This window comes from Saccostrea echinata, unplaced genomic scaffold (assembly GCF_033153115.1).
Source record: "Saccostrea echinata isolate AGI-Se365-2 ecotype Australia unplaced genomic scaffold, CSIRO_AGI_Sech_v1 ptg000028l, whole genome shotgun sequence".
Taxonomy (NCBI): Eukaryota; Metazoa; Mollusca; class Bivalvia; order Ostreida; family Ostreidae; genus Saccostrea; species Saccostrea echinata.
In genome coordinates this window covers 13030182-13174360 of record NW_026889777.1, presented here as the reverse complement: position 1 = coordinate 13174360, position 144179 = coordinate 13030182, and the positions used below count along the sequence as shown (strand labels likewise).

Here is a 144179-nt window from a genome sequence, read left to right as displayed (position 1 = left end):
TATTTGTCACTTTAAGATAAATTAACCTTTGTCTGCAACTGATGTTTTTTTTTAAGTTAAGGTCAAGCCTGGGTGATATTTGTATTCACTGAAGGCTGGCATTTTATAAAACACATGCTTTATTCTTGTTTAAATATACATTTAATTGAGTTATTATAGATATGATGTTTTTTACTGCCTTATGTAAATACAGGGATACTCTTTACAGGTTGTTGGATATTTAGGAATTATCTTGAAATTTTATAAATACAGTTGTTATTGCATATTCTTCTTCATATATTTTTAAATTTTTGTAATCAATTAAAATTCTCATTCTGTAAGCTGTACCCTTATATTTCTACCCCTTGGCGGGGCCCTTGCTGACTGGTCAGTTTTCTAGTTTAATTTACATTGCTCAAGATAATGCCTAGGTGATAATAGCACAATTAAATGATTAGCAGGATCTTTTCTAGAAAAGTTAAAGATGAATGACTTGGCAAACATTTCATCATTGGATCACTTACATATATTAGTCACTCAGTTAACATGTATCATCCATAGTCCACAAACTTTCCGTAACTTTGACTTCTGTAGAATGATGGGACTTGTTAATATCTCAATGAAGATTTTCCTAAGCAGAATTCTAGGAGGGTGCAAACAGAACAGTTTGATATTTTACAAAAAAAAGTCCTCATTTATTCTTTATCCTGATTTTTCATGCCTTTCAATGCTAATGTCTCCAAAAATTCATGCAAGAAAAGGAGAGGGAGGCAGGTAAATCCCAAGATCCCATTCAAAATCTGTAAATACATGTACAACTATTTTGTTCACTGAAAAAGATGTATACATACAATCACTAAAAAAGTCAGGTCATTAAGAACATTTTAAGAGAGCAGAGGGTGTCCCCAGGAAGAGAGTGCTGCTCCCCTTGGGAATGGTTTAGATAAAACACTGCAAGTATTTGAAAAATGAGAGGTTGTTTAAAACAAATTGAGAATTACCAATTGCAAATGAAGGGGAATAACCCATGCCAAATATTAGAATGTAGACTACATGTATAAGTATACGAGTGTTATAAATTTTGGGCTCTAATTACAGCATGAGGCTTGTCATTATGGCCATGTGGAGATAGCAGAGAGACTGATAACTGCTGGGGCACTGATTGATGTCCCAGGAACTGAGAACGAGACGCCATTACATGATGCTGTCAGACATTTAAAGGTGGACTGTGTCAAACTACTTGTTCAACATGGTGCTTCAGTAAATGCTAGGTCAGTTATAAGGCAGTTGTTTACTAGCTATTAGTAAGACTGTGCTGTACTTTTTTCCACAGGGTCATAATTCCGTGGAATCACAATTTCTGTTTAATCCACGGGTAGGAAATTGTGCAAATTTCTTACATTGCCACTCTATGCCTTAAATGTACTTTAAGTACACTGGGATAAATTTTCGCAGAATGTTTGTGACCTTGTACATAGTGTAAATTAATAAAGAAAATAATGCCGAAAAATGTACTTCTACATTTAAGCTTGATTGAAATACATTTAGGGTGATTTTGATAAAATTTTATTTAAAGTGATTTGTGGTAAAAGTCAGTGTTTTGCACTCAAATTTTAAAAGTAGCCTTATATTATTCATATTGGAAGAAATGTTATAATGGAAATCTTAAAGAGTGTTGGGAAAATGTAGTACATTTTGGGAATAAAAATACCACATTTCCAAAGGGAAACTGCATCTATTTGTCTCTGATTTGGGTCATGAAAAAAACCTTGAAAGTAATATTAATATACTCTTTTTTCTTCTACAGAAATATAAAAGGTCTGAGTCCTGTCCAGTTAGCTGGGAGTAATGCAGAGTTAATGTCTGCCCTGGAAACAAAGGCTCAGGACATAACAACACATACAGCTGTCCAGGTTTGAGTTTTATTCAGTTTGATCACAGTTTTAAGATGTTTACTGAATAGTTAAATTCAAAGGGGCCTTTCTTTTTAAGACCAGGAGATCAAAAAAAAGATGAGCTTTTAGTATAGGTCAACATGTGATTCAAACATGCACATATATGAATATTTAGAGAGGGAAACTAATAACCCATACAACAGAGAATAATGAATTAATTACGCAACTTGGAATATTGAATATGTTCAGGTACATGTACGTATATGACTTACATGATATGCAATATCTGACCACATTTTATGGGTGAGTGAAACTATGTTCAAACTTTCCTGGATATACACTACATGTACATTTGTTGTGAGACTTAAACTTACTTATATAGAACATTCATTGAGTTGGACTTCATAATCTCTTATTACATCTGGGTTTTTTTTTTTTTCACAGACTGACCCCTCTTTCTTACCAAAGTTATGTTTCTTGTTGATCTCTATGTCTTACAGAGTTATGTTTCTTGACTCCTCTGTCTTACAGAGTTATGTTTCTTGTTGATCTCTATGTCTTACAGAGTTATGTTTCTTGACTCCTCTGTCTTACAGAGTTAGGTTTCTTGTTGATCTCTATGTCTTACAGAGTTATGTTTCTTGACTCCTCTGTCTTACGAGAGTTATGTTTCTTGTTGATCTCTCCTGTCTTACGAGAGTTATGTTTCTTGTTGATCTCTATGTCTTACAGAGTTATGTTTCTTGACTCCTCTGTCTTACAGAGTTAGGTTTCTTGTTGATCTCTCCTGTCTTACAGAGTTAGGTTTTTTGACTTCTCTGTCTTACAGAGTCATTTTTTTTTACCCCTCTGACTTACAGAGTTATGTTTCTTGACTCCTCTGTCTTACGAGAGTTAGGTTTCTTGTTGACCACTTGGTCTTACCAGGGTTGTGTTTCTTTTTTAAAGGTTGACCCTCTTTCATACCAAAGTCCATGTTTCCTTAGCACAGGCCTGTCTAGAGACCAGAAAATCACACTACAGAAGTGTGCCACCAAACTCCAGGCTAAGGTCACTGAGGATTTCTCCCACGAGGGTAAGGTTACAGTTCGTAAAAATAGTGTAGTTAGCCCATCTTTAAGATAATGTTTGTTTGCCCTCTCCTGACTCAGGGTAAAAAAAAAATTGGGTGTAGTTAGGTGGGTAAATTTTTCCTCCAGAAAATTAGCTTATCAATGCTGAAAATTTCAAAATATATTAGAATAAAATATTAAAATATATATCATCACCTGGAGGTTAAAAAAGGTTTTGAGTCGGGCCATTTCTAGCCAGCCTGTCGGGAGAGGGCAAACAAACAATTTTTGAAAGATGGCCTTATACATGTATATTGTATAATTTAAAACGAAATTTACCAAAATTGTCCTCATACTAATTTCTCATGCTTTGTCTTCAATTTTTTTTTGTTGATTTTGTATTCTTAATGTATTTTTAATTTTTTATAATCAGAATTCAAGGTAATCTATATAACAGTGTCAACTTGTAATGGATTGTAACTGTCCATTACAAGCTGACAAAGGTCTTGAAGTCTTCTTCCTTCAGTCTCTGCTGAAAACCAGTTGAAATTTTCTCCTTAAACAAAACAATTAAAAACAAACAAGAGGCAATTCTTTAAAAAAAAGAAGGTTTATTTTTGCATTTGTTTATTTCTAACAGTGACCCACATAGTGACATCTTGTAATAAGAATGGACTTTGTCCTCGGACTATGAAGTACCTACAAGGAGTACTGACTGGACGCTGGATTGTAAACATGGACTGTAAGTATTATAGACTGGATGCTGGATTGTAAACATGGGCTGTAAGTATTATTGACAGGAGGCTGGATTGTAAACATGGACTGTAAGTAGTACTTACTGTACACTGGATTGTAAACATGGACTGTAAGTATTACTGACTGGATGCTGGATTGTAAACATGAACTGTAAGTATTATTGATGGGACACTGGATTGTAAACATGTACCGTAAGTATTATTGATGGGACACTGGATTGTAAACATGTACTGTAAGTATTACTGACTGAGGGCTGGATTGTAAACATGGGCTGTAAGTATTACTGACTGGACTCTGGATTGTAAACATGGACTGTAAGTATTACTGACTGTACACTGGATTGTAAACATGGGCTGTAAGTATTACTGACTGGACTCTGGATTGTAAACATGTACTGTAAGTATTACTGACTGAGGGCTGGATTGTAAACATGGGCTGTAAGTATTATTGACTGGACTCTGGATTGTAAACATGTACTGTAAGTATTACTGACTGAGGGCTGGATTGTAAACATGGACTGTAAGTATTACTGACTGGACTCTGGATTGTAAACATGGACTGTTTTTAGTACTGACTGGATGCTGCATTGTAAACATGGACTGTAAGTAGTACTGACTGATGATTGGGTTGTAAATATGGACTTTTTTTAGAACTGAGTGGATGCTGAACATTAACTGTAAGTAGCCTTTAAGGAGGATTCTCCCTCAGCTAAGAAAAGTACATGTAACTTTTACCGTAATTTCATTAATCCCTTTGTGGATCACTTCTGTGAAATTTTGCCCTGCAAGGTGTAATGAAAATTTGTCCACTTTAATTATAAATTAGATTTGGAAAATTCACAAAGCAAAATTTTATGTGAATGGACAGAGGGATGGTAAACCTTAAACTCTCAATGAAACATGATTAAAAGATTTTTACATTGCACTTTTGTTTTTTCTCTCTGTTGATTGCTGTATACAGCTTCTTATTATGAAATTTACACTCCTGCCTCTATCTATGGATTCTTTCAGGGGTAGAAATGTGTCTGGAGTATGGGATGAAGGTGTGCGAGGAGGCATTTGAGATCCCGGGAACTAGTTCAGATCCTGAATCCCATTCGGCACAGAAAGGCAGAGTCAATCGTCAACAGCAGGTAAATAAGGCACAAAATTTTACACAGAGTATAAAATATCACTATTTTTTAAATAATACTTATGCCCGTATTCACACCTGTGTTTAAACCAGGTTTACCACTAAGAAAAGCTTACATTTTTTAAATCCGTTTCATACCTGTTTCTCAGAAGTGAGCTGAGCTCACAAATTAAGCTAAGCCTAAACCTGGTCTGGGGTAGGTTTAAATGTCGATTTACTGTTCTTCTAACACTGGAGGACTGGATAGATAAGATGAATTAGGTGGAAAAAATTAAAAGACGACTCAAAATTATACATGACATAGCAAATCTATTTATATGATGTTCTTGGACTTCTCTCAAAATGCTGTTCTAATTATTATGAACATACTGAAGTGTGTTACATCTATCACGGTGTAAATTTTGATAAAAACAATTTTAGTGGCCTGTTTTAACTATCTTTGAAATATACTTTTAATCTATTGTAATTACTTAAAACAACATAAAAGACTAATTATGCTAATTACCATGTAACTCAAAATGTGTCAATTTAATCGATTTACTCAACATGTCATGAGTTATTCTATCTAAGCCATCTGTCACTCATGCTCAAAATTGTGCTAAATGTCATTGTTATATTTTATTATTTATATGTTATATGCAACACTGTTAATCAGGTACATGTAAGTCCTAGGCTTCGGATTGTTCGGGTCTAATTTTTGGATTTCCAGAATTCACCCTACCGACCTAAGTTTATAATAAAGTGCTATTCCATCGTTAGCATTTTTATGTTTCATTGTTGCCGGAAAGTTTTACACTTATTTTCCCCGGTGATACATCAATGTTCAATGCCATTCCCGGGTGGAAATTTAAAGATGATTTTACATTGTCTCCGATTTGCAACTTCGCTCTCTATTGTGTGTAATTGCAAAGGCAAGCTGTGTGTGTGTATGGGGGGGGGGGAGGATTTGAACCCACATAGAATGAAAGTGATAAAATAAGTATTGGTGCTTTTTATTTCCTTTGAAAAAATATTGAATTAATTTGGAAGATGTTTCTATTTTGAGTGGGTAAGCCCGTGCCTCTAAAGAAGAAAAATTCCTGTATCTGCCCTTGAATTGTGTCTTTTGCTCTCTTAGAAAATTAAATTATAGAGTAAGTGGGGGCATTCGTTATATTGAATGAATTAATTTATTGATAGTACATGTAATGGTGAGAACATTGTCTCTACTCAAAGTAGGAGGACGCTCCTAGTAAAACCTTTTCCGTGAAGGAATGAAAGATTTTCTATGAAAATATACGGTTTTTTTTCATTTTCCTGTGTCTCTGGTTCTTTCTCTGCTTAATATTATACCAAATGCTGTCAAAACACGAGATTGACTGCAGTTTAGGTAAACCCAGTTTTATTTTCAGTGTGAAACACAAGTGAGGTTAAAGTGAGCTCAGCTCAAGTGGGATTTAAATCCGGTTTACTTGACTCTGGCTTACTTGATAAACCTAGCTTACCTAAGCCATAGGTATGAATACGGGCATTAGTGTTATAAGCATCATCCGCTCTCATAAGATTATTGTCTTGTTATATAGATTGTGAATTTACCAAACAAGTTCAATTTACAATCTAAGATTAAGAAATATTGATAAATCTGCCAAAGGCATAACTTTAAAGATAAATTTCACAAGATTAGTGTTTTCCAGTTGAAAACATCTCTAAAGCAGATTTTGGCTTAACACCAATTTTTTATCAATAACCCAAAGTTTCTGACACAACCTCTGGTCATTTTATCCAGGTTGAATATTTCAAAAGTTATGAGTAAGGTTTGCCCCAAAAATACATCCCCCATCCAAACTTCAAGGCATTGCTCTTTGGGGCATAAAAATAATTTTCTTTCTTTAAACAGTTGCCAGGATTATTTGATGGATGCCAGTTTTACTTCTCTGGAAATTTCGAATACCCAACCCCCGACAAGGAGGAGCTTATTGATCTGGTAAAACTAGGAGGGGGTCATGTGATTCAGAGAGAGCCCAAACCAGGCCACATTCCTGAAACAGACCTCACCATACCCTACCACGCTCCTGCTGGCATGGAAACCTGCTGTATATTTATCATCCATGACAACAATTGTCAATTTCAGCCAATCAGAACTCCCGTGATAACTAGTGTGAGGGCATCTTGGGTAATGGATTGTATTAGTCAGTTCAAATTAATTAAAACTACAGTGTAACAATGACTATAAGGTTTATTTATGGCTGTTTTTGTTAACATTATGTACATTGTAGTAAGGAGTAATCATTAATACATATAAAGACGTATCCATCTTGCTTTTGTACATACTTGTACATTTATTGTATGCATATTTTTATCTTAATTGGTCTGTATTGATTATCACTACTGGGTTTGTGAATATGGAAAAATGAGAATGCTTGAAATTGGATATCTGTACAATTGTAGAATTTGATAAAATTTGTTTTATCTATGCAATGAATAGAATGAACAAATTAAATATAATACGATCACAATATTTGTATTTGTTACCCTCATCCAGACATATAATAGATAAAGAATTTATAACAGTGCAAAGAAGAAATTCTTGGATATATATTACAATGAAGATATTTTAATACTAGTAATCTGTTGAAAATAAATGGTTTTTTCTTTGTGAGGAATTTGCAAGGGATAAGAAGTTATAATTCGTAAAGCTGTTTAAACTTGTACAGTCATTCTGTTACTGTCAGCATCTGATATATGACTGGTAGTATGTACACCCGATGGAGCATCTGAATCTGATATCTTAATTCATTTGTCAATGAGTTTATGTTAATTAGGAGCTCCATACATCAATAGTCCAGAATGTACAGGTCACTTTGAGAATATGAATTAGGATTGAAAGTATGTATTCTTACTGTTATCAAGCAAGTTTTATCAACATGAGAATTATAACTCATGGGGTATAAATCTAGCCACTACGAGGTTTTAGCCTTATTAAGCATCAGGAATATTTTCGGCTACTTTTAACTCCGGGGCAGCTATCAAACTCAGGAACTTTTAATTAGTGCTTTTATACATTTTTTGTTTCTCCCGTATATAATGGTGGAGTTCAAAATGGAAATTTCCCATTGTTTAAGAGAGATTTTTTGAAACTAAGATACATGAATGTCTTTTTAATTTTGGTTTTACATTTTCATTTAATTTTTAGTTACGTGTCGCTTTAGTTGAGAGTATATATATATGCAAGCTAAACAAACAAAATATACAAAAGCAAACCAAAAAAATCTCAAACGGGGGGGGGGGGGGGGCACTGGATCTGCCTTTTCAGAGAATTCTCTTTGTTTTTTCTGGGCGCGAATCCCAAGCCTTTTTAACTACTACTCAGGATAGGGACTTAAATTAAATCAGAACTTAAAACTGCTGTAGTTTAGAGTTAAAAGTTCAAAGTACTAGCAACGGTCTCAAAAGTCTGGAGGGGGAACTTCCCCCAAAAATCTGACGAGCAAACAAAAAAAACTGTTCAAATCCTGTAATTTTCTAACCAGCAAAAACAAAAAAACTGTCCAAGTCCTGGAATTTTCCAGTGATTGACTTTACAGCAAGAAATATAGGGGGGCAGCATTTGAATGAAAATTTACTAATTAAAAGCAGAATACTATACCCCCTGCTCCCCCTCCCTTTCTTTTACAGGCCTGAAAGTTAATAAGTGCGACTCTCGACTTGTGTGGAACATTCAAGAGTAAACGGTATTGTATTTTACTTTTCTTTTTAAACTATGAATCTCTTTACAGAGGAAATAAAAAGCGAATGAATGAGTCTAGGCAAACATTAATTGCAATTATGAAACGCGTCGTAAAGGAGATATCTTTGACCGTTATTGGTTATGCGTCTCTCTTATACTAAGATTTACGAGAACGTCGATATAGCTTGCAAGGACAGAGAACTTTGTAAGTAAATGTCTATAAATACCTGAATTTAAAAAGAAAAAATGGACAATTTTGTAATGTATTCGAAAGTAAACAGAAGGAGATGAATGTCACAATATTTAAGAAAGTAATCTTGAGGTCATTGGCGGAAAGAATTAATTCTTGAACCAGAATTTTTTGTTAGAAGCAAAATACGTGTACTATGAAGTTTAGTAAAGCTGTATGTTTGCTCAAAAGATGCTTAAATTTTGAATTGATCTATATATACAGTCTTTTAATACACCTTAAGATGCGCAAAGAAAGCTATACATTGTAATTTCCATGCGGTCAGTGAGAGTAATTAGATATGCCAATTGGCTGACGATGTCATGGAAAAATTGCAGCGAAACACACCTTTAAGGCAGGGAAAATATTTTTTCGACCTTTGATCTTAATTGCGCTTTCCTGGTCATGTGATATTTTGTCCTAAGAATGGCAGTCAGAATGACCCTGCGTACAAGGACAGTATATATGCGTAAAGCGTACAACAAATAGTGCAGATGAAAAATGGTGAGAAGTACTGTTATTTTCTCATTAGATTATTTTTTTTCATGTGTTATCGCTATGCTACTTTTTAATTATTAGGATTTAATAATTGATGTTATTTATATTATTTACGTATATATGATTCTGTCTCGTTTTCATAGAATGTGTCAATATAAATGTTTTTGAGTGAAGTGACCTTTTTTAATAAAATTTTTTACAATTATTTAAATAAGATTGAATAATAAAATTAATAATGTAAAATGGATTAATGAATAATAATATGATTTTTTTTTTCAATCAATGTCTTATAAATAAATTATCATCTATCTATATACATATATGTTACCATAATAATTGAAACATGGCGGTACAAAGGGGAGAAGGGGGGGGGGGGCTTTATCTGATAGATTATGTATTTGTGTTTTCCATCCATTAGTATAGAAGCAGGGACGTACGAGGGGTGATCAAAAAGTTCGCGAACTAATTGAATTACTTCCTTAAAAGAAATAAAATGAGGTTTCAGTGTTTATTATTTTTTAAAGTGGTCCTCTCCGATTTTAATGCACATCTGCCATTGTTCTGCCCATGCGCGAATCACGTGATCCAGGCAGTCACGTGACATGCTCCGTGGCAGTTTGTTCAGAGAAGCTAAAAGATTTTACCGAGTCTTATATTTCTTACCATGCAAGTTATTCTTTATAACAAGTACAGTCCATCTGTCAGAAATGGCCAAATCTCGGCAATAGAATGGGTGGATAAAGATATCCCTTCCCAGAATTAGTATGGTGACCCATCACAACGCGAGTCTTCTGTCCCTAGAGTGTCGTTTATCCAATGTGGATAAAGTATGGACGCCGTCTTTTTATCATATCTCATATGTTTAAAGTCTAAAGTAAACAATATTTTAGGGATTTAATAATTATATTATTGTTAAGATATTCAATCATTTTCTAATTGCAGCTTGACGATGTTTCATTACAAATTGCTCAACTAATGGCACATCTTTTCCCCAGCTTGCTTTCGCTGGGCAACCGAACAAACATCATTTTTAATCATCTCCCTGTCTTTACTTAAACAATCAATCCAATTAATGATTGAACTTCTGGTAAGTCTTTTATCTTCATAAACCTTGTACAAATTATCATATTCTACTGCAAAAGAATTTCCAAGATATACGTTAAACTTTACAGCCGTTCGTTGCTCGAGTACGACTGAGTCAACCATTTTTTGTCACAAGTGACCTACATATTGACGTCATTTTCACATTGTGACGTCACAAACAAGGAGCAAAACATTATTTAACATATGTTATTTATAAACCATGTGTATGACTATATGTGTGCCAAATTTCATTCTGATCTGAATTGTGGTTTTGTAAATATAGAGATAGTTCGCGAACTTTTTGATCACCCCTCGTAGAATCGTTTTTGAAAGAGGGGGGGGGGGGGGTAGCCAGAGAAAAAATATTCAACTTACCTGAAAAAAAAAACTACAAAACTACTACTACAAAACCCTTATTTGACTATTCTACAACAAAATGGGGGGGGGGGGCAGACCCCCCTGTTGCTACGTGCCTGAGAAGAAGATAAATATCACTTTGCTTCATTAATTGTACTTCATATTAATATCTTAGAGCTAGCATTTATATCAGTATTGATTTTAACCCCACTTTCTCAGTTTTTTTCTATGAAATTTTCAGGGCAAATTAACCACAGCATTCTTGTACTCGGCATATACTTTCAACCAGTCTGTTATATTGTAAACGTCATGCGGAAAAGCATGCACTGTATTTTTACCGGCCGCAGGTTAAAGTTATGTTAGAATGAGCACATGGGGAAATGAGACGTTATTTTTCCATTAATCCTTAATTAATATAAGTTTCCTGACAAGCAAAAAAAAAAGTCATCGTCATCAAACGTTTTCATTAAGGGGGCACAAACATATAATATCTATGTTTACTATAGTAATCTGTATATCGGCAAAATTATTGGGGGGGGGGCACGGCCCCCCGTGCCCCCCCCCCCCCCGGTTCCTACGGCCATGTGTAAATCACACAGACTTGCACGTACATGAAATATGCCTACGTGACAAGTCTGTGTGATTTACACACCAATAACTCACACAAAACTTAAAAACATTCCTTAATTGATAACATACATAAAAGGTTCAAATAATTTTTTTTAATTTGCTTAATACTTTATAGTCTAAATAGTTTTTGCGTTTCAATTTGTTTTTCATTTCTTTTCAGATATTTATTAATTTGTGATTTTATAACATTTTTTTTTAACATAAACTGCTCCCCAACATGAGATTGCACAAGATATACACGCAAAACATAAGCAGTTTCCAGATATTGATTACAGTGCCAAAAATTATTATTATAGATTGCAAAATTAAAGACACAATGATATTTTCACATTTATTGTTCATGTCTATCCTGGGTATCAGCATTCAGCACATAACAAGTTTGTACGTCCTTTTTGTCAGAAATCATTGAGATATTATAATTAATATATTTTAGATATATGTTAAATTTTTCTCCATCTTGAAACCAAAAAAAAACAAACAAACAAAAAAAAAAACAAACAAACAAACAAATAAATAAAATGATGACGATACTATACATTCTCTCCAATCTCCATATCCATGAAACAATTTATTTTTATTAATATTTGACAATTCACCGAAAATTAAAGTACATGTATTTAAAAATTGCACAGAAAAGTAATCTAAATGCAATAAAATTAAAAATAAGCTTTGCAGTTAGATCTTTTCTGCTTTGAAAGTTATTTTCTTTGGGCTCCTTCTTGTTGAAATACTTTAAAATGCTTAGCATTAAGCACTTTGGCGGCCAGTTTGATGCTTTGCACCCATTTAACTTATTAACTATTAAATGTTATATTGTTAAAAGTGACTGGACTGTCTTCTCTTTCTTTCTTATTTTTTTAGCGAATCCAAAAGGGGGAGTGGGGTTAAACCCCCATAACCTCTCCTCTGGACCCGCCACTGGACGGTATTAACATTATTTTATATATCTAATTGCCTTCCCCCTTAGCTGTACAAGCAATGTATTTATATATTAAAAGAAAAATATAGTGAATTATATAATATGCTTACATACTTACTTAGTCCTCTTCGTGCTTTTAGCATATAAGGCCTAATATGATATGCTTACTGCTGAATAAACAAGAATAGATATGGGTTACCCCATATCCAAGATATTCGACTTTTAATTTATTCGAATTTTCATTGTGTTCAGATGATTTCTAATAAAAAAAACAAGTATTTACTGACAAAACGTAAGAGATACTCAAGCTGTAGAAAGTCAACTATAAAAGTGCCATATACATAAATATCCTAAAATGACATAATATTTAGGCTACTGAGTTTCAACATCTTTTGTTGAGTAAAATATGCATATAGTAGGAAACAAACTGCATGTACATATATAACGTTACATGCATGTAGTGACTTTATCACAAAGTTGCACATGCATAAAAATGGTTTTCATTTCACATAGAACATAAACTAAATATAATTAATCGTATAATTTTAAAAATGTATTTAACGCCTCACTCATTTTCAGGAATATTTAATCCAAATAGCATGTTACAGGTCTATAGCAACGTTTTCAAAGTGATGGGGGGGGGGGGACTCCCAAAAAATCCCGCGTACTATGGGCCTGTGCTACATGTGTACCATCTAACTTTCCAATGATAGAATCTTCTGTAAAAAAAAAATCAAAACAAGTCCAAGCCGTTATGGATTATCAAAGATAGCCCATTTTTATAAATAGCAAAACTATAGATCTATCAAGGATAGATTTTAATTTATTTTTTAATTTTGTGCTATTAAAAAGTACTATCACTCAAAGTATAGGCAGATGTTAAAGATGGTCCAACCTGTCACCTTTTAAAGTAATCAATGAACTCGTCCAGTGATGCATTGACGGCCGTTGTTAAACGCAAAGGAAAGCGCGAGATCGGTTGCGGCTATGGAGCATCACTGAATATTCCTCCACCACATACTGATTTTGAATATACAGACGTTTTGAAGATAAACTTCATTTTTGTTTCTAGAAATGTTTTTATTTACAAAACTAGTACATTTTCGTGATAGATCGATGACCATAACTCAGCCCCTCTAGCCCGTATAAGGCTTCACCTTGAGTAAAAAACCTGCACTTGTTATGAAACTGGTGTATAGTTCTAAACTTCTTTATGTCTGTAGCAAGTATTGATACCCAGTCTACTGATCTAAGCGTCACTAGGGAACGGTGCACACACCTATTCTTGCAAGACCAAATAGCCTAGGTCTACACACGTGCGAAGATCTTTCCGAGCTCGGAAAATCACGTTGCTTTGCCGAGAAGTGTTTAACCATAATAACCATTCCGTTATTTGAAAAAAGAGAGAGAAAAACACACACACAGTTAATGATTAACATTCTAACTCAAAAGACAATATACGGCAATTAACGAACAATAATCATGACAATCATGACATGTAATATAATTGGTGAAAAGATTTATCATAATCAATCGAAGTGTGACCTATATATTTTCGTGAAAAAGACTGAGGAGGCAGCGAGCGTAGGAATATGAAAACTTTTTATTTGCTTTTCTGGGGAAAAAGTGATTTTCTTAAAATCTTTTAACGTTAATTTTGTTTTCTTTAACGTATTAAATATACATGATTATTCTTAATATTTGTTCTAATGTTTTATCTACTGATCATGAATGGAACTATTTTCTTCGGAGCAATTGTGTGAAGAGTACCTGACTTTAGTAATATATCTTGAATAGATAATATGCACTGATCGAATATATTAAAAAAAATATATAAACTTTTTTTCAGAATATCAGGTGCTTAATTTTTTTTTATATGTATATTGTATAATGTTGTAATTATATGACAAATGACATGTGCATATGATAACTTTATGATAGTAAAGTTATTACTCTTGACAAAGGTTGAAGAAAAGAATGTGGAAGAATTGAGGAAGATACGGGACGACCTATGGGACATAAATGCAGCCTTGAATACAAGTATCGGGAAATTGTTGGGACAAAATGAGGATTTAGAGTCTCTAGAGAGAGCGGCTGAGAAATTGTCGAAGAAGGTACATGTACATTTTTTTTTTCAACAGCATCAAGGCTTAATAAACCTTGCATCCACGTTAAGTAAAACGACCCTGTCCCAATTGAAAGTTTACTCTTTTCTCCAAAAAATTTAGGTAAAAAAAATCCCAAATGAGATACAGGTTGAATTTTTCGAGCTTTTGTTTTTAAAACAAAAATTGAATATTAAGATTTTAATGATGCATAAAGTTGAGAATATACCTTTAATATTTCTCTTTACTCAGCAGTAAAACTAATTTAAGTCATTAATGTAAGACATTAATATTTCCAAATTTAGCCATTTTTTCGATTTAAAATATCCAATTGAAAGGGAACAGAACCTTGTATCGCAAAGAGTTTATTAAACCCTGCGCATAAAACTTAAGTTGATGGATTCCGTTTATTAAAAATTAGCTAAAGGAAGTGATGGCCACCCCACCACCCCTAAAAAAATCATGTATTTTCTCCTCAGTCATATATCATATATCGACATTTTTATCTACTGTGTGGGATTAAATTGAACCCTTAAACTCTTGACATTTGATCTATTCCTCTATGTTTTACTTTTAAAATTACTTAGTTGAAATGAGGCACAATTCAATTCTCTTTCCTGACAACCAAATAGACTTTTTCGGTTTTGGTTTTTTTTTTAATGTTTGAGAAGCGTTTGATTATCCAATTAAGATTTAAAATACTTTTCTATCTACTCAAACAAAAATTTGTTCGAAAACAAAAAGTATTTAAAAAATATGTATATATAATTCCCACTCCTAATCAGACAGACATAATATTTATTGTGGACTACTCTCAACTTGGACTACTACCCATGCATCAATTTTTTTTCTAAAAGTATTATTAATAATATATAAAATATAGCTGTATATGATAATTGTGTTCATGCTATCCTTTCAGGCGCGTGCTTTTAAAACAATCACAAAGAAGATCAAAAGTGGTGGAATATTCAGCAACAGAAAATTAGTGTTCGTGATAGGATTATTCTTTGTTTTGATATTAATTTTGTTATTGGTTTCCATCCCATTTCTGATTTGGTGGAGTGTTCCGTAGCATCAAAAGATCTTACTCAGGGGAACCAGTAGTAAAAGGCTGAGGACAATAGAAAAATCCAAAAAAAAATCCTTTAAGTGACATCATATACACTTTAGTACATTTATAAAATGTTTAGTTAATCCAAGGTATCGATTCTTGTGACTTAATCTCAGCTAGCTAGTCACAAGACTGATGGAAATTTTTGATAATGAATAAAAAATAAATAAAAAAAAATTCTTATGTTTTAACCTTCCCATACAGTAAAGTATTCCCCCTGGAAGATTTCCTATAAATTAAAAAAAAACTTCCCCATAATTTACCGTATAGTATTTCTTGGCATAATTAAACCTCCCATCTAAACGTAAACATGGTAAACGGTTCGAAATTTAGGTATTCTACGGGAATACATACAACATGTACTCCATACACTGTCAATTCTCCGGGACTACTGTCCCTACGAATAATGATTTGGAGTTGTATATAGCGTAACCATGGTAACGTAATCAAATATTTATCATCTGTAATTTTTTAACTTTTTTTTTTTTTACATGTACATGAACTGCATAGGGTGATGTCAAAAAGAAAATTCATGAGAACCAATTGTGACGTCAGTAATGAAAATGAGGAAATCATTAGATAATTTAACCCGATTCGCCATTACATGAGAGTTTAAGGTCATTATCCATAATCTAACAGTTCAAATATCCGTGTTCCCCTGTGACCACTGTGTTTCTCTGAACATTGGGCCTCAAAAAAACGTTAAATTTCTCTGAAAGACCCGATGCGTTCTGATTCTGCTTTTTTTAACAAACGGTTATTTTCGAGCCACATTTCCTCTTACAGTTCTTAGAGATCATAAGCCTATCTCGCAAACAAATTTCAACTCCTCTGAACAACAGGCATCACGGATATCCCAGACCGTCGAATTAGTTCTCATATATATACAGTCAGCATTATCGGGACAGTTTTGGCCTCTGTTGTTGGGTTTTCCTCTGTACCAGTTGTAAATCCCAATGTCCGCTGTGTAACCTGTTCTCCATTTGTACTGCCTCTCTTCTTCTAAATCATTTAAACCAATCCAAAATCTGATTACTAAAAGATATCATAAAAGATTACCAATCACAAGAACCTCTTCAAAAATTAATTAACATTCAACAAAAGTAGAGAAAACGAAAACTGTTCTTTTTAAATTAAAAGGATAAAGATTTAGAAGCTTTGCTATTGCATAGCATAGATCTGTCGCTGTTGAACTGACTCCTGCGGGTTAATATTGGATTTGAAAGCAGAGTAAGCAGCTAAATTATTTTAACATTTTGCAAATTTTTTTTTTTTTTTTTTTTTTTTTTTTAGAAATTCAACCACTCTTGTCGACAGCAATTTTTAAAACCTAGAAACTTGAGGAGACAAACGCAATCAGCAATATGCACTTTGGAACACCTTTTGAGAAAAAATATTTTAAATGAAAAAAGAACCAACATCCCTATTTTTTTTCCCAACGTGACAGCTAGGAGGGTGTTTGTCCAACCGATTTACCATTTTTTTTCTTCTTCAGAAATCAGTTTCGTAAAATAAATGCAAAGGTAAAATAATGAAATAGATTGTCCACGCAGTTGTTATTACTGAGAAATTTTTTTTTAATAATTTTCCTCTGTTTCCACGGGAATTTTTGTCATTTTGAAAAGAAGATGGGCGAATAAGGCAAGCAAAATGCCTATTGTACAACAAATAAGTGAAAAAATTAAATCTCAACTTGTCAAAATTTTTTTTGATTTTTCAGATAACATGAACGTATAATTTATGTAAAATCTCCACAATTGCAACAATCTTACAAAGAATGTAATTATTTGTCCATGAAATAGCACACACACACACATTAACCCTCACACACCCTCACACACACACACATTCCCTCACACACGCACACACACACACACACACTCCAAAGAGGGCAAAAATGATCATTTCTACCGGGTACATACTATAACATATTATTTTCATATGAGTTAGTCTTTGTTCCCTTTTTTTCTGAAACATAATACTAAAAGTATGAATAACAATGTACACTTTTTCGGATAACGAAAACATGGAGCAAAGACCCACTTTAGATTAAAAAATACACTTTTATGACACAACATTGGTATCTTTCCCAGAAAATTTGAAGTCCATTCAGCCAAGGGTCATATCAAAAATATTATTCAAATGCCATGTTTGTCAGGAGCTGTATAGCGAAATTGTTATAATGCTAGTCCCAAGAAATAATTGAGACTCTGAATTATTATTACTTGGATTCGAACCCAAAAAATACCACATTCTTTTTTCAGAAGAATGATTTTTGGCGAAAAAAAATTTCTGCAGAGAATTTTATCATGATTTCATACCTTTCAATAATAGGACCTTAAGTCTAAATACTAAATTCACAAGCTGAATATGACTTACACATTTGAAGCTATAGGCATTTTACACGCCTTGTTTGCCCATCTCCTTTAAATATAATATGCACAAGAGGCTTGGTGATGTCATTTCTGTAAGATTATTTAAAACATCTGCGTGAACATCTATGGAAAAAATTTTAGTTGAAACAATTACATTTTTTTTATTGACTCCTTTCGAGGTAACTTAATACTTGTACATATATATTACTTTCTCCTAAAAACTTTATTCCATGTCCAAGTCTGTCAGCCTTTAATCTAGACGGAAGTGAAATCAATCCTCCCCCGTCCTCTGCGCAGAATGCATTAGCTTCCGTCCAGTTCCGTTTAGGGGTTGTTACTAAGCGGTAACAAAACATTCCCTCCTCATCCAGTAAATACAAAGGATGTCTACAAGCTTTCAAATTTTTTTTTATTTTAAAATCAATCGCCTTTAATAAGGTAGCTACGGAAGCCCTTGGAGGCCAGTTCAGAGAAAGAAATATTTTTTATTGCGTTTAAACGCAATAAGTATTGCGTTTAAACGCAAAAGATTGCGTTTAATCGCAAAAGATTGCGTTTAATCGCAATAATCATTGCGTTTAAACGCAATAGTTTTTGCGTTTAAACGCATTAATATTTTTGCGATTAAACGCAATAATATTTTTGCGATTAAACGCAATGATTTTTGCGTTTAAACGCAATAATATTGCGATTAAACGCAATATTATTGCAATTAAACGCAATATTTTTGCGATTAAACGCAATAATTCTGCGATTTAATGCAATAATTTTGTGATTAAACGCAATAATTTTTGCGTTTGAACGCAATACTTTTGCGTTTAAACGCAATTAATTTTGCGTTCAAAGCCAATAATCCTTGTGTTTAAAGTCAGTCATTTGTATCAAATCTTACAGAGTACAATGGACCCACGCACACTTATATTTTTTATTTCTTTCTCTTTTTACTTATTAGGAAATTGTGCATTGTCTAGCTTTATAGAATCAGATTTCTCCGAGCAAACGCTCTCTGAAAGGATAAATCACTAATAGGAATTTATAGAGGAGAAAAAAAATGTCGGGTTGTAAAAACAAAGGCAACTCAAGAACGAGACATGTCTTAAGCTTATTATTCTCTACATTCTTAATGAAGTTTTGGTCAGTTGCTCTGTTAAAAAAACTGTCCCCTACGTTGCGGTCACAAGATTAACCCATGTATAAAGGGATTTTTGGAAAGGGCTGAGGAAATGTTGGAATTACGTACAACATGATGAAGTATTTAGACGTAAATGTACATGTACATTCATAACCCTTCCTATGGTTGCATACAGTAAACACAAGAACATATGTGATGGATTTATATGAGATCAAAATCAAATGAAAACAGATTGATCGATGTGTACTACATGTATCAAATTGAACACAGAAACATTCTCTATAAGTTGTGATATACGTAAGCGATTGATCAGAGACTTCATTAAGAGTTTTGGGTTCATATACATTTAAGACATTCAGGTTGTTAGGATGCCATTGTTTTACTACAATTTTAAAAAACTGGAAAGTTTTGCAAAAAGACACAGAACAAATCGGATCTTCTTAAAGTTGAAGTGTCGGATCCTAGTACATGTATAAGCTTTGACTTATTAGTCCCCTACCGGTGAAACCGGAGGGGACTATAGGTTTCCTCTGAGTCTGTCCGTCCGTCTGTCCATCCGTCTGTCTGTCTGTCTGTCCGTCTGTCTGTCTGTCTGTCTGTCCCTCTGTCTGTCTGTCAGTCTGTCCCACTTGGTTTTCCGCACTTTTTTCCTAAACGCTTGCAGATATTGAGCTGATTTTTGGTATGTGAGTGTATCTTGATGAGTTACAGATCAAGTTTGCATTTCGTTCCGCTTTATTGATTTTTGACGGAATTACGGCTTTTTCAATTTTTACGGGTTTTCCGCAATTTTCTTCTAAACGCTTGCAGATATTGAGCTGATTTTTGGTATGTGGCTTTACCTTGATTAGTTATAGATCAAGTTTGCAATTCTTCCCGCTTCATTAATTTTTGACGGAATTATGGCATTTTCAATTCTTACGGGAACCGAACCAGATTACACTTGCCGGTAGGGGACTAGTATTGCTAATGCAATACTCTCAGAATGCTTGTTCATGTTTGATTTTGAAACTACAGTATCATTGTGTTTAAATGCAAAACAAAGCCTTATAAGGAAGGATTATTGCGTTTAAACGCAAAAGAATTGCGTTTAATCGCAAAAGTTATTGCGTTTAAACGCAAAAGATGTTTTGCGTTTAAACGCAATATACATTGCGATTAATCGCAATCTTTTGCGTTTAAACGCAATAATTATTGCGTTTAAACGCAATAAAAAAATATTTCTTTCTCTGAACTGGCCTCAACGGGCTTCCGTGGGTAGCCATTTCATTTGAACAAATTATGTGCCACTAGTAAAATTTTCTTCATTAAATTTTTTTTTCTTGCTTCAGGAAAAAAAAAATATTATAGATCACAGTTTATTTCCTTAATTTGCTAGAATACTAAACTTCATAAGCAGTGGCCAGGGGTGTGCAATTAAAAAAATCAAGTACTAGCCCACGGGCTAGTGGCAGCAATAAAGTTACTAGCCCACAGTAAAAAGTTACTAGCCCAAATGTAGGTGGGAAATGTAACAACTACGAAAAAATAAATTATTGTTGAATAAGTCAAGGGTTTAAGGTAATTCTTTTTAAAATTAAAGTTTTATTCTCACTAGTAAAATTGAATCATGTATAAATTAATAATTATGATAGAAAATAAAAATGAATTTAAATAAATTATTTTTTTTCCTTTTCTCTGTGCATATTGCACTAGCTCATCTAAAACGAAGTGAAATCTTTTTTTTTTATCTTAAATTATTAAATACACTGGAAATATATTTTATGTACACGTAAATCACATAATACTTATCTTTCAGTTGATTGAGTGATCGTAAATAATAGATATCTGCCTTTATTTACCATAAACACATGAATGGAGGAAATTCGGATTAGAAAAAAAACGATCGTTTTTGGAAGTAAATAAGTCAGGAAGTGCTGCAAAATGGATAAGATTATGGAGATTTACGAACAATAGGAGCATTCTGCCTGGAAATTTTTCATTGGTTGGGAACTTAATAGCAAAAAATAAGTGAAAATACCGGTAGTGATTTTCATTTATAACATTGGTATTTTTAATTTTTACTAGCCCAAGGGGCTACCTGCATGCAGAGAACAACTAGCCCGACCCCAAAAAATGGTAGCCCTGGGCGTCGGGCGATGCTAATTGCACACCCCTGAGTGGCGGATCCAGAAATTTCAGAAGGGGGGGGGGGGAGTAGTTCATGGATGCTATGCATGATGACTATTTTGACAAGATTTTTTTTTGTTGGGGGGGGGGGGGGGGTCAGCACTGATATTATGTGAACTAAACTGAGAGTATATACAAGTTTAACAAACAAATATAGGAAAAAGGGTTTACTAGATCCGCCTTTATAGCATGACTGAATATTTACCCTTCTTCAAACATCGATATGAATTTCGAATCGCTAAACACTTCTCGTACATCTTACAGCTGTGGTTCCAACATGGCCCCATAAATTCCTTCAAGAAAAGAAAATCTGCACATTTTATTTAAAATGTTTTCCCAATTACATGTGTTACACCAAATGGTTCATTTATGAATAATTCTTGTTGTAAATATTTTGATTTCAACATATTCGAGAAATATGACTCAAAGTTATATTGTAATCAAATGTTCTTTCTGCGACCATTCACATCTGGAAACACACAACCGAATGAAATAGTCATACGTAATTTTAATCAAATATAAGTATAATTGGTAGATATAACTGTATGATTATTCTGTTTCCATCAAATGTCATCCGGAAGGTGAAGAGTCCGGATTATTGGCGTCCTGAAGAACGAGAATCTACTGTACATGTATTTTAAGGCTTTTGAATAGAAGACATGCTTGTATTGAGTAAAAATTATGCAATAACTGGTTTTTCTCTACAATTGATCACGATGAAACGATTTTCTAGCGCATTGCAAACAATAATTAATCATGAAATTTTGTTTCATTTTAAAAATTGTGGAAATGCATTAAACTATGTTCTGAAAAGGAACGTAACCAATGTCATTCGTTGAGATTGAAGATATGAAATTTGAGCAAAGTCTACTAATCGAAAACAAAAGGAGTTAATGTCGCCTTCTGTCTGTCTATTTTTTTAATACTCCTCAAATCAAGAAATGATGTATCATTTAAAAAAAAATTTTATAGGGATGTAAATACGAGTTGTTCAAGTGGTCAAATCCCATAAAGCTAGAGGCTTACTCCTATAGTTCTGGTCAGAATTATTACTTTTTTAAATGCTACTCTTCGATAAACAGTTTTGATTTTTTCATTATGCTACGGTTCGAAAAAAAGATCCACATGTGTACAGTATTCAACACTAGAAACACTCGATTGCTAAAAATCTGAAGAATTCTAAGCTCTGTAAGATATAGTAAAGCATCACAAATGTACGAAATATGGAAGTTGCTGAGTTCATAGAAGCCATTTATAAAATTTTATCCATTTTAAAAATGTTTTAATGAAGTTGACTTTCAGACTTTCTTATCGAAATTTAATTGGATTCTCTTTAGAATTGAATCGTTCCAGTGCGCTCCAAAATAAATAAATAAATAAACATAAATAAATGGATCTTTAAAAAATGGATTTAAGAGGAAATGAATTATTTAATGGATTATTTAAAAACACTCCTAGGACCAGTTTCAAAATTTATTTTATAATGGAGATGATGAGTTGATCTTTCATTTACCTAGTAGAGTAGGTCAATCTATGGAGTTTTTAAAATCCTAAAATCTTTTCAATATTTGGAGATTAAAAACGACGCAACTCTGTAAATTTGAGTATCTCAATTCTTTGACAAAAGAAGGTTCTTGATAAAACACTCCTTAATAAAAAGAAATCATTTCTCTAATTCGTGATTTTGTAATCCTGACAATAATTAGAATACTGATACTCTTTTTTGTGTATACAATGCACTAATGTCAGGAAAGAATAAACTTTGTGGCTGGACCGGGAATCGAAACAGGGACCCTGCATCACTAGTCATGTCTTCTAAACCTACTGAGGTACTCAGGCCACTATCCACAACCAAAAACATTACATTCCTCCCTCCTTAATGCCTTAAAAGACACAAACCATGCAAGTTCTTGTTTACCCATGGCAGTTGCTTCCACCTGCAAGTCCATGAGGGTCAACGGCACCAAATTATGCAACAGGAAAGGATAAAATGTATGGCTGGACCGGGAATCGAACCCAAGAAGCTCAGTAGGATTTGCATCCTTGTCTGGTCCGTCCCACTGTCCTCCCTGTCGGTTAGATTAGGCGCCGTACCATGCCCTGGGAGTGACGGGTAAAAGACCTACTAGGCAAGAGCCTGGGTTCGTGTATTCCGCGTCGGGTGCGAAGACTTTTAAGAAGGGAGGAATGTGGCGATCAGACGGATTCAATCGCCAGAGGCCAGATAGCTCAGTTGGTAGATCAACTGACTAGAGATTCAGGGTGCCAGGGGTCGAATTCCGGTCTGGTCCGTCACATTTTAATCCTCTCCTGTTGCAAGATGTTGACATTTTCAAGTAGTAAATTATATCTGGTAAAAAAAATCATTTTAATAAAACAGAAGTAGCAAAAATATATTTTGAACTGTACCTTCGTTCCAGTGATGTTTTGAATAAATACATAATTTTCATCCCTTTCTAAATCAACCGGATCCAGCTCAAAATTATTCAGATGACACGTGAGTGTACCTCTGTTATAGTTTACTGATTTGCATTGCTTATCGTTGTAGCACTCTCTAGCACATTGTTTCGGTCCGATGATTGTCAATTTATCATATTCCGGAATCGATACATTCTTCATTCCATGAAAGGCAGCAAAAGAAACTTGGACAGAGGAACATTTCTTCATTGTTCCAAATATGAATAGCAAGAAGTTCACTAGAAATTTCCAAATTCTTTTTCGTGGTAATATATAAGTTGCCCTAAAATGCATATTACCATGTTCAGTCAACACTTCTAAATAGCTACTTAGTTATTAACGACATATTTCTTGCAATTGATGTTGCTAAGCTTTTAATTATTCATACACTTGTTTTTTGGCCTACATCTTAATAAGTTTAATTTTTAGGCTTTCATCTTAATTAGGTAACACAAGACATAATGCAAGAGCTTCAGCGGAAATCGATAAAATATGTTCATTTTAAATTCAATACATATGGGAAATTAACTTAGGTTAAATTAGTATCTATTTAAAAAGAGAGAGAGAGAAAACTGAAATGAGGTGCACTTTGTACTTCATCAAAATGTTGATTACAAGAGAAATACTGATGCCCATTAATTGATGTGTCTTTTTTCAGATCTGCCATTATACTTTCACTACCGAATCTTTGTGTTTTATTAGTCCCCTACCGGTGGAACCGGAGGGGACTATAGGTTTCCTCTGAGTCTGTCCGACTGTCCGTCTGTCCCTCTGTCTGTCTGTCAGTCTGTCCCACTTGGTTTTCCGCACTTTTTTCCTAAACGCCTGCAGATATTGAGCTGATTTTTGGTATGTGAGTGTATCTTGATGAGTTACAGATCAAGTTTGCATTTCGTTCCACTTCATTGATTTTTGACGGAATTACGGCCTTTTCAATTTTTACGGGTTTTCCGCAATTTTCTTCTAAACGCTTTCATATATTGATCTGATTTTTGGTATGTGACTTTACCTTGATTAGTTATAGATCAAGTTTGCATTTCGTCCTGCTTCATTGATTTTTGACAGAATTAAGGCATTTTCAATTCTTAAAGGGGAACCAGATTACACTTGCCGGTAGGGGATTAGTATTGCTAATGCAAATACTCTCGGAATGCTTGTTGGAGCTAGAGACATTACATCTCATAGGTATATGTACAATATATGTACATAAATAATTATACATAAAATTTGCACAGGATAAGTGTAGTATATGCTATACAATATACATTACATGTGGCAATTACATAAACAATAGCATTTAATGCATTATCATTTCTTATTGTACACTATTTAAAACATCATTTCTTAATTGATAAGAAAAATACAGAAATTTACCTAGGTTACATAGTTCTTTAGTATTTGTGGAACTCAGTTACTGTACTAATTTAATTAAATACTGGTGGGTTTTTTAAATAATAACTCTTGATATATTTAATTCTTGGTTCTTCATATTGAGGACATTTTAATACAAAGTGAAATTCGTCCTCTATCTCATCTGATATACATATTTCACATTTTCTATCTTTTTAGAGATTGTCAACCAATGTCCATCTGTCTGTAAATGTTCTGTAGCATGCAGTCGTGAACAAAAACGTCAGCTTAATGTTCCCGTGACATTTCATTTATTTCAAACTAACAATTTAACTTTATTATAAATGTGATGTGCAATTTTTCCTTCGTCATTTCTCATTATTATACCCCCGCTTGAAAAGCGGCGGTATATAGTGATGGGGGAGGGGCTCTTTCCGTGCGTCCATTAGTGAGGGTACCCGTCTCTTATCAGCAACTCCTCCTATACCGCTGAAAAAAATTAATCAGACTTTCACGGAATCTTTATTACATAGTGCCAATGTGCACCTTCTTATTATTTTTCGATTTGACAGATATTTAGGGTTTTTCTTTACAAAACATAGACATTGCCATTCTTTCTCTAACATGGGAGTGGGGCACCGATATTTTATCCACAACTTCTACATCACTGAGATTTTCACTTAATCTTTATCACATAGTGCCATTGTGCACCTCCAATTTTTTGTTTTGATCGGGCAGATAAATAAGGTCACCCATAGCAAACTATGGACACTTCCATTCCTCTTTTAGTATTAGGGGTAACTATCTCTTTTCCGCAGCTTCTCCTAAACTACAGAATAAAATTGAATGAAACTGTCACAGAATCTTTGTTACATACATGTAGCGTAATTGTGCGATTTCTATTTTATGTTCTGATCTGATTTTCAGATATTTTGGGGTTTCCCGTAGCAAAACATGGTCTTTGCCATTTTACTCTTATGGAAGCAGGGGTATCATTTTGAGAGCTTGGTGTTCATAGTACCTCTAGTTTATATTATAGCAATATATATTTTCCCATTAGAGCAGATTCTACGATTTACTTCTAAATTGAGGCAGGCTACGGACAAATTTGTTGATGATACAAGGGTACCAACTATCCCGTTTAAATTTTCATCGGTTTCTAAATCACCTTGATCCAGGTTGCTTCTGAGTGTCCCTCTATTATGATTCACAGATTTGCATTGCTTATCGTTGTAACACTCTCTAGCACATTGTTTCCGTCCACATAATGTCTTATGACAAACAGTTAAATACACATGCTAAATAACACAGACGTATCTCTCAATAATGCAAAAATATGCTGTATTACTATTTTGAAAATAGGTCAAAGGTCACGTTAAAAGGTCAGTGGACGGTAGTCATGGCATTTAACAAACGCCGTACATGTAGTTCCAAGCAATACTTGGCAAAAATACCATATCCATACCTCTTACATGCAGTCTCAAGAAATAAGGTGTGACAGACAGATAGCTAGACAGACGCCGGGTAGAGTGATCCCAAAGCTTATCCAGCTTTTTAGCAGTGATGAAACCTGACGTTAGCTTGGACATTTTGATGTTATCCACGACGTGCGCCATAAGGCGATACCACACATAACATAGAATCCCATCTTTTGTTTATTTGAGCATACATCAGTTTAAAATTGCTATGCATATTGATTAAAAAATGTACTAAATTTAGTAAAAAGTTCATTATTTTGCACTCTAGACGACTTTACCGGTCAATCTTCGTATGTCTAAAGTTTCATACAGATTGGAAAATATTAAATTCTAGCCCACTAAATGTATTTCTTTGTTTCATATTTTATGAGTCGTATTTTACCCTCCATTTTAAAATACATTATTCCGGCTTGTATGTCTTTAAAAAGAATGTGACTATCTTGCACCCAGTTTTAAAACTGATTACATTTCAAGCTGGAAAGTAGACCCAGGGAGCTCGAAAACTTTTTTTGAATGTTGGTATATGACCCCCCCCCCCCCCCCGTCTCCTGTCTTAGACACTGGGATTTAGGTACATGGCATTTTATGATGAATTTAGCAATACTTGATTGTTTTTTATATTCATGCAATGCAGATCTGCTCTGCATACTGTGTTGCAACTCGATATTAATGAAAAGAAAAAAAAATAGTGAAAGAGTAATGAAATTTTCTTCCCCTGTTTTTTTAAAATCTTGCATCATCCAGGTAAATACCTGTAACCTCTACCTGATTTCCCCTGAGAGTGCCTCTTAATCACTGCATAATTGTTTTTTAAGCTGTTCGGGGAAAAAATCTGGCAGATATGTTCCCCGAATTAGAGATTATTCATAAAGTGTTCATGAAAACACCGCAATTAAATTGTATTAAATTTAATTAGTTTTCTGCGGCATTTTTTATTTATAGGCTTTCCATGCCATTTCCGCTAATAATTTTTATTTTTCAGTTTTATTAAATTTATTCTTTAACAAATAGCTTATCAAATTAAACAATTATTATAGATTTATCAAAATAAAGAATATCGTAAAGAATTTATTAATTCTACATAAAAAATACAGAAATACAGAATACAAAGTATCCCGTCAGAAAATAATGCACATGGTTATACATGTAATAATACTCGGAGGGAGATACGTGTAGATGTGTGTGCGCTCAACAATATTCTGAAAGTATTTGTTTATGACGTATTTTATCAAAATCAAATCAATGAAAAAAAGAAAACAAACCAAATAACTTCGGAAGAATTATTATCCGACAAGCTTTCTCTTCTTTATTTTTATTTTTTCTGTAATATTAATATCAATTATAAAATACATGTATGTGATATTAAGATTTAATCACCAACTCTTTCCAGTCAATGCAATTGTGTGCAGTATGACTTTGAAGTGGGCAATTTATATATGTGTCGTTTACTGATTTTTATTTGAAAATTAAAATAAGTACACGACTATAGTCGTTTACTTATTTTAATTTTCAAATAAAAATCAGTAAACGACATATGTACAATGTCATTATCACCCATTCTGCATGAATTTCTTTATTTAGCTGATGTATATAATAGAGAAAAAAAAAATGCTTTTTTAGTATACTATATATTCAGATTAAATAATGCTTATAAAATGAGTTTAAAATTTTTGTCGTGACCTATGGATTTTAAATCAATGAATTATATAATATAAAACATTTTCGTGTTTTCTTTATGACCTATGGATTTTTAAATCATTGAATTATATAATAAACCTTTTTGTGTGTCTCTTCAACAAATGGTTTATCCCATGTATTTATATATATATATATATATATATATATATATATATACATGGATTTTATTTATGAAAATGATACTTTTCTCGTAGGCTTCTATATGAAATAAATAATTAAGGTCATATCTATCCATTTTGAGATAATTTTGTAAAATTCTCTTGTTAGAACTTTTTCTTTTACTCCGATCTTTGGAATATAAGACATTTTCTTTGAATTGACTCTTTGTTAGGGAGAAAAATTTTTTGCTATTTATGTATACAGTGTAGGATACCTTAAGATTTTTTTTTAAATAGGTCTATGGTTTCCTTGGTGAATTAAAATTAATGAAACGAATTGTAAAAAAAAAAGTTGTCGTTGAATCTGCAACTCTGTTACAATTTTTGTTAAAAGTGGCACCTGCTACAAAAGCATATGTTAATTGAGTTTACAATAAATTAACATGTTTTATGACCTCTTATTTTGTAAATTTTCGCTTGACAACAGGTATAACAGATTATATTAAGAGAATCGTAAGATTTCAACATTTATAAATTAAAAACCGGAAGTATCATTGAAATATAAAAAATGATAAGTTTCCTCTAAACACTAACGCATTTCTTAATAAATCACCTGGACGTGTGGGTATTGAAAATACAGAATTAACCTTTAAATTTCGTTGGAGTAGCAGTATAAATAGGAGAGCTTTATCAGTCTGTCCTCACAGAATCTTCTCTCAGATCCGTCACATCACACAAGGTAAGAAGTAAGTTTCAATTCGGTACTTGCTTTATCTTTATTATGCTGCATGGTAAAAAATGTCAAGCCGAAGCTTGAAGAGATCTTGCCTTTATTGAATGAACCATGGACTTTTTTTAATTTCTAGTCCGTTTTTGATTTCCTGGCATGTTTACAATCTTTTGACAAATTAAATATTAAGAAAACTTGACTTGAAAAAGCTCCAGTTAAAAATTCCAGCTCTAGTTGAGGAACCTTATATACAAAAAATATTATTCAGGGAACAGAAAGAATATAATGCTAAACGTGGAATATAAAATGTACATACTAGTATATATATAAACATGAAATTAAAGTTATATAATATCACAAGCTTCTCTCGATTTCTCACGCATTTTAAGAATTTCTTTTACTTGTTTTAAAATATGTTCTTGTATACTATATAATGCATTGAAAATTGTTTATTTTATTAGTATCAAAATTATAATTTAGTTTTGAAGTTTTTTTTTCGAAAGTTTTTTTTTTAAATTTTATTAAATGATTCCTACCTGTATCAGTAACTTCTCAGTTATTTGAAAATATCAACAATTTGTTCTTACAATAAGCCTCAATTAATGAGAATCCAAGGGATCTGAATTATTTGTGTATAATTTTCTGAGCTGAAGATACTAATTTTGAGAAATTGTCCTATGTACACATGTGTTTTCGACCTCTTGTCAATTTGAAACAATCATCATATACATGTATACGTCATGAAAAGATTTAAAACTTAATATCACGTTAATTCTAAAAAAAAAATGATTTCCTGACGATTGAGGATTGTATCTCTAAAGCATGAATTTTCCAACTTCACTCTTAATACCCTGCAATATTGGCTTGTGTGCTTCCTGTAAAAAAAAAACTTATTTTTTCAAAGGATGATCAAGCTGCTGTGTTGTCTGGCTCTGTTCTCTGTAGCCGTGTGTGATGACTACTATAATCCCTCCTACGGTGGATTAAATGTCGGCCAAGGATATGGAGGAATCGTCTATGGTGGCAAAGGACTTGTAGGACATGGTAAAGGACTGGGAGGAGTCATCCTTGGAGGAAAAGGATTAATGGGCAGTAGCTGGGATAATTATGGATATGGAGGAGTGATGGTTGGAGGAAAAGGATGGATGGGCGGTAACTACGGTGGTAAAGGACTCGGAGGAATCATCCTTGGAGGCAAAGGATTAATGGGCGGTAGATGGGATGGTTATGGATATGGAGGAATGATGGTTGGAGGAAAAGGTTTGATTGGCGGTAACTACGGTGGTAAAGGACTCGGAGGAATCATCCTTGGAGGCAAAGGATTAATGGGTAGTAGCTGGGATAATTATGGATATGGAGGAGTGATGGTTGGAGGAAAAGGATGGATGGGCGGTAACTACGGTGGTAAAGGACTCGGAGGAATCATCCTTGGAGGCAAAGGATTAATGGGTAGTAGCTGGGATAATTATGGATATGGAGGAGTGATGGTTGGAGGAAAAGGATTGATGGGCGGTAACTATGGTGGTAAAGGAGGAATCTATTCTGGTGTAGGATTCAAGGTAATAAGGAGAACGATAACTGTTCATATGGTGGCAAATTTGCATTTTTTATTTTTCCTCCAGAATATTACTAATTTGATGGTTTCTGCATGTAACAGTTCATCTTTCTTTCTTTTTTTTTCAGGATTATTATTGAAAACTTAAATGGATGAAAGTGTTTACGCCGACATTGTCATTGTCATGTATTCTGTAAATAAAATAAACTATTGATATTAAACGAGAAACTTCTTATATATATCACTGAGCTATATATAAAGTACGTGTAGATGGATAAAAACGTCTATATTGCAGTACTACAGTAAAATAATCATAGACTTTACGTATGTCTGCTTATCGGGAAAGAACTGTACATGCATAAACTTTGTACTTAAATGAAATTTTTAAAATAGGAACTTTTTCCCTATGCATTAGGATTAATAATCGATGAAAATGTCTTATAAATATCAAATTGGATTTGGAATCTGGAATATTTTAATGTTATAATCTCATTGCCTCTCATATTCCCAATTCTCTAGGACTTGTTTACCTACATATAATGCATACATAACGTAATATTGAGCTGTCTGGAGCTTCATTTTGAATATAGGTAATGTATTCCTACATTATAGACAGACAGTCCTTAAAGTATTAGCAATTCAGAATCAAGCGCATGTGCAAGCATAGCCTTGCATTAATCTTAATGCTACTATAAATATCTCTCTTATTTTCCCACGAAAACAGTCCCGTAGGAAGCATTTTCAGTTCGAGGGGAGGGGGACATCCAATTTTTTTTTTCAGTAGGGTGTGCTACAAAGCAAGCATTTCTTAAAAAGCCAAAAATTAAAAAAGAAAGAAAGAAAAAGGTCATCAAAAACATAAAGCACCCATTTCCAATAATACTAAAATAAAGCCTTTATTTATCCAGGATGACATATTTAGCGACAATGCCATTTTTCAAATCTGATGATTGTCACATGGTTAGAATATGGTTTATAAATTTTTATTTCTCAACAAAAATATAAAACACAGCCCAGGTCATTCAAACAGATAATAAATATAAAACATCTTCAAACGAATGCATTACTGTCTTGTAATAGGTGATCTATGATCAAGATAAAAAGATTTAATTAAACATCACTTCCAACTCAAACTGGAGGATTCCTTCAAACTGATTACACATGTGAAACACTTATTTTAGTCTAGTCAATTTATCATTTAATATCAAACTAATTGTAACAGAAAGTGTTTAAAAAAATTAATAAATAAACGAAAGTAACCACAAAATATTTCTAATAAAATTTGAGAGGTGGAAAGCATTATTTGGGGGTACATAAACACGAAAAGGGGGCATAACTCTTGCCCATACAGTGAATTTTACATGTAGTTCATGTCTTATTAGAGCACTATTCCATCATGAAGAAGAGGAAGTGAATTATACTCCACAGAATGGTACTTTTATACTCGGCAAAAAACATTATAACAGATACTTCAGCCCAGTTCTGAGTCTGCTGCATTTTCCCCTTCATGATAAATTTTTTTTGCTGAGGCCAATCTTCAGAATATAGGAAACATATTGTCTTTAAAATCTAAATGTGTTTGTTTTTCAACATCATTTAATATTAGGATACAGAAATATAGGAATAAAATTATTTTTACACACTAAAATAAAATCTCAAGGAAAATTGAAACTTATAGCCCCCTTTAGAAAAACGGTATTCACTGACTATTGTTTTTAAAGTTATTATTCAAAAAAAATTCATGACCAAAAAACAAATATATAATTCTATTAAAAACATTCATTAAATATTGATATTATCTATGTAACAAATGATCGTTTGATAATATCAAACACTTTAAACCATATCACACTATTTTGTAAAATGAGCATTTCTCTTCTATTATATGGATAGATTTACAAGGTTAAGCCCCTTTTTCTGTAGTAATTTCCATAGATCATTAAATCATGCCAAACTTATGCTTTCCTTTCATTAGATTTTTTTCTAGACTTTTTTCTACAAATATTTCAAATAAACTCGAACTTAATAATCGTAAAAGTAATAATTTTTATTATTATATAGTCTATTTATAGTCCCTATATAATCTATACAAACGCAAACAGTTCATAACACTACATATTCACTGGTTTTGAAGCCGTATTCACCGGAGGGTCGGTGCGTGTGCAGCGGCATTTTGACGTCACAATCAACACCTCAAACAACGTTGTAAACAATGGTTGCAACGGCCGGAGCCAGCTGTGTGTCTGAGCAGGAAAAACATTAGCCAAGCCTATTGCAGTGTTATTTTCTAAACATTACGAGGTCTTACAAACAGCAAAAGGAAAACACGGAAGTTATAATTTGTAATCTGGACATTTTTGAAAAAAATTTCTACGACAGAAGTTCGTAAATGGAAGTGGTATCATCATGCAGCCTTCAATGTCTTATTTATTCAAATCCGGACTATATAACAAAACAATTATGGACTCTTTCGGTGGTGAATATAGTTTGTTATTCACCAGAAAAATATCAATATTGACCTCGGCTTCGCCTCGGTCAATATTGATATTTTTCTGGTGAATAACAAACCATATTCACCACCGAAAGAGTCCATAATTGTATACTGTTGTAAGATGTAGGAGGTTGAGCTCAATTTTTTTTGATAGATTGACTAGACTATTTCATGTTTAAGTGATACTGAAAAACATTCAAAAAATACTGGGAATACTGTATAAAACATGAGATGTAAACATAAGTATTCTGGTGCAATTAATACAAAATAGTTATGTAGATTACGATTATGATTTTTACATTTACATATACATCAAATGAAAGCATTCCAACTCTTTTCCAGCAGAACATATCATATACTTGTACGTATTTTTGCAACCTCAATATAGTGATTTTACTCTCTCTCTCTCTCTCTCTCTCGCTTGGTGAAAGGCAAAACACACATTGGATATTAAAATATAAATTTTCCTGTTGGATGGAATCTCCCAGTACATATATATATATATATATATATATATATATATATATATATATATATATATATATATATATATATATATATATATATATATATATATATATATATATATATATATATATTAAATGTGTATCACAGTTTTAGAGAACATTTTCATAAATCAAGAATACCATAAAACATAACATCATATAACATTATATCATGAAATCACCAAAACCTACACGCAACTTCTCTCGAATTCTGTATTACAAAACAAAATTCTAACATTGAATTTCAACTCCTTCACTCCCAACCTGCTAAGCATTATTTCAATCAAGGCGCATGCGTGGGTTAATAATGTCGGACTTCAAGTTTTGCTCCGAATTTTGATAAATATAAGTGTAATCACCGGCGGGATATGATTAGAAAGATAAGTGAAGACGTTCTAAAGAATGCCTAAAGCCAAGAAGAAAAAGGAAACAAAGAAAAGGAAGAATTCAGATGGTAACATAAGTGGTGAAAGCGAGGAAAAATTTCATGTAAGTCACTCAACCGTGTCGATACCAAGAAAAACAAATAGAGCACCAGTTATAGCTCCCACAATGGAAAACAATGTACATAATAGCAATAATGTAAGTAATAACTTAATACCAATACAACAGTCTACACCAAGCTATCAGGGCTATCAGGGAAACCCCCAATTTATTACGTATTCTCCTCATGGGCTCATGTGGCCCCCACACGGGCAATTTGTTAGCTATGTCTCCCCAACTACGAATAACATGGGAATGGGAAATGTAGGTCAAATCAACAATTCGGCTAGTGCGCGGGAACCAGCACAGGGTGATATGCAAGACGTTATGAAAACCCTTGTGGATAAATTAGAGACAATCGACCGAAAGCTAGATAAGCTTACTATAAATGAGAACAGGCTAGATGTTCTAGAAAAAAATGTGCACACTATTAACGTAGAATTAGACTGTGCGAAAGAAATGAAAGCCAAGGTCAACGACCTAGAAAACGGATTGACCTTCATAGGAAACTACACGAGGATTGTCAACAAGAGGTAAATGTAATCAAGAAGTCAGTTAAAGAGATTCAAGCACTGAAAACAGAAGTCAGTGAATTAAGAGAACTCAATTTAGATTTACAAATGAGTTCAATGAGGGACAACTTGGTTTTTGACGGAATAAAAGAAGAAGCAGAAGAAAACGCAGAAGAAGTAATTAAAGCCTTCATAAAAAATGAACTAGAAATTATGTCAGACATTGAGTTTCACCGTGTCCATAGAATTGGTAGAAAATCATTATTTAAACATCGGCCAATAGTTGCGAAATTTGTTCGTTTCAAAGATCGAAAATCCGTCAGAAACGCCGCACCGAACAAGTTACGAGAAAAACCATAAGAAAAAAACGAGCAATTCCCGAGAGAAGTTGCAGAAAGAAGGAAACAACTTTACCCTTAATACAAGAAAGCAAAAAAAAAAAAAAATAATAAAAATATAAAATTAAAAAAAAGGGAAAAAAAGCCAAACTTGTGATGGATAAATTAATTATAGACGGGAAAAGAGTGGAAATTGATGAAATACCAACCAAACTAGTGGTAGATGGGAAACGAGTAGAAGCAGAAGAAATTACCGCCTTTATCATGAAAGTGGGTGATAATACAGGAATTCAAATGGAAAGTAATAGCAGTATGTCAACCTATGGAAGAACACCACGATACAGAACTCAAGCTAAATTCAATGTTGTATCATCACCACCACAGTTAATGGAGGGGCTAACCAGAGAAAACAGGCAAGCAAACCCTAACGTTGTTCCACTTGTACCACAGGCAATGGAAAGGCTTACTGAAGGAAACGGCTATTAGGATCACCATGGAGAGCAGTCTACAATCCATCCAGGAACCATAACAAGCAAGAATATCTCTCTCGAAAAGGAAAAGAAACTTAAAATAATCAGTCTAAATGTGTGTAGGCTTACTTCAAAATTACAGGATAAAGAATTTACAAATTTCATCAATAAATATGATATCATATGTCTTTCGGAAACAAAAACAGATAGTGCAGATTTAATTAATTTAGAAAATTACACAGCTTTTAGTAAACATAGATCTGTGTTATCATTTCGAAAATCAGGTGGATTAGTTATTTATGTCCAAAATAATTATGCACCTAATGTATCCATTATTGAAAATGAATGTGACCAAATCTTATGGTTAAAAATTAATGAAAGTTCATTGGGAATTGATAAACATGTTGTAGTTGGAAATGTTCACGTACCCCCATGTAATTCACGTTTTTTCATCAACAACTTTTTTTTGAGGAAATTGAAAAAGAGGTCATTATGATGTTAACTGAATATAGCTGTGTATGTATATTAGGTGATTTTAATAGTAGAACGTCCATCGAGAAAGACTATACATTGTATTTCTTTTACTGAAAATGATTTAACTGCATTAGAAAGAGACATAATACTAGAAGAAAGTCAAGATGTGTTTAATTTAGAAAAGTATGGTTTTTCAATAGAAAGAAAATCAAAAGATAAAACAATTAATCAATATGGAAGAAAACTCAATGATATATGTAAAAATTGTTATATCTTGAATGGTAGAACAAAGGGGGATATTAATGGAGAATTAACCTGTAAGCAGACTAGTGTTGTAGATTATTGTATAGCCAATATAAATTTCTTAAAGTATGAACAAGATATGCAAGTATTACCATTTTCATCTTTTTTATCTGATATTCATAGCCTTATTTTGTTGTGTCTATTATTTGGAAATTTTCTTTGTTCAAGCAATAGTTCGCCATTTAAAGAACAAGATTTTGAAATTGTACGAAAATGGAACAATGAAGGCTTATTATCTTATAAACTTTCGGTAGATTTAAAGTCAGACAAAATTTTACAATTAGAATGTGAAATAGAAAATTGAAAAACAGAAAATACATCACAGGAATTTATTGAATAAATAGTTAGTCAAACTTGTGAAATCTTAGTGGAAAGTGCTAGAGAAACTTTTGGTACTCAAAGAGTTGTTGTGTTGTGAATACAAGTATAAGAAAGAAACACTGTAGTTTTAAAAAACCATGGTCTACAACTGAATGTAAGATTGCAAGGCAAAACTATAGAATAGCAAAAAGGATGTATAAAAAATATGGAAGTTGTATATCTGTATGAACCTGGGAAAAAGTATAAATATAAACTTAAAGCTGAACACGCTTCGTAAAAAGAATCTGTCCGCCATATTCAATTGGACTTGCGCTATATCTGAGGGCCCCTGTATATAAAGCCGCTCACTTGGTCTCTGTTCAGTGTAATCAATCGTCACCGGTGTATACGGGCGTATGCTATATAGCACTTGGTAGCGACAAAAATAACTGTAATACTTCTTCTAATGCAGGAAAGTAAGATACCAAAGAGATTTACAACAGTTGCACAGGTCAGTGCAGTCTACAAACACAAATATACGTAACTGCAATAAAATGTAAAAAAAAAAAAAAAAAAAGTAATGCAAGATAACCAGCACGAACACGGGTCGCCATTCCACGCCGATACCCGTGACAATAGAGCAGTCAGGTGTAACGAATGCGAAGAGTATATCCTGATGCTGATATCTAAGATTATATTATCGAAAATGGCGTATGCCTATTTACGAGTCATGTTCAGCTTTAAGTGTGCAAGAAATAAACACAGATCGGAAATGACAAAGAAATTGAATTTTTTACGCACAACAAATCTTAAAGAATATTGGAAAACTCTAAATACTAATGAGAGTAAATCAAAATGTAATGCTCACATTGAGAATTTTTTAAAATTTTTTAAGGAATGTGGTAATCTAACTTCAGATAATGAAAGCGATTATGTATTAACAGAGGAAACTTCAAACTCTCTCAAATGTAGAATTAAATCATGATATAAATCAACCTTTTACATATGAAGAGGTATCTAAATGTATACGCATGCTTAAAAATGATAATGCGTGTGGTGAAGATAAAGTATTTGATGAATATATTAAAAATACCACAGAAATACCACAGTAAGCCTACTTAAACTATTTGTATGTTTATCTAACAAAATTTTTGAGTCAGGTATATTCCCATCACAATGGTTGGTTGGTAATATAATGCCCATATATAAAAATAAGGTGATGGTACTGATCCAAAGAATTATAGGCCAATTACCTTAATTAGTTGTCTGAGTAAAATGTTTACTTCTGTTCTGAATGAAAGAATAAGTAAATATACAGAAAGCATTTCTCTTATATGAAGTTATACTGGAAAATCAAGCTGGTTTCCGCAAATATTTTTCCACTCAGGATCATATATATTCTTTATATTCTATAATAGAAATTTACAAATCATTGAAGAAGAAATTATATCGTGCATTTATTGACTTTGAAAAGGCTTTTGAATCTGTCTGGCATATTGGCCTTTGGAACAAGATTTTGTTGATTAATATAGATGGAAAGTGTTTTAAAATAATTAAAGATAGGTATAAAAATATTAAGTCCAAAGTGTTTTGTAATGGACAAAGCTCTGATTTTTTCCCTTGTACTGTTGGGGTAAGACAGGTGGAAAACCTGTCACCTATTCTTTTTTCACTATATCTCAATGATTTAGAAGAATTTCTTGTTGTAAATGATGTTAATGGTTTATAAACATTGTCAGATAAAACAGAAAAGAGTATTACTTATATATATGAAACTGTATGTCTTGTTATATGCAGATGATACTATTTCGCTCTCATAAGACCAACATGGTTTTAGCATCAATTAGATATTTTTTCTAAATATTGTGAAAAATGGAATTTAAAGGTGAATTTTAACAAAACTAAAATTATTATTTTTGGCAGAGGTAAAGTGAACCACAATATAGTTTTACTTTTTAGATAATGAAGTACCATTGGAAGTTGTTAGCGAGTACCGATATCTTTGTGTTACATTTTGTTAAAGTGCGTCATTTCATTTGAATATAAAAGATCGATTTGTATGACAAAGCAACAAGAGCAATGTATAGAGTAGTTAGCAAATGTAGAAGACACAATTTATCTATGAAATTAAATGCAAGCTTGACCTCTTTGATAAAGTTGTTAAACCAATTTTGTTATACGGTTGTGAAGTATGTGGTTTTAATAAGTCGTTGTTAATTGAAACACTACATCTTAAATTTCGTAAACATATCTTAAATGTGAAGTCATCTACTCCTAATTCAATGGTATACGGTGAACTGGGAAGATTTCTATTGTTGATTAATATTTAGGTAAGAATTATTACTTTTTGGGCTAAGTTGATTGCATCAAACAATTCAAAATATCTTCAAAACTCCTGACATTAAATATGAATCAAAACGAAACACCATGGTGTAAATTTGTACAAAAAATTCTAAATGAATGTGGTTTATCATATAGTTTAATACGATTAATGTCAAGTGGTTAAAAAGTAAAGTATATCATACTCTTATAGATCAATTTAAACAGTCATGGTATAGTGAAATGTCCAATTCACCAAAAGCACTTAATTATAGGTTATTTAAGAGTCTTTTGAGAAATATTTTGACATTTTACCAGTGAAATTTCTGAGAATTTTTTGTAAATTTAGAACTGGTAACGCTAGGCTCCCTATTGAAACAGGGAGCTGGCACGGTATATCTAGAGAATAAAGAATCTGTAATCTATGTAATTGTAAAGAAATTGGTAATGAGTTTTATTATAAAAATAATTCAGTTGTACTGACGCAATATTAAAACAAGCAAGGTCATGCATTATACTTATCTAATTATTATTCGGTGAATCCGAATGTATACAAATTTGAGAATCTGTTTAAAATTACAAAAAAGAAACAGTTGATGAAGCTATGTAAATCTGTACAAAAGATTATCGAGAGAGTTCGCTCTCCTGGTTAATTTTACCACGCAATGCGCATTGTCATTTATATTTGTTTTAATTATTATTCTCTACAACTGTAACCAGTTTAATTAGAATAAAGTCATTGTCATTGTCAGGATCACAGCGAAGAAAGTCTGAATATATAAAGCAAGATCTGTCAACACATTATCAAATTTGTAATACACTTTCCATAGCAGGTCATGGCATAAAAGCAACAACTCTATAAAACATATGATAGTAATTCCTAATAGATATAAGAAAATTAAATCTTTAAATTTTCTGATTTGAAAACAATACCTGTCAATTTCACCTGCATAGTTAATTATCCATATCACAATTACTTTTATATCAGATAAGTTATAACCAATGCATAATGTCCCACAGTGTCAAGTTGCTGTACGGGTTGGTACCCTCCAATCCAAAAACCTCGGATACCTTAAGATTTTTTTTTTTAAATAAGTCTATGGTTTCCTTGGTGAATTAAAATTAATGAAACGAATTGTAAAAAAGTTATCATTGAATCTGCAACTCCGTCTTCATTTTTTGTTAAAAGTGGCACCTGCTACAAAAGCATGTGTTAATTGAGTTTACAATAAATTAACATGTTTTATGACCTCTTATTTTGTAAATTTTCGCTTGACAACAGGTATATATAACAGGTTATATTAAGAGAATCGTAAGATTTCAACATTTATAAATTAAAACCCGGAAGTATCATTGAAATATAAAAAATGATAAGTTCCCTCTTAACACTAACGAATTTCTCAATAAATCACCTGGATGTGTGGGTATTGAAAATACAGAATTAACCTTTAAATTTTGTTGGAGTAGCAGTATAAATAGGAGAGCTTTATCAGTCTGTCCTCACAGAATCTTCTCTCAGATCCGTCACATCACACAAGGTAAGAAGTCAATTTTAATTCGGTACTTGCTCTATCTTTATTATGCTGCATAGTAAAACATGTCGAGCTGAAGCCTGAAGAGATCTTGCCTTTATTGAATGAACCATGGACTTTTTTTTTAAATTTCTAGTCCGTTTTTGATTCCCTGTCATGTTTACAGTCTTTTGACAATTTAAATATTAAGAAACTCGACTTGAAGAAGCCCAAGTTAAAAATTTCAGCACTAGTTGAGGAACCAATATTTTATATACAAAAAAAATATTATTCAGGGAACAGAAAGAATATAATGCTTAACATGGAATATAAAATGTATATACTAGTTTATTACATTTTCAACAGTGAAATACTGTGATTTATTCATTGAATAAAAGTGATATCCTCTCACAGTGTGAAAGGATACCAAAGTGATATTCTGTCACAGTGTGAAAGGATATCAAAGTAAGTATAATTTCTTGCCTGTAACAAGATTGAGATAGAAACTAAACCATCTTGACAGAGATTAAAACTGCCAATTTCTTCCCAAATATGTTGCTAAATCTATGTCACAATGTTTTCAATCTCAACTGCCAAGCTATGACTTCTTAACTGCTACAACTATGACGCCACAGCATATGACACTGTGTTAAGAAAAGAGAAGGGCAAAGGGAAAAAATCAAAGAAAATGTAATAAACAGAAAATTCAATGTTTTGCAGTTGGATATGGAATTTATTTCACTCGTGAAACAGGATTTTTGATATTTTCACTCGTGCTTCGCACTCGTGAAAATATCAAAAATCCTGTCCCACTCGTGAAATAAATTCCATATCCAACTACAAAACATTGAATATCCTCTCTACGGTATATATATATATAAACATGAAATTAAAATTATATAAATATCACAAGCTTCTCTCGATTTCTCACGCATTTTAAGAATTTCTTTTACTTGTTTTAAAAGATGTTCTTGTATACTATATAATGCATTGAAAAAATTGTTTATTTTACTAGTATCAAAATTATAATTTAGTTTTGAAGTTTTTTCCGAAAGTTTTTTTTTTATTTTTATTAAATGATTCCTACCTGTATCAGTAACTTCTCAGTTATTTGAAAATATCAACAATTTGTTCTCACAATAAACCTCAATGAGAATCCAAGGGATCTGAATTATTTAAGGAATCACTGTCTAGTTAGTAGAGTATGCCAGGGCATCAAAGATAGATGGAAACGTGGGATGCATAAATGATATCCCACGTTTCCAGTTATCGTTGATGTCCCTGGCATATTCTACTAACTAGACAGTGATTCCTTATATTTCCATTTCGCTGTGAAATAAAATTGTAAATTTAGATTTTAAAAATGTAGACTAATAGATTTAAATTACACGAGGCCTCACATGTCAATTTCAATAGTCCCCGCCCACTGACGTCAAACACAAAGACAGCCGCACGAGAATTACATGCATACCGGTATTAGGCCTTCTTAGCTCCTGACCTTTTGCTTGGCGAAATTTGCATTTCGGTAGAATGATCAAGAAATCAACTCTCCTAACTTTCAAAGAGTTATCACAGAGAAAACAAATAGAAATGGAAATATCTGTGCATAATTTTCTGAGCTGAAGATACTAATTTTGAGAAATTGTCCTATGTACACATGTGTTTCAACCTCTTGTCAATTTGAAACAATTATCATATATACTTCATAAAAAGATTTAAAACTTATATCACGTTCATTCTAAAAAAAAAATGATTTCCCGACGATTGAGGATTGTATCTCTAAAACATGAATTTTCCAACTTAACTCTAAATACCCTGCAATATTGGCTTGTATGCTTCCTGTAAAAAAAAACTTATTTTTTCAAAGGATGATCAAGCTGCTGTGTTGTCTGGCTCTGTTCTCTGTAGCCGTGTGTGATGACTACTATAATCCCTCCTACGGTGGATTAAATGTCGGCCAAGAATATGGAGGAATCATCTATGGTGGCAAAGGACTTGTAGGACATGGTAAAGGACTCGGAGGAGTCATCCTTGGAGGAAAAGGATTAATGGGCAGTAGCTGGGATAATTATGGATATGGAGGAGTGATGGTTGGAGGAAAAGAATTGATGGGCGGTAACTACGGTGGTAAAGGACTCGGAGGAATCATCCTTGGAGGAAAAGGATTAATGGGCAGTAGCTGGGATAATTATGGATATGGAGGAGTGATGGTTGGAGGAAAAGGATTGATGGGCAGTAAATACGGTGGTAAAGGACTCGGAGGAATCATCCTTGGAGGAAAAGGATTAATGGGCAGTAGCTTGGATAATTATGGATATGGAGGAGTGATGGTTGGAGGAAAAGGATGGATGGGCGGTAACTACGGTGGTAAAGGAGGAATCTTATCTGGTGTAGGATACAAGGTAATAAGGAGAATGATAACTGTTCATATGGTGGCAAATTTGCATTTTTTATTTTTCCTCCAGAATATCACTAATTTGATGGTTTCTGCATGTAATGGTTCATCTTTCTTTTTTATTTTTCAGGAATATTATTGAAAACTTAAATGGATGAAAGTGTTTACGCCGACATTGTCATTGTCATGTTTCTATAAATAAAATAAATTATTAATATTAAACGAGACAATTTTTTATACATATTACTGAGCTATATTATGTAGATGAATAAATAGATGTTATTTAATGTTTTGTAGTTACATATGGAATTTATTTCACGCATGGGGCATGATTTTTTTTTTATATTTTCTCAGGTGCGAAGCACGAGTGAAAAAAATATATATATTTTAAAAAAAACATGTCTCACGAGTGAAATAAATTCCATAATCAATCACAAAAGATTGAATTTTCTGTTAATCACATTTTCTTTGTTTTTCCCTTTGTAACGCCGTATCACAGGCCGTGACGTCATAAAATATTGAGATTGAAAACGTAAACATGGACTTCAACAGCATATCTAGAGAAACTGGCAGTTTTAGTCTCTGTTAGGATGTTTTATTTACTCTCTCTCTCTCTATCTTATAAGGTCAGCGAGTATTTTTTACAACACTCTTTGTGAAGGGAATTAAAATCGAGAGTGTAAATGCCGAGTTTTTGATATTCTTTCACACTGTGACAGGATATCATTTTGATATCCTTTCCCATTGTGACAGAATACCATTTTTATTCAATATATAAATTACAGTATTTCACTGTTGAAAATGTAATAAAAACGTCTATATTACATTAATACAGTATAATAATTAAAGACTTTACGTTAATATTTGTGCTTTAATACCGGTTTTATCAGAAAAGAACCGTCTTTTGCTTTAAAAAGTAAAAATTGTACTTACGGAAATTTTTAAAATAGGAGCTTTACCCCCTTTAGGATTAATTAGTCAATAATCGATGAAAATGTCTTGTAAATATAAAATTGGATTTGGAACCTGGAATATTTTAAATTTATAATCTCATTGCCTCTCATATATGTCCAATCTCTAGGACTAATTTACCTACATATATAATGCATACATAACGTAATACTTATACTGAGATGTCTGGGGCTTCATTTTGAATATAGGTAATATATCTCTACATTATACACAGTCCTTAAAGTATTAGCAATTCAGAATTCAGCGCATGTGCAAGCTTATAACCTTGCCTTAATTTTAATGGCACTATAAATATTTCTCTTATTTTTCCATGAAATACATGCCCGTAAGAATAATTTTAATGATACTATAAATATCTCTCTTATTTTTCCATGAAATACAGGCCATTAGGAAGCATTTTCAGTTCGAGGGGAGGGGGGCAACCAATTTTTTTTTCTGTATGGGGTGCTACAAAGCAAGCATTTCTTAAAAAGTTAAAAATTAAAAAAAAAAAAAAGAAAAGAAAAAAAGAAAAACGTCGTCAGAAACATAAAGTACCGGCCTGTTTCCAATTATACTAAAATAAAGCCTTTATTTATCCAGGATGACATTTTTAGCAACAATGGCATTTTTCCAAATCTGATGATTGTCAGGTTACTAAAGGATTCAAAAAGAATTTGGTTAGAATATGGTTTATAAATTTTTATTTCTCAACAAAAACATAAAACATAGTCCAGGCCATTCAAACAGATAATAAATATAAAACATCTTCAAACGAATGCATTATTTTCTTGTAAAATTTTTGTGATCATGATCAAGATAAAGGTTTAATTAAACATCACTTCCAACTCAAACTGGAGAATTCCTTCAAACTGATTATGAATGTGAAACACTTACTTTAGTTAAGTCAATTTATCAATTAATATCAAACTAATTGTAACAGAAAATGTTAAAATAAATAAATAATGAAAGTAACCATAAAATACCGGGTATATGTGGAAAAAAATCTAATAAAATTTGAAGAGTGGAAAGCATTATTTTGGGTACATAAATATGAAAAGGGGGCATAGCTGTTGCCCATACAGTGAATTTTAGTTCGTGTCTTAGAGCACTATTCCATCATGGAGATAGAGGAAGTGAATTATACTCCACAGAATGGTATTTTTATACCCGGCAAAAAAGATTATTACAGATACTTCAGCATTTTCGACATTTTCAACATTTTCGAGTCTTTGTTGCATTTTCCCCTTCATGATAAAATATTTGGCTGAGGCTAATCATCAGAATGCAGGAAACATAGTGCCCCCCCCCCCTCCCTAAAACAACTGCATTCACCGACCATTGTTTTTAAAGTTATTTTTTCAAAAAAAAAAATGATGACCCAAAAAGTATATAACTGTATTAAAAACATTCATTAAATATTGATATTATCTATTGAACAAATGATCTATCGTAATATCAAACACTTTAAACCATATCACACTATTTTGCAAAATGAGCATTTCTCTTCTAATATATGGATAGATTTACAACAAGCCAAAATTATGTTTTCCCCTCATTAGATTTTTTCCTAGACTTTTTACTACAAATATTTCAAATATACTTGAACTTAATAATCGTAAAAGTAATAATTTTTGTTGTAAGAAGTTGGAGGTTGAGCTCAATTTTTTTGGCTAGATTGACTAGACTATTTCATGTTTAAGTAATACTGAAAAACGTTCACCAAATACTGTGAATGAGATGTAAACATCAGTGTTCTGGTGCAATTAATACAAAATAGTTATGTGAATTACGATTATGATTTTTACATTTACACAAATGAAAGCATTCCAACTCTTTTTCAGCAGAACATATTATATACTTGTATGTATTTTTGCAACCTAAATATAGTGATTTTATTCTTTCTTTCTCTCTCTCTTGGTGAAAGGCAAAACACACAATGGATATTAAAATATAAAATTTCCTGTTGGATGGAATCTTCACAGTACATTATGTATATATATATAAAAAAAAACACTCTTAAATGTGTATCACAGTTTTTAGATAACATTTTCATAAATCAAAAATACAATTACACATAACATCATATAACATTATATCATGACATCACTAAAAGCTACACGTTATATTGCAACTTCTCTCGAATACTGATTCTGGAATACGAAACAAATTCTGACATGGAATTTCAATTCCTTCACTCCCAACCTGCTAAGCATAACTTTAATCAAGGATCACAGCAAAGAAAGTCTGAATTTATATAAAGCAAGATCTGTCAACACATAATCAAAATTGTAATACACTTTCCATAGCAGGGCATGCCATAATAACAACTCTATAAAACATACAATAATAATTCCTATTAGATAGGAAAATTAAATCTTTAAATTTTCTGATTTGAAAACAATACTTGTCAATTTCACCTGCATAGTTAATTATCCATATCACAGTTTCTTTTATATCAGATAAATTATAACTAATGTATAATGTCTCGCAGTGTCAAATTGCTGTACGGGTTCGTACCCTCCAATCCAAACTCATTTGTCCTCCTCCTACGGATTTCATTTTCTCGTTTTCTCTGACGTACAGCTGTGGGATTACTAATTTGACGACGTACAAGTCTTGGTGGTCTCCCTTGGTGGTCTGGAGAAGCACTTGAACCATTGCCAAGATATAAGTCCGTGAAGAGCTGTAGAAGGGAGATAATCAAAATTACATGGTCCTAACATGCTTCAAAAATTTAATATGTGTGACAATATGCAAAATTTCATTATTAAATCAGCAATTTTAACCTGATTAAATCTCCTTATGTTAATGTTTTCTTTCCATAAATCAACTCAATTAATAAATCAGCAATTTTAACATGATTAAATCCCCTTCAGTTTGTTTCTTTCCATAATTCAACTCATACATTGATAACTATACTAAGGAGGTTTTTTAAATTTAGCACGAGTATGACTTCAAATATGTACTTCTCAATAGTATATAGTTGAATTGACTGTTATATCAAACTCATCTGTGTTGAACACTACATGTACTTATAATACATGTAAATTCGTTACTATATAACAATTGCCTTGAAACATCAAGGTGGAATGAAGACTGTCACACTATAAAATCTTGTTATTATAAAGAGTAGGGTTCATGGTTTGTCAACTCCTTAACAGATATTTAAAGCCTCAATGTGTAATGATATTCTCATTACATAACTTTCAAAAGTTTGAAATCAATAACACTTTGAAGACATTTTTTGAAAAATGAGTAATTATGTCATATTTGCCTGTAATCTCTCCATTAATGGGTCCCCTTGTTGGTTCTCGCTCCCCGCTTGGTCACCTTCCTGGCTATTTGATCCTCTCCTCAACTGTCGCTCATGTTCTAAATAAATATAGCGTTAACAAATGATTTTAGCTTTAGTCAGTAAGCAATATGTCAGACAGAGTGTCTAATGCTTTTATCAACCAATAAGTTCAGCAATTACTATGATTTACACCAATGTTCATATATCTGCTATCAGTTTTAATGAACAAACTCCCATAATTTTGTTTTACTGATATTACAATCATGTTTAAGCCATGTCACATTAATGACATGATAGAATATCAAGTCTTAAAAACTAAAAATGCATGAATATTACAACATAATTATAATAAAATGTACAACAATGCAAGATAAATCTTTTGAAAGTTGAGTTAACTTATCTAAAAAGCTAAAGCATCTGTTAAAAAGAGAAATATATCTATACACTCAAAGCTAAAGCAAATATTTCTTTGCATTTTTATTTATAAAATGTATATGTAAAAATTGACTCATTTAGCATATTAGTTTTGTGTACAGTACTTAGTGAAATATTTCCACTCTTTCGATTAAAAATCAAATATAAAATCATTAATGTGCCCTGTTCCGTTCTATTGAGAAAATCAACAGACAATAAAGAAAGAAAGATGAAGAGGCAAAGAAATGACAGTTAATTAAGATTTGGATTCATGCATGAAGGATCTACAACACATAACTACTGAATCACATTGTAGATATTCAGCAATATACAGGCTATTAGCTACAAAATGAAAGGTTAAAACATAAACCTAGGTGTTTTTGTTTGTCTCAAGTCCATTGTTTCCAACTTTGGCTAAACGAGTGATTCTGAACATTTCTAAAAATTTTTTCAAACACACTGTTAGTAATTATTGTGACTTGAGACAAACACTTCCTAAAAGAAGAAATGCATGCAGAGTTAGCTCCCTTTGAAATACCTGACAGTCGTGGGGCCCTGGGAGGCAGACCAGTCCTGGGGCCACCAGAGTGACCCCGAGATAATCTACCCTCAGCACCCTCATCCTGTGCCTCAGCAAGAATAATTCCATTTGCGAGTCGAGTTGAGCGAATACTGCTGAGACTAGTGTGTGATCCTGCGAGACTTGCTCTGGAATCTGGAGATGAACGCAGAGACGTTAACAAGACATCAAAATCATTAACAACAGCTGGCGTGTTTTCTTTAGGAACACGCTGGAAAATACGATGTTTTCCACTGCGATAACTACTCGCCCCGAGACTTGTTACAGTAGACATTGTATCAGTGTCAGCGTTAGGATTAGTCTCATCCGATTCAAATAGTGGAGGTAATTCCTTATTAGGAGAATGTAGTTCAGATGGTCTACTATGTAGTAAAGATCTCACACTAGGGGAGCGAGATGATCGACTCGAGTCTGGAGTTTTAGACACTGAATTAGTAAGATTTTCTGCTTGTAACATTGATAAAGTGTTTTTGATAGCATTATGGGTAGTCGCGCGGTCATATTTATGACCCAGAGGTAATTCTATCACAGCTGATTGAATCTCATGTGAGTCTTCATTGTGAGATAGCTCATCTGAAAGATTTCGTCTGCGACGAGAATTTTGTCTGTGAAGATTCTGACCTGCAAAGTGCTCTGAGGACTGGGATTGATAATCTGCCTCCTCTGTGCGTTTTTGTTCCTCTGTTTGGCCGCTGATTTCCTGCAGACGCTGATTGAGGGAGGATTTTCTGTGCTGTAAGCGGCCCAGCAGACGACCACCTGGTAAAGAAGTAGTTGTAGACATATTTTCTGTTCCATCACCTCTGAAAAGAGAAATATAACATATCTCTATGAAGTCCAACTTTCTTACAATGAAACTTAACAGCTTTGTAAATCCTATTCATTGATTAAATTACAACATACATACACTTACATTTGACACATTCACTACAAAACTGTATTCAAACCAGAGAACAATAAAAACTTTAGCATGGCTTTCATGATATTTTCTCACTGAATTAGCAATGAACTACTGAAATTCTATCTTATTCTGATAAAATAATCAAGATATACTTACCCATTAGCACCAACAGACAGTCCATTCAGAGTAAAGCTAGCTCTCAGTGGATCAACAGCTGTATCTTCTGTCGGCCTCCCCTGTAAACGACCTTGCTGTGCCATCTTCCTCCCTCGCAAACTACTGGACTTCTCTACAGGTGTATTGTCCACTCTCACTAGCCCTACCCCTGGTATACTGAGTTCACTCACATCATTACCTTGTATACCAGAGGAATTAGTTTTCTTTGAAACAGCAGAAGACCTGTTATATCAGATTAAGGTATTTATTATTTTGTTTTTAAGGGGGGGGGTATAAATATACAGTGTGTTGTCAATGATACCTTTGACTATTTCTTTCGGCCTGTTCCTCTGCCTCCAGCTGAGCAGTGACTGGGTCCCAGACCACTTGACCATCGACTGGACATGTAGGATGCGAGTGAAGTAACCAGCTGTCTATACATTCCTTGTGAAACTGGGGAAAAAGAAAGTAAAGCTCATTTAACCAAACAAAGAGTCAGAAAAAAAAAATTGGACACGTTTTAATAAATTATTAATAAAAATGTCATATATTCTTGTGGCCTTTCCTGCAGTAATGCACAAAGAGGATTAAAAAAATTCATGTACACAATATTGTAAAGCAAATATTATAAACATTTCTTTGTATTAAACATCTGTACATAAAAAAAAAGTACTCTTAATATGTTAAATTTCTTTTGAATTTAATGGTATGCATTATCCTCAATCCACCATCTAAACTCTCAAGACTTCTTATGTTTTTTACCATGTTTCAAGATTCCTCAACATTGAAACAAAAGTCCATCTAATTCCCAGTGTAAAAAACTATAGTTGTTCACCAGTAAAGGGGTGATTTCTCAAGTAACAATATGCAAATTATGATAAATCTAATGTGACAATGTTACGATCATGAAATTATTGAACCTTGAATGCACTTTCATGTCAAGGGCCAATAGTGCTATACATGTATAGTTGTGATAATTTTTTTAATTCTCTTATCTTTTGTATTAAATGTTACTTTATCTAAATTTCATTTTCATGCATTAGTCCCTGAAGTCTTGCATACATGCCTCTGGCAAAACTGTTATTCAAAAGTCTTCTTGAGAGATGCTTTTACACAGTGGCCATGCATTTTTATTTCAGTACATGTACCTGAAGTTGAAGAACTTGTTGTTACCTTGTGTTTGCATCTGGGTAGCTTTCTGACATATTGATTGACCTCATAACCCCGGAGACAAATTCGGCACTGCATTCCCGGAGCCAGTAACGGTCCCCTTTCTCTGACTTTCTCAAGAGGAAACTTGTTGATTACAGCCTCTGGTATGTCACTGGGCTGCTGGTTGGCATTACTGAAAATATAAGCCAGATTACCTTATCAGATAACCTTGCAAATGTTTCTTTTAATCCCCCCCCCCCCCCACTTTTTGAAATTTTTATTCAAAATTGTCAGAGATAAACTCAAAGTTACGAGACTGTTTTATTTTTACTGATATGAAGGGCATATTAGGATATATTCACCTTCAAAATTTGATATTTTTGCAGTGTCTTGGAGGAAAAACCTGTATGACTTTGCTGGGTTGAATAAATCTCCATTTAACCCTCACTCTTGACTAACATGCAATAATTATCCTCATTTTACCCTATTGTGATATCAACTAGTAAATAAAATGTTCTCAATGCTTCATTGGCATCCAGTTTCTTAAAATCCATGCTCTTAGCTGTTAATGTAAGGTTTTCCTTTTTATGTTTTCAGTTTTGAAATACTTAATTCCCCCCCCCCCCCCCCCCCCAAATGAAATAGTGACCAAATAGTGACCAACAGAGCCCTTTCTTCAAATTGCTTTTTACGAAATACATAACTTAGAGTAAGGAAGAATTTTATGTTGTTCATCAAAACTTTACATGTAATTACCTGTCCAGCTGAGTCAGTAGTTCATAGTCTCCCTCAGTGAATTCTCTGTTCAGCAGGTCATTAGCCACAGCCTCTGGCAGAACTGCACCATATGTTCTCTGGGCAGGCCTCCATCTCTGGTTCCTCTTCTGCAAAACAGAGGCAACAAAAAAAATAACGGATGGTTTAGCATGTTTAGAGAATTCTTTAAATTTTGAAGCATTTCTCTGCATATTTTCTACAAAATTACATAAATCTTGGAAAGTTATAAAGTTGAAAATAATATTTCTAATTTTTATTTGAGAATTGAATTTGAGAACTGAATTTGACATATTTTCTGAATTCTATTGAATTGGTACTTACATGTCTGTATTCAAATGGGTGGCTTGTGTGAATTGAAGTGTTGAAACATGTCTGACACAAGTGGAAATCTGTACATGCTGTGCACCTGTCAAATAAATAATTTATAGTATTCAAAGAATTCAAAAGTCATACACAGAAAACTGAAACACTTACTTCAGTCTTCTGACTGGTTGACCTCAAAACCTCTGATAGAACAAATGACATATCATATTTATGGTTACACTTATAAATAAGATCATATGCATGCAGCTTCATGGAATCCCATAACATCAATTCATATTATTTAAATCTTGTCCCTTTTCCACCAATTCTGTAGTTACCTGTAGCATTTCCCTTCAATTGGTGAAGTGTGACAGCTTTGACACCTTGTGTACAGGTGACGGTCCATTCTACCTCCTGTGGGGACCCCCATGGCATTACGACTCTCCTGTTTAAGAAGTTCAAAAGGGCCAAAGTCTTCTCGACAGAATGGACATTTAATGGTCTTCTCTCCAGATGATTTCTGGTGGTCCGCCCAGATCTTCATACACTTAATGTGGATGCTGTTACCACAACTGAACCTAAGGAAAGAAAACAGCTTGTCAAAAACATCAAATCTGAATTCTATTGAAATAAATTTCAGGGTTTTTTCCAGATGGAAAATCACACAGGGGTATTTGAAGGGAAATGGATGGTTATTGAGTGAATAAGCTCCTCCATTTTCATTTTCTTTACATACTTGCAGAAGGTAACAGGCTGGTGTTTCTGTAGAAGCTCATCCTGACAGATTGGACAGCAGTCTTCTTCTTTGATTTCTCTCTGTTGAATCGTGGGCCGCCCATCAGCTAGTTGCCCAGTTGTATCTGGTGGACCAGATGTTGCCCATCTTCTCTGAGGTTTACGCTGTCTGGTGCCAAACAAAATCTCATTGATTTCTCTCTCCACCAGACCAAGTTGCCATGTAACTGAATTGAAGGTGACCAATACATGTTATACGATTCATGTCAAACCTCACTGTGGTACTTATCAAAACTTAACAAAACAATGAAATGTTTTGTTTGTTTTCATTTGGACTCCAGTCAAGCAGTTATTTTCTTCTGAGATATGATGATCCATTCAGTTGAATAATTTAAATTTTTGAACAACAGGTAAATTTTTGAAGTTCTTGTAACTTATCTTTCAAATTTATTTTTTCCTTTCTGTTTATTAGATGTAATAAAGATAATTAAGAAATTTCATTTTTTGGCTAATTTGCTTGAACTGCAAATTATTATTATATATGTAAAAGCCAGAAAAATTATTAAATGTTCTACCTGCAAGCAAATTAATGCAAAAACCTGAATCAAGAACTACCTGGATTATCCTGTGGAACTTTGAATTTTTTCAAAATCAGCCAACAAATGTGTTTACAGAGGTCCCTGTCCTTCATAAAGTTTGAACAAGTACAGGAATGTGGATCACCTAAAAACACCTGAAAAATAACAAATCATTAGGTCAGACTTTATCTAAAACTTCCCAAAATGTTTGTAAACAAACACTGACAGTTTGTGAAATATTAAATAATAGATAACCAGAAGATATCAGAATATTTTTATGTCATCATATTCAGGAAGCAGAGCATACATGGAGGCAGCCGGTATGAAAGTCACCTTAAAAGTAATATATTAGTATAGACCTTACTCACAAAAGGCAGTGTCGCTCGGCAATAGTTAATACATGTATATCATGTTTATATATAATGTATGAATTTACGATCTTGACCTTTGACCTTGTGACCTCTAATAAGATAGGGGTCTTCCTTAGGCCATAGGGAGTGATATTACCAGTTCCGAATACCCATAATCAACACTACAGTATATTTGTTTTCTGTTGTTTTCTTCAATGTAGACTTGATTGCTTTCAGTTCTCTTTATCCATTGGAAATACCATAACTTACTGGGTAGCATTTATTTTAACTTTTCCTAGGCATGTCAATTAATGATGTACAGGACCGATATTTTTGATTTATATATAGGGTTGATTTTTCATGGAAACCCCTTATGTATTAGGAGGTCATTGGCTTACTCTCAACTGGTAAAATAATATTTAAAATAATTTATCTCAGAGCTCCAGATAAGATGCGTATTTGCAGAAATATGCATAGAATTTTACAAAATACACATTGAAAATTAAAACTGGGTGTACAGTAATGCATTAGCAATCATAAATAAGCATTACACTTCGAAAGTACTGCGTATGACAGATTGAATAATACACATACGACTTAGCTAATGATATGAAATCAATTGAGGTTAGCTCAGTGTTTGATTTTTTTTCAAAGCGAAATAATATTAATTTAAAAGCGTTTCAATAACAAGGACTATTCTAGTTATGGCGACGACAATTTCCAGTTAGGGAGAAAGAATTCAATGATTTAGATTAATTAAAATCGATTTCTTTATAGCGAGCGCAGCGAGCGGCGCGAAGCGCCGCTCGTCACTGCGAGCTCTAACGACAACGCCTGGGCGAAGAGAAAATTCGGACTACTGCACATTCATTCAATAGAATTTTTTTCCGCAGTAATTTTGACCCACAATGCATCGCTTCTTGTTCTCGCTGCTAACTTCGTTCACGCGGTGACAACAACTAAAAATTCACACAAAATAAACTCACCTTAATTTAATGGATATTGCATGCAGATAGTAGATTAAACGTTCTTTGTTAAAATATTTGCACTTTTTAAACTTTGTTTATGGAAATGCAGCTAACATACGACGTCATGTGACGTCACAGTCTAGACGTTCCAAATGTCTCGTGCAGTTTGAAGAGGCAGATCATAATAATGAAATGAACACTGCGCTCGCCCCAACGGTAGCACCGTCAACATAATATAGAAAGACTATGCATATATATTAACAATATACTCTTTAATCACTTTGCTGAATATCAAAATCTGCATTGATTTGAAAATCAGGGAGTAAATACACTTTGGGCTAAAAAATTATCTGGAGCTCTGCTATATGTATATCGGGACAAAACCTCTCCATATTTTTAATTATACACCATGTTGACATTTGGAGCTCTCTGAATTGTTCATAGTAAATAAACTGAGTTCGAGTTATTGCCCATGTTTATTTTGCTACATTGCCAATACATGTAATGAATTCTAATCATTAAACTGGGTTCTTAAAAGACTATATGATTATAGAACATTCTATCAACACCATTATATGGACCCTCACCTTGACGGGTTTAGCCTCCCCCTCCTCTTTCAGGAGGAAGCCAGTAGGACCGGTCTCGCGGAGGATGTAGATCGTGGAGTCCAAGGCCTGACATTGTCGCCAGAACACTAAGTCATTGCATGTGCGACGCCACGCTACGCTCCTAGACATTCTGTTAAAAAATTAAAATGAGGATTTCAATGTATATAATATTAACTTCATTTATTTCAAAACTTCTTTGTTAATATACTAGGACTTAAATAAAACTGAAAATTCCGAGTCCGGCATGTAAGACGAGTGGATAATATCCCCCGCTGAGCCAGCACTGCAGTTACATTATTATTCGATTACCTAACGCTACTAAAAGAAAATATTTGAGTATAAACAACTGACAATCGTTTATACTTCCTTTAGTTCGCAGATTATAAATTGCGGACCCTCTGAAATGAGAGATCATTTTGGTTATATACCTTCTTCATAAAAAAAATCGAAAGTTTAAATTCCTTAACCTCAAATCACACAGCCATGTTGTTTATTGCCTCGGTTTGAAATCACCATGAAGAAGGCAAAATAAATCTCAAAACCGATAATGATATAATTTCCGGATGTAGGAAATCGATATAATATCAGTTTGCCGACTTATGTTTAACTACATTTTACTACGATTAATAAATATAGACTTTTTAGAGAGACGTTAAATTAAACCAACAATTCAAAATTATCTGCACGTGCAGATAGTGCAAAGAATAGAGTTTTCCCGCGTTTCGGAGAATAGCGGGAAAACGTTGTATGATAGCAACGTGTTTGAATAGCTATGCGTAGTAATACAAGGCGGGCCATAGGAAGGCCAGTATAAAGGGTCAGTGGCGTAAAGTTAAGGTCATTCTAAGCCAGTCTTTCTCAGTGCACGGGGCACTATATTTTTTTTTTTATTTAATTTTGACGAGATTGTTTAAATTCAAATATATATTTGTAATTTTTTTTTTATATGAATAAGTCCGATATTCACCCCTAGACATTACTTAACACTTGCGTTCGGACACAGGTTTCCATAGTTTTTTCATATATTTTATCTATGGTTTTTCCTGGGCGGTTTTTAATGTCGATTATGGGGATATTTTGCATAATTGTTTATGTCATGGTTTATTTAAATAATAAGGATTTGTAAATCTGTCTTGTTACATAAGAATGTTAATAAAATTATTAAAAGCCGGCTGCCTGCAAAGCTTGTCTGGCTCACACCTATGTTGTGTTGTGTTAATATATAGAAAGGGGGGTGGATAGTATTCTTATAAGTGTATATTATACCAATGTTTCATTAGGCCTATCTCAGTGTGGTTTCAGTGCTGAAAAGTTTAAGATCCCTGAATTTTTTTTTTTCGTAAAATGAAAATATTTAATATTCTATTTGCATTTTAATCATGTTTTATAATTTAAAAAAAAAAAAATCTTTGAAAAACAACTTTTAAAAAATCAATTATTAATGAGAGAGAGAGAGAGAAGGGGGGGTTGTGAAAACGTTGATGATGCAGATTCACGGGTAATTTCTAATATTGTATAATAATAATTAAATAAAATTTGAGTATTCTATTTTTTTGCGTACATTGAATTTTGTCTGTTTTTTCTAGTGTGATTAAAAAGATTTCAGTAAATGGTTCAATCTTGAAAAATTTGTGAAAATTTTACCTATATGGACGGACAAACACCTTTTCGAAAAGTTGAGGGTTATATTATCAGATTTATAGAAACACAACTTAATAGCTGTTTTATTTTAGGAAAAGGATTATTTGATTGTCTTAAATTCTTAACTCCTTCTGCGTGTAAGTTTATCAGAGATCGATCGTCATGATTACGAACAAAATAAAGTTTGATACCGATATATGTTCATTACAAAATCCATTCAAATCTTAGTCAGCGGAATTGTTGAATGAATGTAGTTCCGATTTATTTTAAGTAAAGGTAAAATCATAATTATATATTTAAAACGTATATTCATCTAATTAACTTACCTGGGTGTCTGACTTTTCTGAAATTCTGACATGTCACATTATGCACAATTAAAGTTTTAAAACCGTCAAAGAAATGAAGTAAACTTTTTATGTCTCGTCTTGAAGATGGCGACAAACTTTCCTTTATGCAATACAGTTAGTTGTGCCTACTTTACATTGTTACTTATGAATCATTAAATATCTAAGGTACCAAAGGATCGAATTTCATATTTTAACCCGAGTTTTAACTTTTGTAAAAGTAAGGAAAGGGCGATTTTAAACTGCCTTTGCCTTCGGCTATTAAAGGTATGACTGACTGACTTCTTTTGAATTCAATTATCAAGATATATTGTATGCAAATCAGCCATAAAACTACTGTTGTTTTCCGTTTACGCTGATTATCTTTATATACTTAGTGTCAATCAATATATCTCTATGACGTTGCAGATTTTCTCTCTTTTCAATATTAGGGAACAAATCACAATTCAATATTTTAGGATTTATATGTAGATGCTAGGATAAAGAGCTGAACAGATAGAATTTATCTATGGATAATATTGAGGATACCGTATAAGATAAATTTTATCTGTAGATAATAAATAAAGAAGATTAGATATATTTTATCTGTAAATATTAACTAAAGCTTAAGATTCATGTGCGGATTCACCTATTTTTTTCGGGGTGGGTGTTGGGAGGGGGGGGGGGTTACACAACCAAAAAAAAAGAGCTAGAGTTTTGCCTGCTTTTTAGCTTCTTTAATAAGATGTAAATAAATCTAAGAGTGGTCAGCTATTTCTTAGCTACTAGCATTATAGATCAGGCCTTTGCCTAAAAGAAAAATAAAAATGATAATAATTAAAAAAACAAGGATAGTAAGATTGCGACAAAATCTGACAAACAAATACAAATATCAAGTAAAATGAATAATGAAATTGAAATTACTAGTATTAGAAATAATTATTTGTCATTTTATTACAATCCTCCAAAAGAGATTTCAGTCTGTCTTTACTGCAATTGTCAGTTTTCAGAAACCGATCCCAAATGGCAATGTATTTTCAAAGTATGTATTTAATTTTCAGCTTGTGTGGTAACTGTTTTTCATACAGTTAAAGTACAGTGTCATGAACTCATAAACATAAATATAAATGCTGTATAAATGCTATTATCAAAACCCTACCTCTTAAAATTAAAATGACATCAGTTGAACTAAACTGTCCGGAGTATATTTTTTGCAAAGTAGGTCAAAGGTCAAGTTGCCATGCCTGTAACGCTGGTATTTTTCAATATATGTTATGAGAAATAGTGCTTTTAGATCATTGATAAAGAGCAGGAACATCAGCGGTCCGAGCACACTCCCTTGAGGCACTCCTGACTGGGCGGGGGTTTTGCTTCTTCCCATCTACATGTATTATAGCACTCGCTGGTTCATGCCACTAAGGAAGTCCCTAGCACACTGCAGTGTAGGTCTACCCTACGACTCCATAATAGTGTGCCATATAGAGAAGTCTCTCGCGGGGGACCTTATCAAAAGCTTTGGATAAATTCAAAAATATGCGGTCTGTCTGGTCACCTAGATTCATATTCTTGGCGTCAGAATCAACTGGGACTTGTATGATCTGTTTTTCCGGACTCCATATTGAGTATCATGTTGTAAATTTTGAATTTACTAGGTGGAGGTTAATGCAAAATTTACAACATGTCATGATAACTTTTGCATTTACCTCCACCTAATATATTCAAAATTTAATATTGATATTGAGCAGTAAGTAATCCATGCCTTTCTATGTATTTTTGAGATCTTGCTGCATATTCACAGGTGCTTGAGGACAGGACCCCCCCCCCTCCCCCCGATATAGACCCCCGGGCCTATTCGACTTTTTTCTCATAAGTTATTTATGGATGACACATTTGTGATATAATCTATATCATCAATTCGGAAAATTGCATGGCTTAAACAAACATTTTATAAAAATTAATACCCCACTCTATATACAATGTATATTGATTTGGGCAGATTTTATAAAATGTTTGTTTTAGGTAATTTTTCGAATTGTAGGTATAGATTATATCACAAATATGTCATTGAAAGATAATTTATGAGAAAAAAGTCGAAAAGGCCCGGGATGTCTATATCGGGGGGAGGGGGGGGGTCCTGTCCTCAAGCACCTGTGTGCAAATTAGGTCATCATGGATCTTACCATACATTCAACTACTGTGAGTGAAACAGGCCGGTAGTTAGCAGCTTTAATTAAGTCTTTTCCCCTGTCATAAAGATATTGGTACTATTGTCGATTCGAGATTTTCTAAAAAGAGAGGGGTCCAAGATCATTTTGGGTTTGTTATTATAAGTACATGTATGTAAAAATGGCCAGAAATCCTAGAGGGATGGGTCTAGACCCCCTGACCCCTTCTAGATCTGCGCATGAGCTCGAGGATAATATGTACATGATATACGCACCGTTACATACATGTTGTACGTAATAGGAACTCTGTGGACTAGTTATCAATACTAAACGGTTTGCAATTTAAGAATTGCGATTTATTGATTATATATACATGCACGAATTTAGAGGGGCTGCATGGAATTTGCAGAGTCTTATATATACTGAAGGAAATAAAAATGACTTTGGAACCACCACCATCCCGCCCACCCCCTCCCCCAAAAAACGTGGACCCCATCATCATCACCTCGAAATAGGTTTTTTTTTTTTACGTAATATGGGAAATAGATTTTAAGTTTTTTTTTCTTCCTTTGGCTTGTCAAGAAATTTCATGGAAATTTTTTGACTGGGATGGACCCCCCCCCCCCTTTGAAAAAAATTCCTGGATCCGCGTCAGATATAAATCTATATACTACATTATATTTCACTCGTGAGACAGAACTTTTTGATAGCTTCGCACTCGTGAAAATATCAAAAAATCCTGTTCCGCTCGTGAAATTAATTCCATATTCATCTACAAAACATCAAAACATTGAATATCCTCTATGTACTTATTATAGTCTCTATGAAAATTTATAATTATATTTGTTTATTTTATCTTGATAAAGCTATCTTTCCACATGGCCGTAGGAACCGGAGGGGGCCGTGCCCCCCCCCCCCCCCCCAATAATTTTGCCGATATATAGAATATACTAAATTAATAGAAAACATAGCATTGCCCCCTCAATAATAACGTCCGATGACCCTTTTTTTTTGCTTGTCAAGGAATTTTGGTAGTTGATGTATAGTGCCCCCCAACTGAAAATGTATGGTTGTGCCCCCTCAAAGTGAAATTGCTTCCTACGGGCCTGTTCGAAGTGGAAATTCAGGTTAAATAAATCGGGTTCGGAATACATAAATCTAGAAATCCTAGAAAAATTGAGAAAAATTTGCGAAGTCTTCGGGTTGAACTTGAAGCTTTGAAGTTGATATCGGCAATGACGGAAGCACTTGAAGCACAACTAGAGACTCTTACAAATGAGAATGTATTTTTACAAAAATATTTCTCACTGAGGAAAAAATGTGAACAGTTACAACAGGTAAAACAACCATTCTTCTCCAGTTTTTTTTTTTTGACAAAGCTATTTTTTTTATCATTAATTCTTTCTTTTAATTCTTATAAAAACTTGGTTGATATAGATTCATGTTAAGCATGTGAATGTTAATTAAATGTACGAAAATTTGTGTGAAAGGTGGATTAGTAAATAAAGCACTGAAATGGATAAATGATTTTTTTTATGCATGTACTTGTACAGCTGATATAAATGTTATTTTTTCCCTTTTCCTTCCAGGCCAATGAGAAGATTGTAAACAGGATACAACATGTGAAGAAACTCATCAAAAGATACAAACGAGAGAGGAGGTCTGAAATACTGCTTTATTACCATGCACTTATAAATACATGATATATACTTATGATTATCTATTTACATTCCTACTTGTACCAGTACAGGAGTTTGCAATTTTATCAATAAGTGAAAATAAATGAGAAACGAGTATGAATCATATCAGTGAGCTTCACGATAAATGATGAAACTGCTGACTCCTGTGGTATCACGGACTATGTATAAAACATTCCTGTTTGTGCACATGTCTATGAAATATATACATGATATGTGTATCATGCTGTGAAAATGAATAATAATGAATAAGATGCCAATATAAATGGATGTGCATACTAGACAAGGAATCTATAACCAGGCAGCATTTCATGGTTTATTACAGATTATAAGGGATACATTATACATGAAATCATTTTAATATTGACATTATTTATCATCTGGACCATGAATTTATATACCTGTCATAATTTCTTCTTCTAATAACTCATGTAACACAAAATACAGTAAGTCCCAACCACTTTTTAATGTGTGTTCTAACCTCAATATCTCAAAACCTTTTAAGAAAGTTTTTTGTTGGTTCTACTGAGTTCAAGATACATGTAATGAGGTTTGATTGTACCAAATTAGCATTAACCTGTGTTTCTTGATAATATTTTTTTTATTATACATGTAATGCATAGTTTTGTGATATGTGATGGTGTACATGTGATGTGTTAAGAGTGTTTCTTACAGAGTTCTTGATATTGGCATTACTCTTCATTTTATAGAATAAAAGTTCAAGTGTTTGAAGTATTTCCTTTCTGTGTAAGAACTTATTGCAATGAAAAAATGTTTTTATATTAGATAACCAAATATGAGAAACTGTTAATTAAGTAACACTTGTTTTCAGATTTCTGGCAAATCGTCTAGATGATCATGGAGATGATTACAGAAATGCCCAGATCCCTGTAATGTGGGAAGTAAGTAAATACTGTAGCTCTCATTGACAAGTAGTTATCTGTATTCTTACTAGCTTTTTTTTAAAAAAAAAAAAAACAATGTAAGTGGAAAAAATCTGTTTCTTTTGTAAAATTTTCAAAAATTGATTACTTTACCTGATACCTTTAACCATTTGTACCAAGGTCACTTGATTATGGTGACTTATTGTGCATGCATGAGTCTCCACAATCAAAAAACTTCCAGCTTTACATGTGTATGTCAGATACCAGCTTAATAATATTCACATTACATAAATACTCTTTTAATTGTGAAAATAAAAGTTTTAAATGAGTTGATGGTTTTAAATTTATTGACAGGAAGATAAGATATATGACCCAGTTCGACCAATGAAAAGCAGCGATTACAGGTCACAAGGGGTTAAACATTCTTCAGACATCATCTCTGCTGTTAGTCCTCGAGTTCTAGCAGACATGGGGCAGGTTTCCTCCAGTGAGTACATGTGTACTTAAAATAAAAACAAGAAATTTAGATTAAATGTCTTAGGGTATTAACTTAGGATATGTACCTGAAAATGCACAGAAAATGTCCAGCTTTTGGGCTTTAGAATAGCAGAATTTATTGGTAAGAAATCTGTACACAGCTAAATTCTGTGTATAGGTTTTGATAGTGGTGATATGGTTATTATACCCCCGCTCCAAGGAGAGGGGGGTATACTGTTTTACCCTTGTGTGTCTGTCTGTCTGTCTGTCTGTCTGTTTATCCATCTGTCTGTCTGTCCGTCTGTCTGTCTGTCTGTCTGTCCGTAACAAACTTTGGTCGCAGTTTTCTCAGCAACTACTCATCACAGGTGCTTGAAATTTTAACACACTCTTTGTTTAGGCATGCCATATGGTGGGATTCATTTTTGTACGAATCCGATGTCAACTTCCTGTTTATCCGTGCGTCTGTCCGTATCACACATAACAAACTTTGGTCGCAGTTTTCTCAGCAACTACTCATCACAGGTGCTTGAAATTTTAACACACTCTTTGTTTAGGCATGCCATATGGTGGAATTCATTTTTGTACTAATCCGATGTCAACTTCCTGTTTATCAGTGCGTCTGTCCATACCACACATAACAAACTTTGGTCGCAGTTTTCTCAGCAACTACTCATCATAGGTGCTTGAAATTTTAACAAACTCTTTGTTTAGGCATGCCATATGGTGGGATTCATTTTTGTACGAATCCGATGTCAACTTCCTGTTTATCCGTGCGTCTGTCCGTACCATACATAACAAATTTTGGTCATAGTTTTCTCAGCAACTACTCATTGCAGATGCTTGAAATTTTAGCACAATCTTTGTTTAGGCATGCCATATAATAGGATTCATTTTTGGAACAAATCCGATGTCAACTTCCTGTTTATCCATGAGCTGTCTGTACCATACATAATAAATTTTGGTCGTAGTTTTCTCAGCAACTACTCATCGCAGATGCTTGAAATTTTTTCTTTGTTTAGGCATGCCATATGTTGGGATTCAGTTTTTACAAATCCGATGTCAATTTCCTGATTATCACTGTGTTTGTCCATAACTGAACTTGTGTATTCACATCAGAGCGGGGGTATTATTAGTGAGCATTGGCTCACAGACTTCTTGTTAAAAATATACTAGGACTGAGGTAATAATCTGTTTAAGTCATGCTTCTTCTCCTACCTGATTTCAGTGTTACTAGTACTTGGTGCACAAGTAGGTGACATCAAGATACAAATCTAATCAGTTTTTGATTCCATTAAAAAGTGTTGTCATGGCTAATAAGATTTGATTATTATACAGAATTATTTCAAAATCCTCCTCCTCCTATAGTTTTGTTCTCCTTAATACATTACTGCAAGCTTACACACAATCAGGATACATAACTCTGTAGATGTAAAAGTTCAAATAAAAAATTACAAACCTTTTAAATTGCATTAAACTGGCTTTGAAACTACTTATATGGAGATTATTATTATTTTTTTTAATGTGTCAGGTAAATCTAAGAAGAAGATGGAGAAAGTGAAGGATTTTGTGGGTCCCAAGAAACCTGCCAATGCCTTTTTGTTGTTTTGTCAGCACCGGAGAACAGCAGTAGCCGAGGATTACTTTAAGGTGTGTTTAATAATACAGTGCAGACTCGTTATTACAATGTTCATTTTGTCACGGTAAAATATCGTAATACCGAGGGCAACGTAATAAAAGTTCCCAATAAAATCCAGTAAAACATCGTTTTGAAAGCTTGTTGTTGTATTAGGAGATGTATTTTTCTCCTTTTGTTTCCTTCTTCTGTTCAAATTCTTCATTAAAATGCTATATACATATAATTTATTAATAACTTATCTTGAATAGATATCTTCATTATGCTACTTCTTCTATTTCATTCATTTTAAAAGAAATGTGCACATTTTTTATAAAAACTTCGGCAATCTTCATTTATCTGCCGCCATTTCTGTTTACTTTTACTTTCGTTTCTGTCTAGATAATGCTAGGGATGGGTATCGGCAAAAATTTCATATCGTGATATATCACGATTTTTTCCCACAAATATCACGATAAATCGTGATATTTTTACACACAATTTTTACTACAATTTCAAATGAATTTCCGAAATATTTCTTAAAAATATGCTATAAAAACATAACTTTATTTTTAAAATTTTTATTAATTTGATCTAAAGCTCGTTTGGATGCCGTTGTTTAACTGTTTTCAACATTTTTTACACTTCCTGTAATAGTCATTCCATAGTTTGAACAAATAAATGAATAATTTCCAGAATTTATAGTTATGTACGAAATACCGGTATTTTAGTCTCCGTATCACGATGCGTATCACGCAATAAAAAATCGTGATATACCGGTATACCGATAAAATCGCACATCCTTAGATAATGCGTTTGTAAAATTTTCAATGTCTTTGTATCGTTACTACATAAACAACAACAATACATCACTTGGCGGTTTTTGGTGTTCAATGAGCTTAGAGCTGCAGTGAACAACTGATGAAAGTGGGCAGTGTGATAGGCATATTCATGGACAGGATTTGAAAACACGCTAAATGTCAAAATAAATTTGAATTTTTAAATTACTGAACAGAGTTCAATTAGCAGTTCAGCAATTATCTATTTTTATTTCTGCTGACACCTGTGAGGTAGTCCAAGCCACTTTTCAAGCTGTTAAAACGTTATTGGAGTTCAAATTTTGCCAAAATTATGTTTGATACCCAAGCTGTCCATTCCGCAGTTTAACTGCAAACAAAATTACACATTATGTATTTAACATACATGCATACGATTAAATGTAACCTTTTATTTAATAAATTAATTTTACTTATTAACCATAGTAAATAAAAATAAATAAATAAAATTAACTTAACAGAGATAGAAAAACTAGAGACTACATTTATAAATGAACAGTTTAATTGTTTAACAATGGCTTTGACACCTCTCCAATTCTGCTGATCTCGCTAGAACAGTCAAGGTGTGTGCAGTTAAGCATCACTAATCACCTAACAGCCCTGCAAGTTAACACTCTGTCAGAGCACAGGTGTTTCAGTGTTTATTTAGCTTCTCCTTAAGTGTCTACCGTCGATCAACACTGAATAAACACGGAGTGAAAAAAATTTTTGGACAGAATTTTTACATCATAATACTGAGTCCCGGCATTTTAGGACATCGTAATAAACAGTTCTATTTTGTATAGATTTGTTAAGAAATGGTTTTGTGCTTTGAATTTACAATGTAATAAGCGTTCTATCTTATAAAACCGTCACCGTAATAACGAGTCCTCACTGTAGTAAAATTATGGGGGATACTGAACTTAATCATATCACCAGATTTATAAATTACCTGCGTAAGTACAACATACATGTAAATGCTTATTAAATGTCTGCATATATTTAAAGTGCATATCAGGTTATGACTAGTTTGTACCAGGTTTTCATTTAGTAATATATTAAAGTAGTAATTTTGTTACTAAGGGAATTTGTGAAATACCCTCTGGTTAATTCCATTTTGCCTTTGCTGTGTGTAAGACCAAACTTTTTCAGCATCACTTTTAAAAGTTCATTGTAATTTTTGTTTTAGGAAAAACATGAAGAAATATCAAACCATGAATTAACTCGCAGAATTGCACTAGAGTGGAATATTCTCAAACCAGAAAAGAAAAAGGTAGTATGCGATATGCTTTCATTTTGTTTTACTTGTTTACACACAAAAAGGATCGCGGACTACTCTAAAAGCAGAAACAAGTTAAACTCATTTGTATCATGAACTCTAACAATTCTACTTAGCCTATCAGTAAGCATGTCTTCTACTATAATGTGGGAGTGACACATGAAGACAAAAATGATGAATTACAAGATGAGAGTTGGGAGAAAATGTTTTTTCCCCATTTCTTTTGTGAGTGAACATGCATGTTTTCCTACACTCTGCTTTCCTATACCATAGGTATAGAAGTTCAAATTTCAAAGAGAAATTTTTCATGCCAAGGGACATAGATATTTTGTTATAAATATAATTTTTTTCATAGAATCTAGTCCTTGAAATATATGGAGTTTATATATTTAAAGTAAGACCTATGGATATAAGAGGAGAAGAGAAATTTATAATTGCAAGTAAATACATCTGAAATCTTGTAGGTTTACTTTGATATGTATGAGCACGAGAAAGAACAATATGAGAGAGAAATGAAGATCTATCAAGAACAGGAGCTGTCGAGGAGGAGTGACAGAGAGATGACCCGAGGACTAGACAGGTCCGAGGAGGCTGTAGACGCAGCAGCCATGGGAATGGAGGCCCAGAGTGCTGTAGACGCTCTCATGATGGACAACTGACAATTCAGCTGGATCAAATCCAGTTCATTCTCAATGCTTTATAAGTCCTGCTTCATGGTAGCAACGATTGCTGAAACTGTACATCAGACTTTATCTTATTTGTTACTTATCTGAAAGTTCTGTGGCAAAAGCAATTTAAAAAAAAACCCACATCTGAAATAATTAGGTTATATACAATATAAATGGTATATATATTCATTGAAGAATTCAGCCATTTTGTATAGACATGTTATTGAATGCAGAAAATAATCTCAGGAATGATATTCTTGTAGTAGTAAGGCTGGTGTACCCAACAAACTTGTTATCAGAGACAAGGACACACTGTAAATGAACTTAATTTAGTGGTAATCACATTTAGCTCCTTCTCGCTGCTTAATCAAAATCATGCTAATGCCTCAAGATGACTAAAACAAATACATATAAAAGTTTGGCTCCAAGTTTACTAATTTATGATGGTGCTTATCAGATCTCTAGGAATACTGCTCTAATTTTAAGTGGGCTAATTTTAGTAACTTTACAATATAACTGGTACAGTAATATAGCTGAGGTAGGTGGGCTGTATTTCCAAATATTTGCCAATAAAATGAAAGTCGTGCATTTATGCTTTTGCATCATGTAACAGGTCGGGTACACTACCTTTTATGGAAGGCACTTTTCAACACGTGATGATGTTTTCGTCAAACCCTTTCTCCAATCGATTGAATGAATCGCAAAGCATGACGGTCTACTATATGTTTACGATTCAACAGCGACATCTGGTTTTCGTCAGATTACTGTATAATATTTACTTGGTCACCAGAAACACCGTACAGCTTCTTTTTTACTTTATAAGACTGAAATTGAAAGATTATACATGTATTCCAAAGGCACTGTTCCATGCTCACATTTAATATTGGAGTTGTTTTAGATGATTAATATTGCTTCAAATACGGCACAAGTGCTTTGACGTTTGTACATAAAAACATTTCAATGATATTGAGGAATTAAATAATAATTGCACACCTTGTACTGCTGTCTAAAACTATGTACATGTATATCACATGAAAAAAAAAAAACACACTCAGTTATCGACACAATAGCACCTACGTCACTTTGAACAATACTTTATGCCGATGTATTACAAGTTGATATAAGGCTTCATAAAGCAAATTTTGTAAATGTGAGCATAGAAATGAAAAATTGTACATCATTTTCAATATTTCTTTCATAAATATCAAAAAAGAATTAAAAATGAGTTTCCAAGGGACAATTCAAGTTGCCCTTTATTTTCAACACGACTGAGTTCATATTGACACTTGTAGTAGCCCATAATGCATTGCGACTCATTCAACAGTCGGTCAAGTGAACAGATAGCTAATTTACATGCAGATTTATGCTGACATCAGAAAATCTAGTGGTCTCGACCTGTGTAAACTCTTTAAAGTGTTGTGTATATCATTACTACATGTAGGTGCCAAGCTTTTAAATTTAGGATCTTTAATACATTTATAGATAACACTCTGACTATTTGAGTTTGCTACCTGGTTCATATTGTAATGTGGTGAAAATCCTCTCAAGACATGAAATTACTTGTATAAGTGAGATTTGATTTTATTGAACTTGATTAAAAACTATTGGGGGGGGGGGGGTGTTAGTTTATATTTATGGTTATTAACAATTTCTTTAAAACTGAATAGTTATCTAGTAAAAAGGTATCATGTAGCTGAAATGTGCAATAATTTTAGGGAATAATTGAAGTACTGAAGTACAGTACTTTAGGAAGCAGTTACTCTTGATTGGGCCAAAATGTGATGTACATGTTATGTATATATATATATATATATCCAAAAAATGAAAAGAAATATCACAGTGTCCGGTAATTAATATGAAAATGAAAAATAACAAGGCAACAATGTTAGTAAAACGTAAGCGCTTTCATTATACTTCTTCAGACGTTTTACAATTCAAAACAATTCAAACATGTGACGTTATAACGCTACCTGATGATCATCATTGTAAAACGTCTGAAGAAGTATAATGAAAGCGCTTACGTTTTACTAACATTGTTGCCTTGTTATTTTTAATTTTCATATATATATATATATATATATATATATATATATATATATATATATATATATATATATATATATAATCCTGGTCATTATTTCCATTAAGTCATGCAATAATCTGAGTGGTGGTGTAAATCATTCACACTCTTAATACATTTGTAATATAAATTGTAGATTGAATTTGATAGTGTGTATAAAATTTTTTATGTGTAATTAAAATAATTTTGCATGTTAAAAACCGTGTGCAATAAAAAACAGACATCAAAGATCCTGTTGAGTTTTTTCAAAATTTCTCAGTAGAAAAATCAATAAATATTAATACCGGTAGATAGAAATTTCTCCATCTTGAGAGTTACTAAGATCTGGTATGCCAATTACCATGATCACTAACAACATATATTTCTAAAGAAAGAAATCTTTTTGTACAGTTCTTCAAAATCTGAAAAAAGCAAAGCTAAGAGTGGAAGAATATGATTTGATATGCTCCCAGTTTGTATTCTGAGGTGTCTACAATTACTGCAGAAATGGATTTCTGTAGGTTTCTGACATTTACCTTTGCATTTAAGCTGTATGACTATTTCATTTTGATTGAATTTATAATTGATCCAGTTTATGTGTGAAATAATATTAAGCACATATGATATAAACAAACGATAGATGCCTGGATTGGTATAAATTTTGGAACTATTTTGGTTATAAATTATGCAAATAATAAATTTTTGAAATACTAAGAAATTGTAAACTCTCTATGATATTCAAAATTCTACAACTTTTTGTCACTTAAAATCCCATTATTGTGAAACTTTGAATGAAAAATTAAATTGATACAAATATTCTATCAAAATACTATTGAACTAAATGCTGCTTCTTTCAATCGGATGACAAAAAAAAAGGGGGGATATCCATTTTACATCTCTGAATAGTGTCGACCAATTGCTTCATTTTAAAAGCTGTCAGAATCAAGTGTTACTCTTGTCATGAATTGCGGACTAATGACCTGACCTATTGATTGCTGGTCCTTTAAGTTACAAGCTTTCCAGTCCTCCATTTTATGCTGCTACCACATGTAAAGATCGAGAGATAAAATTTCAGATTCATTTTAAAATGCCCAATAATCACTTATGTCACGCAGATAGCACTTTTTATACAAGTGGATCTGCTTGTTTGCAATAATTTTGAAATGGGATCAAACTAAGTCATACACTTTGTTAAAATTTAGCAACACTTTTCAGAGGTGGCAAGCATATAACATTTGCTTAAAAATTTGGATACTCGGAACATTTTGTTTAGAATAATAACATAATAACCATGCACAAACATGAATGATGGAATTGTACTTAGTATTTCTTCTCTCTCAAAAATTAAACCATGAGACTGTTGATTTTATTTATTTACTATATCCATTCAACATGAACATAATGATGAATTCTCTCCTGCACTCAGTATCTCATAAAATTAACAATACACATGTGTTCTGTTTTCAAGGAAATCCTGAATTATGATGAGAAGTTGATATCAAGTGTATTATATATATGTTCAAATATATTGAGGAGAAAATTGCTTTTCAACATAATTCAGATTTTCCAGTTTAAAGCATTAAAGTACACGTAATCCATTTTGTAGATTTTCTGCATGAAGTATATATGGTGTTTGACTAAAGTTTTCACAGTTTTTCCTCAATTGATAAATTTAGTCTTCAATAAAATAATATATATATAGAAAATTTCAGATATCAAAAGACACAGAACACTGTTTTTTAGTTAGCTATGTAGATGATTTTGTGCCTTTCAATTGTTTCAATGTCTCTTTCTAGCTGTTTCATTTCTGCCTCCATTCGTTCTTTCCTGTTCTTCTTGGGTGCTGTGTCGGGAACCACTGATAATCCTTGATACTGGTCATGAATCTCTTCCCAGTTTTGTTTAAGTCCCTTGAGTATAGCTGCCCTCTCTTCTTGAGATAGAGATTTCATGGCCCCACGTCTGAAATGTTCGGCTACATAAGCATCATATTCCTCTTGTGCTTTCTTCATTTCTTCCTTTCTTTTGGTCAGGTATTTCGGTGTTTCTCCAAAGTCCTATTTAGGATCATATCAAAATTAAAAATTTTCTTCATTTTACAGCAGAAAATTTTTGTAGACATTGTATATTAAAATATGATATTTAGAAGAGAACAAAGCATAGCACCTTTGATACAGAACTAAACTGAAAGAAACATGTTTCCTAGTTCTTACCTTCTTATTCGTATAGACAGGTTCTAAGCCAGATGGCTCCAGCAAGTTTTTGTGACCACCTCTTGTGTCTACATATACCTTCTGTGGTTGTTTGGGAACGGATGTTATGTTTTGAACAGCGTTTGTTGTGATGAAGTTTTTGGAGGTTTTTAGACCCATGAGGGGCTTATCATCCACCTTTGGAACAGGGGGCCTCCTTCTATTTTCATCGGGATAATGGAACTGTTGATCTGGGGGAAGATCTGTTCAGAAACAAAAGTATTACGATTATTCATGTATTTGGTACTAGCATTATATTCTTATTTCCATCTGCACTGAAAGTTTTCTATATCATTATAATATTACAAGTACCTGTATATTTATTAGAAATTGAACAAGATTTCTGTAAATTTCCCATAAGTGTACATGCATTAATTCCTAGTCTATAACTTGTTATTTTAATGAATTGATTTGCAAGCCTGTATAAAGACGCACTATATGAATTAAATACATGTATACCTTTAGGTAGAATGATATCCTTGGAACGTTTCTTTAGGAAATCATCTGTAGTTGGGACTGGTACCTTGGCCTGACCCATGGTCTTATGGTCTCCTCGACCTGAGGCATATTCCTGTTTCACTGTATCACGGAACTTTGAATTGTACCTGATTCATAAAGATAAACAATATTCACATGATTACTATGCACTGGGATCTATAGTGGCAATTCTTAGTTACATTAAAAGTTTGATTTGACTTTATTGAGGCGAGTTTGTGCATTTCAGAACTCTCTAAATTGAATAATACTGAAGAGTCATTTAGAATGCAGATTGTACAATCACATGATAACTTAGAAGGGTTTGTTTCCCCAAAGTATGCATAGATAAAATTAATAGATGTTTAAAAAAAAATTCTAACTCGGAGATAATTGCATGTCGAAATCATTTTCAGCAGTTGGTACACATGCAATATTTTAACATTTAAGCTCTTTCTGAATAAAATACCTATAGGTTCGTATAGATATATTCGCAAGTTTTACCTATATACATTTTATCATTTATGCGACGAAAAACTCACAATTACCGTTTACGTGGTGCACAAAGCTATGAGATTTACAGAAACGAAAAATATTTTTCTTTGTATTACCTTGGCTGTTTAATTTTCTTCTCTTCCTCTGTAGGAATAAGGTTATAGATGCTTGCTTCATCAAACATTGTGATATGAATACTGCTTAAGTGATATAAACAATAAAACAGTCCCTATTTTCTGCCTGTCAACTGGTTGACAACACGGCAGCAGTATAAATATGTTCCGTAGTTACATGTAACCAGGAAGTACGTCATCAAACATGCCACGTAACTCTAGATGATCCAGATAACTTCGCTAAGGAGTTACCTCCCGTGTTCCATTTGTTAGACACGCACAAACCGTACCTTTAAATGAATGGCTAGCAATTTTTTCTTCTATTTTGCAATTTGATTTCATTTCAATTCCTTTTAAAATTTGATTTCTTAATATTTCTTTCCTATAAATAAAACGTTTCTTGAAGATTGAAAAAAAATTAAAAAATTATTTCGCTTTTCATAGTAGGGAAAATTGTTTAAAGCTTTATATTGCGTATCTGAGCTAGAAAAAATAAAAATATGAGATTGAGTGTAGATGAACATGATATTTGTTATTTACGTTCAAATTAAAAATTTTCACCGATTTTGAACTTGAATAACCCTACGTTTCTATTGTTAAATTGACTTTAAACTGTGTATGATATTTAAATGCGGAGTCGGTAAATAAATCGGTTATTGTTTTAAATTTCTAATATCTATGAAATGCGATTGATTTAAATTGTGTCATTTACAGGAAAGTCCTATCTTTATACAAAGTAATAAAACAAATAGAAAGATCTTTTTAATTTTAGTTAGTCTGAACTTATCAAAAATACGCATTATATGACTTTAAGAAAAAAAATTAAAATGTTTACCTGACTTTTCTTGGCATGTTTTATGAGATGTTGATATTATGCATTTATATGCAACAAATTTTAAGCACCTAAACACAGGGGCTAAGCCCGTTTTGACCCCAAACTCTTCGTATCCATAACTGGGTACGATTGAAGAATTTGGAGTCATTTAACGGGCTTAGCCCTGAGCATCTAAATGTCTTATTTGCAACAAAAAAAACCCCTTTTTTTAAAATATTTTCTCGAAAAAAAAAATAGACAAAAAATTTAAAAAATTAAAAAAAAAAAACAATTAAAAGTAATCATAATAAAAATAAATAAATAAATAATTTAAAAATAATAAGAGCTTAGTACATGTATATCTTTAATGATGAAATCATATGTCGAAAGAAATTCCTTTCATCCATGAAATTGAAAATAAACATTTATTGCGGTATACCTCCTTGAGGAATTACATTAAAACAGAGAGATAGAGGATCCTATACATAGTAGGATCTCGTCTCTTCTCACTCGTTACCGGGTGATGAATGAAAATAGTTATTAAATTTCTATGCAAAGCAACCAAAAATGACCTTAACCCCCCCCCCCCCCCACACACACACACTTGGAAACGAACGGACACCCTCCCTAAAAATAGTGGGGTAAGGATCGATCGAGAGCAACACATTACATGTAGTATATGTACATATGAAGTAAAGAGACCCCCTCCCCCCCCCCCCCCAACACACACACCGAAAAAAAAAATTATTGGGTTTATGCAAGCTGTTTGTGCGCTTATAATTTTAACACACCTGTCTTAAGACATGTCGTTTTATGGTATGAAATTCCTGTTCGCCCGACTGCTAACTATTTCATATCTGGCTCCGAACTTAAATACGTGTACTATGAGGCCTAGAATATCATAATCAAATTTTGTAAGCTGATACATCTCGGGTAGAAGGAAAGTGTGTCGCGCATTAAAACTAGGCCACCGTGACTTTTATTGAAGATTATATGAGATGGCCAAATATGACAAAAACCCTGCCCGACTCGTAACTGAAAAACTATTAGACTTAGAATCAGCAAACTTAGCCAGTTAATGCATGTTATGTAGAAGTGTGTTGCACCATGTAAGAGTATTGCAGTAACCTTATTCATAAATTTTACATCAAGAAAATACACTTTTATTCATGATGTACTGTAAAGCTTTATATATGAAATATAATACTAGTATTTCTATTGTTTCTAGGAATAACGAGAAATTTTACTTTTCCCATGAAAGTAAGCCATGGTGAGACATTTTGATAAGAGTCTGTCAAGTTAAAGATGAATTTTTGAGTTCAATGTAAGAAGACTGTCTTAATCATTTATGTTAGAGCATCTTTGATCAAGCAAGCAGATGTTTTCTATACCTCTTTGGAATTGGGCAGAGGGATCTGACCGGTTAATTGCAATTGATAGTGTCTGTCAAATTAAAACAGTTCTTGATGGCTAGCCTTTATTTAAAAAATAATTTGGTAAAAAGTTATCAAAATTAATTTGATATTGTAAAATCTAATATTTTTATTTTAGTTTCTATATCTCAAAAAAAAAAAAAAAAAAAATGCAGAGGGCTATTTCTCGTGATGATGACAGATTGATACACTTAAGAGCCAGTCTTAATGTCTAATAATGACCATAATGATTAGCATTTTGACGTTTTAATATGCTGGGGCATTGTTCATCATTCAGAAAAATACAATAAACAAAGCTGCAGATTGGGCATTTGTGTAACTTTAACACAATCAGTCGAGATATGTACAGCGTACTTTTTGTTCTTATTAATAACTAAAGCATGAAATATATGGAATATATATGAGATGCTAATCAATATTAGGTATGGGAAAAAAAAAATCATTGAAATCTTTGTACCAAGGTTGACATGTTTTTCTTCAATGAACACTCTTCTGATTATAATAATTAATAAACATTTGACGGGCGTATCATGTGCCTTCCGTTGGAGGTGCACTTTAATTTTTCTTTTACTTATCCAAAAAAAAATTTGAGTTCGATATTTTTGAGCTGGTGTGGACCTCTCCCTCTTACCCTAGAAAAAAAATACTACATGGATCCGCGCATGATTTGTGGAAATCTGACGATGAATCCCTTGCAAGCATGACTAGTGGTAACTCTCAGAACCAAACTTTGAGCTAATTACATCACTGGCAAAATTCAACACTGAACATTGCAACATTTTCTTATCACAAATGAAAAATGAATTTTGTCATCATTTAACCTAGTGCTAATTGTAACTGTAATTGTTTCCCAAACACCCCCTCCCCCAACTTCATTTTTTGGTTCTCCATTCCCTACAAGCTTCGTAAAATAAGCCAATTCAGAAGTATTATAGATTTACATTTCATTTTCCGAAGTATTTTTCGGAAAACAACGCCAACAAAGACATATGAGTATTAGCCAATCGGATTTCAGTATATTTTCTAATTCTTGGATTTTCTTACTAGCATTAAGATTTTTGTATCAGCCGACCAGAGCAAAGCGCATGTGCCAATTCATCTACGTCATCTTGTCAACAGCACTTATATATTATATACATATATACTGAGTGTCAAAGTATTTCATCAAAAATAAGAAAGTTAAAGCTATTTCAAATATATCACTAATTTCACACATCGCGCGCACGTGAAAGCATGTGCACACAAAATGACCTTCATTCCAAACACCTACACAACATGCTTATTAATCCTAAAAAGGTTTCATCTCAATCGGATGAATAATTTTCAAGAATTCTCGCGGAAAAAAGTAAGGAAAAGAAGAAGAAAAAGAAGAGTTCGTTTGGGGAACATAATTAACACACAGACATTAAGGCACGGTGATTGATTTGGATAATCTTTTCATATGGCATGTAGTGTGTCGGGAAAATTATTTTTTGAAATTACTTACAACAACCTATCCCTAAATTTAATTTCGGGAAAAAATATATAAGGCATATACGAGCTTATTTTTATTTAGTTAACTACAAAAAATGGCACATGTTAAACATCATTGTGCATATGGGTGCAAGACTCGCATGATATTCATTACAAGCTGAAACGTAAATAAAACTGTCATAAGCTACCATGTACATTTTATTATCTTGGTGATAAAAATAAATACAAATATACTCCAAATTTGCTACAAAAAAAAAAAAAAAAAACCAAACAAAAACAAAAACAAAACAACATTGTCAAACTAATAGCAGAGGAATACTAAAAACTACTACATCCTATAGGAAACCTCTTTTTTTCAACTTAGGCGTCCATCGCAGTTTACATTTCAAAGGCTCATCTATATATTCAGACGAATGAGTACTTAGTATATAATAACCTAAATACATAACTCTGTATACATGTACTTTAATTGTTAAATATTATTTCTTCTTTTTTCCTCCACGTCCCCGGCCCACAGGTGCAGGATCTTCGGCCTTTCGTTTCTGCCCACGCCCCCGACCTCTACCCACAGGTGCTTTCGGCTCTTCCTCGGCTTTCTTAGCCCCTCTACCCGCGGGTTTAGCTGCCGCCGCGGCTGCTTTTCCCCCTCGTCCGCGCCCTTTTGGCTTCGAATCTTCCTTTTTCAAGGCAGGTTTCTTCTTCTTTGCGCTAGGCTCTACATCGTCATCGTCAGCCTTTTTCTTCCCAGTGTCTTTGTCTAATAAAAAATATCAATTAAACATAAAGAAATCAGAAGAATGACGAATTTTAATTGCCTTGTTCAAGATTTGTTGAAGCGAACACATCGATGTGCAAATGCAAATCCCCACGCATATCTTCAATAGTTGTTTAAAATAAGCGCCTAGCTGACCTGTACTTACTACCATATTTCTTTTTATAACTTTTATTTGCGGAGGACCTCTCCTAGCTGACCTGTCCGAAATATCCGACGTTTTCCAGGCTTTTTTTCACGACTTTGATATTTTAAGTGCCAGGAAAACGTCAGAACCGGCGCCATTACGAAAACTGGAAATTCGCCGCCTCCAACTGGATGCAGCATTCTCGGGTTGATTTTCGATACTTGCGAACCGAATTAAATGCTGAATTCACAACAGTTACTTATATAATAGTACAATGCCTTTAGTACTCACCAACATCGATCGTTTTTATGGGTTTGTTTATAAATGAAATATACATTCTGGTGAAAACATTTTATCAGACCCTCGAGTTTTCTTTTCATTTCGTGCATTTTTTTTAAAGATCTGTATCGAAATGTGGAGTGATATTGTCTTTTCATCGATATTGGTGAGTACTAGAAACATTGTGCTACTGATAAATTGTAAGTTCGGCATTTAATTCAGTTCGCAAGTATCGAAAATCAGCTCCGGTTGGAGACGGTGAAATTTTCCAGTTTTCGTAATGGTACCGGTTCTGACGTTTTCTTGGCACGTAAAATATCAAAATCGTGAAAAAAGCTTGGAAAACGTCAGATATTTCGGACTAACCTGTACTTACCTTCTTTCTTTTTGTAAGGTTTATATCTACGGAGGACCTCCCCCCAGCCTCCCCCCGTCTTCCAAAATGTCCAGTGGTATCCGTCCGTATCGATAGCGTACTGGACCGCGGACACCAGCTTATCAAATACCTCATCATCTCGGAGGGGCTTTATCTTCAGGACCTAAAAAAATAATTTCAATACATAGAACTCTTTGCATTAAAGTCATATATGGCGTATTTTTTTTTTATAAGTTCAGACTAACTAAAATTAAAAAGATCTTTCTATTTGTTTTATTACTTTATATAAAGGAAGGACTTTCCTGTAAATTACACAATTAAAATCAATCACGTTTCAAAGATATTAGAAATTTAAAACAATAACCGATTTATTTACCGACTCCGCATTTAAATAACTGACACAGTTTAATATGGAACGCCGGGACTGTCTTATATGAGGATTAAACATTATATGCAGTGTTCTCTTCATTATATGTGGTATTATTTTAATTATATGAAGTAGTTTTTACAGTTTATCGTGTGCAACTTCTATTATATACAGTACTTCTTTCATTATATGATGTAGATGTGTCATTATATTATGTACATCTATCATTATATGAGGTGTTTTTATCATTATATGAGGTGCTTTTAACATTATATGCGGTAGATCTAACATTATATGCAGTAAACACAAAAATATATTATGTACTTCTCACATTATATACAGTATATTCATCATGATATGTAGTATTTCTGTTATTATGATGATGCTGATCGTTAAATATTATGTCCGGTCCTGTTAGCATTCCGTGCGGTAGATTTTGCATTTCGTTATGATGTAGACACAGTATTATATGCGGTGCTTTCTTCTTTATGTGTATGATCTTTCGGAAGTTACCTTTCGGAACCCCCTTTGTTAGATTTAGAAAGTTCTACCTTTTTTCGTTCTTATAGATATAAAAATTCTTAATGATTTTGGGTTTTCTTTAATAATTGGTAATCAACCACACGTCAGCCAAAGCATCGCGGAATAATCACATACCACACAATATTTATCCCTATATTAAAGGAATTTCGAAGTCATATCAATACTTCTGTAGTTTACAACGAGAGAGAGAGAGAGAGATGCACTTATTACTGAAATAATTTTATTGTTCCATAGTATTAATTGTTAAACTATGGCGTATAAAAAAAATTGCTGAAATTGTCTTTAGTTAAATACTGTGTGAATGTTATGTAATGTATCAGGAAAAGATAAACGATTTTCAGAACAGAAAATGTATTGAGTCGTGGGTTGTACTTCAAGATTTTATTTCTAAAATGATATGTGATAAAATTACCCAGTCATACCGTATATATCTATATCTATATCTATATATATATATTATTGTTTACACAGACGCAAATTGGGATGTACATGTACGTGTATAATTACTAGTATATACCTGTACCCGGCGTTTGTAAACAATAAGCATGGTATCCATCTCTCTACGTGCAAGTTTGCTACAAATTCTTCATCAGGCCCACAGCTAGCAACGTTTTTGGAAATTCTATTTTTTTTGGGGGGGGGGGGCTCTCTAAGTTGTCGGAATTTTTTTCTTTTCGAATTTACCCGATTTCTACCTGACAGCAACAGAAAGTGTGTATGAAAGATGAAAAGGGGGGGGGGGGCAGCAGCGTCTAAGTTAGTGAATTTTTACATATCGAAACTTAAGCAAAAAAAAAAAAAAAAAAAAAAAAAAAAAAAAAAAAATATTCTCAGAAAAAGTGGAGAAATAGGTCAAAAATTAGAGCACCCCTTCCTGACACCTTCCCCCCGCGTATAACAGGCCTGTTCATTGTCTAATGAACTGGTCTATCGATGTTTGGAAATCTTTGATGAATCGAAGTTGTAAGCTATTAAAATTAAAGCAATATACTAAAATACTGGGTAACAAATACTATTTAAAACAACTTCAGATGATTTTTTTTAATGTCATACACATTTCTGCATTTCAAAAATGGGGGGATTATGAAGGATTAATCACCCTGTTCATTTTTAATTTCATAACTATGCATTCTTTCGGCGAGTAACAAAAAATATTATACAATAATAGAAAATTATATGTATTTTAATCTTTACCTCATAAACCCTTCAAAGTTCTTTCTATGCCGTTTCGAAAAAAACAAACAAACAAAAAAAACAAACAAACAAACAAACAAACACCAGCTCCTAGCTAATTAAAAATATTCCGGTTTTTTAAATCTATAGTAAATATAACTTAAATCACATAAAACATTTTATTTTGGTTGCATGTTTAATTGTTCTTTATTAATCAGAAAATAAAAATATCAAGATTTTGGCTGAAGTCTTATTTTAGTTGGTTAGGACCCCTCCCCCCTTTTCGATCCAGTTCGCCTCCCCAACGTCAAATTCTTGCCGACGCCCCTGTTTTTTATTATCTTTTTTGACATTGATTGTCCTATATATGATATGACTCTTTTTGAAAGTCATAATGTTCACAAAAAAGATAGAAAATGCCTCAAATTTTTTTCCACTCCGAAAATATTTCTATCATCAACCCCCCTCTCTCTCTTTACTTCATACCATGTAATAGAATGGATTTTATTTTACTCTATTACCCTACTTCATATCTTTAAAAAAACATTTTAACCTGTTCACGGAGCATTAATTGTTATATACGCAGGCTTTTATTGTACTGAATTCAACAGGAAAGGTCGGAGTTCTCAAGGTACTGAATTTTTAACAGAGAGTTCCGAAAGGTAGCTTCCGAAAGATCATACACATAAAGAAGAAAGCACCGCATATAATACTGTGTCTACATCATAACGAAATGCAAAATCTACCGCACGGAATGCTAACAGGACCGGACATAATATTTAACGATCAGCATCATCATAATAACAGAAATACTACATATCATGATGAATATACTGTATAAAATGTGAGAAGTACATAATATATTGTTGTGTTCACTTCATATAATGGTAGATCTACCGCATATAATGTTAAAAGCACCTCATATAATGATAAAAACACCTCATATAATGATAGATGTACATAATATAATGACACATCTACATCATATAATGAAAGAAGTACTGTATATAATGGAAGTTGCACACGATAAACTGTAAAAACTACTTCATATAATTAAAATAATACCACATATAATGAAGAGAACACTGCATATAATGTTTAATCCTCATATAAGACAGTCCCGGCGTTCCATAGTTTAAGGTCAATTTGACCATAGAAACGTGAGGTTATTCAAGTTCAAAATCGGTGAAAATTTAAATTGAATGTAAATAACATATATCATGTTTATCTACACTCAGTCTCTTATTTTTATTTTTTAGCTCAGATACGCCATATATAGCTTTAAAAAATATACATAATAATTTTTTCAGCCATATACATGTACATGTAATATTCTTTAACACATTGGTATGCACCAATTTAATTCCAGTTTTCGATATACTTCACAGCTTCTTATTGGATCAATGTATTCAATTATTTTTAAGACATGTATGTGGATTTTGCATATTAATATAGTATACTGGAAACCTGGGCATAGTTACCTAACTAATAAGGGTAAATCTCACTTCTAAGAATTATTGTCACATGACTTACGTTAAACCAATCAGAGTAGGTTTTCATGTTATTGATGAGCTGGACAGATTCCTTCATCTGTTTCACCATTTCTTCCGTAGGGAAGCCTAAGTTATTATCGTATCGCTTGACCAGGTCTGCTTTCGATTTTCCTTTGGGCATGGCAATGTCCAGAAAGAGCACCTGTTAAATAAACAGTATTATTTAAGGCTATGAGAACAAAATTTAAAACAAGTGATTTATTTTATATTTGCACTACATTAACTGCAATGGACAAAAAGTATTTAATTCAAGGATGTAACTTCCTCAGCAAGGATCAATAACTCTTCAAATTAACATTTATATATTATAACGTTACTCAGAATTATTTTTTGTAATATTATGAAAAGGAACACTTTAGGTCTCTCAATTTTAATACATCAATGGGTAAATTGAGAGAGCTATTTTGTGAATTTTTAAATGTCTTAGTTAATTGCTGATTAAAAGAACGCCAAAGGATGGACAACATTAAGATTTTCCAGATTCCGTCCCCTCCCCCACCATTTTCTCTTTAAAGTAATATAATATGCATTTTATTACAACTTTCCAGCGAATAGACGGTAAAATGTTGATTCGTATACAATGTCATTAAAACATACATAACCTTTCATTTTAACATAGTTTAAATTCCCAGTATATATGTCAAATAAATGATATATTTGTCCACTACGAAGACTTATTAGAAGCCGCCAACTTACCTGGAAGGCTAACAGCTTCCGGCTAACCAGAGTCCTCTGAAGTGTTTCCCGGATGCGATAGTCTTTGTCAGTGTCGAGCATGCCCAGTTTAGCGTCCTCTTTGACGTACCACATAACGTTTCTCTTGAAGCTTTCTGACAGATAAGCCCAAGCAGCATCCTGCCACCTACAATGAATTGACAAATTAATACCCGTACTGGAACTAATTTGTATTTATACCTTTTTTCCTTGATATTTTGTACGTCAAAAATGTTCCTGATTAAGGATATTCCAAAATCGGATACCAACCTGTACTTGAATGAAGCTGCTAGAAGCATCAACCATTCTCCAATGTGCGGACATGCCTTTTTGCTTCTTTCACTCACGTCATCGATAAAAACCTAGAGGTATTTATACATGTAGTAAGACTTCAAGTGATTTGAAAAGATGTGTTTGTAAATACACATGTTTACTGGTTAATGATCAGATAACTTAAGAAATAGCGATTAAATAAACCTTTAGTCTGGAGTCGATCTCCTCCTGTAATTCAGGGTACGTGTCCAGTGCCCACAGAAACAATCTATGTAGAGAAAAGTAGCCGTTAAGACTGTTTTCGCTTGTGTGTTGTGTCCCTTTAGAAAATTCCACCACTGTGGCGCTCATCAAGTTCGGTATGACCTTAATGATGAGGTCCTTAAGGGGAGTTTTGTTTGGCTTACATTTTGGTAAAATAGCTGCCACCTCGTTTAAGCATTTCTCAAAAGTCTCTTTAATCATAGAGCCATGGTTGGGAGTGATATACATTGGGAGGAAGAATTTGATATCTTCCTTCATAACACTTTTGACAGTGCCTATTGCTTTTTTCATTGCTTCGAACGATTCCAGTTTAATGAATTCGCAGGGTGTTGTGAGAGCTGGTCTATGTGGGGGACCTGATACTATTAAACCGTATCCAAACAGATCATCGTTCGACTTTGGTTTTACTGATTTGTCAAAACGCTCCTTTGAAGCATAATCTATTATGTCTGGCACAGATTCGCCACTTGCTGCCGCTTTAGTTTGCTTGCCTTTTTTGTCTGTTTTCTTCCCGCTTTTTTCGGGTTTACCCGCGTCAAATGCCGGAAGTGGTTTCGCATAAGTGTGACCACAATCACATTTGAATCCTTTCGAAATCTTTCGGTTATGGTCCGACGCGTCCTTCATCCAAGCGTAGTCACCCGACTGTGTCTCCGCCAGGAAAGCCACCACATTAAGAAGAATGGTCTGTACGGTATATCCGGGAGACCAGCCAACAGATTTTTCATCTTTCCATTCAGTGTGAATATAAGCAAAGTCAGAAAAGATATTCAAACACACTTTAGTTCCAACCTTTCCCGGCATGGTGGCGCCACTGTTGTAGCGGAAACCTACGGGAACAAACTCTGCGCTTGGAGAGTCATACGGGTATTTTTCGGTGAAAAATAAAATGAGGTGGTATATGATGTCATCGTGCTTGAAGTTGCAGTGCCATTCAAATACGTTGGCGTCTAGAGGCATGGCTGATACGTTCTCGACGGGTTCCCTCTGCAGTTCTTCATAGTCCTGCATAAGGCGCTTCATTGCTCGCTTTCTTTGTTGATTTACCGCCATCTTTTTTAATTTTCAATTACAAAACCTGCAAAAATCGATTTTAGATAAATAAAGCGTATTATTTACTTTGCAGAACATGTATAAAGGATAACGACCGAGTGCTCTTGCAATCGTTTGGATCCGAGTCGAGGGCGTGCGAAGGGACTAAGGAACATATTACTATGTAGTGGACTTACTTTAAAAATTATAACTAAAGGATATTACTTCAATCACTTCATAATTATACAAAGCCAAATGGTTCAAAATTTCAACTCTGTACTTCCTTACATGTTCAAAGTTTGAATGAAAAGTCTGAGCTTTTCAATTGTTTTATTAGACAAATCGCAATTGTATGTGTACAAATTGCACAATGCGTTTTTATAATATACTTTTAACACCTATCATGTTATGTTGTAAAATTATAATAAATTTGTAAAATATAAAAAGATAAAATACTAGACTGGCTACAAATTAATCTTTCAGGTAATTACGAAGTTGGAATTTTGAACCAATTGGCTTTCCATACATATTCGTTGCTATAGGAAAATCTTGAAGAATAGAGATCTACAATTAAGCGTGTTGTTTAAAAATTCAATTGCATTCCACATTAAAAAAGAGTTGAGTTTTTTAATGCATGTATCGTCATGTCCGGATACAGGTATTTGTTCCAGTAGGGGTGGGGGGGGGGGGGGTGGAGGGTGTGTGTTCCATATATACTCACTCAAAAAATGATCGTGGAAATGAAACAAAGTTATTTTCCTACTTCTCCATTTTCAGCATCACAGGTGGATTTGTTTTGCTAATTATGATAATATTATGCATGTAACCTCATGCTTCGACAAAAAAATTGCCAGGTGCAGAAAAAAAATGTGTTATGTAATAATGCATAAACCAAACGCACGCCTGGCATATTTTAAATACAGAACGTTATTTAAAGAAGTCTTTTGACTATTTCTTTTTAACTGCACAAAAAGAAATATTGATTTTTTTTCAGTACCTGCACAATGTGTTATGAAAGCCGGTAGGTGCCAGGCAAAAAAATATTTTATCTGGCGGCCGCCAGATAATTATCTAGCGGCCGCCACATTAAAAAACGGCCGCCAAATATTTATCTGGCGGCCGCCAGTTATTTATTTGGCGGCCGCCAGATAAAATATTTTTTTCTACCTAGCACCAACCGGCTTCCGTAATGTGTCAATGGATATGGTGAAATACGTACTGCACTCTGTTAAGTTTCAGTACTGTAGCTTTAGATTATGGGACGTGTACGTGAAGTTATCAGGGTATCTTAACTCGTATCAGTATTATACAAATATATGTACGTACTGTTTTCCTTTAACCCTATCCTTGTATTTCTCAAGAGGAGCAATAATCATAAATAAATATTTCTTTTACCCAAATACTTTTTACTCTACTGTTAATGTTATTAAGTAAAGGCCGTATTAGAAACACAATCTAATAGTGTTAGTGCACGTGTACGAAACATTGAGCTATACACTACACATGTATGGCTCCAGATTGACACGCCCCTTCTTACCTTCACAGCCAACATCGATGTACATTTCAAATACAGATATAGAAAGTCTAAAATTAAACACAATGCAAATGGTGAAAGGCTACATCACACCAGTACCTACCTCGGAGAAAGACGATTGTGAAGTATACCTTTTTTCTTCCCTGTATATATAGAAAGATATCGCCAGTCTAGACTCGCATTCATTGATCAAGGAGTTATTTATAGAACTGGAATTTCCTTTATCGTTGACCTTAGATGTAGTAACTTTATATACCGACTTGTGTATGAAGGATTGTAAGTCTACACGGAGATTTAAATAACGCCTGAATTAAATAAATAAAAAACAAAATATGTATATTTTTTTTTAATTAGGCTTTAAATGAAATAATTCAATCAGTTTATTGACCAGTTATGGACCCTCAACGGACAAAAAGAAAGTACATTGTACAGGCTCTTATATTGTCATATACATGTCATATAATATACTTACAAACAATTTAAGAAAGAAAGAGTTGTACTATTGAAAGTGGGGGGGGGGGGCAACTGCCATTTCAATGAAACTTTTCAATAGTAAAAAGTAATGTTTGGGAAAAAAGGAGGACACCTCCCCGATACCTGTTATCTACATGTATGTGCATACATACGTACAAACATGTACATGTATCACACACATATGTAAGTGCATACAGTCCACGATTCAGTGCCTGAAATTTCAATAATGGCAAACTTATGCTTCTGTATAATTTTTACTGAACTTTTATCTGAATTAAACAATGAATAGATCGAAGTCTTCTCGGCCGCAAAAAATTGAAGTAAACCTAGGGATTTTTTAATTTTCTGGGGTGGAAAGTATATCAGGTCATATATCTCATGACCTTTTAAACTTATTAGAATTACATTCATATACTAATCATTAAATTATTCATTGAAGATCGACATAGAATCTACAGGGATTACATAATTTTTTTCATTTAACGACTTTCATTTTGCTTCCACATCAATTGTATGCAACATGCGTAGCAATGGTTTTAAAAAAAGGGGGGCAACTTTCCAAAAAGAAAATCCGACAAGCAAAAAAACCAAAACCAAAACCAAAAAAAAAAAAAAAAAAAAAACAACAAAAAAAAAAAACAAAAACAAAAAAACCCTAAATTGACCTAAAAGGGGGGGGGGAGGGGCAACTTCCCAAGCCCCCCCCCCCAAAAAAAAAAAAAAAAAAAAAAAAAAAATATATATATATATATATATATATATATATATATATATATATATATATATATATATATATATATACTGTCCAAATCCTGGAATTTGCTAGTGCTCGACCTTCAAACCAAAAAAATTGGGGGGGGGGCAGCATCTAAAGGAAAATTTACAATAACAAAATATTATACTCAAAAATTGGGGGGGAGCCCCCCTCCTCCCTCCCCCCCCCCTCCCCCCGTTCTAGGGGCCTGGTATGTTCACGAGGATTTCTTTAAAATTCAGAGAATCCTAGCTTGTCGCATTTTATGCCAAAAATAAGAACAGGAAATAGAATCTGGACAAATTTTCATCATAGCTCCAGACTACATGGATCAGACGTGTGTGTTAAGCACAAGTCTATTTGGTTATCATATACTCTTTCGTTAAGTTATATACTTAGTCTAATAAATATATGACTTTCGGTAACCAAACAGCTTAACCCTTTTGTATGCGTGCATGCATGGGAAAATTTCTATAATTAACTGACATTGCTGTCATGCATCGAATTTTTTAAAGTGTGCTCTCATAACTATATTGCCTAAAACAGCTGATTGATTTACATGTAAGAATATTCATTTAGGGAAGAATTAACATACACACTTACAGTTAAATCTTTTCAACGTCTCGTTCGTTCTGTTTCAATCTATTCGCCCTTCTCGATCCATTCCCCAGCAAGTAAATGACATAACTGACCGAATTAACTTGGCTACAAAAGATGAGACCACCTGCTGTGGCATCCGAGCAGCATGGTCAAAATAAACTTCATCAGCATTATCAGACTGCAGATTAAAAAAATGATATTGAAAGTATTGGGAAGGCAATGTTTGTAATACGTCCACATATAAAAGTAGAAAGGCGAAGATAAGGAATTGTGATGAATCTAATAAAACAAATATTTAAAAAAAATGCAATGCAAATATGTGAAGAGGGCATAATTAATCAAAGACTCCTGGAAATTCCAGACATAAGACCTGTGCCTAAGAGGAGAATGCATCCCCTGTCGACGTGTCTTACGTCTATATATAGAAGTAATCCGTAGTCATCGACAAAACATTTGGTATGAAATACATGAATGTCAGTCAAAATACGACTCAGTGATAGGATGTATTTGCAAACAAGGACATTAAAACAAGCAAAGAATTTTCTGAAAATGCTGGTTTTAAAGGAGTTTGTTAAAATTCCTGTAACGTCAACTTATTTGTCAGTATCCTGCCTTGGTTTAAAAATTGATCGTTCTCGGAGCATTGCCAAATGCGTAAGTTGGGAGACATAAATACCATTTGCAGGTGGTAGTGAAATATTACTACATGAATAAGAAAAGTTGAGGATTGAAAATCTGAAGTTTATGTATATAGGTGTGGTACGTCTATTTTAAACGTGGTTTTTCTTGACTGAAAGTGTCAGAATATCTATTTTAACAACTTTTAAGTGTATTTAAGAGCCCTCTATACACTGCACACTGAAGAGTTCTGATTTTGTGGTATTTTTATGCTGATAGAGTGATCTGCCCTTTGATCAAGAATAAAATAAATTGAAATGTACAGTTTATTACTTAATTTGTGATCAAATCAAGCATTCATAACACTTTAATAGGCCAAGATGAATAGATAGAACACTTCATTTGCAGGTATTTTGCCCACTTAATTAAACAACAGTGATTTATGCTCATCAGTACTTCATTGTCTTTGAACATTTTTCCTTGGGGTAAATGCAAGGCACCCTATGCTGAAAAGGTGATAGACAAGCTCAATACTTACACCTTTACACACTATAATTTTCTCAATGTCCAAAAAATATTTTTCTCTAGTGTATAGAGGGTCCTTAAAGAAGATTCAAAATTTTTAAAATTTATTTTACATTTCACAATCCGGAAGACAAGCCCCTATGCTAAAACACACTTAAGGGAAACCTGCACTATATAGAATATAATTTGAAGAAAGTATGAACACCTTATATGGATCGAATCAATACTATTATTTGCCCTGCTCTCCATTTACATTGACTATATGTGTAAGAATTATGAGATTGATTACTGCTTGTTATCGTCACCAGTTTTATTCGGATTAGCAATAGAGATACCACGAGAGACACCTATGAAAGTGAAGAAAATGAAAAACGGAAAACACGAGAAACTGTAAAACAAAAACAGCATTATAGAGAAGCATGGAAGCATAAGAATTAAGATAGAAGGAGTATAGTACACTGTATAGATTGAGGGGTATTTCCTGTCAAAAGGACAGATTCAAACACAGAAAACTTTAAAGGGAAAATAAGACCAGAAAGCTGACAAAGTACTTCTAGCTTATAGAGATAAAGGTAAGGATAGAAAACTCAAGGAGTGATTACAGGGGATTTTTTTTAGGGGGATTCCATTTCCAGTCAGAAGAAATTACCCGCTCAGAACTTTCTTACAAGCTATCAAGTCCCCCCCCCCCCAAAAAAAAAAATATGCTAGACATATAACCAGCAGCAAATGAATCTTTGCCATTGGATATCAGATGGCAATTTGATTAGAGCTAACTCAGGCCAGTATAAGCTCTGAGAGAACGACAATGAACATAGAAGCCTTTATAACAGATAGCAAGTTTACTGTTTGAATTCTATATGTTAGTCCTATAGTTTAAAGAAAAAATGGCAAAAAGGGAAAAATACCAAAAGGAATGGAAATTGAAAGGAAAATGGACTGTTGATACAAGTGAAATACATATTACGTTTACATAAATAAACTAAAGTGTCTCTAAGGAGGACGCTAACAAAGATGTACAGACAGAGAATAAACGGGAAGAAGAGACCAGAGTTAGTGAAGATAAAACATTACTTAATGAGATTAGAATCTCTGTTGAAACTGTGAAGGATAGATTATAGTATCCGAATCTGGGTCTTAAGCTATTTGTGTATATAAACAACCTGCCATTATTTGTCAAATTATTTGAGATCAAGAGAGATAGCGCGTTCTCATGTGTTAAATATCTATATCACAATATACGGACTATAAGCGAACAATTTTCTGTGACAGTCGTGTGACCCCAAATTATGTTGCAAGAAAGAGCAAAACTACAAATGTGTCTGTTAGAAATTTCAGCACATCTCTGTTTAATACAATAGATACATATTTACAGATCTCTATCTATTGTGATTTATAACACATATCTGTCTGTGGTTTATAACACAACTCTGTATTTCTTGTGGTTTATAACACAAATCTGTATATACTATGCTTTATAACACAAATCTGTATATATTGTGGTTTATAACATAGATCTGTATTTCTTGTTATAAATAATACAAATCTGTACATATTGTGCTCTATAGCACAAATCTGTATCTATTGTGGTTTATAACACAGATCTGTATTTCTTTTGGTTTATAACATGAATTTGTCTCTATTGTGATTTATAACATAAATCTGTATCTAATATGGTGATGTATAATGCAATCTGCTTTTATCTGTACCTTCTATTTGAAAAATATTTTTTCATTTTAAGGGTCAGGGGAAAAAATAGGTGATATTCCGATTTCACTTAAGTAGAAATATTTATTATTTGCGCTTATTATGTTTGATTATTTAATGTAAAATTCGATTTTCCCAACAAATAACGGTGATGTGCTATGAAAAGTCTCCGTATGAGTGAAAAATTCTCGAGAGGGACGTTAAACAACATACAAACAAATAAAGTAAACGCGTATAAGAAATAAGCCTGGGTGAAAATAAACAGGTACTCTTACTGAATTTTCAAAACATAAATACATTTGTTGAGTGTACACACAGACATTTGGGTTTTTTTCTATATGAAAATATCAATAATCAAATCAAAGGATCCTCTTTAATATATGTTCCAAAAGTTTCTGAATTGGTCTATTTTAACTTACCATTCGATTGTGACACGATTGCGGTCTTTTTCTTTGAAGTTTGCTGTTCTGTATTAGCAATACAGAACGGGAAAACAGTGGGCGGAGATACTTTCCGTTCTGGATTAGCCCTGTATACTGTCTTGTATTAGTCTACTGTACTGTATCTAAAATACAGCACGGTCTAAAAATAAATCTGATTCAATTTATCAAAAGCACGTACAAATAGTAAATGCTGATTTTTCCCAATTATAAATTTTGAAGAAATATTTCCTTAGGAATGTAAAATGTCAGAATTTCTTAATCACTTTTAAAAAATTATTCCACTCAGAATCTACACGTCAATTCGATCCAAACGAAAAGGAAAATTCGCAATTATGAAAACATCCTATGTTGGATAAATTCCTGAAAACCTGTTTGCTTTCCCTGCTTTTTGTGCCCCCTTCAAAATAGTAAAGCCAATGGGTTCGCGGATGCAGCATACATTACGTGAAATTCGCACTCCCCCTCCCCCCATTTTCCACTCTTCTCGTGCAAACTCAACCAAGTCCATTCTATCAGGGTTTTTTTTTTTTTTAAATTTCATCTTAAATCCTTATTGCTGACGACTGCCGCGCATCTCTTTCACTTCGTTTTTAATGTTGCATTTCAAAAAGAAAATAAAATCCGTAACATCAAAGTCCATCGAAAAACTGTCTGTATCGCCTATATGTGTATCTAGTTAAACTAAGATTTTAAGACCCTTAAAATAAATTAGGATCAAGCTCTATCTACAACAAGGTTAAATCGTCCACCTTATCAATTAAGACTGACTTCAAGTCTGTCACATCTACCCCGTTGTAAAAACTAATCTGACTAAATCTTTCGTCGTCCGTGGAAATATATATACTGCGGTAGCTGCAATAATGTAGCCCTCTCCGATTTTTTTAATCTGATATTTTCAGGAGAGGGCTACAATTCCACTGCATCTCCGTAATGGTGCAAATATATTTTTTAGATACGGGCGACTGCAGGCAAAATAAATTGTTTTTGCATTCAACTTACTTCCAATAAGACGGAATTTTTATTCACTATCAACATCATAGCCCTTTATACGCGAAAACCAAGTAAAATAAATCTGCGTGTTTTCCGGTCGTTCACCTCAGCAGCCATGACAGTTCTCGCGTGATGTACTGAGACTTGCGCTTGAAATTTAGAATTGCTTGATAATGTAAATGTCGGTGTTGATAAATGTTTGTGTAGTATGATATAACTAAACATCGATAAATAAAAGCATTCCACGTGATTTTTTTTATCATAAACAGTGATATTTATGCTTATAATAAGGGAATTCCATACAGATCCGCTCCCCTAGATCCCAAATTCTCATTGGTTGTCCCAAAATAAAATCGATCAAGGTCAGTAAACATGGCGGATAAATTCAAGTTGTGATGTTGACATACACGAAAAATAACCGATATACGGATTGTTCTGTATATTTTTGGATCAATTCATGTCCTGCATAACTACATTTTATGAGTTCAGGTAAGATATGTTAATAAAATACCCACTTACTGATAATTTGAGCTGAAATCTGTGCGGTAGTGAATCACTCCCGCACTTGCACCATTACGGAGATCCTAAGGAGTTGTAGCCCTCTCCCAAAAAAAAAAAAAAAAAAAAAAAAAAAAAAAATTGGAGAGGGCTACATTATTGCAGCTAATACTGCGGATGTATACTACACGTCGAGGTCTCATCTACAGAGAGAACAAAATAGTCATGTTGCAGATTTTATTTGACAAAATGAAATATGTCAGAAAGGATAGAACACTGGCAGAAGTTTGGATGCTGTACAGGTATACAGTGGGCGGTGCTTTTTTTTGATTGATCGTGTCACAAATCATTTAGAGAACTCGACAGGTTCTGTATCGTAGATACAAATTTGGGGGTGGAGACTCGTGCTACGCACTCGTCCACCCCAAATTTGTATCTACGATTAATACAGTACCTGTCTCGTTCTCTAAATAATACATAAAACAAGTCGAATTTCAGTGTATAATTTATTTATATAAAAATATACATGGCCTCAAACAATATTGCGCTTAGGTCAGAACAAAACCATAAAACATCAACCCAAGGGAAAAAAGAACAAAAGAAAACTTCCATTGCATCCAATAAACAAATAAGGAAATGTATGTGGCCATGTCATATGACAGAGGAAAAAAAGCATGACAATATACAATTCCTTAAGCTTTATATTGAAAATAAACAGGCATACCCGGTACACATGTACATAACAAGTTGTGATAGTGCACTATACATGTAGAAGTTTTTTTCCACGGGGTTTAAATTCCGCGTGATCGCAATTTCTGTTCAATCTGGGGGTAGAAAATTATGCATATTTCTTGAACTGCCTTTGTTTGTCTTACATTGTAAATGCACTTTTAGTACATACAGAATTTTTTTTTGACATCGTACATTGCTTAAATTAACTCCAAGTCAAAAATGTATTCTACATGTTGTATATTTGTTAAGCAACAGACAATGGAATAATTAAACAGATTGGTCGTATTTGTATAACATAGACACAAAATCAAATAAATAAATAAATATAAATAATAAAAAATTGCAGATTTCACAGGTATGATGAACCCTGAATTTCTTTAAATGATTTATATCTAACAAGATTATGCATCACATACACAGTATAATAAATTATTCTCTCTTCACTTCTGTTTTGGAAGTGTACACCAGAATTAAAAGTACATTATGTTTAACTCGGATTATGACCCAGTGTATTTCATATCGGTATGTTTCAGTGAGCTCACCTATGCTCTGTGTCAAAAATTCCTGTATGAAATGTATCTATTTACTATCACTTTCTTTTAGTTTTTGAAAAACACATATCTGATGTTCAATTTTTTTCTTTTCTGATTGTAATTCATGAACAAATCTACTGCAGAACTCAGTAAAAGACATATATGAACAAGGGACAATAGTTCCTATACAAATATGCAGCTGTAAACTGTACAATTTTAATATGAATATGATATCAATTTAAACAAATATCACTATGAAAAGTGTATTATTCTAATACTGAAACATCTTGAAATAAGACCCTTGTCTATAAACACTATATTTTAAACATCTAAGTTAAATGTATACATAAATATACTCTTCCAGTTGTAAACTATTATGATTTAAAAAAAAAGAAAAAAAAAGACGTTTTCGGTTCAAATCAATGTACTATGATCTCATAAATTTATTTTCGTGGGGATGAAATCTTGTGGTTCTAAAAAATGTTGATATGTAGGTTTGTGGACATATATCTCGTCCTATTGTGCATTTGTTAAATTTCTACTCTGTTGATCACCTACGAGTATATAATTTTGTGGATTGGCTCAATCTTGAATGCAATTTTCGGTGTTCAATGAATAATTGTGAATCCAGTGTATACTTTTACATGATTAATTAGCAATGAGGTTCTATTTAAAAAAAATGAACAATGATTAATCCAAACTGAGGAGGATATTATAGAATTTTTAAACCTCCAGAGGCTGGGTGGTTTGGGTCATTTTTAGACTATTTACACCTCTTGGAAAAGAAAAGTTTTGTATAAAAAATAAACGAAATTGCATTAAATATTATAGCAAGAACTCTTTCTTTTGTTTTGTTTTTCTTTACTAAATAATAGTTTATGGCTAGAAAAATCATTTGAAATATATTTTTAGGTGGATTGTTGGGTAATATTGACCACCCTGACTCCTTAAGATCTCTTTAAACATTTTTGAGTCGCCCGCGTGGCGCAGTGGTTAGAGCGTTTGCTCTAGAGTCGCGAAGTAAGGAGTTGATCCTTACGTCGCGGGTTCGAATCCCACTGTGGGACGTGGAGACCGGTCCTTCGGATGAGACCGTATAAACCGAGGTCCCGTGTCTCAGTAGGTGTTGGCACGAAAAAAATCCCTCACTGCTCAATGGCCGTAAGTGCCGAGCATAGGACAAAATTTGCAGCTCTCCACCGGCAAGTGGTGGCGTCTCCATATGAGTGAAAAATTCTCGAGAGGGACGTTAAACAACATACAAACAAACAAAAAATAAACATTTTTGAGCAAAAGCTACCTCAAATTCAATTAAATCGAACATAAAACACAAACAGAAAAAATGATAATATCATAACATACCATTGCTAACAGTCAATCATTCCAGACTGATGAACAGTTTTAAAAAAATGCGAACATACAAAGAAGAATTTAAGGTAGACATTTTTTTCAGCACCATTATTAGTAAAGGAGTGTGACTATAAACTCTGAAACTCTTTTAGCATTACATAAATTCTGTGACACGTATTTTCTTCTATGTTACTATATTATATAAACACTAATCTGTATTACATGTACATATTGCACAAATTGGGGTGTACGCATTTACAAAGTGACATTGATATACTTACATGTACCAGAAAAATAATTTTTTTTACCCCCCAAAAGTAGTAATTAATATGAACACCCGTGACAGCATCATCAATACGTATAAAATCAAAAATTAGTCATATAAAAACCTGATCAGCAGTCATTATATAAATTGTTATAAAAATCACAAAAGCTATGGAATTCTGGGGAAAATAAAATACAATCCAGAATATCACCATAACTTGAACAGGAATGAATTAGGTTACAATAGTTTAAAATTGTTTTACAAGAGCTCTTCCAATAATGTTATTAGGTTTTTAATACCAAAGCGAATCCCTGCCTTGGTAGAAAGATCTTGCTTATTACAGCTTGATGTCTCTATCGCATTGGCGAAGTCGATCAGTCGAATATCGGTATTGCACTGGACGTCTATCGAAGGCACACTCGGAACACCTTTGTCATTGGCAAGAGGAATATCACCTTCATAGAGAATCAAAAGTGAACAGGAAAAAAGCTTGAAGGCACCCTGTGTATCTAAGGCCGCTACCATCTGACGTAATTTGGTTACTATGGACGCTATTACGTCTTTTCTTAATGACAAACCATCATGGAAGAAATTATTCATTTCATCTCTGACGCCATTCTTGTCCAATCCACGTCCAAAATACTTATCATGTGACACATAACTTTTGGTGTCGTTTTTGTAAACCTGCAGTGTACATGTAAATATTTATGAACTATGGTTCAAAGAAACTTTTTGCTTTAACATGTAAAAACTCCAATCGATAAAAATGTACTAATTAAAAAAAAACAACCTTTTTTTTCTCAAATCATGAATGTTGATTTTCTTGATTAAGCGACTATATTTTCAAATTATTTAAGGATTGAATTTAATGGCTTACTAAGTTATACTGCGAAGCGGTTTATAAATAAGCGTAAACTGTTCCAACCCAGGTTATACAGTATAACTTGGGTAGCTATTAAATTATTCCTTATAATTTAATTGGGTAGCTATTAAATTATTCCTTATAATTTAATTTTCCATCATTAAAATTCCTCCTTCAAAAATGCCTTCAAATTGGTCATCTTTTAAAAGTAACGCCAAGCAGATTGATACGTTTTTGACGTAAGTCATTGTGACGTAGGCAACACATATATATTATACGATATAAACTAATTTTCTTATCCAATCAAATGACGCGTTACAACCAAAATTAAATAAATATTAAAACATAACAAGAGGCCCAAGGGCCTTAACGGTCACCTGAGTATAATACAACAATTTAGAAGTTAAATACACTGATAGATGAAGCTTTGTTGCCCTAAAGCAAGAGAAGTAGGAAGATCAGGATCAACAAAATAATTAGTCTAGTATTCAGTATCAACTCATAAATTAAGTTCTAATCTGTCCCCCACTTAACACTATCACCATGCAGACTATTAACAAACTATTAGTGCTTCTGTACTATTTTTAAACCCATATTAAGACCTCTAGCATTGACCTCTCTTACGGTCTCTGAAGAACTTTTAATAAGATAAGTTATTTTTGTCTCATTTTTATTTATCTATTACTTACAGGTCTACCTGATTATTAAAACTAAGAAAATACTTTTTGAATTATATGATAAACACTCTTGCATAACTATCTTATTCTATTAACCTTTCAAATACATTATTTACAGTGATTAATTATCAAAGGTGAACGGAAAAGGGGAATAACTTCTCTCAGTAGAATACAAATTAATAGAGCCCTGCCCAGGACTAGAATGCTTAGACAAATGGTCCAGATGTTCAAAAATCTGGTAGAAATACGCTTACTTATATCATTTAAACTTTTACTCTGTTTTCTTCCGATATGCCCAGAAGCAGAGAAGAATTTCACAGGTACAATGCATTTTCACTACAGATTCAACAAAGCCTTACCCTAACACCAGAACCCAAGGGTCAAGAAATTTACAAATTTGGAAGAGTTACCCTCATCATCATAACTATGGACTTCGAAGTATTAGCACTTTTCCACTATATTATCAAAAGCCCCCCCCCCCCCCCATTATGCCAGAACCCCTGACCCTAGGACCACAAGATTTAAAAATTCGGTTCGAAGCTCCCATTTTCATCATAGCTAAGCAATTTATTTATCAGCTCAACGCTAAGGAGCAGACAGGATTAATTACTGATTAATTAATAAAATTAATGCTTTTTCACTTAAGAAATGAATGTAATATTTTTTTCTTTGACCGAAGTATCAAACAAAAATTTGGACGGAAAACGTGACGTTTTCCGTCCAAATTTTTGTAGCGCATTGATGACGTTTTCCGTCCAAATTTTTGTTTGATACTTCGGTCAAAGAAAAAAATATTACTTTCATTTCTTATCATTTAATTATGATTTTAAAATAATAAAATGAAACTTTCTTTCACTTTAATATTTAATTTAAGTATCGAAGACTGCGTAGGAATACATCACAACAACGTTGCTGAAATTCAAAATGGCTGAATGTACAGATCTATGCGCATTGGATTGATGAAATTTTACGTATAAGCTTTCTATGATACATCGATGAAAGAAAAAATTATAAGATTTATTTCTTATCATTTAATATTTATCTTTCAATGATGAGATTTAACTTGAGAACGATCGAATGACTGTCCAACATACAGGCTAGGCCTAGCTTAGTTGTCTAAATTTTCAGACGCCGAGTATAACTAACAAACAACGTTTTCAAATATTGTCGTGTCATTACTATTATTCTAACAAAAACAGTTTTAACACAAAAACTTACCTGTTGTATTAATTTTTGCTATATCCCAATGTTCATATTCCCCCAGTAAGCTGATATCTTTAGGTTCGTAAATGTAAAGGGAAGCTACTCAAATATAACCTTAACGAGGTTGGATCCTGATATTTAAAGTCTTAAACTTTTTTTGTCAAGTATATTTTTAGTTTCTACACACATAGCTTAATTAAAAATCAAAACAAAAAATGGGGGTCAATATGCTTCTTTTGGCGCTACAGTACATTTAATATGACCTTTTTGCACTGAAATTTGTGTCTTAATCAAAAATCACATCTTCGACGTTTTCCCTCCAAAGTTTTTATCCAAATAAATCATGGGACGAAATAAACTATTGGTCTATTTAAAAAAAGACACATTAAAATTGTGACTAAGAGAAAGTTTCAAATTGCTTCACACAATCAATTATTTGACCTTTCTGCACTTACAAAATGTGATTTTTCTGGCATTAAAAATTTAACAAGCAAGAAAATTATTTTAAAGTCTTAAACTTTTGCTGAAATTAAGCAGATCGATCAAAGTTATCTTATATATTCAGAAAAGAAAAACAAAAACGGGGGTCCATGATCTAAATTTTTAGATATTATTAAAAAAGTGTTAATTTTATGTTAAAATTGGCTCAATTTTTTCCTGGACTTTCAGAATATATTTACTATATTTGTCACAATATATTGAAAGAATTCATATGAAATAATTTAATGGATATTTCAGAACCTGCATAAAACATTTCACTGCAAAAAAACAGCTCTGTTTGCAACCACCATGGAAAAATAGGAATCTGAACTTAACAGTACTGTATATATTTCAAAAGGGAAGAATTGATCATTTTCTTCTAAAAACCTTCCTCCACAAAATATAGTTCCTGGCTTAATCCTACTTGAATGGAATTTAATGGTGGTTTTTTTCATTGGATAAAGTTTGATTTGCATTGTAGAATCCAGATTTAATGGTAGAACTTAAAAATGATGCAGAATTTTAGAAATAAAGTTCCAGACCAAAATCTGCTCAAAAGCTCAGGATCGAACCTCCCTAACAACTCTTTCTAGGTCACAGAAATTTTCGGTTTCATATGCGCATCTCTTCATCTGAATTTCAAATCGAACATATTATATACGTATCACAACATGTCCAGGCATAAAACAACATGCTTCAGAAGAGTCTGTTGCCGACTGTTTAACTTTGAAAGAATATCCGTCCTCGCTCAGCGTCGTTTTTCTCATGCATTCGTTTCCTAAGAATTAACAGACTAACGGCATTTCCCCGCTTTGGTAGCATAAAAACATTTCTTCACAGTTCTATTGTTCATACCAGTTATCTCAAACACAAACATTTAACATACGTATGATGATTTCTTTCCTTTTTTCCCGCAACTGCATTGTTGTCATTTGCAGACGATCTGATTTGTTTAGCAAAGGGGGATAATTCGAAAAGAAACGAAAGTAGAAAATAACTCAGGAACGTAACGGACGAGTTTTGAAATTCAGGAAAATAGAGTTTTCTTTCACAAAGTAATATGGAAGCGGGAAATATACATGTAAAGTCAGCCAAAGTAGTTCCGGCTGCTAAGTGCAGGTGAACTCCAGATTTTATTGATGCAGTTATCAAAAGAATTTTTTATCCAATCAGAATCAATTATTTTATAGAAATTAAATGATTATATAATCAATAGAGCCCCCCCCCCCCTTCCTCAAGAACCCCAAAAACTGAGGCCATATATTTAAAAATTTTGGAGAGAGGCATCCTTGCCTATCATAATCATGCACTTAGTTTGTTTAAATAATCTTCAGTAGCAGAGAAGAAGATTTTCAAAGAATCAATGCATTTTCACTATATAATCAATAGAGCCCCGCCCTAACACCAGAACCCCTGACCCTGGGGCCATGAAATTCACAATTTTTGAAAAGGCATCCTTATGCATCATAACCATGCACTTTGTTTGTTTAAATAATCTCCAGTAGCAGAGAAGAAGATTTTCAAAGAATTAATGCATTTTCACTATATAATCAATAGAGCCCCGTCCTAACACCAGAACCCCTGACCCTGGGACCATGAAATTCATAATTTTTGAAAAGGCATCCTTATGCATCATAACCATGCACTTTGTTTGTTTAAATAATACCAAGGAGCAGAGAAGAAGATTTTCAAAGAATTAATGCATTTTCACTATATAATCAATAGAGCCCCGCCCTAACATCAGAATCCCTGACCCAGTGGCGATGGCTTTCACAATTCTGGAAGAGGCCCACCACCTCATCATAACTATGTACTTAGTTTATCACCTTAATGCCCAGGAGCAGAGGAGAAGATTTTCAGAGAATTAATGCATTTTCACTATATAGTTAATAGAGCCCCGTCCTAACACCAGAACCCCTGACCCTGGGGCCATGAAATTCACAATTTTGGAAGAGGCATTCTTGCTCATCATAACTATGTACTTAGGTACTTTATTTAATACCCAGGAGCAGAGAAGAAGATTTTCAAAGAATTAATGCATTTTCATTATATAATCAATAGAGCCCTGCCCTTACACCAGAACCCCTGACCCTGGGGTCATGAATTTCACATTTTTGGAAGAGGCACTCTTGCTCTTCATAACTATGTACTTAGTTACTTTATTTAATACCCAGGAGCAGAGAAGAAGATTTTCAAAGAAATAATACACTTTCACTTTATGATGTATATAGCCCCACCCTGGGGCCAGAACCCCTGACCCTGGGGTCATGAATTTCACAATTTTGGAAGAGGCATTCTTGCTCATCATAACTATGTACTTAGTTACTTTATTTAATACCCAGGAGCAGAGAAGAAGATTTTCAAAGAATTAATGCATTTTCATTATATAATCAATAGAGCCCCACCCTAACACCAGAACCCCTGACCCTGGGGCCATGAATTTCATAATTTTGGAAGAGGCACTCTTGCTCTTCATAACTATGTACTTAGTTACTTTATTTAATACCCAGGAGCAGAGAAGAAGATTTTCAAAGAAATAATGCACTTTCACTATATGATCTATATAGCCCCACCGTGGGGCCAGAACCCCTGACCCTGGGGCCATGAATTTCACAATTTTGGTAGAGGGCTCAATGCTTGTTACAATGATGCCAACAGTCAATCAATCAATCTTAAAAAAACTCAGTGTATGTTAATTGGTACGGAACAAAGGTTAAGAAATTGTAGGAATCTATCTATTCAAGTGGGCAGTATTGTTATTGAAAATGTATCTTGTGCGAAATTACTTGGTGTTTACATTGACAGGTGTCTTACGTGGTCTGAACATGTTGAAATTTTAGCAAAAAAACTTGCAGGCAAAATAGGTGTTTTATCTAGATTAAGATCATTCATGTCCTCGGAGTTATTGCTGAAAATTTACAATACAATTGTTTTTCCTCATTTTAATTACTGCTGTACTGTTTGGGGCAATATGAAGAACAAAGACGGTCTTAACAAACTGTGTAAACTCCAAAAGCGAGCCGCTAGAGTGATTTTAAATAAAACCTTTTATACACCTACATCAGAAATGTTTCTGCAACTCAAATGGATGCCTCTAAATGACTATTTTATATATAGAACTGTCATTCTTGTTTTTAAAGTTCTGCATGGATTAGTTCCAAATTATTTAGATGTTTTTAAATGTGTATATGAAATAAACAGCAGATCTACTAGATTAAGCAAAAGCAACGCACTGTACATTCCAAGGGCAAAAACAGAATATTATAGAAGATCTTTTACAATTTACGGCTCGCAAATATGGAATGAATTGCCAGAATTTTTAAAGTGTAATCCCTCATTACAAAGTTTTAAATCAGCATATATCAGAAATTATTTTCAGTCTACAAACTAGTAAAATGTACCAAACAACTCATTGATTATGTTCAGTTTTATGGAAGTTTTACATTATATCATGTGTAAATATTATTTTTATTAGACCACGCTTTTTTTTCCTTCATATTCTTTAATATTTATTTGTTTCTGTACATACTCTTGTTGTCTGTATAAACGTTTTCAGGACCACAATGTAAACTAGTTTTCTAAACTAATTGTGCTATCCTGTATAAATAAAGGACATTATTATTATTATTATTAAGGCTTTAATATATATGCTTAAATTGTTTGAATTTTGCAATATTTTGATTTTCTGCAGTCAATTTGTGATTACACAGTCGACATTTTTTCACAGTACAATGAATTCTGATCACCGCCAAGCATTTGTGCACAGAAAATCGGCTTTCCACCTTTATTATTATTATTATTATTTTTTTTTTTACATGTAACAAAGTTTTAGCTATCAAAAATAAGCATGATATGTGTTTTAACGAACCCAAAAAACTAAAAATAGACATCACAAGAAGATACCATAACATTTAACCACCATTTACTACGTGTATTTGCATGTTCTCTTCCATTTTTTCTCTAACATACTTTACAGTTTACTCTCTATGCAGAGGGAAAACCATTAATAAAATTACTTGGTGATATTTGTTTTAAATATTCATTTAGGGATGCCTGTCAATGATGTTCTCGGCAGATATTTTTAATCTAGTGTTGTGTCATGTTGTAAATTTTGAATTTATTTACTGCCACTCGGTACAAATCAACTGTCATGTTGTAAATTTGGAATTTACCGGGTGGCAGTAAATACAAAACGTACAGTAAATTCCAAATTTACAATATGACAGTTAATTTGTACCGGAACTGATTAGCTATTCGGGCCCTATCGTTTTATTCGCAACAGATATTACTTCCTACGTAAAGTTGCAATAAAACTGATTAAAATAAGATAAAGCTAGATTTAAATTTGCATGTTTCAGGACTACTTAAAAAAAACATCTTTAAGTTATATTTAGATTAAAAAAACACACAAGTTATATTTAACAAATGGCACCAACAAATAACAAAAAAATCAGTAAAACCTACTTGGATTCCACACATCCGGAATCCGAGGGAGGCGGAAGTTGAAGACAGCCATCTTTCTTCCAGCATTCTCCTTTTTGCCTCTGATGCTTCCGGTGACCTATGACTGGTTCCCATTTTGAGATCCATGACACAAGGGAAGCGGTAAGGCGCCACCAGGTTCTCCAGCATTATGAATTCTGGTTTTTGTTAAGTTTAACAATCCTTCTGTGCATTCATATATAATTTTGCTAAAACGCAAATGATTAAGGTATCCGACCCATAATAGTCATAGATTCACTGAATCTGAATGCATAATAGATATCTATTGGCTGAATACTCAGTATATGTAGACATAATCTTTTTGTTTTAGTATCAATATGTAACAGCGGAATGTGTCCTAATTTTTTTTTACCTTGTCCTGTCCTTGAAGAGTTATTCCCCTTTGCTTTCAATCAATAAAATCAATTCAAAAACAAATCTGTCTGGTAAAAAATTTAGCTTTCAATCGTTTTTCTTTTCCTAATAATTAAATACATCTTTTCACCACAGCAATTCTTGATATTCTTAGTATTTAAATTTTTATTCTCAAAAATTTGCTTGTCCCCATTGACCTCAATGCAATATTCATTAATTAATTACTGCTTAGGTAATTACATTTTTGAAAATTTCTCTGGGTAAATTCTTTTCTACTCTAAAATGCTTTGAATTAATATCAGAGTATTAAATACAGGATGGATATTTAAGGTTAGAAAATTAGGTCCTAATATGGGTTGGATACCTTAACATTATCATGAAATCATGAAAATGTATACAGTTTCACCATACCTTGATCAGAAAAATTCGGACAGAAAAGACCGGCCTTTTAATTCGACAATTTTATGAAGGCATGATAGACATTTACCCCAGTAAGAGTTTTCTCTCTTTTAAACCTTGAAGAAAGGGAAAACCAAAAGCACATGATAGAATAAAAAGCACAGTGACTTGAGACAATCTTGGCAAAATCGGGTATATACCCGATTTTGCTAAGATTGTCTCAAGTCCCTATGTAAAAAAGCGCACTGATATAATATTATTTAAAATGTCAAACATTCATGATTAGATACGAGCATTACTTAACACGTTTGATTACAACAGATATTCGCACTGGTTTAGATTATCATGTTAACTTTCTCAATTTTTCTTATTAGAATGGACTTTCGCATTGGTTTACATTATTATTTAAATGCCACATATTTTGGATTAAAATAAAGAACATCCATATTCGCACTGACCGATTATTATTCTAAATGCCACACATTTATGTTCAACACATAAATGACTGAATAAAATTCGTATACGAACAAACGAAATGTTTTCACAAAGAACGGGAATCTACACACAAGTCAACACAAACCACCCCTAGGAGATCCGCTCCGTTTCAATAAAGGATACGCTGCGCTTTTCCCTCGCTCCAGTATCCGTACCTGTCAATCTGACGACGAATGCATTGATCACTCCAGGCACGAAGGCTTTCATCAGCTTCACTGTAAACAGATCATAATATAGATTTATTTGTAACATGTATAAGAAGAAAACTAACATAATCAGTCTTTGAAGACAGGTAATTCCATTTTAGACGGAAAGGGGGGGGGGGTTGTTCTTGGACAATTTCACCCTTCGTAGGGTTTATGAAATACGAAACCCGTGTATGTAAGAAAAAAATATAATGATTTCAATATTGGAGCCCTTTAAATCAATTACTGAGATTCAATCTATATTTAAATTGATCGTGCTGTTTTATAATTACCGAAAGTTGAATATCAAAGGACCCCAGAGCGGATTAGAGTTAAACCTACTAAGTTTACGTCATCAAAATTTTAACTCGCCAGCAGTTTTATATAATTCTTTGAATTTATACAATCCACCCCGTTGTGACCTCAATCAATCAATTAAGTGTTAAGTTTTAACTTCTCGAACCCTGACAAAGTTTATATAAGGCAGTGAAAAGAATTGTTTTAAAAAAGATAACGATATAAAAATCTTGACCCCTTTTGTTGTCTCATCCTGCATTCAGAAACAATGGCTTGGACAAATATATGTTTTCTCAATATTTGGCGAATTTTACCTACATTTATTTACTTACGACGCAGTGGTTCTCGTAATTTCTTATTTCCTCTTTGAACATTAAATTACCTTATTTTTCTTACATGTAAATACCTCCCTTTGGAAAACGCCACAATATTCTTCTTTTTTGTTGTTGTTTAACGTCCCTCTCGAGAATTTGTCACTCATATAGAGACGCCACCACTTGCCAGTGGAGGGCTGCAAATTTATACCTAGACTCGGCACTTAGGGCCATTGAGCAGTGAGGAATCTTTTTTGTGCCAACACCCACTGCGACACGGGACCTCGGTTTATACGGTCTCATCCGAAGGACCGGTCTCCACGTCCCGCAGTGGTTTGCGACGTAAGAATCAGCTCCTTACTCCGCGACTCTAGAACAGACGCTTTAACCACTGCGCCACGCGGGCGACTTCCTCACTTTTAAAAATAAATTTATATGTTCCGAGACAAGTTTGGTTGGCTGAATTGGGGTCGAGTGGTTCTGAGAAACAAGTCGAAAGGGGAAAAGAGATTACGCATGGTCGACAAACAGACGGAAACAGACAGCGTGACCCAAAGATCTTCCTGGAAAATGCGAGTTTTTAAAGCCAACCTTCCTCTTGTGAAGTTGGAACATTAAAGAACATCTCTCAGTAGTTTTCAGGTACATTTATATTATTCATGGTGAATAAAATCGATGTCAGAAACTATAAGAGTACATAATGCGAACTACATCGACGATACCTCGAGTATAAGAAAACAGGTTATTAATATATCAATTGATTTTCCCCCTCTCTTTCATCTATCAATATCATCTGTCAATAAACTGCGGCAGACATCTTACACTTGCCATGGCAACATGTGGTTCTAAGTTCTAGTGAGGAGACGCTCATGCCTGGGGTATATGACAAATAACCAATGATAGGCACATATAAAACTGCTCCAAGTGTATTTCTATGTTTACATGTACAGGGATGACAACAAGCTTGTTATTGAGAAGTACAATTACCCGTAAATCACAATCCAAAATGTCTTCCAATCTTTTTTTGTAACGATACCAATTTGAAACAATATTAAATTTCATCATTTTTTAGGTACTTTATCTTAGAACCATCAAGAGCAGCTGTTGTACAGAATTTATAACATGCAATACTTTCTGTGAAATTACATTTATATGACTGTATGTATGTTGATTAAAAGTCACAAATGTGAATATGGGAGGTTTGTGTCTGGTATTTTCCCGAAAAAAAGATTTTCCACCTTTTTGAGCAATTTTTTTTATGCCCCATATAGTTTTTGCCCTGTCCGTCCGTCTGTCTGTTTGTCCGCAAAAACTTTAACCTTGCCCATAACTTTTGATTTGTTGGAGCTATGACTTTCATATTTCACATGTGTATTCCTTGTGACAAGACCTTTCTTTGGGTACCATAAAATTTGACCTTTTGACCTTGACCTTGGAGTTTGACCTACTTTTTGTTAATTTTTTTTCAGACTTTCACCTTGGCCATAATTTTTGAATAGTTGAATGCTAGGGCTTTCAAACTTCACATGTGTGTACCTTGTGACAAGACCTTCCTTTGGATACCAATAATTTTGACTCTTTGACCTTGGAGTTTGACCTACTTTTGCAAAACTTTAACCTTGGTCATAACTTTTGAACGATTAGTGCTAGGGCTTTTATACTTCACATATATAATCCTTGTTGCAAGGCCTTCCTTTGGATACCATCAACTTTGACCCTTTGACCTTGACCTTGGAGTTTGTCCAACTTTTGCAAAACTTTAACCTTGGCCTTAACTTTTGAACGGTTGGTGCTAGGGCTTTTATTCTTCACATATGTAACCCTTATGACAAGATATTACTTTGGATACCATCAACTTTGACCTTTTGACCTTGGAGTTTGACCTACTTTTGCAAAACTTTAACCTTGGCCATAACTTTTGAACGGTAAGTGCTAGGGCTTTCATAATTTACATATGTAACCCTTGTGACAAGACCTTACTTTGGGTACCAACAACTTTGACCCTTTGACCTTGGAATTTGACCTACTTTTGAAAGACTTTAACCTTGGCCATTACTTTTGAACAGTTGGTGCTAGGGCTTTCATATTTCACATGTGTATTTTTTGTGAGAAGGCCTTTCCTTGGGCACCATTAATTTGGACCATTTGAACTTGACCTTGATGTTTGACTCACTTTTGAAAAACTTTAACCTTTTCCATATCTATTCAATGGTTGCTGCTAGGGTTTTTATATTTCATAGGTATATTCCTCGAAACAAGACCTTACTTTGGGTACCAACATATTTGATTTGCATTTGAGAAATTTAACCTTTGTTATGAGTTGCCATACGGGGGCATCAGTGTTTCACAAACACATCTTGTTGGTTTTTAAATTTTTTTTTATTAATATATTTTATTGCTAACGAATACTGCTTCAAAGAGAAGAAATGCTTGCTGACGTTGCTTATCAGCAGTTTCTGTGTTAACCCGATGACAAACACGTAAATATTCAAAGCAAACAAAAAAGATACTTTACTGTAAACCAATTATTCTTTGGACAACTTTAATTCGCGATTTCTTAGTTTGAAATCTCTAACTACCACTCATAATTTTCGCGACCGAGGACATTCTTTAGGAATACTGACACAGTTATAGGTAATTGGTTAGCGGTGAGAAATATTTGCGGGGTCAAAGAATGTGCATGGATAACCTTTCGGATATTTCTTGCACACAAAGAAAAATTGGTTTACAGTAAATTTTTGCTAGATATGTGGGGTTTAAATAGAGAAAAGCTTAATCCAATGTTATTTTTATTTCTATAGAATCCGATGTTGTCGATATTACTATAATCCGTGTCATTGCTAATCCTACCTCCCGGAGACGCTTTCATTGATCAAACAGATTTCCTCCCTAATATCGTCATTTAAGGAGTTATGAATGGGTCTCACGGAACCTTTAGCAACCTCTCCGTAAAACTTGATACTGTCATTACTATACTCACAGTGGATCTTGATCAACCCTGTACAAATATATAAAACATGTTTTTTATTGACTTAAAAAATACATTTTATTCATTCATTCATTCGAATTTTATTCATTCATTCCTTTCAGTAAAATTAAGGTCGCTTTATTTCATTATAAGAACACTATATGCACTCTGAATCTTTTTTTTTTTTTTTTTTTTTTTTTTTTGCTGTTCCGGATTTATAACAAAGCAGGACTCTTACGTCATTTTCTAATCTCTTTAATATTTAACCTACTAGTAATATCTAACACGATTTTAAATATTTAAGCCTTCCAATTCCAAGTGAAAACACTCTTCAGACAATGTTTTCTTTCCTCTCCTCTAAGAGGATTATTTTAAAGACAGAGTCTCCATAATTCACATTTTATTGTAAACTGAAGGTGTCTTCGGATAAATTATTCAGATGTATCGATGCACTGACAGAGGGGTCCTCATGTGTAACTAAATATGAAAATAAATGTGAGGTATGTTATAAAAACTGTAAGGTCCAAAAGATATTTATCAAATGAAAAATTTTAAAACATATCATCGGTTTATCAGCTACAAGATCTAGACTAGCTGATTAAGAGGACCGTCAACAACGGCTTTCACACTTGTAAATGCTTCACAATCTTACATTTACTTGACACACTTGAATTAAGTGAGTTTCTTATACATACGTATCCTATCTGCTGTACATAAGGAAAGTGGTATATAAAACATAAACCTGCATATTTTAACATGCAGCATATGCTTACTATCTGTTTCGGACGCCCCCAGCTCATTTTGTTGTAAATTTCAGTGCAGGAAGTTCACCTTATCAATATATGTATAACCACTGTTTATATGCATTTATAAGTACCTAAGTTTCTTCATGGCCGTAGGAACCGGGGGGGGGGGGAGGAGGAGGGGCATGGGGGGGGCGTCCCCCCCAAGAATTTTGCCGATATATAGATTACTATATTAAACATAGATACTACATGCTAGTGCCCCCTCAATAAAAACGTCTGATGACCTTTTTTTTTTTTTTTTGCTTGTCAGGAAATTTTTGGTAGTGCCCCTCAACTGTCAACTTAAAAATGTATGGCTGTGCCTCCCCCCACCCCCACCCCCCCCCCACCCCCCAGCTGAAATTCCTTCCTACAGGCCTGTTCTTAAGGCTAAAAAGCTGAATTTGTCTACATACCTCTATAAAAAGGCACAAATCCTTGCAAAACCTCTGGTAATTTCCTATAAAACAGAACCTCATTTTCTTGGTAAGGCTTGCAGACGATATAAGGGGTGACCTGCAGTACGCATGTGTGACCTCCGACCTGATGAACAAATGGGGTCACGGTCACTATCTCTAAGTCTGTCTCACCCATGTGCTCAACTTGAGGCATCTGAAAAAAGAAGAAAGATCGATCTAGTTGATTATTCTGTTTTATGGTTACTTCGGGTTTAGGCAAGATATAATCATTAAAATGCAGCTAATTTAGAAATCCATAAATTACATGCACATTTATCCATTCAAATAACAACATCCGAAAAATTTCCATTCAATTAATAGTAGAAATGTCTAAATATCGCTTTATAATATTATGCCCAATGCAGTAAGATGATCTAATAAATATGCCAGTCCTCCCCCCTTTCGATAGAGGTATTGTTCAATTAGATTGGAAAATATCACTTACATTTTACACATGCATTCCATTCATAAAATTGGCAGAGAGCAAAAAATACGAAGACCGACCTATTCATATACATTTAACACACATCTATGCATGAGTTGTCGACCCCTTTGAATAACAAATAAACTTTGGACATTTAATTTGTTTTCAGTCACTCTAATTGCAAAATAGAATTTTCAACATGATTGGTGGAGGATGAACTTTATGTGGGTGCTTGAAACTAGTTTATAATTATATGAATACTTTCGCGTCATTATGACAATAGTTATCTATAAATGTCACACTTTGAATGACTAGCGGAAATAAAATCAATGAATAAAAATTACAAATAATTACATGCATTACATATATATACCAATAGAAAATTAAATGAACAGCGAGGAGGAGAAATTCAACTTTTCTCTTAATTATTTGATTTCTATAAGAAACATTCTCCTGTCAATTTACATAGAGTGATTTTTAACTTGATGATAACAAACTTATCTCTCTCACGAATGATTTTAATCCTAATCAAATTAAACTTGTTTATCAAACAAACAGAAACGTACCTTTCCGCAGTAAACAAACTTTTTAAAGAGTGTTTATTGGAATGCCAACTTTATATATATACACGTATATGTATTTACGTTCCGGATGAACAATTTACTCAAAAATTGGGCAAGAGACCATAAAAATTAAATTATGCTTGTGATCTTTATTTACGTGTATAGAAGTTAATTGCGTCACAGGACGGTGACCACAAAATTTGTATATCCGGTTATAAAGTTATAACTTTTTAAAAAAAATTATATAAAGGATTTAATTTTTGGATCGATCCACTGATTACAAGTACAAACAAACTAACTTACAGAGTGATGACAGACCGACAACACTGATGATATGGCTGTGTGTGTTTTAGTGTATACATAAATTTAACTTAGTATCTTTACACACGCACGTACGTTTACGTATCCTCAATGTGCGGACATTGAAGGGGAATCTGTATCAGTTATAACATAACACACATGCTCTAAATTCGTCATCAAACAAGCTGACCTTGTGATAGAAAGAAAAGGAAGAAATAAATTAAAAGCACACATTTCTTAGATCCGCGCCGTATAAATTCTTCTTATGCAGAGTTTATATGAGTTGGATCTAAGAAGTATGGTTTTAATTAGACTGATCTGAAACTTAAATAAGGTCAACATCTAGATGTTCATCTTTACTTTCAAAACTCTCTTAATTTCTTGACGAGTAAAAAAAAGTCAACAATATTTATGAGGAAAAGTACATATTGTATATAAATAATTAAATTCAGTTGCACTTAAACCCCATATTATCATATTTAAAAACAGTATATTATATATAATTGCCTACTTGTATAATTGGTCCACATTTATATCAAATTTTGGAACAAAATTTAAAAAAAATCATGGGAGATAGTGCATAAATTAAAGGGCATCATAAGGTCAAACCCGTGCACCTTCTTGGGCAAATACAGTTCTAAAATTGTTTTCATAACTAGAAAAACATTTGAAACTATTTAATTGCAGAATACGTGAATAATTCTAAGAATTACAGAATGATATTTTGGCGTTATTGATGTCAAATGGAACATCTTAAATTTTCGACCTGATTTAACAATGGAATGAAAATGCAACTAAAATAATTAACAAGAATGTAATTATTAAAAAAAATCACAATAAAAAGGATACTTCAAGAAAAGAATATTCTTGTGAGAAAAATCTCGAATCTTATCATTTTTCTTCAATAGAATAAAATGTTAAAAATGTTTGCGAACTCTTGGGTCAGTGCCCCGTCAGTTCATTCAGTTTTCCCCCCGAAAGGTCGATAACACATCTTGGTCCTGGTGTGAATCTATCTAACATCAATACTGCTTAAAGTTTCCCAATTCAGCAGGTTTAGTCGGATAAACATAGTTCTGCATTATACTTCGATATATCTATAGATCTACATGACCCCCATCGTACAAACATAACTTCCTCAAAACCTTAAATTAACGGTTGGACTTCCTATAAAATGTGAACAGGTGGTAAATGCGTTATGGAAAAATAATGTTTGAAAGACTTCCTTGATTATTAAAAAAAAAGCTGTCAAAAAAATCGACATACATATTTAGCGCTCGAAAAAGGAAGATTTTTTTTTCAAACTCATATATCCCTAAGAATTTACATCCTTTTCGATATACATGTACATAAACAAATGAAAGGGTTACTTAAAACAGTTAATAATAGATAATAGACTGTTTTAAAGTCTGTGTGTGTATCCAAATTCTAGAGGATCCTAAACGAACTTTCGACAAGAGTTACTTCACTTTCGTTCAATATCGTAAACAAATTCTATTTTTAAACAACAAGCGCATATATAAACACGGTTATTTATACACTACTTACCCGTATAAGAACACATCGGTGGTTAAAAAGCGTGATACCAAAGTGTCACATGTCTCTTCCTGGAATTATGTTTTTTAATAACCTACACCGACGTGCACCGATTTTCTCGACTGTTTACTACCGGGATATTGTGATTCATCGTAGTCACGTGTTTTTTCCTTTGATCAGTTGAAAGGTCACGTGGGATGCAGTAGGCGGATCCAATCTCAGTAAAAAAAAAAAATGCCGATTCACAGTCGCAGGAGAGGCCTTTATTCCAGATTATCCCTTATGCGCGCATGTGTGTGTAGGGGAGAGTTCCAACAGGTACACTGGATCCACCTATATATGTATCAATATACGATTTGGTCTTTAGGTATTTAGATAAATGTAAAGATATCCCAAAAAAAGTCATGTGACACCCCAAAGTTTGGAGATAACGGGGATATGTTTTTTTTGTTACGTGGGAAAATTAGAGTAAATTTGTATATAGACCTTGGGTCTTTTAATATTTTCATGGTTTTGCATTGTCAAATATTAAAAAAATATAGATTATCGTTATAATATAGATTTGAGGAGAATGAAAAAATAAGCCCAAATTGAAGGGGAAATTTTGTGATAAATACATATGCGCTTTATAGCAATAATTAAATCTGCACAAGTTATTTATCTGGTTTCTTTAAATTAAATACATTTTTTTGAGTATCCATAGGCCAATAATTACAATTTTTTTTTAAATATCCGAATTCCAGATAAACCAATTTGCTGTACACACATTTGATTTAGAACACGTAGCATGCACAAACTTTACATTAGTAAAAGTTAATCTCGTTGTCAGCGCCTGTAAGAAAAAAAATAATAGAAAAATAATAAAGAGCAATTATTATTTCAGCTAACCGTAAATAGGCATATTACTAGGCGATTTTAATGTTAACATGATGTCAAACCAAAGTATAGACAATTTAAATTTTTGTTACAACGACTCAACTTAATAAATCTTATAAATGATGCTACTAACTTTACTATGAGTACTGGGACATGTATTGATTTAATTATAACTAACAATACCAGCCTGGTTGAAAATCATGACATAACAGCACCATTCTGCAGTTCTCATTGTGTTGTTAGTGTTGAACTCAAATTCTCTGTCTACAAACAGTATGCTTATAGAAGGGTGGTAAGAAACTATTAAAATGCAAATTTTAATGCATTAAACGAAGAATTATCAAAAGTTGATTGGAACAACATTATGTTTAATTCTGATAACATAAATGAAATATATTCCAACTTTGTCTCAACTCTGAATAGCTGCATCAATAAACATATCCCAACAAAAACCATTACCATCAGACCTAGAGATAAGGCATTCATGAATAATACTATACGTAAACTAATGAGGAAACGAAATAGGACTCACTACAAAGCAAAACATACAGACAATCCTCTACACTGGCAGTCATATAGAGAACTTAGAAACAGAGTAATTGATGAAATTCGAAAATCTCGTGAAAAGTATAACAAAAAAATGTCTTCAATGATTGATAAATCAATCCCTCCTGGAAAATGGTGGAGAATTGTTAAGTCGATATCAAAACTGAATAAAAATTATGAACCATTACCACCTCTAAAATCAAAAGGTAAACTTATCTTCCATCCAGTTGAGAAGGCTACAGTCCTTAATAAATATTTTGCACAAGTTTCTTCTATTAATGATGAACCAGACATTCCTCTTCATGGCCCTGGTCCACCACCACAGAATAATGACATTCTATCTGAAATACTTATCACTGAAAATGAAGTCTATGATCAATTAAGTATCACTGATAACACTAAACCACCTGGTCCTGATGGTATTTCCCCAAGAGTGTTGAAAGAAATAGCCACTACAATTAAAAACCCTCTGACTAAATTCTTTAACTTGTCATTAAGGGGGAAAAAATTGCCAGATATTTGGAAACTATCTCAGATCACACCCGTCTTCAAAAATAAAGGCAGTGCTCAAGAAGTACCGAATTATAGACCAATATCCCTTACAAGTGTCTTGTGTAAAATAATGGAAAAAATATTGTTTAAACATTTACATAATTTTATGAATGACAATAATGTAATTAAGTGTCAGCCAGGCTTTCAACCGGGGGACTCAACTGTTAATCAACTTGTAGAAATATATAACACTATAATTTCCAGTCTTGACAAAGGAAAAGATGTAAGATTTATTTTTTGTGATATCTCAAAGGCATTTGATAAAGTTTGGCATAGAGGACTTTTATCTAAACTGAAAAATTATGGTATTAGTGGTAACATATTAGGTTGGATTGAAAATTATTTGTGTGATAGACAACAAAAAGTTGTAATTGATGGTTTTTCATCAAACCATGAAACAGTAAATGCTGGTGTTCCTCAAGGTTCCGTTCTGGGACCATTTCTCTTCCTTTTGTACATAAATGATATTTGTGATGATTTAGTTAATAATATACGACTTTTTGCTGATGATACTTCCTTATATGCCATTGTGGACAATGGAGCCACAAATGTAACACAATCCCTTACTAGTGATCTTGAACTTATTGATAAATGGTAAAAAAAAATGGCTAGTTGATTTTAATCCAAACAAAACTGTTAACGTTGACTTTAGTCGTAAAACTTTGTATATCCCTCTATCAAATTTGGGGAACATGGTCCAAACAGAATTCAGAATATATCTCATACCCATTTAGGTCTACACTTTCAAACAGATGCTACGTGGACATTGAATATACAATCAATTCATGAAAAAGCTACAAAAAGACTAAATATCCTCAGAATGCTTAAGTATAAGGTTAGGCGGAAAACACTTGTTAAGATATATTTTGCATTTATTAGACCTGTTTTAGAATATTCCGATGTTGTTTGGGACAATTGCTCTGAAAAAGACTCAAAACTTTTAGAAGATATTCAAGTTGAAGCAGGTAGAATTATCACTGGGTTAAGATGTAACTCCTCTCGTTCAAAACTGTATGATGAATTAGGGTGGGATCTTTTACAAACAAGAAGGAAGGTTCATAAATTAATATTGTTTTATAAAATATAAATGGCTATTCACCTCAATATTTGCATGATTTGATAGAGCCTTATCGCCCATCAAATCATTCCTATAATCTTAGAACCAGTGATGCACAATTTAAAATTCCTCATATTAGAACTACATCATACATGGAAAGTTTCCTTCCATCAACAGTTAAACTATGGAATAACTTGCCAGATCTTATTAGAAATGCTTCTGGAATATCATCATTCAAAAGTCTTTTGAACTCTTATTTTTGTAAAAAAAGTAATGAACTATTTCATATTGGAATAAGAAAATACAATATAATACATTGTCAGTTAAGGAACAATGCAAGTAATTTAAAGGCAGACTTATATAGCCAATGTTTATCAGAAACACCAATGTGTGAACACTGTATTGATTCTGTTGAAGATGCTTATCATTACTTTTTCGCTTGTTCAAAATATACATCTTATAGAGATATACTTTTTCAAAGAATTCAAAATATTACTGACTGTAATCAGGTTTCTGAACTTAAATTATTATTATATGGTAGTCCTGATCATGGACTCAATATTAATATACAAATTTTTGAAGCAGTACATGCATATATAGCAGCAACAAAACGTTTTACTTGAACACTGTCATGTAAATGTATATATAACTTTTGTCAATTTTTCCAAACCGGTACTTCATTGTATTTTTTTCCCCCGTTTTTTTCCTCGCATTTTTTAAATGTTTGTTCAATTAATGTTATGCAGTGTATTTACCTTGACCTTGCTGTAGGGAGAGGGCTAAAATAGGCTATGCCTGCTGCCTAATCCCATTCACTTCATGTGAATAAAATTATGTATAAATAATAAAAAAAAAAATAGGCATATTTTAATACGAGGGTAAAAAAAAATCATAACACACCTATACCATACTCATGAAAAAAATTTAAAATAAACATTGATATTCAATTATGATAACTGTAAAAGAAATTGATTATGGAAAAGTTATGAAAATGTATCTCGCAGTCTGTAATATTAATCTCTACAAAACTAGCCTTTTGTGTACGTAGTGCATGGCAAAGGTGTGAGTTTCTTCATGTTGTAGAATTAAGAGGTCATTACAATATGAAAGCATGTCATCGAATATATTGCTTTAATTGTAGATAATGAGTTGATTTGATATGTCTCTCTTTATATTGAATGATAATGTAGATAGGCACATTTTTACAAATTCAAGTAATTGCCCTTTGACTGAAAATGTCCAAATTTTCACCGATAATGAGCCTACTTTCTGTTTGACATTTTTTGTTGATAACTTTCTTCTTTTTCTGTGCTTGTAGATAAAAGCTGTGTGTATTAACAACTGATTCCAGAGGGGTGAAAGGGGGGGGGGCTGCAATGAGAAATTATGATAATCTTTGTTATAGTTCCAGAAGACAAAGCTTATAACAATATAGTTTTTTCCCCTTAAGGCTCATTCGTACAACTGTATTTAGGAAGAGCTTGGTTTTAATTCTTGATTAATTAATTAATCCAACTTATTCTCACATTTCACTCTCTACAGATGAAATTTTTCAGAATCATGTTTTAGTTTTAACTATTTTTTTTTTTAAAATTCCAGTCAATGGAAGTTAGTTTAATTTACCGTACATAAACTGGATTCCAAAACTTCATAAAAATCCTAGCAAAGATAAATCACAGGGTGCAGTAAATGTTCAACCAAGCCACTATCCTCACCAATATTATCTGCATGCGGTGCAGGAGGAACTTCAGACGCACTTTGCTACAACATATTTAAAAAGTAGTGTAAATTAAATGTGGATTTCCCAAAACTCTAAAAAAAAAATATGCAAAATTAAAAATGACACTTAAAAAAATCAAAAAATATCAAAACATATGACTTTCGACACTTTATACAACTATTCCTTCTAGTAAATTAAAGAACAGACCTGACATTATAGACAACTGTTTCCTCAATAAAAATTGAACTAGTAACCATGAAAGGGTCAGACAACATAAATAGTACGAAGCATTCCTTGCAATTTATTTTGTTGTATAGGATTGGTATGATTGGAATAAACATGTACATTTATAAACGATTTCATAACACCCCCAACTGTAGTATAATTTCAAACTAAAAACATGAAACAATGAAATGAAATTGTGCAATATTTAGAGTACAATAGTTCATGTTGAAAAAGCGCAGTGTTATTTTTACATAAAAATTTGGCTCGGTAGCATGAAATATTCTCTATTTATGTCATGAACGTCGCTGATATAAATATATTTAGACACAAGTCTCGTATAGGACGATATTTTATGTAAAGGGAGGCTCCCTACTATAATGTGTCATATGAAATCAATATGGAACATACTCATCAATTTTTGTTTGTATTTACACAACATGAAACATTTTACTCATCAATTTTTGTATTTACACATATACATGATCATTAATAATTTTAACATTTTGTTACACTCTGTATGTCTGCACACTATAGGTCACTGCAACGCAGTTTTGAGGGTCATGATCACCCCCCCCCTTTTTTTTGATATGTTTTGATGATGATTTTGTGTGCAAAGTACGAACCTGGAACAATTTAAAGAAAACAGGATATGATTTTTGATTCCAATAAATTTGTTTCAAAACAACTTTTCCGTAATCTTTCAGATTATCTTATCTTAATAAGACCCTGATATAATTTGTTCCGAAGTATATTGATATTAAATAAGGTCATCGTGAATTATGACGATATAGTCGCCCGCTTGGTGAACTAGCAGAATAAAGGTCTCATTCTAGACTCGCGGAGTAAGGAGTTGATCCTAAAGACCCGGGTATGAATCCCATTACGGGACATGGAGACTGGTTTTTCGAATGATAAATTAAAATACTAGTAGCAAATGGTGTCTTAACAAAATCACTTATTGCTGAAAAAGCCATAAATGCCGAGTTGAGGTCTAAATACTGAATTCCAGTTGTGTTCCAGTTCAGAGTAATATTTTCGAAGAAATGTTACAGTAGTTTATTGGAACAGTTTTATTAGGACCGAAAAAGAAACTGCAAATGCTTCTAATTGTCCCAGATTTGTATTTTGCACCTTTCAACATTTAACTCTGTCAATGTCCACATTTTACATAGATATACTTAGCAATACATGTAATCTAGTAGAGACATTATGAATTTTGCCTTTTTTTTTATCTACTTTGTTTTCAGGAGTTCAATATGAATGCACTTCCGACACTTTTGGTCCTTGTTTCAATATTGCTTATCTGGTGTAAAATTTGCATTATATACACATAAAACTAGGATTTTACATGATTCAAAAGCTTGTAAAAAATACATTATACATGTCCCACTTTTCACAGTGTTAACATGATTAACTGTTTGAATTATTGATTATAAAATTGTCCAATAATTATAAAAGCCAACCAGAGAAGGATGAACGCCCCCAGTTATCATTATGTACATCCCCAACATGGCCATTTGCAATTGTTCTAACAAACACGTCGTCTCCCTGGTTTACATGAACAACAGCAAGATTTCCGCTCTGTGAGTTATGCCCAGTCGTAGACTGCTGGAGAAAGACGCCAACCTGATCCTTGTTGACAACAAGTTCTACGGAATGGTACTGCTCATTAATGATCCGAATATTCCAGTAAAACACGTATAATCCTGATTTTGGGGCGATGAATATGCCCGTATTTTGATGAAAACCATTGCCAGCATTTGTTTTAACAGAATCAAATACCAGAACATGGTGCGGACCGATATTGGTTGCAGGTGATGTCATATAAGCATAAAAGGCTACGGTCTCAGTGGTAATTGCTGGTATTGGTAAAGGGAGGAGAAGACGTTCTGTAAATATATAGATACATGTGTCATTGAATTAAATATAGTTCACCTGGACTGATCATGAAATTTCACTATTTGTCTGATTGAAGTATATCGTTTGACTTATATTACTGTCCAATTTACCCTATGCTATATCCTATGCTTACATCTACTTAACATGTTTAAGCAGCAATAACCCCCCAGTTGCCTTTTATTTACTTGTTAAATCCAACACCTTATGATAATTAATATTGTTGGCTTTGTTGTTACAGACTTGATATTGTATAAAGATTATTAAGTATTGTGTATTACATGATGTGTTGATATTATTGATATTATGTTTGTTAAAATTAAGTTACCTTTGCGAGCAATAGGATCGCCCTGTGACAATGTTATATGCTTACGTTGTGAAATTCGTCTGATCACTTTATCACCATGTTTATTAGAATTCATTTGTGTGTAAAATTTTGTCAAATTTTGAATGTCAAAGTCACCAATATCATGACCTCCCTTCCTCGCCCGCTTTACAAGCATGAATGTTTGTTTCTCTATTAACCTTCCATATACCCTATTCTTCTTCTTAAGGTAGATGATCAGTCCAGCCTGTCTATGAGTCGTCTCTTGAAGTTTGTCAACTGTCTCTTGCAAGGTAGACAGCAGATCTGACTGTTTCTGTGTTGTTTCCTCCAGTTGTTCTACACGGTTTTTCAGGTGAAGGAGTTCATCCTCAATATTAGCAACTCTCATATCCCCTTCACACATTTTAATAAAGACCAATAGTACCATAAAACATCCAATATAAAATGCTGCCATATCAACAATTGTATACTCTCTGAATATAAGCAGGACAATAAAATCAGTGTTCGATGTTTAAAGCCACGAAAGATAAGAGTGTCCGAGAAACTACATTGAATTGAAGGCTATGAAATGTGAAGATAACAAGCTGTGAATAATCGCAGAAATATTCTATCTAATACAAAACTGGAATAGAAAAACATCAAAAAATGGGATCAGGTACCTAGGAGGAGTAAGCATCCTAATTTGACCAGTAACACCTGCCGTGAGCCCTTTATTTTGAACAGTTCTGTATTATCCAACATCATCTGCATATAGTGCATGCGTCTCCCCCTGAATTTTCAAAACTTCAAGCATTCTTTATAATAAGTCAAAGATTGGATTTTCACATCATTATCTGTATCACCCTTCTAAAAATACCTTGGACATTGACGAATACAAAACATAAAGTTTAAAAATCTTGCCAAATAAAGAAGTAGAGCCTAAGAATCCCTTAAAAAAAAGAATCACCATTTAAAACAAATCAACGTTAACACCATAACGGTGTCAGTCCGATTATTGATTTCTGTGGTGAAGTATGGGGATATCAAAAGTCAAACAAGATCCACATGGTTTAGGACCGAGGTTCATCGGTTTAACCCCCGTATTATCTATTCAAGTCGAATGCTGATGGACAACTACAAGTGTACGGCATAAAACAAACATGACACGCCTCTGGATTAAACATTAAACATTACATTTAAACATTACATTTAAAAAACGAACAATGAAATTTAAAAAAAAATATTTATTTGAATTATCTTTAAGTCACATAGTGGTACATGTATTTAGTATCCTGAATACGTTTTTCATCTAGGTTTTGAAGTTTCAATGTATAGCTTAAAGGTGCTTAGACACAGATTTGAAGTAAATATTTTCTCAAATTTTCTGTATGATATCACGACTTATATATTGCAATAGCATTTCACACGAAAATATAATTAAAAACTTATTTTATCTGGAAATTATTGGAACTACGAATTCGTGGACGCGATTGATTAACACATCCTTGCACTTTCACAAATTTTATCTTTGTCCTTAACATTTAAGAAAAGAAGCGATTTTGTTATGTATTAATGAAAAACATTACATCTATAATCCCGAAAATTCAGAGTAGAAATGTGCGAAAGCAAACACCTTCACTAATATCGTCAGCCCGTGCTCAGTGTTGTGTACAGAGTTTAACAAATTGAATACACCCGTGAAACGTAAACTGTTTTTGTAAACAGGGCACGAGCTCTGTTATTGTTAATGTTTACGATTCACCGGGTGTGTTCAATTGTTAAACTCGGCACACACCACTGAGCACGGACTGACAATACTGTGAGTGGGTTTTGCTTTCGAACATTTCTACTCTGAATTTTCTGGATTATAGTTTTAATATTTTTCATTAATACACAACAAAATTGCCACTTTTCTTAAGTATTAAGAATAAAATTAAAATTTGTGAAAGTGCAAGGATGTGGCAATCAAACGCGTTCAGAAATTTGAAGTTTCAATAACTACGAGATGAAATAAGAATTTTATTATAATTTAGTATGAAATGCTATAGCAACAAATAAGTCATGAAATTATACAGAAAATTTGAGAAAATATTAACTTCAAATCTGTGTCCAAGCACCTTTAAAACTTAGATTTAATGGTATGGGTCTCTAACATTCTCTTAACACGAGCGTTAGGAATTAAAGTCTTGTCTGTATTGTCTGGAGGCATGTTGTTGAGTGGCAATTTGTACACCCGCTTATGGGCAACTAAATTCATAATAATTATTCTTTAATTCATGTTCAGGTTGTAAGTCTTAATGTCTAGAATTTTTCCAATCAAAAAAATCGTTTAAGGTATTTACCAAACATAGTTTAATAGATATTACAATGGGAAAAGGTTAGATAAGATTTTGAATGGAAATGGAATGGTCAGGTTCTGTCATCAAATGACATCAAACGTGCATCACGGGTTAAGTTTTCCGTGCGTTATCTATATTGGAAATCGATTGATTGATTGATTGTATGTTGTTTTACTTCCCGTTTGAGAAATTTTCACTTATATAGAGATGTCACCATATACCAGTGAAGGGCTTCAAACTTAAACCTTTACTCGGCATTTAGGGCCATTGAGTAGTGAGGGTTCTTTATCGTGCCAACGCCTACCGTGACACGGGGCCTCGATTTTTAAGGTCTCATCTGAAGGCCCCGCAACTTTCACTTCAAAGTGCCAAACGCTTGGCGAAAGAACAGTTGGTACCATTTCTTATCGACTTAGGTCAGTCGCGGTCATGATTCAACCACACGACCTTCCAATCACGGAGCAAGCGCTCTACCGACTGAGATACCGTTTATTTGAAATTGAAGAAAGAAATTTAACACGAGCTTATCTAATGTGATAATGGTTTTACCACTATCAAAAGTATATATTATAAATGGAGAGGATCTTCGAGACATGCTTCGAATGTTACATCTGACCTACATTTTCTGCAAGGCTGAACAGATAATGTTTGTGAAGCAGGTCTACTCCTAAGAATCTATAATCCATTTAACTAAATCGACTAAACCACCTACATTTTCAGAATTAGTAAAACGGAAAAGTTTTTTTCGAGCACGTGAATTTAGACCAAACCAGCATGAATGATGAATCTAGGGATGTATACTAGCAGGCAGTCTTTGGATACTGCATCTGACCTACTTTTTTCATTATGATTCATAAGGCATCTGACTTACATTTTCTTTATGATTGATATGACTAAAAGTTTTCGGAACATTCGAGTCAAGCTAACTATAAGACTTACCTTGACCATACTTGCTGCCGATGCTGCATCTTACATTAATTTCTGAAAGAGTGATCAATCAAGTTTTTGAAATAGGTTCATTATGAGGTAGCTATACCCTGATGTTGACCAAACTGAATAAATGTATCTAGAGATACACAACTAGAGATGTTTCGGAAGGTGTGCATATCAATTAAAGTCAAGTAGTTATATTTCAAGACCGACTAAACCAAACGAAATGACACATAAAATGCTCATTTTAATTTAATTCCAGATTCACAACTATTAACTACAAATCAATTAAACTCAATTTATTAATAGTACAAGCAGCATTAACATTTCGTGGCACGCGTTTGTCACAATCTATTTATACATTATATCAATGAAAGTAAACCGGCGGAAAACAGGGAATCGCTACCTGCCTACCGGGATGACCTCCCTACTAACCTGGCGCGATAGCGCCCCCACAGGGAAATTAACTGTGGTGGGAACAGACCTCTTGGTACCAACAAGAGTGACTGCCACATACAAACAAGGAATTCAAGTTCTGACTCGGGCCCTAACTCTATACTGTCTCCCCTGGTATAAAACAACTACCTGGGGATAATACCCCCAGGGGTAGACCCCCAAAGCCTGCCCTTGGTACCACAAGGATCAAGCTGGTCCCTCAGGTACCGCTGAGGTAACCCCCGAATCTTCCCCAGTACTGAGGATAGATTACCCAGAGTTTTGAGCCAGACATGGTAGAAATCCTCATTCGTGGTAATCCCCGAACTCCGCCGCCCCCGTCCCAGATTGTGACTTTTCTGACTTTACCCTAATCCCAAAAAATAAAAGAAAAATTATGCATTTGCAAACTATGATTGTAACACTTAAACTGTGTGTTACACACTGACAGTATACGTATTAAAACACAAAGTAAATATAAACATAGCTATAAAAACATCCGTCACTGAAGCACCAGAACTCGTTATTCCTTAGCAATTATTGCTAATCAATGACATTTCAGCTATTCCACAAACAGTCCCGCTGTGTACAGTGTACACCGTTACGCACAGTCCATATCATTTTTTACCGAGTCCATCGGATACAAGTTCTCCAAGTGCAACTTTCTCGAGTTTCAATTGTTAACAGACTCCATTCACTGAAATCACAGAATTACAAAAAACACAGCAAGTATATGTTCTTATAAAATGGGAAGGGTGGGTGGGTGAAATTTTTAAAGATGTCAGGCTCTTTCTCTGTTCTCCTTCTAGAATTTTCTAAATCAGTATCGCTAGGGGGCTTGATTTTATTTACTCAATGTATATAAAATTCATGGTCTCACGAATGTTTTACCGGGAACAAGGATACAAGAGTTGTCGCGCCTGCACTGGAATTAAAGGCATTTATCACAATATGGTGATAAATGCAATTAATTCCAGATTCACAACTATTAACTACAAATCAATTAAACTCAATTTATTAATAGTACAAGCAGCATTAACATTTCGTGGCACGCGTTTGTCACAATCTATTTATACATTATATCAATGAAAGTAAACCGGCGGAAAACAGGGAATCGCTACCTGCCTACCGGGATGACCTCCCTACTAACCTGGCGCGATAGCGCCCCCACAGGGAAATTAACTGTGGTGGGAACAGACCTCTTGGTACCAACAAGAGTGACTGCCACATACAAACAAGGAATTCAAGTTCTGACTCGGGCCCTAACTCTATACTGTCTCCCCTGGTATAAAACAACTACCTGGGGATAATACCCCCAGGGGTAGACCCCCAAAGCCTGCCCTTGGTACCACAAGGATCAAGCTGGTCCCTCAGGTACCGCTGAGGTAACCCCCGAATCTTCCCCAGTACTGAGGATAGATTACCCAGAGTTTTGAGCCAGACATGGTAGAAATCCTCATTCGTGGTAATCCCCGAACTCCGCCAAATGAACTTGTCTATACAAGTTCACCCGCCACTCGACTGTTGTGTGGTATATTAGCCTACCGCCTATTATAATTTCACCCACCATCCTTCCATTAAACATATTAAGGTCGATAAATGCAAATATATACATATCTATATACATAAACACATACTATAGACTTCTTTGAAATTCATGCTATCAAGCTATGTCATCTGGGAATACCTTTATGTCCATCTGATTGCCCAAGAAGGATTCCAGACCACCTTGCAGACTATTAAGAAACACTGAATTTCCTAAATCATTTAAATGTGTGCCATCATATCTAAACAGCTGTTTTTGTGCAAAAGTAATTGTTGGATGCCTGATGACCAAGCCCCCTTCTGCTTTAAGAAATTGCTTAACTTTACGGTTTATATCTTTTCGCATAGCATCAACTTTGGATGCAGATTTGGCATTGTGCCAGTATAAGCGAGGTAACATATCAGACCAAATAACAGACATGTTTGGAGCCAATAACTTGCAACGAAGGAAGGAGCATGTGATATTTTGAATTAGTTCCCCTCCAGGCAATATGCCTAGGTCATTGGAACCCAGGTGTACCACCAAATAATTTGGTGGTGGGGTAGACTTCAGTTTATTCTCGAAAAAAGAGTCAAATTCTTTCCATCTCATTCCCCTGACACCAAACCACATTATGGAGATGTTCTTATCTTGAAGTGTAAGGTTTTTTCCTCCAGGTCTATTGGTGGCACTTCGGGCTGCCCAGTATACTATGGATGATCCCACCACCCATACTATTCTCCTATAACCTACAAAACTTGAAGTTTGTTAGCAAGGGAAAAAAAAAAAAAAAAAAAAAAAAAAAAAAAACAGTATTATAAATTATGTGAATCTAATGTATGAAGAGTATGCCCCCGACTTCCATCTGCCCCATTCTTTGATTATTTGGTCAGGTATGCCCCTCATTGCTGCCTCTGTTGCTGCCCCTATGCGAAATGAATGTGACCTATAACGCCCATTCTTGATGTTGCAGAATTGTAAAGTTTTAGCTAACAGGGCAGAAAACTGGTAACGTGTTAAAGGCTTACCATCGAAATGCACCAGGAATTGATTAGCACTTGGTGAGCCTCGAGTTCGAACCCCTAAAAAATTACTTATGGTAGAAACAGGACAAGCTGGTCCTCCTGTACTAAACAAAAACAAGGTGGCCTTGTTACCTAATTGGTCTGTTTTTGATTGTCTTATAGTCAGCTTAACCTGCTTGTGTCCATTAACTTGAATGATGTCAATGTCGTTTTGTTGCAAAGGTCTTGAGTCCTTCCCTCTCAGCGATTTACAAGCCAATTCGCCTACTCTTAAAAAACCAAAAAATGCTAAACAAAAAGCAGCCTTAAAAAGGTAAACTTCATAACTAGAAGAACAGACCTTCTCCAAAGCCTGGAGAAGTGATACAAGCATTTCTAGAGTTATAGGGGCTCGTGTATCTTGTTTTGGTGTCAGCCTTGCAGCCCCTTCTAACAACTTTGAAACAATGAAAGATTTGGTAACGTCTGCAAGACCATGAATTTTGTACATATATGACAAGCCCGATATATATGTTTTAATAGATCCAGGGGATTTACCCTCCACTGACATATATGCTATATAATGAACTACATGATCTAAAGGAGCTGGCCAAGTAGTCGGAAAACCAAACAAATACCTGAAATGATTGAAACTTTGGAAAGCTGCCTTATATGTGTGCCAAGTATTCTCAGCCATAGAGGCCTTTAACAGTTTATTGGTTTCCAGTGTCAAATCTCCCAGATTTCTAGGGGCAATTGGATTGGTGCTGGGTCTGCTTGTGGAGCCAAAGCCCGAAACCGACGCCACTGGCAACGAGAAATAGAATCCGCAATTGCATTTGATTTGGTATCTATGTACTCTGCCTTAAACCTTATGTTAAAATGAAGAGTATTAAGTACAAGTTTCCTAACCAGTTTCATAACGTCCTCAGATTTAGAAGTCTGTTTGTTGACTATGTGTACAACTGCCTGATTGTCAATATGAAATAATATCTTTTTATTAGCCAACTGAGGACCCCACACTAATATGGCCGCTACTACAGGAAACAACTCGAGAAATGTCATGTCGCGCAGCCTACCTGTTTCTGACCAATGCTGAGGCCATCTACCAAAAGCCCACTTATTATGAAAAAATATTCCAAATCCCCCCGACATACCCCCAGCACTATCTGTGAATAACTGGAGAGTATCATTGGAGACCCAGAGTCTCTCAGGAAAGAGGGTCACTCCATTATAATGATTAAGGAAATCAAGCCACATAACTAAGTCTAATTTCATAGAAGATGTTTCTCTTATTTTGTGTTTTGCCTTCCTTACACCTATTGTGGCATCGATGAGTCTCCTAATAAAAGCTCTACCTGCTGTAACTACCTGACAGGCGAAATTCAATAACCCTATTATAGACTGCAAGTCTCGTAAAGTAATCTTTTTGGCCCTTAAGCTGTCTTGAATTCTAGTACGTAGCTCAGTCAATTTATCTTGTGGTAAACGCATAAGCATAGACGCAGTGTCAAATTCTATTCCTAAAAATGTCAAGCATGTTGTGGGCTCTACCGTCTTGTCATTGGCTATAGGGACCCCAAGTTCAGCACAGACCTGATGAAAGATATCGAGCGTATGTTTACAAACAGAGTCACCTGCTTTTCCTGCAAATAAAAAATCATCTAAGTAATGCATGAGGTTTTGATTGTTTGATTTTTTACATATGAGCCAATGCAAGAATTTACTAAACTGGTTAAATAAGGCACAAGAAAGCTTGGAACCAAACGGCAAACATTTGTCAAAATAGTATTTTTCATTGCACCTGATACCTAAAAGGTCGAAGTCCCCTGGGTAAATAGGCAACAAGCGGAATGCACTCTTCAGGTCAGTTTTTGCCAGGAGGGCACCCTGACCCAATTTCTGTATCATCAATACTGCTTCATCTATATTGCTATACTTCACTGTGCAAATGTCCGGGTCAATAAAATAATTAACTGAATCAAAGTCTGGGTAGGACAAGTGATGAATTAAACGGACATCCCCATCTTTCTTGGGCACGAGGCCTACTGGTGATACGCGAAGCGTGGGGAAAGGGATATCGTGAAAAGGACCAGCCATTCTACCCAAGGTGACTTCTTTAGCAAGCTTTTGCTCGACAACTTGAGGGGCGTCTCTGGCAGATTTAAGATTTTTTGCTTCCCTATAAGTTCTTGGGCCAGCATAGTGTAGGGGAAAACCAAATTTAAAACCATTTAACAGTTGAAGTTTTTCTGAATTGAAAGGATATAATTCTAATTCGTTACAAAGTTGGTTGTATTTAATGGGTGTGGCAGCAAGGTCATATAGAGTCATATCAGCATTATTTCTGACCGGATGGGCAGTTGATCTGGGGATGAGGTCCCCCACAGTTCGCACATCTGTGTCTAAACTTGCAGGGATTAAAGGAGCATGAGCCTCTATTAAAGGCAAAGCAGTTGCCGACGGACCTTGGTGACTGTGGTTTATTAATGTTATAGCTTTGTTTGAATCCGGACCCACCACACTGAGTAGTTGTTCCGAGATAAGTTGTTTGTGTCCGTGCACGAAAGGAACTACCCCCAACATTTCCTGAAAATATGTCCCTATGAGAAGTTTGTGAAGCAGATTGTTCGTACTGCCCCGGGGATATCAACATTACCCACAATTCGAAATCCGCTTCCCCCCATGATGAAGTAGGGTGCCTCTCTTTTTTTAAGCGGAATTGTTCGTCATACTTGGACCAACCCAAATGACCCTGTCTACTGGCAGCCAAACGAATACTGTGCATGTACTTAATCATTTCTTGGGCTTTCCCTGGAAACCTCTCGAGGTATATTGACATGTAAATAATAAATGCAGTTGTCCAAATGTGTATATTATTTATCGACTTCAAGTGTTGTTTTTCAACAACTAGTTGGCCATTCTTAATCACGAGCTCCCCTGTGATGTTAGGGTCAGTCCTAAGGTCATGGGCCTGTTTTAACAATAATGCCAGATCTATATAAGAACCTGCCCATATTTTTTCTCGGATGGCTACGGGCACATGACTGCCTATGGGGTCACAAATACTAATTTCAGCGGATGGGCGACTACTAGTAACTTGCACCTGTTCCCCAATCGAGAGACCCCCAATACATTGAGTTGCCGAATTAAAACCCGAGCCCGACTGATTTGTATCCAAGCTTCTCACTCCGCGAGAATTTTGATTGAAATCAATGTTTATACCTGCACCCGTGTCTTGCTGTGACGGACCCTGTCCGATCTGGTCACTGGCGCTTTCCCTTGCCAATAAAGGTGCTGCCTCATGTGCCACTGCTTGCGGCGTCTCTGGCTTGTCTGACGCTTGGGGTTTATCCGAGTGTTGTGCCTCGATTAAACGTCGGCTAGGTCTTCTTTTTCTTTTGGCCGGGTTTGCTTGACTGTCCATACGTCCTCTCTTTCTAGCTTTGGGAGGCATTATGACTTGTAATTTAACTGATGGCAGCGGATAGACTCGATGAAATTTTTAAAGATGTCAGGCTCTTTCTCTGTTCTCCTTCTAGAATTTTCTAAATCAGTATCGCTAGGGGGCTTGATTTTATTTACTCAATGTATATAAAATTCATGGTCTCACGAATGTTTTACCGGGAACAAGGATACAAGAGTTGTCGCGCCTGCACTGGAATTAAAGGCATTTATCACAATATGGTGATAAATGCAATTAAAGTCAAGAAGTTGAATTTCAAGAATAGCTGAATCAAGAGAATTGAAATATTTATTGTGCAAATGTGCATGTAAATTTTGAAAGACAAGGAGTTGAATTTCAATGTTAACTAAATCAAGAAAATTGAATTATGTAACTTGCATATAAATGAAAGTAAAACATGTGAATTTTAAGAGTGAGAATTGGAACATATTGAAGTGCATTGAAAATGTCAAATTATTTGTCAATTTAAGAAAGTAGGGAAAATATTCAATGTTCATATTAATTAAATAATTCAGTTTGCACTATTTGTAAATAATAATTCCCTACTTGTAATACTTTTGCAGATTGGTCCTCTTAGTTTGAGATATGTGTGTAAAAAGCTATTTTTGTTTTTGTTTTGTTTTGTTCTTGATTTTTTTTTTTGCTTTGGTTGATTTAGAAGTTTTTTTCCTATTTGAAATTTCTAGTCATTTTGATATATAATATTTCTGTCAAAAGATATCGAGTGTCCAAAAACTGTTTCCGGTAGGGTAGTTTTAATGATGATATTCTGTGCTCTGTAACTATTTCAATGATGGTACTCTAAAATATTTTGTAAATAAACAAATTACTTTAAATGCAAGCTAAATTGTCATTTTACGAAAATTCTCAAAACTACCTAGTACTATTTGTTTTCTGTATTTAAAGGTTTGATTTGTGATTAATTAGTATGATTCAAGTAGATATTAAAAAAATATGAATACGTGTTAAAAATACATGATGGAAAAGGTGCAAATGAAATGATATAATTTTAATTCTCAAACAAAACAAAAAACAAAAAAAAAAGATTTTAAAGTGATAATTTTCATCATTGCACATAACATCACAATATTGATATCTTATGAGGTTTTAATTCACATACATGTAACCCAAAAATGGATTAGAGATCTCAACTCATTGAAACATTATATACTACTACCATCAACTCGTACATGTAGCACTACTTTCAGTACTTTGATATCGATATATATATCGCCAACGGTAATGATTTTATTGGACATTTCTCTGACGTTATGTAAGGACCAAGAAAAATTTTCTAAAGCTATTCTTTAATATTAATTCATGTTTGTCTACTTATTACAATAATAGCCAACCAGAAAATGATGAATGTCCCCAACCATCACTGTATACATCTCCTACATGGCCATTTGCAAGGGTTCTCACAAACACATCGTCTCCCTGGTTTACGTATACAACAGCAAGATTTCCGCTTTGTGAGTTATGTCCACTAGCGGAATGTTCAAAAAAGACACCAACTTGATCCTTGTTGACAACAAGTTCTACAGAATGGTACTGCCCGTTAAAAACTCGAATATTCCAGTAGAATACATATAACCCTGATTTTGGGGCGATAAACACGCCGGTATTTTGATGAAAACCATTGCCAGCATTTGTTTTAACAACATCAAATACCAGAACATGGTGCGGACCGATATTGGTTGCAGGTGATGTCATATAAGCATAAAAGGCTACAGTCTCAACGGTAGTTGCTGGTGTTGATAAAGGCAAGAGAAGGCGTTCTGTGAATATATAGGTATCATTGAATTATATATAACTCATCAGAACTAAAAATTAATTCATATGTTTATCAATATGCAGATGAGTACTAGTACATTGATTCTATGTTACCTTTGCGAGCATTGGGATTGCCATGTGACAACTCCATATTAGTGCGATTTGATATTTGTCTAATAACTTTTTCATCCTGTTTATTAGAATTCATTTGTCTGCAACAATTTGCCAAATTTTCAACGTGAAAGTCACTACTGTCATGGCCTCCATTTATCCCCCTGTCCCCGAACTTGAATGTTTGTTTTTTCATTGCCTTTCCACATTTCCGATTTTTCTTCTGAAGGTAGGTTATCAATCCAGACTGTCGTTGAGTCGTCTTTTGAAGTTTGTCAACTGTTTCTTGTAAGGTGAGCAGCTGGTCGGACTGTTTCTTTGTAGCATCTTCAAGTTGTTCCACTCTGTTTTTCAGTCTAAAGAGTTCTTCCTCAATATTTGCACCATTCAAATGTCCATCGCCAATTTTAATAAAGACCAACAGTATCATTAAACACCCAATGTCAAATTTTGCCATATCATCAACTGTTCCCTTTCTGAATACAATGTATATGCAGAACAATAAGGTCAATGCTCGATGCTTGATACGACAAGATAAGAGTGTATGAGAAACACTTCTACAATTTATCATCTGCATTTGCCATGCTATCTATTGAATTCGATGTCGAAATCATTTGAATAGTGACTTACGTTACAGGGTAGTAATATTTTAAACTATAACATCAAAAACAAAGGTGAAACCAGCTCAAGCTGAAAAGTAATAAATAAGGAGTGACTGAGCTGCAAAGATAGGTATTTGGTGTGGGAGTACTGATGACGAAATTGTAAGGACACTGGAGCAATTCGATTGTATTGTATTTGGGTGTCGGACAATTCAAAAATTTAAGAGACGGGATTTATTTTGCGGAAGTATAAGAATAAGATAGACTAAGACATTTTTTTTTACAAGGAATAAGATACTTCAGAATATGGAGTCGAAAAGTATGGGGTATTTTTTGTGGGCGTACTTATAGCAGAATACAGGAATGAGATCCATAAAGACTTGGATAGTTGTTTTTTTCCAATATTTTCATGATTTATTTTAAACAAAGGGCAATTTTGAATATGAAATATTGAAGTGCAAGGACAATTCTAATGAAATTTGCAAAAATATTGAATACGCATTAAGAGCAAAATCGAGTCAATTTCTTTTATTGGCTCTTACATTTAACAAATTATGATAAAATCATACATGTAACTTTGCATAAGGACATCTTATACAATATTATCAATCAATATTGAAATGCGTACATTATTTCTAACGAAAACATACTTTAGGGCTAATATATACAGTTTTGCTTTTTTGCAAGTTTGACTTGGATACTTTTCATGGTGGAAATAAAGAACAGGATACAATGATAGGACCATGAAGACTGAGATGCCTTTTGTTGGGGAAAAAAGTATCAGAATACTACTGACAGAGTTGTATTGACTTGGAAAATGTTTGTTTTGGAAAGTAACATTTGAAAACATAATTATTTTTGCGTCTAAAACCGTCTTTATCTGAAGAATTTGATAACAATATTAATAACGATTAGGTTTGAACATATGAACTCGAGGGTTCTTGTTAACACAACAAACAGAAAACCTAACACGCTGGCACAGCTATTTTTATCAGAATGGAACCATGGACCCTAGTACACTGCTATAGCTGGGATGACCGTTCTTTTAAGGTCAGACGACACGTTCCTCAAATATATGTTTTTTATACCTTGGAATTATGTAAAAAAAATAATTCATAATTGTCATTATCTTGTGATTTCTAAATTGTTTTCAATATGTTTTAAAGAATAAGTACACCAAAAATTGTTTCATTGGCAATTCAAAAGATTACCTATCAGGATTATATAAAAAATATCACCCTCTGGTATCTTGCCAAACTGCCTGGTAAGGTACCTCAATTTTTGGCGAGGAAACTTTTTTAAGTAGCAATACTTCCATGACAAATTATATTTTCGAGGAACGTGTCGTCTGACCTTAACAGCTATCTTTAGCAGTACTAAGGCAGTCTCAGTTCGTAAGCTTTTATATTGGCTGAATTATTTAAAGCGCAATGTTGTAAACTAGTAAACGAAGGGCCTTGATTAAAAGTCATTTTGGCAAGATCAAGGTCATTGGCAGGTAAATTTTAAAATATGGTGCATTTCTGTTTAAGAAAAAAACATCACACGCCGCCTTTTTAAAAAAAACCGCAGTGGGGGTGGGAGTGAATCATGTGACCCCTCCACAGTTCTTCTAGTTATTAACCAATCATTGCATCACATTACATTTGCTCTATTTTAAATGTATACTATTAGTTGTTCTCTATGATAATTTTTAAGGTTAAAGTTTCTGGGACAGTTTAATGTTTTTAGTAACTACGGGGGTTGTCCTGCGGTACATTGTAAAATCGTGGACAACACGTTTTTATTGAAAAAAAATGCACACCCTTAGCTGAAATTTTCAGCAAATGTTTATTTATCATACTCATATGTTTGAGTATCTCTTAATTTTATTTAAATATAAAATATAGACAATGATAATGACTTTATTCTACTTAAATGTGAACAGGGTATGGATACTACCAAAAAAGCTGGGTTACACGAAAGAGAACATCAGTATTATTGAAATAATTTTCGATATAATAATATTACATAGATAAGGTAAGGGTAAATATTATCATATATTTAAGTCACTAGCTACAGTGTATAATATCATCATTTCTAAATTTCAAGGCATTTGCTGAATTTTCGGCTGTTTCCCGAACATCTGAAGTGGGAAAGTGGTATCACATGAAAAATGGCATTGCATTTGTCCAAATTATACCATTTTCCATGAATTGTTAGGAATTGTTTAGTTTTTTGAATTAATAAAGGTAGTTTGAGATATTTTCAGACAATTTGAAAAAAGCAATTAGGTGTTCATTCATTAACTCGGCTAAATTAATCTAACGTCGCACTTATTAATTTCTTTATTTGATTTTCTTTTTACAAAGGGTAGTGTTACAAAATAAAGGGTTTTTGGTGATACCAAAATAACTTGGTATTTTTAAGACCAAGCTTCATAGATGGTAGGTATCACTGATAAGTAACAATGATTGACACAGAGTCAAACTTTCTAAATGATGTAGGTTGGAACAAAGGTGCTGAATACTCTCTCTCTTGAAACTACTTGACTCAAAATTAAAAAAAAAATTGACAGGGTTTCATTGAATCACTGTTCAGAATTTTAGGCTGCGACATCATTGATACGAAAGCCCAAATGATGTCCCTCCCCTGAAATGTTGAAATGTTTAAAATATGTTTCACCCCATATTTTCTTTGCATATAATAATAATACGCAGTCAAATATTATCATCATGTTTTCAAATTTGCTGATTCCTTTTGACAATATATATAAATAAGTTTGACAAATATACAAAGTTTCTATTTCTAATTCCTTTAATATCTTCATCTACCAAATATGATCTCATACAAAATCAAAGGTGTTTTGCCTTGGCGCAACCTGCTAGTCCATTTAGAAGTCATTAACGTCTTCAAAGAAGATTTCCGAAGTGTCCACATGAAATAAAATATTTCTTGTACTCTTGGACACATCCTTGGTGCCGGTTCATCACCACACTCATTCAAATTTATAGATTAAAACCATTCCGGGTCCTAGGATTAAATACTGTATCTTTTACTGTTCATCTCATTTCATTCTTCATTCCATGGAGATCAGCATTTAATCTAGGGAAAGGACAAACCCGTCTTCACAAGACAGATCTACTTTTCGCTCTCGCAAGTATATACGCAAGAAAATAGACAAAGAGTTACTTAAAGTTAAAATAAAGCGGATCTTTCATTTCATATAGGCCCTAATGTAGCTACACAATTTTAACGCAAGTCAATCAGGGGTATACCCTTATAAAAAAAATAATATAGTTAATTCTTGGGCATAGGTTTAGATATTATACAGTTTACTATAGCATCAAAGTTTTAACTATTATAGTAAATCAAAAGTTTTTAGATTACTATGGATTTCACATTGTTTTACTTTATTATTTTCTCCAACTCATACATTAAAAGGAATTATTACTTCTATATTCACACATTATTTCAAAATTTTCCACTATTGTTATCAATTTTTTTGTTAAGGTATTCAATTTTCTCATATCTTTGCACGCATTGCATATCAATAAAGATATGAAATTATAGATTTGAGAAAAATGCAAAAAGGGTTTTAAAAAAAGAGTACTAGCTGCAATAATGTAGCCCTCTCCGATTTCTTTAATTTGATATTTTCAGGAGAGGGCTACAAATCCACTGCATCTCCGTAATGGTGCAAATACATTTTTTAGATACGGACGACTGCGGGCAAAATAAATTGTTTTTACAAACAACTTACTTCCAATAAAACGGAATTTTTATTCACTATCAATATCATAGCCCTTTATACGCGAAAACCAAGTAAAATAAATCTGCGTGTTTACCAATCGTTCTCTTCAGCAGCCATGACAGTTCTCGCGTGATGTACTGAGACTTGCCCTTGAATTTTAGAATCACTTGATAACGCAAATGTCGGTGTTGATAAATGATTGTGTTGTATGGTATCACTAAACTTCGATAAATAAAAGCATTCCATGTGACATTTTTTCATAAACAGTAATATTTATGCTTAAAATAAGGGAAATCCTAAAAGATCCGCTCCCCTTGATCCCGAATTCTCATTGGTTGTCCCAAAATAAAATCGATCAAGGTCAGTAAACATGGCGGATAAATTTAAGTTGTGATGTTGACATACACGAAAAATAACCGATATACGGAATATTTTGTATATTTTTGGATCAACTCATGTCTTGCATAACTACATTTTATGAGTTCAGGTAAGACATGTTAATAAAATACCCACTTACTGATAATTTGAGCCGAAATCTGTGCGGTAGTGAATCACTCCCGCACTTGCACCATTTACGGAGATCCTAAGGAGTTGTAGCCCTCCCCCCCCCCCAAAAAAAAAGTCGGAGAGGGCTACATTATTGCAGCTAAAAGAGTACCTGATGCATCTATGTTTGAGTATTACTAAATCTTGTACAATGTAAAAGGTAAAGATAACAGTGATCAATATCATAAATCCAGTAAAGATCATGGATCCTGAACAGAGCAAAAGCACAGATCTCTGGAAACAGCAAGGGTGGGATCAGGTGCCTAGGAGGAGTAAGCCTCCCCTGTCGACTAGTTACAGATTTCTTTAATTTTCTGTCTTTCCGTCCTGTTGAAAAGACGTGTCTGACTGACTTCATACATAGATAGAAAGTTTTTGAAATAAATTGGATTATCTTTATTATATGTATGTATTAGGAATACTCATTGTACCTTCAACTTTCTGTTTAATACAAGTGATTATATCCCATAGGCAATGATTATAGTAAGTAAATAAGTAATTTATTTCTTTAAAGTAACATGTGTACATGAATTATTTTGCTTTACCAAACTGTATAAAAAAGCAATCAACATCCGGCCCATCGGGTCTATATGCCACTTTAAACACAAAATTGAATATATAAAACCTGGACCTGAATAAAATTGCACCAATCAGGATAAAAACATCATATTCATGATTGAATATCAAGAAAACAGTAGACACTAAAGAGAAACACGGTTTGATACCTCCTGTGAATTGTGTACTAAAAATGAAAATGTTGTTAAATTTTTCCTCGCCATTTGATTTGTTTTCTTGATTTGCACAGCACCAAATCCCATGGAACTTATAAAAAGTTTACCAACATTAACTATAAAATAACTTATTTTTATCGGGTCAAAATAAAGAACATCATTTAACAAAAACAAAATGTCAGTTGATTGGCATTTGAATTTGTGATTGAAGAAGTAAATTTGATTCTGTGGTATGACACTTTTATATTTTTGGAGACGTAAATTTATGAGGTTTTATCATACCATATAAATAACAAAAATTTAAGAAACTTCCAAGAAAATCAGTGATTTTACAGTACTTGATGTTGATCAGTAGTACTGAATCTCGAATCATCTTGAGCTGTAGTGTTATTAGTTTATTGCATAGATGTCGTAGAAAATAGTGCCCTTAATGTTAAACGTTGACTAATTATAAGACCTACATACTAGTACATAGCATCATTTAGTCTTGTTTTGTTGTAAAATTATTATTTTTGAAGAACGATGAAACTTTATGTGAGTTCAACTCACACACCTTACCTGTTAAAAAAGATATCATATAAGGTCTTCCGTGCTGTTTGCTTCCAGTGTTGTACATAATAAAAATAATTATATTTCAAAATTAGATCATCTCAATGCCTTCGGACTATATAGTTAGGAAAAGCAAGATATGATTTTAGCACACTCCACTTGCATTCAAGAACTATATGAAGCATTTATGTCAACAGTTTTATTTCTCGTTTCTTCAATATATGTTTTTTGTTCATTTGATTTTACTTATTAGCTATTATTTTACTATAGGTCAGTCGCAGCCGTGATTTGAACTCACGACTTTCCGATCACGGAACAAGCGCTCTACCACGATAAAGAAATTAGAGATTTTGTATATTTGTCAAACTGATGAGTATATATTGTCAAAAAAGAAATCAAATTTGAAAACATGATGAGAATTTTACCGCGGCAGTCAACGAACTTTTTTTATTACCTCTCTTACTATTAACTCAGTAATAAGAGCGATCATAAGTTGTGTTATATACAGTAAAGTTAAATATATTCTATTAGACAACTCTGGGCAGATACCTCTAACTACAAAAATGTCCCCGAATTCGAACTCTTTAGTACAATATCCAGAGCTCTTCTGGGAATTCTTGCTGTGTCGTTTTATAATTAAATCCAGAAGAAAAGATAGTGTGAAACTTTTATATATTTCGGGGATGGGATACCATTTTGGTCTTAGTATCAATGACACAGCGTAAAAGCCTAAATAATCATTCTATCACCTGTCTACCAATAGCATTTCAATTTGGAGTCTAAGTACAAGTACATGTATTAAATCCCCCCCCCCCCCCCACACACACACAGAGAAACTATTTAGCATCTTTGTCCAAAACTAAATTGTTCAGAGAGCTTAACTCTGGGTCAATGATTGGTACCCATCATTGACAATTATACCACACATGAAGTTTCGTCTTGGAGAGTAACAACTTACTTTTTAAACAGGTATTAATAAAAAAGAAATAGCATCGCTTCTCCCTATCCCCATATTACAGAAAATTAATGAAAGAAATTATTAAGTGTGACGTCAGATTAATCTGGAGTTAATGAATGTACGGCTTATTGCTTTTTTTTGTTTTTCAATATTGTCTGTTCTTGTTTGTTTGTAGAAATAAATAAGCATCATATCTTGCTTTGCTTACCATACATTCCAAAGGGATTGAAATGATCCAATTATAATAGGGGGTTGAAATGATCCAATTGGAGTAGTTATCTTGAACATTGCAGGGATTGAAATGCATGTAATAAAATTTTCTGTTTCATTTGATTACTTTATTAGTGTTTAATAATGATATAAATTGTTGTGCATTCCCCCTTTCAATGCTGTTTTTGTGTCATATAACGATTTGGAATGAGAGAAATAAAATGAAAGTTATACATGTTTACTAAATCAGTAACCGAGATTTTGGATGGTATTTCAAAAAGAGATGTGATTCAATAGAGATAAATCATATATTAAAACAATGAACTTTTGAAAAGAAAGCATTTAATGCACTTCTTGGATGCAAGTAGAAGTGTATGCATCATATTCAACTTTTGCTAACAATATAAACCGCAGACAATTCTGAAATAATTAATTTGAACATTTTATGGATTGAAAATAAATGTATTAAAATTAGTTTAATGTTTGGATGTATGTCTGATAACAGAAGAGGCAAGTTCACAAGTTTAAGCCATCGCCTTAGTTGGAGTAATCATTATATACTGAAACAGTACCCGAGTTTTTTATGAATGGTTTTATAAAATGTGGTAAAATAATAGCTAATAAGTAAAATCAAATGAACAAAAAACATATATGAAACAAGAATATCAGCTGTCTCGTTTAAAGTCATCATTTCGTAAGTTCTATGGTCGATACAATGACCTTGTCAGCAAATACAATTTATCATTGAGTCAAATGCTGACTGACGTTTTTCATACTAATTGTTAGGCCATTATTTACACACTAAATTGTCGACGGATTTTTCCGTTATTTCCCGATCATGACAAGGAGCACACGGCGGGTGTGACCGGTCGGCAGGGGATGCTCACTCCTCCATGGCACCTGATCCCACCTCTGATGTTTAGAGGTCCGTGTTTGCTCTGCTCCTATTTTGTATTGTTTAATGGACTTTTGAGCTTGAATACTGTTCGTTGTCTCCATATCTTTCATTGAAGAAACGAGAAATAAAACTGTTGACATAAATGCTTCATATAGTTCTTGAATGCAAGTAGAAGTGTGCTAAAATCATATCTTGCTTTTCCTAACTATATAGTCCGAAGGCATTGAGATGATCTAATTTTGAAATATAATTATTTTTATTATGTACAACACTGGAAGCAAACAGCACGGAAGACCTTATATGATATCTTTTTTAACAGGTAAGGTGTGTGAGTTGAACTCACATGTTTATAAAGTTTCATCGTTCTTCAAAAATAATAATTTTACAACAAAACAAGACTAAATGATGCTATGTACTAATATGTAGGTCTTATAATTAGTCAACGTTTAACATTAAGTGCACGCTTTTCTATGACATCTATGCAATACACTAATAACGCTACAGCTCAAGATGATTCGAGACTCAGTACTAGTGATCAACATCAAGCTAGTACTATAAAATCATTAATTTTCTTGGAAGTTTTTTTTTTTAATTTTTGATATTTATATGGTATAGTTCTATAACACTCGGAATTCGAGAGTTACACGCTAGGTGTCGTTTTTGCATCACTTCCGTAATTTCTACTTTAACATTTCCAAATCTTGTCGCATTTTTCACGTTTGACGATGAATACTCGGATTATTATGGGATGCCTGGGCAATTAAATAGCACGATTAAAGACAAAAATATCTACCGAAACAAGATATCATGACACATTTTGGTGACATGTATTAGGTAAATGATATTTCGGGCCTGATATACAAGAGAGGTCAAGTGTAAACAAATGGAAGTGACTTACTTTCTCTATTTTATAATACCGCGGGTATGATCTTTTAGTAAAGTGTTAATTCTGCGTTATTTGTTGGATTTTTCTTATGGAATACATTGTAAATGTGTACTAGAAGAATAATTAATGAAAAAAATACATAAAAATATTTTTTGACCCGTGGGGTATATTCGGGGGGTGGGGGTGGGGGGTGGGGGTGGGGGGTCCTGTCCACAAGTACCTGTGCTTTGAAGACGTCAATGACTTCTTAATTGACCAGCAGGTTGCGCCAAGGCATAACACCTTTGATTTTGTACGAGATCAAATTTGGTAGATAAAGATATTAAAGGAATTAGAAATAGAAATTTTGCATATTTGTCAAACTTATGTATATATATTGTCAAAAAGAATCATCAAATTTGAAAACATGATGTTAATATTTGACCGCGTATTATTATTATTATATCCAAAGAAAAAATGGGGTGAAACGTATTTTATACATTTCAAGGGAGGGATATCATTTGGGCTTTCGTATCAATGACGTCGCAGCCTAAAATCTTGAACAGTCATTCAATGAAACCCTGTCATTTTTTTTTTAATTTTGGGTCAAGTAGTTTCAAGAGAGAGATAGTATTCATCACCTTTGTTCTAACCTACATCATTTAGAAAGTTTGACTCTGTGTCATTCATTGTTACCTTTCAGTGATACCTACCATCCATGAAGCTTGGTCTTAGAAAATACCAAGTTATTTTGGTATCACCAAAAACCCTTTATTTTGTATCACTACCCTTTGTAAACAGAAAATCAAATAAAGAAACTAATAAGTGCGACGTTAGATTAATTTACAGTTAATGAATGAACACCTAATTGCTGTTTTTTCAAATTGTCTGAAAATATCTCAAACTACGATGTACCTTTATTGATTCAAAAAAGTAAACAATTTCTAACAATTCATGGAAAATGGTAAAATTTGGACACGTGCAAGGCTTCACAAAATGTTCTTGTAAATACCTGAAAGCAATGCAATGCCATTTTTCATGTGATACTTTAGATGTTGGGGAAACTGCCGAAAATTCAGCGAATGCCTTGAATTTTTGAAATGACGATATTATACACTGTAGCTAGTGACTTAAATACGAGGGGTTATCAAAAAGTTCGTGGACTAGCGTCATAAAATTAAAACCGCTGAAGATACATCAATGAATTTTTAAACATTAAATAAGCATCTTCTTTTCTATCTGTAAAATAAACTATAAATCATAAGTTTTATTTTTTAGTGAATTGTAAATGTTTTTGTAAGCAATGGTATGTCGAGGCGGCGCAACCTCGAACATGACGTATTTTCTACCTGAGTGTAACTGTGAAAAACTCTTCTAATATGAGCATTTGTCATCAGAAAATCCCATTAATTCACTCGTGTGATATGACACAAATTTTCCGTAAAAGTTGCAATTTTTACCTCATTCTGTATGTTCTATGAAATTTCATCGTAAATTTTATAGGGAATATCCAAACAATAAAGGGGTTAAAAATGACGTCGAAAGGGGGGTAGGGTGTCATTTTACAACATTCTATAAAGTTTCAGCCCCTGGAAAACCTGACATAGACCTAGAAAATGTTAAAACAGGCTACAGAGAAATAAAATACACCCAGAGTACAGTGTACTTGTGTTTAAATACCAAAACAGATTCAGCAAGAAAAGAGACACACGGATAATGTCGATTTGTAGTCAGGGTGTCCAAAGTCAGACACGTCGAAAAGCGACGTTGATCATTGGTTGACCTTGAACTCCGGCAAGAAAATAATGCTGGCAAAATCAAGCGAGGATTTTTTCCTATGTATAGATTTAATATTTACAATATTAATGCATTGAAATCAGGTGTTCATGACATTGTGAAGTCATATAAACAAGACGGGATAAGGTCTTTACTTTACTCCAGAGAATCTCATCAAGATAAGTGTATTGAGGCAGAGGGAGCGGGCATTGAGAAATAATGACGTTGTCGGACTTCATGAAACTAAACGGCGACAGCGCCGAGTGATCATATAATGCCCTTTTTATTTAATGATAATTTGGCAAATTATCAACATATCAAGCTGAAATTTTCAACACTTCTTAAACTTTTGTTGTTTTATGTTCCCTACAAATTTTGTAATCAAAAACTACATAGTATTAATTTTATCGCATCAGTCCACGAACTTTTTGATAACCCCTCGTATATGATAATATTTACTCTTACCTTATCTATGTAATATTTATTTCGATAATACTGATGTTTTGTCTCGTGTAACCCCAATTTTTTTTGGTAGTGTCCATACCCTGTTCACATTCAAGTATAATAAAGTCAATATCATTGTATATATTTTATATTAAAATAAAATTAAGATATACTCAAATATATGAGTATGAAAAATAAATGTTTGCTGAAAATTTCAGCTAAGGGTGCGCATCTTTTCAATAAAAACGTGTTGTCCACGATTTTACAATGTACCGCAGGACAACCCCCGTAGTTACTAAAAACATTAAACTGTCCCAGAAGCTTTAACCTGTTTCAAAAGCTTTATCCTGCTCCAAAAAATTTAACCTTATATATTCTTTGGCTAAAGCACAGCATCTGAAACTCAAATGATGACAATGAACATAATAGATATACATCGTCCAGGCAACCCTGATCACGTCTGCTCCAATAATTATGCCCCCGTAATCGAAGATTCGGGGGTATATAGTTTTTGCCCTGTCCGTCCTTCCGTCTGTCTGTTTGTTTATCTGTTAGTCTGTTTGTCCGCAAAAACTTCAATCTTGCCCATAACTTTTGATTGGTTGGAGCTATGGCTTTCATATTTCACATGTGTTTTTCTTGTGACAAGACTTTCCTTAGAATTTTGATATATTTGACCTCCTGACCTTGATGTTTGACCCACTTTTGCAAAAAATTACCCAACTTTAACCTTGGAAATAACTTTTGAATGATTGATGATAGGGCTTTAATACTTCACATGTGTATTCCTTGTGATAAGATCTTTCCTTGGATATAAACATGTTTGACCTCTTGACCCTGGAGTTTGACCTACTTTACAAAAGCTTTTACCTTGGTCATAACTTTTGAACAGTTTGCACTATGACTTTTATATTTCACAGATGTATTCCATGTGATAAGACCTTTCCTTGGGTACCAACAATTTTGACCCTTTAACCTTGACCTTTGAGTTTGACCTACTTAACCAAAACTTTAACCTTTGCCATAACTTTTGAATGGTTGGTACTAGGGCTTTCATATTTCACATGTGTATTCCTTGTGACAAGACCTTTCCTTGGGTACCAACATTTTACCTTGATCTTTGAGTTTGACCTACTTTTGAAAAACTTCAACCTTGGCTATATCTTTTGAACAGTAGATGATAGGAATTTCATATTTCACATGTGTTTTCCTTGTGACATTACCTTCCCTTGGGTACCAACAATTTTGATTTGTTTACCTTGACCTTTGAGTTTGATATGCATTTGAGAAACATAACTTTCACCATTAGCTGCCATACGGGGACATCAGTGTTTTACAACCACATCTTGTTTTAGCTTGGGACGCCGATTGAGGTATTACATAAGCTCCCTCAAGTTGCTGAGACGAATTAAAAATACTCTTAATAAGGAGACGATTCGAAATACTTCAAATAAATTTATGCAAATGTAGGAGTTTTGGTGATGTGTTACGTAAAATTAATAATACTTCTGTCTTTAAAATACTTAATTTTTCCAAGTTTTGACACTGGAAACCTTGATTTCTCTTTGCTAGTCTGTCAGGAAACTCGATCCTTATTACACTTTAAAAAAAAAAAAGAAGAATGTGTAATTTGTATTTTTGTCGTAGACTAAGAGGGCATAACTGGTCTCAATAAAATTAACACATTTGTATTTTACAATTTTACCGAGTACCCGGGTACTCGATCGGAAAATCGTCCGAGTAACCGATTATCAAATATTGACCGATTTGACATCCCTAGTCTTAGTATTAATTTTTAAACTTAAAATAAAAATGCAAATGCTTTAAAATAAGAATGCAATACTTCTTTAAAATACAAAAAAAAAAAAAAAAAAAAAAAAAAAAAAAAAAGATGCCTTATATTTTAAAATAAATTTAAAAAATATATATATATATACTAAGATGTCATTGTGACTTATTTTCTACAATTGCAGTATAAATATGTGATTCGTTAATTTCATTGTTTGTTAAATGTATGTCGTTAAATGTTATTTAAAATAGAGCAACATATTTTCTCTACTAAATACATATTTTGGGCAAGAACGCATAAAAATGATCAATGTAATAAGAAGGCTATAAAATCATTTCATTCAGATTTAATCTCAAACAATACAGATTTTCGACATATGAAACCATTACAATTATAGAGTACATTTTCAAGGAAGAAAATGGTAACGAATGTTAGATAATTTCTACACCGGTTACACACATTCAATCAGCATAGCCCGCACTACTATTTTTATCCTCAGAATGGAGTTGACACCGGGATTGAATCGTTGAATGAAGTCTGTTCTGTGCTATGAATAAGCGTTGATTTTGGTTGTGGAACGAAACGACGGTTATCTGCAAAATGAAAAAAAAAAAAAACCCAACACTTTATGTATTATATAGGCTAATAGCACTCTACCATGGGCTCTTGCATTAATAGAGGAAGGAACGACAACTCTGTATAGGAGATGGAAGCAATAGTTCAAATGTTTCAAATGATCAGTACAGTTTATAGAGAGCATACAATAAATGTGAAATTTATTTTCATTTTCTTTAGAATATAAGCTAGCCTAACAACAAGACATAGAAACTCTAGCATATAACTCTTGAATTAGAATCCAAATCTAACAACAAGAAAGGAAAACTTTAGCATATAATTCTAAAATTAGAATCCAGACTGTTTTAAGTATACTGCTACTTTAACCAAATCAAAGTATGTCTTAAAACGACTTATGTAAGTGTTTTGCAGAACTAATTTTATGTGGTATTTATCTGTAATTATATTACAGAAGACACATAGTTCTATCATTCTTGAATATGCAATGAAAATTTATCAGAACAGATAAGCTGTAAGACAGTCTCCCTGGCCTACGCCTTCAAAAGAAGTTTTCTTACACACTTCCGTTCACTGTCCCTCTTTTCACTCGTGTAAAATTTTACTTTAATGTTAATAATTTCCCAAAATAAATCTTATTTATTATTAAAACGTCCACAATTTCAGAATACCTTACGGGACAAATTTGAGAGAAATGGTCTTCTCACTTGACAATTTCATAATGGAATACTAGTCATTTATCCCAGTAAGAATTACATGTGTCTCTTTGAAGACGGCCAGTGCATTTTAAAATACTTTTCATAGCAGGAATACTGACTTGTATACTATCGACAGCATGGTGAGTTTTTGAATAGTTAGTTTTTTAATGCACATGTATGTCAAAAAATAAATAAATAAATAAATAAAAGTTAAAACAAAACATTCATTGACTGTGTTCTCCGGCAAATATGATTTGTCGACCCCTTGAACCAAACTGTTTGCCTTCGGCCTAACGGCCTCAGGCATACAGATTAGTTTTTGGGTCCAACAAAACGCATGTTGCCCTCGAACCCAGTCAATAAATGTATAATGTCAAACTTCGAGATTAAATATTGACCCCAACAAAATATATTCCATTCCCAAATGGCGTTTTATGTCAAACAAGGCAACCTTTATTCACCATTTGCTGTTTGAATCTTACTGTTATGAATAATTTCAAGAAGTTCCACAATGATTTAAATAAAATAGAAAGCAGGTCTTTTTGGTGAAATTTTGATTTTATTTATTTATTTTTTTTATTTAGACGCAGGACAAGGTGATCCCTGTATACCTCTCAAGCACCTGAGGTACCCGGTGACAGAATTTTAAGCCACTTGTTTCACTTCATGCACAATATTGGTAACCGCCATTAATTTATTAAAA

At 33.5% G+C, this 144179-nt stretch overlaps 12 protein-coding genes across 13 annotated transcripts in view; 5 read left to right on the top strand and 7 right to left on the bottom strand.

Annotated features, from left to right (window-relative positions):
• LOC133193526 (BRCA1-associated RING domain protein 1-like) overlaps window positions 1-7300 on the top strand; it is a 19654-nt gene extending 12354 nt beyond the window's left edge. Inside the window, exons 8-13 of the mRNA XM_061329490.1 lie at window positions 1078-1250; window positions 1787-1892; window positions 2823-2949; window positions 3567-3668; window positions 4693-4814; window positions 6690-7300. Coding sequence (XP_061185474.1) covers window positions 1078-1250; window positions 1787-1892; window positions 2823-2949; window positions 3567-3668; window positions 4693-4814; window positions 6690-7013 — 954 coding nt within the window. The 3' untranslated portion in view covers window positions 7014-7300. The remainder of the gene's footprint in view (window positions 1-1077; window positions 1251-1786; window positions 1893-2822; window positions 2950-3566; window positions 3669-4692; window positions 4815-6689) is intronic.
• Window positions 7301-29843: 22543 nt separating this feature from the next.
• Window positions 29844-30633, top strand: LOC133193525 (acanthoscurrin-1-like). The gene is made up of 2 exons (XM_061329489.1): window positions 29844-30497; window positions 30622-30633. The coding sequence occupies exons 1-2, from the start codon at window positions 29844-29846 to the stop codon at window positions 30631-30633; spliced, it is 666 nt and encodes a 221-aa protein (XP_061185473.1).
• An 11435-nt stretch (window positions 30634-42068) lies between these two features.
• Window positions 42069-42737, top strand: LOC133193523 (acanthoscurrin-2-like). Its single transcript, XM_061329488.1, has 2 exons — window positions 42069-42602; window positions 42726-42737. The coding sequence occupies exons 1-2, from the start codon at window positions 42069-42071 to the stop codon at window positions 42735-42737; spliced, it is 546 nt and encodes a 181-aa protein (XP_061185472.1).
• Window positions 42738-44260: 1523 nt separating this feature from the next.
• Window positions 44261-54508, bottom strand: LOC133194138 (E3 ubiquitin-protein ligase ZSWIM2-like). Of its 2 annotated transcripts, XM_061330120.1 has the most exons (13): window positions 54346-54508; window positions 52478-52595; window positions 51864-52089; window positions 51466-51705; window positions 51146-51230; window positions 50804-50931; window positions 50069-50240; window positions 49218-49348; window positions 48896-49138; window positions 48460-48641; window positions 47797-47973; window positions 46824-46921; window positions 44261-46232 (listed from the first exon to the last, which is right to left on the bottom strand). In XM_061330120.1, exons 1-13 carry the CDS (start codon window positions 54493-54495, stop codon window positions 46020-46022), a joined length of 2163 nt encoding a protein of 720 aa, XP_061186104.1. In that variant the 5' UTR covers window positions 54496-54508; the 3' UTR covers window positions 44261-46019. The 2 variants fall into 2 exon arrangements, with proteins under 2 accessions (XP_061186104.1, XP_061186102.1); XM_061330118.1 differs by having other exon boundaries at window positions 47797-48641.
• A 5176-nt stretch (window positions 54509-59684) lies between these two features.
• LOC133193777 (uncharacterized) lies at window positions 59685-66014 on the top strand. Its single transcript, XM_061329708.1, has 7 exons — window positions 59685-59832; window positions 60085-60155; window positions 61025-61094; window positions 61431-61563; window positions 63085-63203; window positions 65173-65256; window positions 65727-66014. Exons 1-7 carry the CDS (start codon window positions 59731-59733, stop codon window positions 65919-65921), a joined length of 774 nt encoding a protein of 257 aa, XP_061185692.1. The 5' UTR covers window positions 59685-59730; the 3' UTR covers window positions 65922-66014.
• Window positions 66015-69344: 3330 nt separating this feature from the next.
• LOC133193776 (enkurin-like) lies at window positions 69345-71512 on the bottom strand. The gene is made up of 4 exons (XM_061329707.1): window positions 71327-71512; window positions 70701-70846; window positions 70203-70444; window positions 69345-70046 (listed from the first exon to the last, which is right to left on the bottom strand). Exons 1-4 carry the CDS (start codon window positions 71392-71394, stop codon window positions 69729-69731), a joined length of 774 nt encoding a protein of 257 aa, XP_061185691.1. The 5' UTR covers window positions 71395-71512; the 3' UTR covers window positions 69345-69728.
• Window positions 71513-75144: 3632 nt separating this feature from the next.
• LOC133194137 (uncharacterized) lies at window positions 75145-82559 on the bottom strand. The gene is made up of 6 exons (XM_061330117.1): window positions 81425-82559; window positions 81218-81309; window positions 80930-81095; window positions 80214-80375; window positions 76598-76760; window positions 75145-75800 (listed from the first exon to the last, which is right to left on the bottom strand). The coding sequence occupies exons 1-6, from the start codon at window positions 82535-82537 to the stop codon at window positions 75523-75525; spliced, it is 1974 nt and encodes a 657-aa protein (XP_061186101.1). The 5' UTR covers window positions 82538-82559; the 3' UTR covers window positions 75145-75522.
• An 11233-nt stretch (window positions 82560-93792) lies between these two features.
• On the bottom strand, window positions 93793-110436 carry LOC133194136 (inositol hexakisphosphate kinase 3-like). The gene is made up of 6 exons (XM_061330116.1): window positions 110355-110436; window positions 107478-107673; window positions 106159-106306; window positions 102636-102727; window positions 101226-101401; window positions 93793-94223 (listed from the first exon to the last, which is right to left on the bottom strand). The coding sequence occupies exons 2-6, from the start codon at window positions 107671-107673 to the stop codon at window positions 93798-93800; spliced, it is 1038 nt and encodes a 345-aa protein (XP_061186100.1). The 5' UTR covers window positions 110355-110436; the 3' UTR covers window positions 93793-93797.
• Window positions 110437-111726: 1290 nt separating this feature from the next.
• Window positions 111727-112914, top strand: LOC133193522 (uncharacterized). The gene is made up of 2 exons (XM_061329487.1): window positions 111727-112378; window positions 112643-112914. Exons 1-2 carry the CDS (start codon window positions 111727-111729, stop codon window positions 112912-112914), a joined length of 924 nt encoding a protein of 307 aa, XP_061185471.1.
• A 3853-nt stretch (window positions 112915-116767) lies between these two features.
• Window positions 116768-117945, bottom strand: LOC133193521 (complement C1q tumor necrosis factor-related protein 2-like). The gene is made up of 2 exons (XM_061329486.1): window positions 117543-117945; window positions 116768-117207 (listed from the first exon to the last, which is right to left on the bottom strand). The coding sequence occupies exons 1-2, from the start codon at window positions 117943-117945 to the stop codon at window positions 116768-116770; spliced, it is 843 nt and encodes a 280-aa protein (XP_061185470.1).
• Window positions 117946-123572: 5627 nt separating this feature from the next.
• On the bottom strand, window positions 123573-127417 carry LOC133193520 (uncharacterized). The gene is made up of 3 exons (XM_061329485.1): window positions 126980-127417; window positions 124393-124561; window positions 123573-124044 (listed from the first exon to the last, which is right to left on the bottom strand). The coding sequence occupies exons 1-3, from the start codon at window positions 127209-127211 to the stop codon at window positions 123573-123575; spliced, it is 873 nt and encodes a 290-aa protein (XP_061185469.1). The 5' UTR covers window positions 127212-127417.
• A 1138-nt stretch (window positions 127418-128555) lies between these two features.
• Window positions 128556-129561, bottom strand: LOC133193519 (uncharacterized). Its single transcript, XM_061329484.1, has 2 exons — window positions 129108-129561; window positions 128556-128998 (listed from the first exon to the last, which is right to left on the bottom strand). Exons 1-2 carry the CDS (start codon window positions 129559-129561, stop codon window positions 128556-128558), a joined length of 897 nt encoding a protein of 298 aa, XP_061185468.1.
• Between the last annotated feature and the right edge of the window lie 14618 nt (window positions 129562-144179).

What these genes read in the sequence shown, in the direction of transcription:
- LOC133193525 (XM_061329489.1), top strand. Translation starts at nt 29,844, where the DNA reads ATGATCAAGCTGCTGTGTTGTCTGGCTCTGTTCTCTGTAGCCGTGTGT.
- LOC133193523 (XM_061329488.1), top strand. Translation starts at nt 42,069, where the DNA reads ATGATCAAGCTGCTGTGTTGTCTGGCTCTGTTCTCTGTAGCCGTGTGT.
- LOC133194138 (XM_061330118.1), bottom strand. Translation starts at nt 54,495, where the DNA reads ATGTCTAGGAGCGTAGCGTGGCGTCGCACATGCAATGACTTAGTGTTC. An exon ending in CAGCCTGTTACCTTCTGCAA is followed by an intron (nt 51,706 to 51,863) that starts GTATGTAAAGAA and finishes TTCTTTCCTTAG; the next exon opens with GTTCAGTTGTGGTAACAGCA. An exon ending in CAGGGCCCCACGACTGTCAG is followed by an intron (nt 46,922 to 47,796) that starts GTATTTCAAAGG and finishes ATATTTATTTAG; the next exon opens with AACATGAGCGACAGTTGAGG.
- LOC133193777 (XM_061329708.1), top strand. Translation starts at nt 59,731, where the DNA reads ATGACGGAAGCACTTGAAGCACAACTAGAGACTCTTACAAATGAGAAT. An exon ending in AGATACAAACGAGAGAGGAG is followed by an intron (nt 60,156 to 61,024) that starts GTCTGAAATACT and finishes ACTTGTTTTCAG; the next exon opens with ATTTCTGGCAAATCGTCTAG. An exon ending in AGATCCCTGTAATGTGGGAA is followed by an intron (nt 61,095 to 61,430) that starts GTAAGTAAATAC and finishes ATTTATTGACAG; the next exon opens with GAAGATAAGATATATGACCC.
- LOC133193776 (XM_061329707.1), bottom strand. Translation starts at nt 71,394, where the DNA reads ATGTTTGATGAAGCAAGCATCTATAACCTTATTCCTACAGAGGAAGAG. An exon ending in AAGAAAATTAAACAGCCAAG is followed by an intron (nt 70,847 to 71,326) that starts GTAATACAAAGA and finishes TTTATGAATCAG; the next exon opens with GTACAATTCAAAGTTCCGTG. An exon ending in GGATATCATTCTACCTAAAG is followed by an intron (nt 70,445 to 70,700) that starts GTATACATGTAT and finishes GTTTCTGAACAG; the next exon opens with ATCTTCCCCCAGATCAACAG.
- LOC133194137 (XM_061330117.1), bottom strand. Translation starts at nt 82,537, where the DNA reads ATGGCGGTAAATCAACAAAGAAAGCGAGCAATGAAGCGCCTTATGCAG. An exon ending in AGATCGACTCCAGACTAAAG is followed by an intron (nt 81,310 to 81,424) that starts GTTTATTTAATC and finishes AAATACCTCTAG; the next exon opens with GTTTTTATCGATGACGTGAG. An exon ending in CCTACTCTGATTGGTTTAAC is followed by an intron (nt 76,761 to 80,213) that starts GTAAGTCATGTG and finishes TTATTTTTTTAG; the next exon opens with GTCCTGAAGATAAAGCCCCT.
- LOC133194136 (XM_061330116.1), bottom strand. Translation starts at nt 107,673, where the DNA reads ATGCCTCAAGTTGAGCACATGGGTGAGACAGACTTAGAGATAGTGACC. An exon ending in AATGAAAGCGTCTCCGGGAG is followed by an intron (nt 102,728 to 106,158) that starts GTAGGATTAGCA and finishes ATCTGTTTACAG; the next exon opens with TGAAGCTGATGAAAGCCTTC. An exon ending in GAGCGAGGGAAAAGCGCAGC is followed by an intron (nt 101,402 to 102,635) that starts GTATCCTTTATT and finishes AACAAAAACCAG; the next exon opens with AATTCATAATGCTGGAGAAC.
- LOC133193522 (XM_061329487.1), top strand. Translation starts at nt 111,727, where the DNA reads ATGAGGAAACGAAATAGGACTCACTACAAAGCAAAACATACAGACAAT. An exon ending in ATCCCTTACAAGTGTCTTGT is followed by an intron (nt 112,379 to 112,642) that starts GTAAAATAATGG and finishes GTAACATATTAG; the next exon opens with GTTGGATTGAAAATTATTTG.
- LOC133193521 (XM_061329486.1), bottom strand. Translation starts at nt 117,945, where the DNA reads ATGTGTGAAGGGGATATGAGAGTTGCTAATATTGAGGATGAACTCCTT. An exon ending in CGATCCTATTGCTCGCAAAG is followed by an intron (nt 117,208 to 117,542) that starts GTAACTTAATTT and finishes ATATATTTACAG; the next exon opens with AACGTCTTCTCCTCCCTTTA.
- LOC133193520 (XM_061329485.1), bottom strand. Translation starts at nt 127,211, where the DNA reads ATGCCTCCCAAAGCTAGAAAGAGAGGACGTATGGACAGTCAAGCAAAC. An exon ending in ACAGCAAGACACGGGTGCAG is followed by an intron (nt 124,562 to 126,979) that starts GTATAAACATTG and finishes TCTCGTTGCCAG; the next exon opens with TGGCGTCGGTTTCGGGCTTT. An exon ending in CAAAGTTTCAATCATTTCAG is followed by an intron (nt 124,045 to 124,392) that starts GTATTTGTTTGG and finishes TGGTTTTTTAAG; the next exon opens with AGTAGGCGAATTGGCTTGTA.
- LOC133193519 (XM_061329484.1), bottom strand. Translation starts at nt 129,561, where the DNA reads ATGGCAAAATTTGACATTGGGTGTTTAATGATACTGTTGGTCTTTATT. An exon ending in CAATCCCAATGCTCGCAAAG is followed by an intron (nt 128,999 to 129,107) that starts GTAACATAGAAT and finishes ATATATTCACAG; the next exon opens with AACGCCTTCTCTTGCCTTTA.